The 144,179-nt window shown below is 32.7% G+C and overlaps 9 protein-coding genes, 3 long non-coding RNA genes and 1 pseudogene across 15 annotated transcripts in view; 9 read left to right on the top strand and 4 right to left on the bottom strand.

Annotated features, from left to right (window-relative positions):
- LOC105790228 (hypothetical protein) overlaps positions 1–530 on the bottom strand; it is a 6,369-nt gene extending 5,839 nt beyond the window's left edge. The window contains exons 1-2 of one of the 3 annotated variants that reach the window (XM_012617711.2): positions 252–530; positions 1–93 (exon numbers count right to left, since the gene is read on the bottom strand). The exon at positions 1–93 is cut by the window's left edge and continues 54 nt beyond it. In XM_012617711.2, the coding sequence (XP_012473165.1) occupies positions 1–53 (53 nt within the window). In that variant the 5' untranslated portion in view covers positions 54–93; positions 252–530. Of the gene's footprint in view, positions 223–251 lie in introns of those variants that run through there. The other 2 variants (XM_012617715.2, XM_012617712.2) reach the window with 2 other exon arrangements.
- Positions 531–23,745: 23,215 nt separating this feature from the next.
- On the top strand, positions 23,746–24,557 carry LOC128043127 (uncharacterized). The gene is made up of 2 exons (XR_008198912.1): positions 23,746–24,306; positions 24,451–24,557. It is a non-coding gene; the product is annotated as an uncharacterized LOC128043127 (long non-coding RNA).
- Positions 24,558–30,186: 5,629 nt separating this feature from the next.
- On the top strand, positions 30,187–33,363 carry LOC128031855 (probable 1-deoxy-D-xylulose-5-phosphate synthase 2, chloroplastic). Its single transcript, XM_012617703.2, has 10 exons — positions 30,187–30,330; positions 30,414–30,605; positions 30,686–30,850; positions 30,971–31,121; positions 31,217–31,488; positions 31,577–31,850; positions 31,946–32,253; positions 32,336–32,617; positions 32,702–32,989; positions 33,068–33,363. The coding sequence occupies exons 1-10, from the start codon at positions 30,244–30,246 to the stop codon at positions 33,224–33,226; spliced, it is 2,178 nt and encodes a 725-aa protein (XP_012473157.1). The 5' UTR covers positions 30,187–30,243; the 3' UTR covers positions 33,227–33,363.
- Positions 33,364–43,757: 10,394 nt separating this feature from the next.
- Positions 43,758–48,536, bottom strand: LOC128042984 (uncharacterized). Of its 2 annotated transcripts, XR_008198683.1 has the most exons (4): positions 48,476–48,536; positions 47,906–47,992; positions 47,052–47,120; positions 43,758–46,056 (listed from the first exon to the last, which is right to left on the bottom strand). It is a non-coding gene; the product is annotated as an uncharacterized LOC128042984 (long non-coding RNA). The 2 variants fall into 2 exon arrangements; XR_008198682.1 differs by lacking the exon at positions 43,758–46,056 and having other exon boundaries at positions 46,068–47,120.
- Positions 48,537–53,283: 4,747 nt separating this feature from the next.
- Positions 53,284–56,629, top strand: LOC105790220 (probable 1-deoxy-D-xylulose-5-phosphate synthase 2, chloroplastic). The gene is made up of 10 exons (XM_012617705.2): positions 53,284–53,426; positions 53,512–53,694; positions 53,777–53,941; positions 54,031–54,181; positions 54,263–54,534; positions 54,624–54,897; positions 55,022–55,329; positions 55,412–55,693; positions 55,781–56,068; positions 56,149–56,629. The coding sequence occupies exons 1-10, from the start codon at positions 53,355–53,357 to the stop codon at positions 56,293–56,295; spliced, it is 2,142 nt and encodes a 713-aa protein (XP_012473159.1). The 5' UTR covers positions 53,284–53,354; the 3' UTR covers positions 56,296–56,629.
- Positions 56,630–64,882: 8,253 nt separating this feature from the next.
- On the top strand, positions 64,883–66,095 carry LOC105790224 (xyloglucan endotransglucosylase/hydrolase protein 22). Its single transcript, XM_012617709.2, has 3 exons — positions 64,883–65,196; positions 65,270–65,463; positions 65,557–66,095. The coding sequence occupies exons 1-3, from the start codon at positions 64,939–64,941 to the stop codon at positions 65,948–65,950; spliced, it is 846 nt and encodes a 281-aa protein (XP_012473163.1). The 5' UTR covers positions 64,883–64,938; the 3' UTR covers positions 65,951–66,095.
- LOC128042983 (uncharacterized) lies at positions 65,270–83,258 on the bottom strand. The gene is made up of 2 exons (XR_008198681.1): positions 83,150–83,258; positions 65,270–65,793 (listed from the first exon to the last, which is right to left on the bottom strand). It is a non-coding gene; the product is annotated as an uncharacterized LOC128042983 (long non-coding RNA).
- Positions 82,255–83,413, top strand: LOC105790223 (probable xyloglucan endotransglucosylase/hydrolase protein 23). The gene is made up of 3 exons (XM_012617708.2): positions 82,255–82,548; positions 82,622–82,815; positions 82,913–83,413. Exons 1-3 carry the CDS (start codon positions 82,288–82,290, stop codon positions 83,301–83,303), a joined length of 846 nt encoding a protein of 281 aa, XP_012473162.1. The 5' UTR covers positions 82,255–82,287; the 3' UTR covers positions 83,304–83,413.
- Positions 83,414–91,608: 8,195 nt separating this feature from the next.
- Positions 91,609–92,801, top strand: LOC105790226 (xyloglucan endotransglucosylase/hydrolase protein 22). Its single transcript, XM_012617710.2, has 3 exons — positions 91,609–91,925; positions 91,999–92,192; positions 92,287–92,801. The coding sequence occupies exons 1-3, from the start codon at positions 91,668–91,670 to the stop codon at positions 92,675–92,677; spliced, it is 843 nt and encodes a 280-aa protein (XP_012473164.1). The 5' UTR covers positions 91,609–91,667; the 3' UTR covers positions 92,678–92,801.
- A 2,747-nt stretch (positions 92,802–95,548) lies between these two features.
- Positions 95,549–98,778, top strand: LOC105790221 (probable 1-deoxy-D-xylulose-5-phosphate synthase 2, chloroplastic). The gene is made up of 10 exons (XM_012617706.2): positions 95,549–95,725; positions 95,800–95,991; positions 96,077–96,241; positions 96,331–96,481; positions 96,603–96,874; positions 96,964–97,237; positions 97,326–97,633; positions 97,711–97,992; positions 98,076–98,363; positions 98,482–98,778. Exons 1-10 carry the CDS (start codon positions 95,648–95,650, stop codon positions 98,617–98,619), a joined length of 2,148 nt encoding a protein of 715 aa, XP_012473160.1. The 5' UTR covers positions 95,549–95,647; the 3' UTR covers positions 98,620–98,778.
- A 6,933-nt stretch (positions 98,779–105,711) lies between these two features.
- Positions 105,712–107,108, top strand: LOC105790222 (zinc finger protein CONSTANS-LIKE 5). The gene is made up of 2 exons (XM_012617707.2): positions 105,712–106,451; positions 106,540–107,108. Exons 1-2 carry the CDS (start codon positions 105,828–105,830, stop codon positions 106,855–106,857), a joined length of 942 nt encoding a protein of 313 aa, XP_012473161.1. The 5' UTR covers positions 105,712–105,827; the 3' UTR covers positions 106,858–107,108.
- A 1,501-nt stretch (positions 107,109–108,609) lies between these two features.
- On the top strand, positions 108,610–111,819 carry LOC105790219 (malate dehydrogenase, mitochondrial-like; annotated as a pseudogene).
- A 22,040-nt stretch (positions 111,820–133,859) lies between these two features.
- On the bottom strand, positions 133,860–142,086 carry LOC105790217 (hypothetical protein). The gene is made up of 6 exons (XM_012617699.2): positions 140,262–142,086; positions 139,620–139,760; positions 137,725–139,486; positions 137,036–137,328; positions 135,626–136,464; positions 133,860–135,540 (listed from the first exon to the last, which is right to left on the bottom strand). The coding sequence occupies exons 1-6, from the start codon at positions 141,708–141,710 to the stop codon at positions 134,211–134,213; spliced, it is 5,814 nt and encodes a 1,937-aa protein (XP_012473153.1). The 5' UTR covers positions 141,711–142,086; the 3' UTR covers positions 133,860–134,210.
- Between the last annotated feature and the right edge of the window lie 2,093 nt (positions 142,087–144,179).

Below are 144,179 nucleotides of genomic sequence, written 5' to 3'. Positions count from 1 at the left end.
CTCCTCTTCCCTCTAGCCATACTATTAGTCCTCTCCATATACCTAGTATGCATTTTGTGAGTACCAAATTCAAAACCCTAATTTTTCCCAGATCTGAACAGCCAAAACGAAACAACACTCAGAAAAATCACTGATTTAAATAAAAAAGTTCAAATTCACACTACTCGAAACCATAATCTTCCATTTAAACACCAGAAATAAACTCAATTAGAAAATAAAAAATAAAAAATCAGCAAAAATTACGTTCTTACTATTACTAATCAGTTGCTCTCAATTTTAACAGCAGAAAACAATAAACATAAATAAAAACGGGAAATTTATTTTCTGTTTTTGATAAATTGAAGAAAGAAAAAGAAAACCTAAGGGGAAAATTAGGGGAAATTTTGAAGAGTATAGGGGAGTCTACTATGGCGACTCTTAGCAGAGAGGTGATTTTCGAGGAAGGATCCTGTACGCCTGATTTATGGTAAACACAGTGGAGTCAACGGATGAAGATAACGGTGATAGCTTTTTGATGGAGTTTTTGTGGAGGGTTTTGAGAGATTTAATTTGATGAAAGAGACTACGATGGAGATCGATGCAGTGAATTATTATTAGCAGATTGACTATTCGTTGATCATTAGCATACGAAGGGTAGAAGACCTGTGATTAAATCGCCACCGTACGTCGGCATTTGCCACGTCATTTTAGACATGTTTATGCTTTTTCTTTTGAAATGACGTCAGGTTTTTTGGCGTGACGCACGTCACCTGCCGAGTCATCAGAATTGTACATTAATAATTGGGTAAATAAAATGTTAGTAAGTAATGTTGGTAAGCAAGCCCTCGTGTATTTTGTATTTCGTTAAAATATGTTTATGGTTTTATTTTTAGGAGTTTAATTTTTATACCCTTTAAATTTTAATCTTCGAGTTTGTTGAACAGGATCGACTCTTTTAAGAGAAGTCTTTTGAAGTGTCGTTTGTTAAGCAATCAACATTATTCTTAATAACTGAAGGTATTGTCACTGTGTTAAGGTTTTGCTTCTCGACTCCTCAAACGCAAAAAGCCCTATGAGTTCACGTAATGGGAATGCCTTAGTTGGATGAGAAGGAAAGTACCTGGAGGAAAGGCGGAATATTAATCATGGAAAATGAGAGTGCAAGTATTCAAACTACCAAACAAGGCATAAGTAGCTTTTTTCTTGGGGTATGGTACAACTTAGGCTACCCTTTAGGCCGTTGAATATAACACCAACTTATTAAAAATATATATTTTTAATGTTTATATTGTAAAAAGTTTAATTTTAGTGAGTAATTTTTAGGTAAAGTTTAGTCTTAAGTTGTTGAGCATGTCATGTCATGATGTTGGGATGTCACAAACTGTCGACCGACGTTGTGATGAGGGAAGATTGACGTTGGGACTAGTAACCTGTTTTTGGTACAAAATGGACATCTTTTGTACCTATTTCAAGCCAAGCACTACAAAACTCTTTTAGTACATTGATGCACATTAAATTCTACACAAAATCATTCAAATATGGGCTGTTTTACCAAACTAATCCAAAAATAAATTATATTTACAAAAATAACTCAAGTTAAAAAACAATCATCAAAATAACCTAAAATGAACAGTACTCACTCGTTTTTTGCACCAATGATTGTCTAACAATTGTGTCAGAATTTTAAAAATTAATTTTTTGGGTTCTGGCCTGTCAGTGGCCGGAACCCATGCATTTTTTTAAAAAATTTGTATAATACTGATATACGAAAAAGGAGAAGGAAAAAAAAAGAAAAAAATTATTTTTGGGTCTTGGCTTTGTCAATGGCGGACCCTACAAGAAAAAAATTTCCTTTTTTTTGGTTAGAATAATATATAAATATCTGAAAAAATAAAAAATTTGGGTCTTTGGCTCACAATGGCGGCACCCAAGACAATTTAAAAAATTTTTTTTTTTCGTGTCGAGTCGATATAAATATACAAAAAATTTTGGCCAAGACAACTTAAAAAATTACTTTTTTTCGTGTCGAGTCGATATAAATGTCTGAAAAAATAAATAAAAAATTTGGTCTTTGGCCTATCAATGGCAAGCACCAAGACAAATTAAAAAATCTTTTTTTAGTGTCGAATCAGATATAAATATGAAAAAATTAAAAAAATTTGGGTGTCTTGGCACAAATGGTCGGCACCTAGTACAAATTCAAAAAAATTTTTTTTTTTAGTGTCGAGTCGATATAAATATCTGAAAAATAAAAAATTTTGGGTCTTTGCTTTGTCAATGGTCGGCACCCAGTACAAATTAAAAAAATTCTTTTTTTTTCGTGTCAGAATCAGATATAAATATACGAAAAAAATTAAAAAAAATTTGTTGATGGCCTGTTAATGGCTGACACTCAGTACAATCATATATATATAGGTCATTTCATCTTCCATTTGTCTAGTTTGAAAAGTTTTTTTCCTCTGTTTAAAGGAAAGCAATTTTTTTTGAAAATGAGTTCTCAAATGCTTTTTGTTTATGTTCATTTCGATGGTGAAATGATAAATACAAATGAAGAAGGATGTGTATTCCAAAGCCGGAAAAAAATAGGAATGAGGTTCAACAAATGGATTTCGCTGTCGGATTTCAAACGAAAAATCAGTACAAAGATAGCAAGCCGTTGAGGAAAGCAAATGTCGAGACTGTTTTATAGATTTCCGATTTCAACTGATCCGCTAAAGTTCTCAGAAATGGAGCTTGAGGATGATGATGATTTAGGTACAATGATAGCAATTTATTGCCCCCTGGTATAGAAAATCCCTGTCCAGTTAAGTTGTTCGCGGAGATAACTGAACCGGATCTCATTCAAATGGTAATTCCAGCAAGCCAGCGCTCCGAAATTGATTTTGATCTTAACGTCCCTTGGGAAGATCAGTCAGGCTTTGTATTCTCCCGCCAACTCCGAAATTTTTTTTAATTTTTTTCGTATATTTATATATGATTTTGACACAAAAAAAAGAATTTTTTTTAATTTGTACTGGGTGCCGGCCATTGACAGGTCAGCACCCAAAATTTTTTTATTTTTTTCATATATTTATATCTGACTCTGACACGAAAAAAAAAAGTAAAAACTTTTTTTTAATTGTATTGGCCGGCACCCAAAATTTTTTTATTTTTTCAGATATTTATATCGATTCGACACGAAAAAAAGAATTTTTAATCAGATCTGGTGCCAATTATTGACAGTCAAGACCCAAATTTTTTATTATTTTTTTCGTATATTTATATCTTATTCTGACAAAAAAAGGAAACTTTTTTTCTTTTTGAGCTTGCCATTGACAAAGCCAAAGACCCAAAAATAATTTTTTCTTTCTCCTTTTTCGTATATCAGTATTATACAAATTTAAAAAAAAATACATTGGTTCCGGCCACTAATAGGCCAGAACCCAAAAAATTAATTTTTAAAATTCTGACACAATTATTAGACAATCATTGGTGCAAAAAACGAGTGTGTACTGTTCATTTTAAGTTATTTTTGTGATTGTTTTTGAACTTAGGTTATTTTTGCAAATATAATTTATTTTTGGGTTAGTTTGGTAAAACAACCTCAAATATGCATCCACAAACATAATTTACTCTTGACCAAATCAACCAAATCAACATATCATAGTTTAACACCAAAATACATCTAACAACTTGTTTAAAACACAAACTAGTTTTTCTTACTTTCAAGCCGTTTAAATCACATACCAACCTTGCCATTTTTAAGTTCAATTCATACCAACACCTTAGTCATGCTCTATGACTATCAAATTTTCCATGCAATTAATACATGTAACATTTAGTAATCTACCATCTTATTCATAAATCATATAGGCATTACCAATCCATAAATAAACATTCATCAAGATTCGACCAAGATTACCATCCAAAATAACACTTATATTAGCTCTATATACATGTCACATAACCGAGATTAAGACAAGCCAAAAATCTACCAAATCAATAGTAAGATAGTGTAAGCTTCAAGGTGATCCAACTAGCACATTCCGCAACCAACAATCTACAAGAAAAAAGGAGACAATAGGTAAACATTTTAAATGTTTAGTAAGTTCATATGAAAATTTACTTAATTTACAATACAAATCACCTATACGTATTCAACAATTCAATATAACATAATATATATCATCCCAATCATACTTATTTTTATGAGCATATAATTCAAATCGATTCATGCCACATTCCAATCATACTCATTTTGCAACATAATCAACTCGATTCAAGTTCTCATACATCAACACGGCTTTAATTACCATTTTCAGATAATTTCAATCTATCTAAAATAGTTTATACATATCGTACTATCCATATAACCATTTATTTACCATTCTATATCTCATATCAACTCGTAGTTGCTATATGATTCATATTTTATAGTTTAGTCCTTTAGATGCCAAAATCATTGAAATTAGACTTATATATAAATTAATAAGTATAAACACACAATTTGAGCATAATAAGAGAATACAGTAAATCTCATATGAACTTACCGATAAAACAACAACACAATGTTGGGGACTAATCTACAATTTTCTTTTTCTTCAATTATCTTTCAGTTGATTTAACTTTCGATCTACAATAATTTATTACAATTTATCAATTCTAAACATCTTATAACAATCTATTATAAACATATATCAATTCAATTTAATTTTTGGATGTCCCTAAAGTTCTGCATTTTATTCAATTTAATCCTAAAATCCTAATAGTCATTATTTTCAAATTTGAGCCTCGATTTCAAAACCAATCTCAAATTCATCCTTCTACAGCCCTCTAATATCTATAATTATAGAAATTTCATATCAATTTCAAAATATTCACATTAGTTCCTATAGTCAAAATTAACAATTTTTACTTTACAAACTAGTCCTTTTTTCATATCTAACCAAACAACATCAAAAACTTCAAGAAATCATCAATGTCAACTTTGGAAAAATTTAAAAGTCACAAATTGATCCACGGGTTAGCTAAATTAAGCTCCCAGAACCTCAAAAACATAAAAATACAAAAAAAAAACTAAATTAAGCTTACTAATTGAGTGACTTAAGCTTGGCCGAACTTTGAGCTTCAAAAATGATTTGCTTCGTTTCTTTCTCTCTTTTTTTCTTGCAAATGGTGGAGAGAAGGTAAATAAAGATCGTGACTTCCATTACTTTTGTTTTAAATTTATTTTATTCTTTAATTTAAATTTTTAATTTTACTAATTCATTCCACTAAACCGTCCACTATTATTAAAATGGCCTAATTGACATATTAAACATTGGTTAAATATTATTTAACCCTTTAACGATAAAAATTAATAATGGTTAACTTTTACCGCTTTTACTACTTTAGTCTTTATACCTTAATTAATCACTAATTCGATAAAATTTTCTATCCAAAATTTAATTTATTTGTATAATAACTCCATAAATATTTAATAAAAACATTTACGAGTTCAATTTACAGAAACAAGGTCCTAATACCTCATTTTCCATCACCACTAACTTTAAGATCAAAACACTTGTACCTTAAGTGACTATTCAATTAACAAATTTGTCAGACCAAAATTCAATTTAATACTATAATTGTCTCATAATATTAATTAATAATATTTATTAACTCGATCATCAAAAAATGAGGTTTTAAAACCACCATTTTTGGTACCACTAAAAAATGAACTATTAAACACCTCTTACTTCTAGCCACCTACTTTTAGCAGGCGCACTCACCTCCTAGAGGAGACCACTAAGGGACCACAAGTATAACAACCTTATAGTACCTCACACCAAGGAATGTTAGAGCAGTATCATGCATGAGGACAACTAGCCTGCCACCTACCTAACCACATGAGTGGGCCAACACATGTACTGTCGATGACTTGGCATCACCAGCCTCAAGACCTTCTCCTATAAATACCCTCCGCTGCTATGGAGAAGGGAACTTTTGGCCTTTCAGCAACCCTAAGCACCATACAACTTTCTAGCCTCCTCTGCTACCTTACTTTCTAACTTCACTCCTTATTCTCGGGCTTTCCACTTGTTTAGGTGAACTGGCCTGTAACAGCCTGATTTTTAGTGGTGTTAGAAACAATGGTTCGAGACCATCAAATTCGACGAGTAACCTCATAAATTTTAATATTTAGTATTTACAAGTCAAATGTGGTTTTAGAAAGATTTTTGAATTAGTAATTTTCGTTTTATAAGGATTTATTAGATCAAGTGGTTTAGAAAATGAGGTATTAAGACCTCGATTCTATAAACCGAGCCATAAATATTTTATAAATATTTATGGAGTGTCATTAAGATAATAGTAGAGTTTAGTTAGAAAATTTTAGCGTTTTGATAGTTAATTAATTAAAAATACTAAATTAAAAAATAGGCAAAACTTGTTAATTAAAAGAAATAGTGGTTAAATGGCTTAAATGGTAAATAGGGAGGACTTAAAGAGTAAATAAGCCAAAATGAAATGGCTGAGGCAACATAAGTAGTGAAAATAATAAAAAATAGCCATTTAATGGCAAAATAGTAAATAAAGCAAAATTAAAACTACAAATTGAAATTTTAAAGGTTTCTAGACAAATTCTTCTTCAATTCTCAGCCAAAAACAGCAATAGGAGAGCTACTTAAGCTGGTTTTTATATTTTTACTTCAAAGGAGTTTAATTCTTGCCCTTTTCTTATTTTTTTAAGTTTTTGAGACTTTTACAATTAGGTCCAACTAAGTCTTGCTTTAGTTTTTGATTTTATTGAAAATTTTGGAAGTTACCATTGATGAATATAGGATGTTTTAGATGAATTAATATGGATTTAGAGCTTTAATTATGTTATATGATGATTGTATAAAGTGATTTTGTTAAATGTTGATTTTAGGACTAAATTGTGAAAAGTTAAAGTATTAGGGTTAGTTATTAAATTTCTATTTTATCAAGGGTTGTATGATAGCCTAGAATATTAAATAAATTACTAATTGAGAAAAACTAGTTCATTTGATATATTAACTAGTTAAGGGATTAAATTGCAAAAGTTGTAAAATTTTGTGGTAATTGTGTAAATTTGAAAAATTTAAGGTTATTAATCATGAAATTAATTGAAACTGAAATATATGCTAATGTATGAGTAATTTTATATTTTAGATTAAGAACCCGTAGATACTTGTGAAAAAGAAAAATTAGCGGAATAGTCCTTGAACTTCTGCAAATATTACAATTCAATTCAGGTAAGTTCGTATGGTTAAATTTTAATATATAAATATATAAATATATATATTAAATTGATGAATGATATTATGTATTTATTCATATCTATTATTGAAAGTGAAATTTTGTTAAAGTTATGAATTTAAATTAAATGTTTGAAACGATTGGAACGCGAGATTTGAGTACATTTGACACTCGGTGAATTGGCAGCATTGGAGGAAAATGTGGCAAATTACCCAAGTAAACCGAGAATTAGCATTTGTTGCGAACTTTTGTGTTTACTTTCCGTTTAGCTCTTACGAGCTTTTAACTCATATGAGTTTCCGTTACGCTATTTTGAGCTTCTGTTTAACCCTTATGGGTTTTTGTTATGCTCATACGAGCTTCCATTCAACCCTTATGTGTTTCTGTTTAGCTCTCATGAGCTTCTGTTCAGCCTTCGAGTTTCTGAAAATGATGTACTGATTAAATGCCAAAGTTACATATTTTATGTAATTAAATTGGTTAATTTATGAGAGTGCACCACTAATTTTTCCATGTTTTTGCTGAATTTTGTGTAGGGGTGCAATTTGGGGCTAAACAGAAGAAAAAGGAAACAATTGGGCTAGATTGAAGAAAGAAGTAAAGAATGAGGGCCAAAGCAGAATTTTTCCAAGAATAATTAGCTGAAATTGTTGACTTAGTGGGAGATTATTTTGGGATATTTTTTATATCATGGAATATTTTTCCTTGATTTTCTATACTAGTTGGCTCTTAATTTAGCAATGCCACTAGTATAAATAGATGCTACATTATTCATTTTAATCATCAATCAATAAAAATATTAAGCTTTCATCTTTCAAATACATTCTCTCTTTCCGTCATCACGAATTCATTTGTTTGCCTTAGTTTCTTTTCCTTCAATTTATTAATTTCAGAGCCAACCACCCATTTACCTTTACTTTCAACTATTCACGAATTTATTTATTGTCTTTAGTTTCTTTTACTTTCAATTCCTAAATTTCTAGCTTGTTACCACTTACCATTTACAACTTCTTTTTCAAATTCTCTTTTCATTTCCAATAGTCAACCACCCCACTTTAATATATTTTTCCGGCCCCCATACTCAATCACATCACCCATCCTTTCACCCATTTTACCTTATTTAGTTTATCCAGTACCAACATGTCCCAAACCTTATCCAACTAAATCCATTTTCAGCTTTAGGTCGGAATTAGCCTCGTCAAAACCCGTGAGTTACGAACCCGAGCAAATTAACTCTTAAATTCTAGTACTTATTATTTTTCCGGTTTAAGAGTATGATTTTGTTAGCTCACAAAGTCAGACCAACATTAAGTCAAAAAGGCGTCGTTTGATTTAGTGTGGTTAAACGTACAGTTGGAATTCCGAAAGGAACGTTTCTAATTGGTTTTTTGTAAACACATTGGCGTGCCAAGTGGAGATTGTTGTTTGGTTCCGTCAAGGGAAGTAGTAACCGGATTTAAATGTCCCACGCGGTTGAGAGCATTGGTTCGAGCTATGCTCTTCTAGAATGCAAAGCTGCTGGAGTTCAAAATCACGAACATTTCGTGGTTGTTCGATCGGTAAAGGTTAGTTATTGGACGTTCCATAACTAATTTACATAAGGAAGAGTTGGTGTCCGAGGCGTCCTTGGTAGCTATAACTAGCTTATTGGAAATGATTAAATGCTAAAGTTACATATTTTATGTAATTAAATTGGTTAATTTATGAAGTGCACCACTAATTTTTCCATGTTTTTATTGATTTTTGTGCAGGAATGCAATTTGAGGCTAAATAGAAGAAAAAGGAAACAATTGGGCCAAATTAAAGAAAGAAGCAAAGAAGGAGGGCCAAAGTAGAATTTTTCCAATATTAATTAGCTGAAAATTTTGTTGACTTAGTGGGGGAGATTATTTTGGGATTTATTTTATTTTGGGATATTTTTTCCTTAATTTCCTATGACTAGTTGGCTCCTAATTTAGTAAATCAACTAGTATAAATAGAGCTTGTGTTGTTCATCATTTCATCAATCAAAAAATATTTTAGCTTTTGTCTTTCAATTCTCTCTTTTCTCACGTAGCCTTTGTTATTTCTTAGCTTGCTTTCCTTCAATTTTCATTAGTTCCAGTAGCCTACTATCCATTTCACCTTCATTTTCAACTTTTCACAAATTTATTTATTGTCTTTAGTTTCTTTAACTTTTAATTCCTAAAAACTTCCAGCTTTTACTACTTTCCAATTACAACACCTTTTTCAACCACCCCCATTCTCAATCACATCACCCATCTTTTCACCTTTTCTACCTTAATTAATTTATCAAATACCAACATGTCCCAAACCTTAGCCACTAAACCCATTTTGATTTAGGTAGAAATTAGCCTCGTCAAAACCCGTGAGTTCTGAACCCGAGCCATTTAACTCCTAAAATTTCAGATACTTATTACTTTTCCGGATTAAGAGTATGATTTTGTCACTCATAAAGTCGATCAACACTAAGTCAAAAAGACGTCGTTTGATTTGGTGTGATTAGACGTCTGATTGGAATTCAAAAGAACGTTTCTAATCGGTTTCAGTGAACACATTGGCGTGCCAAGTGGAGGTCTTTGTTTGGTTCCGTCAAGGAAGTAGTAACCGGATTTAAATGTCCCACGCGGTTGAGGGCATTGGTTCGAGCTAGGCTCTTCTAGAACGCAAAGCTGCCGGAGTTCTAAATCACGAACGTTTCATGGTTGTTCGATCGGTAAGAATTAGTTATTGGACGTTCCATAACTAATTTACACAAGGAAGAGTTGGTGTCCGAGGCGTCCTTGGTAGCTATAACTAGCTTATTGGAAAAGAGGAGTTCATCCAATTTCGAGGATCGGTTCAAAGACGAGGAAAATTCGTGTCTAAAGCTGAGTTCATTCTAATTAATTTCTCTTAATATTTATTTCACGATTTTTATTATTCTGTTTTTCAACCTTTACTTTTGACGTTATTTTTCTGTTAATTTCAGGTTTTCAAATTTTTATCCCCCCGAACGTCTTGGGCACGACAACTGCCCCGACATAAATCTGGTCAAACGTGTGACAATTTACAGTAAACCAGTCTCTGAGGGATCGACCCTACTCCCTATACTGCATAATTTGCAAATTAAGGCGTAGGTTTATATTGGTGGATTCGACACCCATCAGGAAAAGAGGAGTTCATCTAATTTCGAGGATCGGTTCAAAGACGAGGAAAAATTCGTGCCTAAAGCTGAGCTTATTCTAATTAATTTTTCTTCATATTTATTTAACTGTTTTTTTATTCTGTTTTCAACTTTTTCTTTCACGCATTTTATTTATTTATTTCAGGTCTTCAAATTTTATCCCCCCGAACTTCTTGGGCACGACAACTGCCCTGACATAAATCTGGTCAAAAGAGGAACAATTGCAGTAAACCCAGTCTCTGAGCTATTGACCCTACTCCCTATACTGCTTAAATCGCAAATTAGGCGTAGGTTTATATTGGTGGATTCGACACCCATCAGTTTTTCGCCATTGCCGGGGACTGGCAACACTCACAATTGTTTAAATTATCTTCATGACCAGATCTTCATCCGGAGATCTCGAATACGACCCAGAGATCAAAAAATTAGCACGAGCACGATGAAAAGAGACAGAAGCTCTTAAACATGCAAGTAAAGCAGTAGTTGAGCTAGGACAAGGGCTCTTAGAAACCGACCTTGAAAAATTGAGACTAGCAATTCGTGCAGAGGCAATTCGACGTGGGAAACAAGACGAAGTGGTTGAACCTGAGACCGAACCACTTCCTGAAATAAAAGAAGTAGAAGACAACCTCGGTGAACCAGAAAGGATGGCGAACCGAACCATTCATCAACTAGCCGCTGCTCCCAATGAGCAAACACCGTTATGCATCAACTATCCAACTGGAGAAACTCCGTTCGAGTTGAATTCAGGCCTTATTCACCTTTTGCCCACTTTTTGAGGCTTGAAGAATGAAAATCCACACACTCACTTGAGAGAATTCCACATGGTCTGCTCAAGCATGAAACCTCAGGGAGTCACCGAAGATGAAATTAAACTTCGGGCCTTTCCTTTTTCTTTAGTTGATACAGTAAGAGAATGGTTATTTTACTTACCCCCAGTTCTATTACAAAGTGGGATGACTTATCTCGTGTTTTTCTTGACAAAATTTTCCCAACATCGCGAGCAGCTGAACTTAGGAGAGACATAGTGGGAATTCGCCAAATGGAGAGTGAATCACTCTACGACTATTGGGAGCGATACAAAAAACTCTGTGCAACTTGTCCTCAACACGGTTTGACCGAACAATCAGTTCTTCAATATTTCTACGAGGGTTTGCTCCCTATGGAAATAAAGATGATTGACGCTGCTAGTGGAGGGGCGCTTGTCAATATGACTCCTCAAAGGGCAAGAGAACTGATATATACCATGGCGGCAAATTCTCAACAGCATCGACCGAATTCAGAACCCACAAGAAGGGTTAATGGGGTAAATGTTTCATCCTTAGAAGATAAATTGGATAAGCTTACTAATATTGTTCAATCTATGCTTACAGAAAATAAGAATCGAACCCAACTGTGTGAAATTTGTACTACATCTGAACATCCGACGGATTTGTGCCCAATCCTTAACGAAAATTCAACGGCACATGTCGACGCTGTCGGAGGTTTTTCGGAACCTCCGCAAAGACGCTATGATCCTTTCTCCAACACCTACAATCCCGGGTGGAAGGATTATCCCAACTTGAATTACGGAACTAATCCCTAATATAATCCGTCATACCAACCGAGACCTCTGCAACCAACGTAACCTCTACCCAAGTCGAGCACATCTCTAGAAGTTGTTATGGAAAGACTTGCCGTCGATGCTGCAAAATACCAACAGAGGACAGACGCGTCAATACAGGAGTTAACTAATCAAGTTAGTAAACTCTCGATGGCAATTAATCGTTTGGAATCTCAAGGTAAATTACCTTCCCAGACAGAGCCGAATCCTAGGCAGAATGTAAGTGCAATAACTCTTCGTAGTGAAAATGTTCTAGAAACAGTTCCAGAAAAAAGTCATGGGCAAGAAAATGAACGGGAAAAGCATATCTTTGATCTAAAATCCAGACCAAAATCAGAAATTTAGAACCCAGTCGTGATGCCATCTCCTTTTCCAAGGAGACTCCTAAAGGATAAGAAAGAGAAAGAGGAAAAAGATATCCTCGAAACATTCAGGAAGGTGGAGGTAAATATCCCTTTGCTCGACGCTATCAAACAAATCCCTCGCTATGCGAAATTTCTCAAGGAATTGTGCACTAGAAAGAGGAGGTTAATGGGTAACGAAAGAGTAAGTGTAGGAGAAAATGTCTCCGCAGTACTGCAAAAGAAAGTTCCGCCCAAATACAAGGACCAAAGTATGTTTGCTATTTCCTATGAGATAGGTAATGTAGATATTAAGAAAGCCATGTGTGATTTAGGGGCTTCTATTAATGTCATGCCTTATCCTATTTATAAATTGATTAATGCGGGTCCTTTGAAAAAGACAGGAGTAATAATCCAGTTGGCGGACAGGTCAGTCATCTATCCCGAAGAGTTGCTTGAAGACGTCCTTGTTAAAGTTAACGAATTAGTTTTCCCTGTAGATTTTTGCATTATTAATATGGAGGACGATAACTCAACTAATTCGTTTGACATTTTACTTGGAAGGTCGTTCCTAAGCATCGCAAGCGCAAAAATTGATGTTCAGAGTGGAACATTGACAATGGAGTTTGATGACGAAATCGTGAAATTCAATGTTTACGAAGCCATGAGTCATCCTAACTCATTATCAAATATTTCCAGTATCGATAGTATAGATTGTTTAACTCAAAATTATTCTAAATATCATGACTTTGATAAGTTGGAAACTGTCCTTTACAGAAGCATTAACATGGATTGTAACACCCCTTACCCATATTCGACATCGTAATAGAGTACGAGGCATTACCAGAATACATGCACTTGTAAACGTATTGAACCGAGTTATAAAATTCCATTAATTATTAAAAATTTCAAATTATTAACATGCTTTTATAATTCCTCATAATATAAATAATACAACATTTCCTACCAACCACAATCGAGCTTCCGGTAATCGTCTCACTACATCTAATAATTGTACATATTACAAATAATAATTCAATTTCAATAATAAAACACATATCTATATAATATTCATCATCAAATAACATTCACTTTAATTAAAATTATACAGAATATAGTTCATACGAACTTACCAAGCTAAATTACGTAAATACCAAAATCCAGGACATTTTGGAAATTTTCTATTTTCTCAATTTCCATCCAATCTTGATCTAAATTAATATTTCCTTCAATTTACTAATTTAAACAATAAAACAATTCATTTCATGCAATTTGATCACTTTTTGACATTTTACAAATTTACCCTTAAATTTTCACATTTGTTCAATTTAGTCCTGAAACATATAAATTGGTTATTTTTAATGAAAACTCATGCTAGTTGAATAATCATATATCTTCCTCCTCCTCCTCTCCATTCCACATCCTTAATGTATATAACATGCTTATAGGTAACATTATCTATAATTTTACCAATTACTTATATATTCATTCAAAGCTGTCCACTTGAGTCATAATCACTAAATTATTTATATCTTGAGCTACAGAACTCAAAATTAAGATCCGTTAATTTTCTCTGAAACTAGACTCACATATATTCTTATCATAAAATTTTCAAAATTTTTGGTTTAGCCAATAAGTACAGTTTATTCTTTAAAGTCATCCCTATTCTGCTGTCTGACAGTTCCGTCCCTTCTTCACTAAAAATTAACTATCTCCTCGTACAGAATTCGAATGATGTTACCGTTTATTTCTATTAAAAATATACTCAGTAAGGATTTAAACGTATAAATTTAAGCCTCTAATTATTTTTCTCCAATTTTTGATGATTTTCCAAAGTCAATACAGGGGAACCCGAAATTATTCTGACCTTATCTCACAAAACCTATAATATCTCATAATTTACAATTTCATTGCTTACACCATTTCTTCTATGAGAAACTACACTCAATAAGATTTAATTTCATATTTTTTCATCCTATAATTCAATTTATACGATTTTAGTAGATTTTCAAAGTCAGACTACTGCTGCTGTTTCAAAACTATTTTAGTGTAAAATATTGATTACTAAGTCTATAACACTTTTATTTTCCTTCTCTACACTATTTCTCAACACTTTCTCTTATTTTCTCTTCACTAACATATCAAGAACATATAACCTTATATAATAAAACTCTACATTAACATCAATCTCATATTTTTTTAATAATATCAAACTCAAAAATATATTGAAATCATGATGTTCTTACCTTGTTCAATTGACTTCAATCTTTAACTTGATTTTCTCTCTCCTCCAGCCTCTATTTCTTGAATCTAACTTGATATTCTAGCTCCCCATAGTCTCCTTGTCAATTTTCTCTCTTAGTGGCTATGGAAATTTCTTTGATTTCTAAGTGAAAATGGTGGATTTTTGGTGAAAGGACCAAATTGTAAAGAAAACAAAGCTTTCTTTCTTCTCCTCTTCTTCTCACGTTAATGCATGCAAAAATGGTGGGGATGGATGCTTTTCATCCTTCTTTCCACATATATATATACACAATAAATTAATAATAATAAAATAATATCATTTTAAAAAAAATCAAATTAAAATATTAATAAACTAATATTTATTTATTTATTAATCTAAAATATCTCCAACATCATCATTATCTTCTAGATTTCTCTCTCTTCTAATTGACCATTTTGCCCTTTATGATCTTTTAAAATTCCATCCTTGAGTCATCGCTTAATTTGGTAAAATTGTGATTTAGTCCCTCAAACTTCTTCACATTTTTCAATTTGGTCCCAATCCATCCATTTTTCTTAGTTTCTAGATTATTCCACCCTTAAAATATTTACACCATTGGTCCTTCAACTTTTTCATATTTACACTTTAACCCCTCAACTTTTGAGTATTTACTCTTGGGTAACAACACTTTTCTCACTTTTGCGATTTAATCCTTTCTTGAATTAATATGTTATAATATACTTCCCGATATTGCCATAACTCAAAATTACCCCTTTTTAGCACTTTATTTCCTTATTTTACTATATCAGAGATATTATCTTACTTTCCTTATTGTAGAAATTTTCGGGGTATTACATGGATGCTTTAAGTCGTCTCGAAGAATTATCAATTATAGAAGATCCGTTACGAGAAATTCTCAAACACTTGGAGACGCAACCATCGTTGACGAATCGAGGTAACCAACTTGAACTATTACCTTCCCAAATTAAAATGCTGCCTTCGATTTTGCAGCCACCAACCTTGGAGCTTAAAGCATTATCGGACCACCTCAAGTATGTCTTTTTGGGAGAGAAAGACACCTTACTGATGATAATGTCAAACAGACTAACCAAAGACGAGGAGGAAAGTCTAGTTTGAGTTTTGAAGGATTATAAAGAAGCTATTGGTTGGACAATAGCCGACATAAAAGGGATAAGTCCATCCACTTGTATGCACAGAATTTCCATCGAAAATAACACGAAATCAAAGAGAGATGCCCAGAGACGCCTTAATCTACCCATAATGGAAGTAGTAAAGAAGGAGATCCAAAAACTGTTAGATGCTGGAATGATATACCCGATCTCTGACAGTGATTGGGTTAACCCGATTCATGTCGTGCCCAAGAAAACTGGCGTGACGGTGGTGAAAAACTCATCAGGAGAACTAGACCCTACCCGAGTCCAGAATGGATGGAGGGTTTGCATCGATTATAGGAAGTTGAATGCAGCTACCAGAAAAGACCATTTTCCACTTCCCTTCATCGATCAAATGCTCAAGCGATTAGCTGTGGCAATTCAAAGCGAAGAAACCCGGAAGTGTTTTAAGGAGAATGGTCAATGGCTGAAACCCTTTTACGAGAATTTTAAACACACGCAGTTGAGGAGATTATTCTCGAGGAGCCCAGAGCTTGAATAACAAGTCGTCGAGCTTAGCGACGTTAAACAAAGCGCTGTTGGGAGGCAACCCAAATTTTCTTTTCCTTTATGCAAAGAAAATTTTTGGTAAAATGGAAAATGAAAATGCATGTCGAGGATTTGTTCTGTCTAAGGAAAGACTTGGTAATTAAGAATGTCCATTGTGACTCACCTCTCTTTCCTGGGAACTTACTTGGTGCATTTATCACAACTGTTTTACCAAATCTCGTAATCTTGGTTTTTAATAATTTATTTCTCGAGTTTATAGCTTAGCTAATAAATTGGAAAAAAAACATTTTAATTTTCCTATTATTTTTATTTATTTTTACTATTTTATTTTATTTTCATTTTTATTTTTGCAGGAAACATTCCAAGACAAAATTAAATTCCACATGTCAATTCAAAAAATTCTTTTTATTTCAGCCAAGACCCACTTTACCTACGAGACCACCCTCCACGACGTTGAAATATATGGGAAGTTTCTTTTTCTCTCTTTCTCCTACTTATCTTTACTTTTATTCTTTAAATTACATTGAGACAATGAAAAATAAGTAGGGGGAGGGAAATATAAATTGGTTCTAATTTGCTTATCTGTCATCGCTATTTTTGCATATTTTCGGTAAAAGGTAAAATTTTTCTTTTGATGGTATACTTATGGTTTGACCTATTTAGCTATTTAATTTTTATACATGAAACTTTTTAATAACCTAGACTTAGTGGGTAAGAAATTTTTGGGAATTATGAGTTTGCTTGACTGCTTACCTTTTATCATATGTCAAATCTTTTCAACAAAAAAAACAAAAAAATAAAAAAAATAAAAAAATAAAAATACTCCTCTGATACGAATGTTAAGAGTGAAAAATTGGGGCTATACATCGGGCTGAGTAACCGGAACGTGATGCTTGGGTTGTCATCACATCTCGCGTAAAAAGTTTCGTGTTGCTGCCCAATTTCTTTGTTCTCACTCCGCTAATAAGTTATCATGAGTAGGGCGAAATAATCCGCTTAGAGACGTCCGAATTGAGTAACCAGAACATGGTGCTTGGGTTGTCATTATGTCTCGCGTGAAAAAATTCGAAAATGTCCTAAGTACAAATAATAAAATAAAATGAAGGGTAAGTCTATCTCTAAAATATATTTACTTACTCCTTAGGCTAGGTTATTTGAAATGTTAATGTGCTAGGATTAAATTGCTGAATTCTGCAAACCATGGGGGTCAAGTCCTATTTTGGAGAAAATTTTGCCTTTTGTAGATTCATACAAAATGCTCGAGGACTAGCATAAGCTAAGTAGGGGGATTTGATTAAATGCCAAAGTTACATATTTTATGTAATTAAATTGGTTAATTTATGAGAGTGCACCACTAATTTTTCCATGTTTTTGTTGAATTTTGTGCAAGGGTGCAATTTGGGGCTAAATAGAAGAAAAAGGAAACAATTGGGCTAGATTGAAGAAAGAAGCAAAGAAGGAGGGCCAAAGTAGAATTTTTCCAAGAATAATTAGCTGAAATTGTTGACTTGGTGGGAGATTTTGGGATATTTTTTATATCATGGAATATTTTTTCTTGATTTTCTATACTAGTTGGCTCTTAATTTAGCAATGCCACCAGTATAAATAGAGGCTACATTGTTCATTTTAATCATCAATCAATAAAAATATTAAGCTTTCATCTTTCAAATACATTCTCTCTTTTCTTGTCACGAATTCATTTGCTGCCCTTAGTTTCTTTTCCTTCAATTTATTAATTTCCAGTAGCCAACCCCCCATTTACCTTTACTTTCAACTATTCACGAATTTATTTATTGTCTTTAGTTTCTTTTACTTTCAATTCCTAAATTTCTAGCTTGTTACCACTTACCATTTACAACTTATTTTTCAAATTCTCTTTTCATTTCCAATAGTCAACCACCCCACTTTAATATATTTTTCTGGCCCCCATACTCAATCACGTCACCCATCATTTCACCCATTTTACCTTATTTAATTTATCCAGTACCAACATGTCCCAAACCTTAGCCAACTAAATCCATTTTTAGCTTTAGGTCGGAATTAGCCTCGTCAAAACCCGTGAGTTACGAACCCGAGCAAATTAACTCCTAAATTCCAGTGCTTATTATTTCTCCGGATTAAGAGTATGATTTTGTCAGCTCACAAAGTCAGACCAACATTAAGTCAAAAAAGACGCCGTTTGATTTAGTGTGGTTAGACGTATAGTTGGAATTCAAAAGGAACGTTTCTAATCGGTTTTCTGTGAACACATTGGCGTGCCAAGTGGAGATTGCTGTTTGGTTCCGTCAAGGGAAGTAGTAACCGGATTTAAATGTCCCACGCGGTTGAGGGTATTGGTTCGAGCTAGGCTATTCTAGAACGCAAAGCTGCCGAAGTTCTAAATCACGAACGTTTCGTGGTTGTTCGATCGGTAAGGGTTAGTTATTGGATGTTCCGTAACTAATTTACAAAAGGAAGAGTTGGTGTCCGAGGCGTCCTTGAGTTGGTGTCCGAGGCGTCCTTGGTAGCTATAACTAGCTTATTGGAAAAGACGAGTTCATCTAATTTCGAGGATCGGTTCAAAGACGAGGAAAAATTCGTGCCTAAAGCTGAGCTTATTCTAATTAATTTTTCTTCATATTTATTTAACTATTTTTATTATTCTGTTTTCAACTTTTTCTTTTCACACATTTTATTTATTTATTTCAGGTCTTCAAATTTTATCCCCTGAACTTCTTGGGCACGGCAACTGCCCCGACATAAATCTGGTCAAAAGAGGAACAATTTGCAGTAAACCTAGTCTCTGAGGGATTGGCCCTACTCCCTATACTGTTTAAATTTCAAATTAGGCGTAGGTTTATATTGGTGGATTCGACACCCATCATGTACACTTATCCATAGGCCGTTCACCTATTTGGGAAGACTTGGTAAGTGAATATGTAATTGAAATTGAAAAACATATTATTTGTTATTGGTATTGATCTGAAATAAATGTATTCATCGATTGAAGTTGTGATTGGCAGGGAGTTTACATTGAATGAATTTATTTAATTGATGTGTTATTGTAGGTTCGGTAAGATTTATGTTTAACCCATCGAACTTACTAAGCTTAATTAAGATTACTTGAGTTTTTTAATGTCTTTTTAGATTTTCAAAAGGTTGGAAGATCGGATCAGCACATCAAGTCACACTATCCAGCTTATTTTGGTAGTTTTTGAAACGTTCAATATGGTTTATATGGCATGTATAGGGTTTGTGTTGATTTAATTAAAGTTTGTCTTGTGTAAATGTTAATAATTATAATTTTGCTTATATATATGTTAGGCTGAAAATAAGACATATTAGTGATGTTGATGTGAATGATATAGGTTTATTGTACTCAATTTGTGATCAACTTTAGTAGACTAGTTAGATGGATTAAATAGGTAAGTATAGGTATTTGGGTATATATAAATGATGTTATGTTATGTTTAAAACATGATTTTGACTTGTTTTGATTGTTTGTTGGGATATATTGATGTGTTAAAATGTTATGTTTAGGTTGATATCAAAATGGGTGAGAAATGTGGCCTTGAAATGACCTATTTTTGTCCACACGGGTGTGTGTCCCCTGCAGATAGGAAAAAAATCGGAATTTTGTGAAAAATTTTATGAGTTTCTGATTTAGTCCCGATTTGTTTCTAATGTGTATTTTTGGGCCTCGAGAGCTCATACAAGGGACAATATGAGTGATTGATGATTATATTCTGGTATGTATGTTAAATGATATGAAATGTTCGTATTTGATCTGGAAAATTCGGTAATACTTCGTAACCTTGTTTCGAATACGAACAAGGGTTAGGGGTGTTACATGGCCCTCCTTACACCACCATCTACTCATTTTTACAAGGTTCAACTATTAACACTGTTAAATTTAAGCTCATTACAATGTCATTTTTTTAATTGCATGACTACTAGGTGATTTTTTAGTTGGACCTGAATTTTAAAAAATGATATGAGTTAATTAATGAATTTTTTTAATGATAATAATAATTTAAATTAAAATACAATAGTAATAATGGTAGTGTAATACCCAAATTTTGCCCGGCCCGAGCCCAACTATTAAAACCCAGATATGAAAAAATATCACATAAATAAAGGTCCAATTAGTACAGTCCAGACTACAAAATTTGGCCCAAAATTTGCCTGAAACTCAATTACAAATAGAAATAAAATACCCTAACCCGAATTACCCATTAAACCCTAGCCCAATCACCATGCAGCCTAAAACAAAAATCAGAAGCAGGGAGCCCTAGAAACTCCCAGCGCCGTTTCCCCACAAGCGCGCCTCCAGCCTTTCCACGTAACCCCAGCGCCGCAGCAGCTCCTCTCACCCGCACGTGCCAGGCCTCTGCACTCATGCGAGCCTCCGTACGCGCACGCCCGCGTCTCCGTACGGCCGTACACCTGCAACAAACACACCACAACAAAGAATAACAGAGAAAACACAACAGAAAAGAGAAAATTTTAAGGATTTTTCTGTATTTTTCTTTTTTTTATTGTTATTATTTTATTCTTGGCTATAAAAAGCCAATAAAAACACTGTAAAAGAGGCTTTTTTTTACACAGAGATATTGAATAGAAACGAAAAAAATCAACGTAAAAAGTTTTTTTCGAAAGGTGACCTTCTCTGTTTTTGCTTTCTTTTTTATTTTCTTTAATTATTTGTTTTCTTATTTTACAAAACGGAAATAAAAAGTGGAGGAGAAGAAGTGTCTTACCAGAGTAGACGCCGTCGGAACCTGGTTTGCTCCGCCTAAATCAGAGTCAGATCGGGTTCATGACAGAACGACGCAAAGGAAAAAAACTTACCTTTGTGGGTGCACCGATGAAGCCTTCTTCTCCTCTGCGCGAATCGGAGTCGAATGAGCAGAGGCCTGGGATTTGAAATGGCAGAGAAAGGGGGAAAACGGAGGCGGCGTTCACCTCTCTTCTGCAGTATTAAGTGAAACATTTAGGTTTTGTTTTTTTTAGGCTTAATTTAGCCTTTATTTGCTGAGGGGAATGACGTCGTTTGATGCCGAAGCAATGGTTTCAAAATGGCACCGTTTAAAGGCCTACGACCCGCACAGTGACCTGACCCGAGGAAAGGATCCGCGCGTTTACGCCTTATGGTCTATTTGCACTATGAGCCCTTCTTCATTTGGGAGTTGTTCGATTCAGTTTTCTTCCTTTTTTTTAATTTGTACCGTGCATTTAGCTGTGATTTCATCTGAGTCCTTAGTCAAATGACGTCGTTTTCACTATAGGATTTGAATACCCAGATCCATGCGTTTAATTGCTGCTTTAGTCCCTTGGTTTTGAATCGATTGCAAATTTAAACCTTCAAATATCTACATTTTAATTTAAATCTTTTTTGTTATGTTTACTATTATTTTTAGTATTCTGTTTAATTTTATAATTTTTTTAGTATTTACTAGTATTCATATGTTTTTATATTAGTTATATCATTATTTATCTCTTTTCATATTTATTATTATTATATTACATGATTTCAAAACTTTTGTAGATAATACTCAATTTTGTTTATGTATTTCTATTTGTATATTAAATTTATTGCTTTAGTATTTTAAATTTACTATCATACATTTGTTTTTTTATTTGTTATATATTATTGCTAAACGTTGTTTTACTACGATACATTAAATTTTTTTATGTATTCGTATTGTATCATATTATTTTTATAATAATTTATTTTGTATAATCTATCAATGATTTTAAATTATACTCTTTTGTACCAATTTCTATATATTCTACTTATTCAAAATATTCCAATGTTGCATTCATTCCAATGTATATTATTACATATTATTATTTACGATATGTTTATGAAATGTTTATTCTAAATCCATGTTTATACATCTTTTATTCTTCATTTCAAATTTCATTCAAATAAATTTACTTTATTTAACATTATTCTTAATTTTATTTTAAATCCATTTCCAAGCGCATATAAATTGCTATTTCTTTAAAACAAAAAGAAACCATTGTAGAGATAATATTTTTAGGCCTTTATTTTTTTACCTTAATGTGTCTTTTGAAATTGATTACTAATTCATTTAACTTTCAATTATTTATATTGATATTTGTATAATGTGATTAAAATTATTGTTGCTATTTATCTTCTATGTATTGCTATTCAATCATGTTTCCATTTGTAAGATTGCATTTTTAAAGCACAACAATCATTCTATTGCATAATTTCCGAAAGGCTTGGTGTTCATAGTTATCGAGAGAATTGTGCCCTAACTTACTGGGCCTCAATTTTTTTCGACGAATTTAGATAGCCAAATGTTTGTTTTATTAAAACCATACAATTTTAAAATAATTTTAAAATAAAGCTTTTGAGACTTCAAAATGTTGGATCCTAACTTACTAGATATGGCATTTTGTTATCTCGATTTTGAAATAAAGGCAATATTTGGTGTTTAGAAATTTCAAGAAATTGAACCCTAACTTACTGGATTCTGATTTCTCGTTTGACCTAAATGACCAAATAACCTTCTCAAAATACATGAATTTTAAAATTCAAAAAAATAAAAAGACATACTTAATTTTGACGATTAAATTGTTGCTCCCTAACTCACTGAGTGTGGTAATTTATTTCTTCAAAATGAGTGTGTCTTGTTGTTCAATTCGGTTTATTCAAATTTAAACTTCGAAGGGTTGTATTTTAAAATCTTTTCAAAATTTCGACAATAAGACCTTAATTAATCAATTCGGTACCAATTTTGGGCATTACGAGGGTGCTAACCCTTCCTCGTGCATAACTGACTCCCGAACCTGTTTTCTCAAATTTCGTAGACCAAAATCGTTTTTAAGGTGAGCCGGTCACACCTCAATAAAGGATCGGTGGCGACTCCTATTTTCGTTTTTAAGTCGACTACTAAGCCTTTTTGTTTTTAAAAAAAGGTGCTTTAGACAGGTAGGAAAATAAATTAATTCGAAGGTTTTTCTTTTTAACACGTTCATTCTGTAGATTTATAAGTGTTTATAATTCGATCTATGTATTTTTAAAATGCTATATGTCATATTTAAGTTGATATCTAACGTCTAAACCGATGGTTAGATTGATGAAAGGATCGAATTAATACAATATTAATATTTTAAAGACGATTAAAATACTAAGAAATTTACCAAAACCTAAAATGATTTAAAAACATTCTTAAAAAACCATTTGAGCAAAGACATAAATTTGCATGAGTCCTTTAACTTTGCATGTTTTGGTCGACCAAACAGAATTTGCATGTTTTGTAGGATAAAGTGAAACACTTTTTTAGTTCATACATACATACATACATACATCTTCATAGTTTCGTATATCAATGGCTCGGCTGAAGATGATTATGACTTGTGTTGCCATAAATGATAAATCTCAATTGCAAATTTCCAGAACTAACCACTCTTTATCATAAAATGATGTTAACTGCTTGTCCTGATATGACATCTTCATCATTTTCTGATGTAGGTGCACAAACTAGTATCAGGTAACTTTTTTCCGAGCATCGTTTAACTTAGATTTAGTCGAAAACTATTCTCTTAGATTACTGGTTTCGAAAAGCTCTGTTCTAGATTGTGTTATTCCGAGCCTATAATAGAGCACTACATAAACAATTTAATTCGAGCTCCTTAAGTGGTGTTATCCTACATCTCATAAGCAGTTGTGTCCATCCCCTTGTGAGGTCGTCCTCGTGCAAACCCTTGTTGAGCTACAAGTGAGAGAGAATGTTAAAGTATTGAGTTTTGTGTGGTCTTACATTCAAGTTAAGCCCCTTTGCCTATTGCTAGCTGATTTTAGGTTGGATGCTAATCTCATGTGAGGTTGACCACCCTTTTGCTTAGCGTTCTTTAGTTTCTTATTTCCCTTTGCTCCACAGGCCATATTGGAGATGCTATTTTCCAAATCCTCAAGCATTAGAATCTTTGCTGCTAAAAGATCATGCCGTAGCTATGAATCAGTGAACGGTGTTTGACTCAGTATGAACCCGGAAAGGTTGTTCCTGCCCATAGACCTTCCGAATTTTCTATACCATCAACCTCTGCTATACATACAGGTAAAAATTTATTTATTTTTGGTTAAACATGAAAAACCTTTCTTTCCCTTGTTCCATGTTGAATTTGACTAGCTTTATGAGTATATAAACTCAAGTCTTCATTTTCGTCTGTCAAACACACAATATGTGTATATAAACTCACAGGACCAAGAGTGTGGAATTCCAATTCCAGTTGCTGAAATTAAATCAGAGTTATTGTAAGAAGAAATACGTGAATTAAGTCAAGACTTAATCGATAATTTTTTTAATTATTTTATTGATATATTACACAATTACTTAAATTTATAGTTGTTATAATTGCAATGATACTAACTAAGTTAAGGTTCCGTTGACATACTTTTATTAATATTAATACTATATTTTTTTATATAAAAGAGTTATATTGCTTTTAATTATTTTTGTTAGACTATAATTTTTAATGTTAAAATTTTACTTATGCAGCATTGATAATGATATTTAAATATATAAAAATCTTTTATTTGATTTAAAGAAATTTTATATATTTGCACTATTAATCAAATATGTAATAATCAAATTTTCAGTATTTTGAAATTAAATTATTTATTTATTGTCTAATTAAATCAAACTCGAATAATAATAAAAGTTAAATCGCATAAAGTTGACTTATATAGGACAATATATCATTTGGTACTTGAGATTGATTTCAATGCTCAATTTGGTACTTGAGTTTAGTTCCAATGTTTAATTTGATATTCAATTTAAACAGCGTCACACACTCCAATAAATAAAAAAAAAACAGTCAAATACCAAATTGAATATTGAAGCCAAACTCATATACTTAATTGAGACAAAAAAAATCAAGTACTAAATTGAAAATTGAAGTCAAAGTCAAGAACCAAATAATATATGCGTAAACTACACCCAATGTCACCAAACTATAAGTAAATTTACGTTTTGGTCACTCAACTTCAAAAAGTTATAAAATGATCATTAAATTATTTAAAAGTTTTCATTTAAGTCATTGAATTATTTGAAAGTTTTTATTTAAGTTACTAGGCTGTTAAGTTTTTTTTTTAAGTCCGACTAGCGAGCTCTGAGTGATAATTCAATGATTGGTATGGTGGATCAGTACCCATCGAACGAATAGAAGAATATACCTCAGATCCAAGTCGTTATAATGATCCGTGTAGGAGATCGTAGAAGAAAGCTGTTTAGATTTTGGTTCGTATACATTCGGAGTTGTTTCATGAAAAAAAACTGAATTGTAGAAGAGAAAGAGAATGAGAGCAAGAGTTTTTGATTGGTGCAAATGATGCGAATAAAGAAGGCCATACAACAACGATTTTAAAAATTCAGTAATTTAAATGAAAACTTTCAAATAGTTCAATAATCATTTTATTTTTTAATGTTTAATGACCAAAATGTAATTTAGCTCTTTTGGGCGTTGATTTCATGGTTATTGTTAGAGTTTGTGACTCAAATCCCGTCACTTGTTGCAGAAATAAATATAGCATAAGTTGAATTTGTATAGAACTATTCTTCTTCTATTTGATTTTGATTAGAACAGGGTTTTTCAACCCTTAAAAATAGATATAGTCGAAACTCATTTTCTAACATTAGTGAATTTCTCCTTCTCCGCTCGTGACTTTTCCTGAAAAAGTTTTCTACGTAAAATCTATGTATTTTTATTTTATTTATTATTTTATTATCGTTCTACCACTATGATCAATGTCTATTATAACAATTATTGTAAACTTCCATCGAAATATAAATATTATTTAATAAAATTATGGAGAGGCGTGTGGACTATGTCCACTCAAAATAATTTAGATGCAAGCATGATACATGCTATGAATGCCATAAATTTGTGTTTATTTTTTGGAAAACACACAAAATAAAAACATATAACAAAAATTTGTGGTCCTTAAAAGAGACAATCGTGATTCATGAGGCTTCTTATTTTTCAACTTACCTCTTGTAGGATGTTGGCCCCAAAACAAATGACATCCACTCAATTGGATTTTATGTTTTAAAATAAATAAATGAATAAAAATACGGATTGGGTTTGAATTTAATGTGTTTAAAATAGTAGATTATTATGAAATTTCACGAGGATTAATTCTTTTAAGACGCCAGCTCGATACGATAGATCCGTGTGTGCTTTAAATTTGATTAATGCATTTTAAATATGTTACATGACATCTAAGTTAATGAACTGATTTAATTAATTTGGTACTGATATTTTAAAGACTTTTTTTTTATATAACAATTTAAAGTTTGGAGAATTATAAAGTGTGGCGTGGTGATTGCTCATCTTGTCCTTTAATCATATGGTCGGAGATCTGATCCTTGTCTATGAGGATAGAACATATTTTGTAACCAACAATTTACCTCTTCAGAAAACAATCTGTGGTGCGAGAGTTAGTCATTACTATCGACGATAGATACCCTTTAATTTTGACCCAAAAAAATATAAATTACGCTATTAATATTTGTATTATAAGTAAATTATCGATTTAATCCCTATATTTTAACATTTTAATATCAGGTGTTTGAGACAAAACAGTGGTTGGCGAGGCTTCCTATTTTTCAAGTTTCAACCTTCCCTTGTACGATGTAGACCCATAACAAATAACATTCACTCAACTGGAATTTTTTTGGCTTAATATATTATTTCGCATTTGAGTTTAATATTTTTTTCAATATGGTATCTGTATTTTTTGTCTAATCTAATACGAGTATTTTACAAAAGTTATATATTTTGGTACCTAAAAGTAATAGTATTAACCTTTTAGTATTTAATTCATATTTTAGAGTTAATTAAATGACGGTTAATTGCTAAAATTATTAGATTTGAACTTTTCATGATTTTGACTTTGGTTAATTTTGTATTTAATTTGTCAAATATAATCGGATGGATGTGATTCAATTCCGATTTTAGGGTTGATTTGATGAAAGTTAATTGCTAATATTAATAGCTAATTATAAATTTTCATAAAATAAATTCTAAAACCTAAAATAAATACTAAAAAGTTACTGCATTGGACAAAAACACAAATACCACGTTAGAAAAAAATGTCAAACTCAATCATCAAATTATGCATTAAGCCATTTTTTCAAATAAATAAATAAAAGTGACAATTAAGTTTGAATTTAACGAGTTAAAATATAAATTGTTATTAAAATTTATGAGGGTTATTTTCTTGATTCAAAGGCGTTTAAAATTTAATTTATATGTTTCAAATATGCTCTATGTTACATTCAATTAATAATCGACACCCAAGTTAACTAAGTGACCTAATTAATACTCATACTTTGAATATTCTTTTATAACAATTTGAAGCTCGATGATCAATTTAAAATATATATAAGTCATTATTTGAAGATCTCTAATATAATTAACGATATTTTTGAATTTATGTAACTATTATTTCTTTTAGAAAATAAATGTGAAAAAGAAAGAGAGAAAGCCTTCAAGCTCTCTAATAATGCAAGTTCAAATTATGATATTAGTTCATGTATTATATGTAAGTTTTAGATTTAGTCTTTGTACTTTTCAAATATTGAAACTTCACCTTCACCCCAAAAGGTAGTCGTTATATTCTACTATTTTAAAAATCTTATACGACAAATATATTATCACATATGCAATACCATGTTAACTTCTTATTTTCAAATAATATTCACCAAAAAGGCTATGTTATTTTAGTTTATAGACTTAAGAACTACTATTTGAGTTGAGAGTAAAATTTCAAATTTGAAAAGTATCGATATTAAAATGATAAAATTAGAAAATATAAGCTAAGTTTACAATTTACGCATAGTATGAAACTAATAATAGAATTTAATCTAATAAATTTCATGTCTATTATTTCCGTACTAACTGAAATTTTAAAATTCAAAAACTACGATAATAAAAATGGATGAAATTCAAGTTTTCAATATTAATTTGTGAATGCAGGGAAAACTACAAAAAAAAGGTCTCCTTTGTGTCAAAGTCAAAGGAGCAACATGTCATTGTACCATTTTGCAAATTCGTACATGCAATTATGTCCGTGTATACTTTTATTATTAGATAACTTGTTCAAATCATTAAAATCCTTATTCTTGTTAAAGTAGGTTTAGATTGTTCTTATATTACGAGTGTTAAAGGGTGCTCAAATTTCGGGTAAAACCAAATTAATTCGGTTAATTGATCGAATTTAGTTAATCGTTTGAGGTCGGTTAATAATTTTTTAAAAGTTCGATTAACGGTTAATTTAGATCGAAATCGGTCGGTTAACCAAATTAACCGAATTTAATAAATAATATTATAATATATAAGTATTAGGTTGGTTCGGTTACTTTTTTGGAAATATAAATTAATCGGTCGGTTAAGTCGGTTAATTTTTGATATGTTTTATACTTGTTTTAACCAAAAATAAAAAATATATAAATTCCGGTTAATTCGGTTAACCGATCGAATTAACCAAAAAATTCGGTTCGGTTAATTTTTTTTGAAAAAATTTCGGTTCAGTTAATAGTTAAGGTTTAAAAGGGTCGGTTAATTCTGTTAATGGTAATTTGGGTCGGTTAACCGATAGGTTAACCAATTGAACACCCCTAACGAGTGTTGCACCCCCTCTGATGGACAAAATTCAAAAGGTTAAAATATTCATAGGTACTTGTATTCTTTTCAAATTTGAAATTTAGTTCTTATACTTTTAGTTTTAGAAATTTAATCCCTCTTCTTTTTTGATTTCAAAATTCAAGTCCAATTGTTAACCCTGTTAGTTTTTTTTTTGGTTAAATTTGGTGGTGGTTATTTAAAATATAAAAAGTACTCATTTAGTAGCAATGTAACTAAAAATGATGTTCTAATGAGCTTAAATTTAACGAATTAATCTAAAAAGTGTTAATGGTTGGACTTAAATTTTGAAATCTGAAAATAAAGAAATTAAATTAAAAAATATAAAGATTAAATTTTAAAATTAAAAAGAATATCAAAACATATTATATATTTTAACCAACTCAAAAACGTAATGCATGCACCATATTATATATATATAAAAATGTACCCAACTCTTTTAAAACTTAAAACCTATGTTGTGGGTTCAAATAACAGATTAATTCTTTTTTATGGCGAAGTAAGCTAGAAAATATTTTTAGGAGGGTGAAATTAAATTGTAATTTTACAATAGTAAAAATATAATTATATCTTTATAATTTTAAAGGAATAAATTAAAATTTTAAAAATTTTAAAAGAACTAAATAAAAATTTTTCCATTTTAGGGGAGTCGGCGCTATCAGTCCCTAGCTATGCCCCTGTTTTATGGTGTAGAGTCCTACCCTAAGTTATGTACCAAAAAAAAGTCATTTATCATATATATATATATGAACAATCTGCATTAAAATTTTCGAAAACTACTTATCTTGGATTTGTTTCACACTTACCTACCAAAAGTTCTCATTGGAAAAGTACCTTAACATAAAGTTAATGAATATGAAATCAAATTGATTTAAACTTTAATTTCAAATTCAAAATCAAAATATAATTTATAAGAAATGTGTTATACCATTAAATATAAATATTATTATTTAAATTATATTTAGTTAATTTATCTTTTAAAATATTTGAATTCACTGGATATTTAAATTTAATAATCTACAAAATAAAAAATAATATTTTAAAAATCACAATTTTCTAGATGATTGTATAAAATAAATATAGATCCTAAATATTCAAAATCCAAAATTTATAGCTGGATGAAATGTGTCAAGGTTTCATTGGCTAAATATCCATAACAATTAATTTAAGATTGCCGGGGTTAAATATTTAGACCATGGGCATTATCATCCATGGTTTTTCACGTGGAAGAGATCAGCTTACTGGTTACGTAGATAGACTTTTCCTAGAAAGAGATGTGTTCTTTAGCCTTATAAATACCCCACTACATCGCAGCCATTTGCTTCACATTTCATACTGCCTTAACAACAATGGCTTCTTCTATTTTAAGAACAAGATTTCTTCCTTTACACCAATCCCAAGATGGATATAATTCCATTCCAAGCTTCCATCGCAAGGTCAGTTATCTGAACAAATGCCCAAGTTTTTCTCTTCTTTTTTTTTCTCCAAGTTTTTCATTGATGGACTTTGTTGATTGCAGTGTCGATTCAATAGAGTTACAGCAGCTCAGTTTGAAACGGGGAATGCAAACTATGAAAGGATCGACATGGATAAACGTGGACAACAAACAACAAGAACCAAAAGGTTGCTTAATTTCTCAGGAGAAAAACCGTCTACTCCACTTCTTGATACCATAAACCATCCCATTCATATGAAGAATCTTTCCATCGAGGTAATAATTATTATACTATTAACTATAATTATTAACACTTTTAATCACGCATTATTAATTTGTTGATTGAAAAACGATAGGAGCTTCGGAAGTTAGCTGATGAGCTACGAGAAGAGGTGGTTTACACAGTGTCAAACACTGGTGGGCATCTCAGTTCAAACCTGGGGGTGGCTGAGCTAACAGTGGCACTTCACTATGTTTTCGACACTCCTAAGGATAAGATAATTTGGGATGTTGGGCATCAGGTAATAACGTTATGTTGTTTATTGCGACAGGTTTTGGAAGTTTGTTCGTAGTGTACTATATACAATTAGCTCCATCGATGTATGATGGGTTATTAACATACTGTATTTTGTTGTTTACAGTCCTATCCGCATAAGATATTAACTGGTAGAAGATCGAGAATGCATTCGATTAGACAAACATGCGGATTAGCAGGGTTTCCGAAAAGGGAAGAGAGCATTCATGATGCCTTTGGAGCTGGCCATAGTTCTACTAGCATTTCTGCTGGTTTAGGTAGTCAGTTCTAAGCTCTTCATCATAGATATTCATAGCCGATATTTATCTGATTGATCGTGATAGGCTGATACTGGTGGGCTGTTTTATGGCAGGAATGGCAGTTGGGAGAGACTTGTTAGGGAAGAACAATCATGTAATTGCAGTAATAGGTGATGGAGCAATGACGGCTGGAATGGCATATGAAGCAATGAACAACGCTGGTTATCTCGACTCAAATCTCATCATCATCTTGAACGATAACAAGCAAGTTTCGTTGCCGACCGCCACAGTCGATGGTCCGGCTCCTCCAGTGGGAGCTCTTAGCAAAGCTTTAACAAAGCTGCAATCAAGCAGGGAGTTTCGCCAACTACGCGAAGCCGCAAAGGTGTCTAAATTTGGCTATTCGAACCTAAATACTTCACTATGATAACTAGACAAAATGGGCTTATTTAGGTTTTTTGCCATATTGATAGGGTATCACAAAGCAAATAGGTGGACAGACACATGAAATCGCTGCCAAATTCGATTCCTACATGAGAGGAGTTGTTGGTGGTTCAGGGGCTAGCCTATTTGAAGAACTAGGACTATACTACATAGGACCAGTGGATGGTCATAATGTAGAAGACCTTGTTTACGTGTTAAATGAAGTTAGATCAATGCCAGCCCCAGGGCCTGTTCTCATTCATGTCAGTACCGAGAAGGGAAAAGGCTATGCCCCTGCTGAGGTTGCACCAGATAAAATGCATGGTAAGTATAAGTACAATTCAACACTATGTCACCTGGACTCGAAATAAGTTCCGTTCGAATTGTGTCCAACACGGATGTTTTTCTTCTTGTTGTAGGGGTTGTGAAATTCGATCCAAAGTCCGGAAAACAAATGAAGAGCAAGTCGGAAACATGTTCGTATACTACGTACTTTGCAGAGTCTTTAATAGCTGAAGCAGAAGAAGATGATAAAATAGTGGGAATCCATGCCGCCATGGGTGGGGGAACTGGGCTTTCTTTATTCCAAAAACGATTCCCGGATCGATGTTTCGATGTCGGGATAGCTGAACAACATGCTGTTACTTTTGCTGCTGGTCTAGCTTCTGAAGGGCTCAAACCATTTTGTGCCATTTACTCTTCATTCCTACAAAGAGGATTCGATCAAGTAATTCCAAGTTAATTAAAAGCTAATTTGAAAGCAATGGTGTGATCAAAACTAATAATAACAAAGTGTTTAATTATTGCAGGTTGCTCATGATGTTGATCTCCAAAAGCTACCAGTGAGATTTGCAATAGACAGGGCTGGCCTAGTGGGTGCAGATGGACCGACCCATTGCGGTGCATTTGACACTACTTTTATGGCATGTTTACCTAATATGGTGGTAATGGCACCTTCGAACGAAACTGAGCTCATGCACATGGTGGCCACAGCAGCCGCCATCGATGATCGTCCTAGCTGCTTTAGGTACCCCAGAGGCAATGGCATCGGCACCATTTTCCCACCAAACAACAAAGGAACACCGTTAGAGGTACATCAATGTTATCCTACTAAGATCTCTTTAGTCACAAACAGTCACTCATATGTTCGTAACCCGAAATTCAAAAATGTTTAGATTGGGAAGGGAAGAATACTAAGAGAAGGAAGTGGCAAGGTGGCCATTTTGGGGTATGGAACAATAGTACAAAGTTGTATGAAAGCAGCCGAGCAGTTACAAATGCTTGGCATCTCTGCAACGGTGGCGGATGCTCGTTTCTGTAAGCCAATTGACGGAGATTTACTGAGACAACTAGCTCGAGAACATGAGATATTGATCACCGCAGAAGAAGGATCAATGGGAGGGTTCAGCACCCACGTTTCTCATTTCTTGTGCTTGAATGGACTACTAGATGGCAAGCTTAAGGTAACACTAACATCCATTAAAATTTGTACTTGGTGGAAATGTATGTTATTGTTCTAAGATCAATGTTACATGGTGCAGTGGAGGCCAATGATACTACCAGATAAATACATTGACCATGGATCTCAAAATGATCAAATTGAAGAGGCAGGGCTAAGCTCAAAGCATATTGCCGCCACAGTTTTGTCTACGTTGGGTCACACTAGGGGATGTGTCCACCAGCTCGACCTTATAGATTGATCTCTTTATGTATTCTTTTAGGACTTATTTTCTGTATGTGTTGTACCTGTACCTCTTTCTTAAATGTAAGTTTGATGTAAAGTAAAAACAGGATGTAATTGAGTGTTTTCTTAATCAAAGTAAAAGAATAATCTAAATCAGAGTTTCACTAGGATAGAAAACAAAGTTCAACATAATAAAGTTGTTAACGTAGTTTGGTTTTTCTATATCTACAAGCTTTACTTAGAAAGATAATTCACTATCATAAACCTCGTATAAATAATGATTTAAGTTTTATCAAATACTAGTATAACAACTACAATTTCGCACCTAAGATCTAGATTTCTCTTCACTAAGGTTTTATCCTGAAAACTTAGCTTGTAAACCAAGTAACTCACTTGTTTACTTAATAATGAATTCTTAATGAACAAATTAAGTGCTCACACTCCACCCTTCTAACTTACACAAGACTACTATATAGGAGTTTAAAACTTGCTAAGATAAAAATCAATTATAATTAAGATCTCATTAAAATAGCCTCATAAGAAGGCTTTACAATATCCTTATAAAATTTAGAATAAATCAAAGATCTCCAAGATAAGCTTTCAACTCGGTCAAGTTAATCTTCACAAAATAATGGATCCGATTTGCTTGATCTGAATTAATTCAATATTCAAAGATTTATCGCTCCACAAGTTGGTCCTTCAAATATGGGCCAACACAGGTCTATAAAATCATCTAAGTCACCATCTAATTGATTTTATCGAAAAGATTGTCAACTTCAAATAAGACAAGTTATCTGATTTGTGGAGTGTCATGAGCAATGAACAATGAACACTGCTCATTGCATTTTTACATAACTGCCTTAGTAATTACCTCTTTAAAGGTTGAATAAGACTTCTATATTTAAAGCACGAATCTAATTTCATAAAGTAACCTTTAACCCATACCGATCTATTCAAATATCACAAATTAAATACCTTAATATGGCAATATAAAGGATTGATTTATAAAGTTAGCTCAACTTGTTTTTTTGAAAAAGTAATCTCGATTGATCCAATCTCTTCTTTAATAATAATAATAACGAGATTGGCTATAAAAAAAATCTATGCAGATAATTAAGATACTTTGATCAAACATCGACAAAAAAATTCCAATAAAATTTGGATTTGAAAGAGATGAAATATTTCATGGATAGTGAAATTACTAGAAACACAAATTGGTGAGGGTTGGCCATAATATTAATTGCATGCTATTGGAAAATGACTTCACGTCTCTTTTATGGACACCATATTAATTCAAAACACAAATTTGTCGTCTTTGAGTTTGCTACATGTGAGAGTTTTTATTTCTTCATCTTTGAACTTCCCTTCCAAAGATGTTAGCCCCAAATCAATTGGATTATATTTTTGGTTCAATAACTCTTTTGGCCTTGTACTATAATTAAATGATCACTTTGATATCTGTACTCTTTTTTTTTATCAGTTTGGTCCTTAACCCTTTTTCTATCAGTTTGGCCCCTTACTTTCATTCAGGGGCGAAGTCAGAATATTTTTTTATGGAGGCCAAAATTAAATTGTATATTTTTACAATAGTAAAAATGTAAATTTACCATTTTAATATTTAATATTTATAATTTTTAAAAGATTAAATCAAATTTTTATCATTTTTAGGGGGCTAAAATGTAATTTTACCTTTACTAATTTAAATTTTTATAAATTTTTAAAGGGCCTAAATTTTAAAAGGGCAACATGTCATTGGTTAGTTTGATTTTTTTTTTTTAATTTGGGTTAAAAAAAATTTGAGTTGGGGTAACAACGATTGCAAAATAAAAGTACAAATGCCATAGTGATATAAAAACAATACAAGTACCAAAGTAATAATTTAGCCATAGAAGACGAGCCAGAAGTGGTATTAAGCCTATATTTTTTATTTATTCTTTTGTTGTTGTGGTAGTGGTAGTAGTAGCTGGCAGTAGTAGTTTTTAATGATAAAAGTGTCAATCTAAACTTTAAAATGTTTAAATTAAAATTTCAAAAGTATTAATATTATATTTAACATAACCATTACTTAAATATTTATTTGGACATAAAGTTTATTTAAAACATATAAAAAATTTAAACATTTGTGGATCCACGGCATGGAAAACTTGGATATAAAGGAGTGTCATTAATGTTATATCCAAGTTATCAATGTGATAGATTTACACATGTTTAGAATTGGATCAATGTGTTAGTATTTAACGCCCAAATCAACAGAAGGATCTAATTTTTATCGTACTAATACTTCAAGGGCTCAATTAAAATGTTTTGAATATAAAAGACTTATTTAGAAAATGAATCATATTTGGATACATAAAATGAAATTAACTTTATTTTCGAATTTACATGATCATATATATTTCTCTTTATTTATCAAAAGAGACTTGTCAAGATGACAAAAATGGATGATTGAACTGTTAATAGAGTGGTAAACTGTTTGTGTTCAAGTCTTCAAATGATATCTATTTATATATTTCTTGAATGGGGTAGCATTGTGTCATGTGGATATTGGGCTTCGAGCTTGTATTGGGCATTTTACGATCCTGTAAGAAGAAGGTTAGCTATGTGACATCGGAGTTGACACTTCAAGTGCTATTTTGGAAGGAGAAAAATAGAGTAATGGTAAAGATGGTAATAGAGAATATGATTAATCTTAAGAAAATACCTCAGGTTATATCTCACCCGTGTGATTGATTTGCGACCCAAGGCTGATTTGGATTGGCGGTGGTAGAGCTCTAGTCTGGGCAGTCTGAGTCTTTACCTGACGTATGCATGTGCTGGGAGGTTAGCTTAGAGCCTAGCTTAGTGCTAATAGTCCACCCTTAGGTTTGGGACAAGTTATAAAGTGGCATGGCGAAAACCCATTCTGTGAAAACGACTATGGGTGATAAAGGATCCCAAGAGTAGTGGGCGAAGAGCTCAACGGAGATTTTTTGTAAGAGACAATTGTTGTTTCCATGGTTGTGGTATGTGAGAAGTTTTGTGGGGATTTAATGTTTTCGGCTTCGTGCTGTGAACGGAGTTTATCTATCGTTTGTTTTTTTGAAATATTTTCTACTTTACTTTTACTTGAATGCTTTTATTTGGATGGAATTTGAATCATACAAATTCTAATAATTGTAAGGATTTAGTACTCCATCTTTTCTTATGAATGGGGTTTGAAAATGTTTTGGAAGCCTATCGTCAACCTTTATTGAATATTTCTATCCTTGTAAGGATTTCACACTCTACCCTTTACTGTGAAAAGGATCTGTAATTTTTCGAGGCTAAACTACTACTTTTATTGAATATTTTTGGAGGTTGGAGTCAAGATGTGTATAGAAAGGCTGTTTAGAGGCTTGTGGGTAACCAACAAGATAAGAGATAAATGAGAAAAAGGGAATGGTGGATTGAGCTACAAATACAAAAGCTTGAGATGGTGAAGTCATATGCAAGAGGTTTGTAAAATAACCAAATGGTTGAGGAGATACTCAATTGGTGAAGGAAACAGGAATTTCAGTGCTAAAGGGGTAGTAGCACCTTGACTATGGCTTTTGAATAGTCTCCAAGAGAGGTGGAGGATGTGGCCATCGAGCTTACCAAAGCAGGATCTGTTTGAGTTGGAATGTCATGATGGTTTTAACCATGGTTAGAAATCTTGATCACAGTGGAAGTGATGGAAAAATTTAAGGTCGGTTTAGAAGTATTTGCCGTAGGGGTTGTTGAGGGGTTGAAAATAGGCTTGGAAGCTAATTCGTTGGTAATGTTCATGGCTTCTTGCTCAAGTTCCCACAGATGGCGCCAAATGTTTGTCTTTTTGGGATAGAGCAATATGTGGATTGGAGAAGCTGACACAACATTACACGTTAATTTACATTTTAGATACCTTAATTCAGTATTAGTTTTATATAGATCACAATTTTTTAGTTTGATCATATTAAATAACTAAAAGTCTATTATTGACATTAATGATTCAGAATGTAAATTTCTTGTAAAAAATACCATGTTTTGAGTAAGTGAATTGTAAAAATAGAACGTCGGTAATGACAATATATCGCAAATAAAAAGAAAAATAAAAATAAAGAACACATAGATTTTTACGTGAAAACCTTTTCGGGAAAAAAACCACGAGCAAATGAGAAGAAAATTTACTATGTCAAATTCGAATGATTACAAGAAGAGTTTCAACTACATTTATTTATAAATTGAAAAAACCTAATTCTAATCAAAGTCATATATATTATGTTAATAAATGCTAAATATATTATACTCATAAATACTAAATCTTCTAGAAAGAAAATATATTTTGTTTAACTTAACTTGCAAGCAATCTCTTAGAATTTGGGTCACACAACTCTAACAATCTCCACCTTGACACGAATTCTCAACGAACAAGTTTTTCACCTCTTCCATAAAACCCCTTAAGGGTTTTAACTTCAACAATGAACACCAACCAAGTCTAAGCAATGCTCAAACTTGGTTATAGGAAGTGACTTAGTCATCATATCTGTAGGATTTTCATGAGTACTAATTTTGCTCACAACAATATCACCACGAGCAATAATATAACGGACAAAATGATACCGAACATCAATGTGTTTTGTTCTCTCATGGAACATTTGATCTTTTGTAAGGAAGATGGCACACTGACAGTCACAAAATACTGTACTGATTTGAAGGTCTTCATTGAGTTCACTAAATAGTCCCTTCAACCAAATAGATTCTTTACAAGCCTCAGTAATCACCATGTACTTCAAAGCGACTGTAGTTTACAAAGTGGCTTTCCAACTAATTGCACAACCTTCAATTGTAAAGACATAACCTGTGAGAGATCTTCTTCTATCAAGGTCTCTAGCAAAATCGGCATCAACATACCCAATGACTCCATCTCTAGTTCTTCCAAACTGTAAGCAAACATCAGTAGTACATCATAAGTATCTTAAAACTCCACTGAACTGCTTTCCAATGTTCTTTACTGGGATTTGCCATGTATCTTCTAACTGCACTGACTGCATATGATAAATCTAGACGTGAACAAACCATAGCATACGTGAGAGATCCCACTGCACTAGAGTATGAAACATGTGACATGTACTCAATCTCATCATCTGATTGTGTAGACAAATCCGATGAAAGTTTGAAATGGGCTGCTAAAAGAGTACTAACAGGCTTAGCACCCTACATATTGAACCTGCAAAGAACTTTCTCAATCTACCCCTTCTGACTTAGGTATAATTTACTTGCTTTTCTATCTCTGAGAATCTCCATACCAAGTATCTTATTTGCTGGTCCCAAATCTTTCATCTCAAATTCTTCACTTAGTTGGGCTTTGACATTTCTTATTTCTCCTTTATCTTTTGCTGCTATCAACATGTCATCAACATAAAGGAGTAGATACACAAAAGAACCATCACTGTTTTTCTTAAAGTAAACACAACTGTCAAAACTACTTCTTTTGAAATCATGAGAAGTTATAAAGGAATCAAACCTCTTGTACCACTGTCTTGATGACTGTTTCAAACTGTAAATGGACTATTTCAAATTCTAATAAAATTTTTGATTTCAAGGGATCACTTCATTGAAATATCGAAGATGAAATTGATACAAACACAATGTAGCATGATGATTCACCAAAACTTTTTTAAAGAGCATCAATACAAACATTAAATCGTGAAACAATTCCAAATTCCAATGAAATTACAATTTCAAAGGGTTGCTTCATTCAAACATTAGTGTCAATATTAATCACTTACATTACATGCTATTGAAAAAGGACTTGACGTCTCGTTTTAGACCCACAATATTAATAGAAAACACAAATTTTTCGTCCTTGATTTTTATTTGTTCATGTTTGAACGTTCCTTCGTATGATGTTCGGCAATTGATCTTGTCAATTGGATTATTTCTTTAATTTATTATTTTGCTGTTGAGTGGTAATAGTAGTTTTTTAATTATAAAATTCAACCTGTATAAGCCCAAATATGCCTGGCCCAAATAAATATACATCAGACCCAACCTACTAAACCCAACCCATATACAAATAAAAAAACAAATGTAAACTAAAACCCAATAATTGAAACCCAATGGCCCAAGTTACTAAACCAAGCTTGCTAGCCCAAAACACCAGCAGGAACCCTAGGCGCAGCAGCTCCCACACGCGCCGCCAATAATACCCCCACGCGCCAGCTTGTCGCTCACGCTCGTCACAGCGACTCCACTGGTCACCAAACCTGCGAAAAAGGGGGACACAAGTGCAGCAAATAACGGAAAGAAGTGGGGTTTTTGATTTTTTTTTTCAGATTTTTGGTGTTAATCGGCTATATAAAGCCGATGAAAATCTGTATCAAGGGGGGGGAAGATACGAAAGAGAGGAAAAAATTCTTTGTATCAAAAGATTGAAGAAAGCAAAAACAGAGAATAAAAAAAAAAGTTTTGAAGGTATTGAGATTGGTTCCGTTTTTCCTTTCTCTTTACTGTTTTGTTCCTTTTTTATTTTCTTCCTTGTTTTTAAAAACAAATAAACGAAATAACAAGGGAAAAGGAGAAGTTTCTTACCGGCAGAGGCGCGCCGTCGGCATTCTTGCTGACTTCGGCGTGAGGAGCAGGAGGGGGGTTGGACCTTGCGGCTGTTGTGGTTGCAAATTGAATAGGGTTTTCATTTAGGGTTTGAAAAAGGGGATTTTATCTGGTTTGAAAAACGGCGCCGTTTTAATGTAACCCATAACCTGTGTGACCTGACCTAGAACCCGACCAAACCTGCGTTTTCTACTACAGCGGGGATATTTGTTTCTTTGGTCCTTCCCCTTTCGTGTTCAATTTGATTTAGCCTCTTTTTAGATTTTGACCTTAAAATTATTGTTTAATTTTGATTTAGCCCCCGTTTATTACTACTGTTATTTCATTTATTAGCATTATTGTTATTATTATTGCCATATTTATACACATGCATTTTTCATATAGTACATACGCATATTTTCCATATATAATATGCATATTTTTAATATATATATACAGTTTAAGTTTTTATAAATACGTGCATATGTTTTATTCATACGTTTTTCTAATTTTTTTTTATTTTTAAACTTTTATATACTTTATACTTTATACCTTATATATACATATACACCTTTCAAAATACACATACATTTCTCATATTTTGTAATTTAAAATATATATTCATTTTCTGTGGTACATATATTCTATATATATTCTTAAATTATTATAAACATTTTGTTATATATATATATTCTATTATTTTATACATATTGTAAATATATAATTTTAAATACACACATATTTTCATGATTTACCAATACATATATACTTTATACATTTTTTGTAAATATATACACATATACATATTTTTATATTTTTATTTTATTTTCACAATCTTCATATACATATATACATACATATTTTTTTCCTTCGAAATTAATATAAGTTTTGTTTTATATACTTCATTCTTTTTATATACTTATATACCCGTTTTAATATATGCATATACATGTTTTCAAAATTTATTTATATATTATACTTATATTTTGAAACGCATATATATATAATTTAAAGTGAGGTATTTGTTTCAAAATTGTACATTAACTCTTTAACACACCTTTTAAAAATATATATTTTGGTCTCGTCTAAGCATTAAAATCATCATATTTTATAAATTTTCAAAATATTTGGCATTCATGATTCTCGAGAAAATAATCATATCCTAACTTACTGGATTGCGATTATTTTTTGATGAATTTAGAGAGCCTAGTATTTGTTTCGCAATAAATTCACAGATTTCAAATAAAGCTTATTCTCGGGGATTCAAAAATGTTGGGTCCTAACTTACTAGTCCTGATATTTTGACTTCTCGAAATAAGAATTTTCAAAAGCAAAAGGCAATATTCGGGTATTTTGAAGATTTAAAAATATTGTGCCTTAACTCACTGAGTGTGGTGTTTTATTTTTTTGAAATAAGAATGTCTTATTATTTTGATTCATTCATGAGATAAAAAGTTTTCTTTTAAAATCTTTTCAAATTTTCGACACCGAGACATTAAAGAATCAATTTGGTACCGATTTTGGGCGTTACGAGGGTGCTAATCCTTCCTCGTATGTGAATCGACTCCGGACTCATTTTCTCAAATTTCGTAGACCAAAATCATTTTAAGGTGAGCCGATCACACCTTAATAAAGGATCGGTGGCGACTCCAGTTTTTGTTTTTTAAAGTCGATAACTAAAATTTTTATTTTCAAAAAAGGCGGTTTTGAAATATTAAAGGACAAGTCAAAATTTATGAAATTCAAGTTTTGATTGGACTTCTTTGGTCGTGCAAGGTTGATAGCTTTGGGCATGGGAGAATTTAGAGGTGCAGGCCCCACTAAATGAAACATTATCTTTTAGTCCCTTAATAAATAATTGAATCAAAAGTTACTATAAAGTAAAATTGTACTTTAATTCTCTAAAATAAATAGATTTTTATTTATTTATTTTAAAACTGATGAATCATAAGTTAATATAAGATAAAATTACATTTTAACTTCTCAAAAAAATTATAATTCAATTTCAAACTCCTTTATTAAATTTATAAATTAACCTTTAGCTATGCACTCTTCAATGCTTAATTCAATAAGGTCTCTCAAGGAAAATGAGGGGAAAGAGCATAAGGAAGGAGAAAAGTAGAGTAACAATAAAGATATGGATAATGGAGAAGATGACGAACCCTAGGAAAATACCTATATCTCATCTGTGTGATCAACTTGGAGTCCGAGGCTCAGTGGGATTGGTTCACTCTCATCGTTCTCTATTGACAACGTTGGTAAGTAGTGGCAAGGTGTAAATTCGGGTTGTGTTAATCGTTGTTTGTGGTAGGATTTCTATGTTAAGAGTTATAATTTGGGGTTTGAATTATTGACAATTACTATTTTATTAATAGGTGCATCCAATGAGGAGAGAAAGGCTGCTATCCTGTTGAAGGAGAACATGTGGTTATAATTTTAGTAATTAGTACATCTAAATAGGTGCATAGATTAAGAAATTTAGAGATGTGATAGAAAATCATCATTTCTCTTGTATTTATCAGTTTATAGTATATAGCGAGATTAAAGATGGATTTAAATGGATGGTGCGTTTATTTGTAGTTAGTGTAAAAATAGTGGTGATGGTGAGATTAGATATTATAGCGATACTATAGCGTGAGACAAAAAGTAAGCTAAACGCATCCAAACCCACCCTAAATTGAAGAGTGATTTTGTTCAAACATTTTTTTCTTAAAAAATTTGTTTATATTTATTTTAAGGATGTAATTTAATTTGTAAAAAATAAATTAATAATGATGTGATATTTTATTTATTTATTTTAACAAAGGGAGAGCATGAGGATAAAGTACAAACTCAATGCCTAATGTCAATTAAAATTTCATTTTAAACTATAGGTTTAATTGCAATTATTATACAATATTAAAATATCTACAAAGTTGATTTTAAAAAAATCTACGAAGAGTCCTTTTCCTACTATAGGTTTAATTGCAATTATTATACAATATTAAAATATGAATCTTTTTCATATATTGTCCCTTTTTCTTTATTTTTGTGTACCATGGTGATGGGTCAAAATTAAATTGTATTTTTATGATAAAAAATACAATTCTACTATTTTAATAGACTATATTTTATAATTTTTAAAAGATTAAATCAAATTTTTATATTTCTAGGAGGGCTAAAGTATAAATTTGCTTTTATTAATTTAAAATTTTAAAAATTTTACATATGGCCTCAAAACTAGGAGTTTATGTAAAAACTTCAAAAACCTCAAAACTAGGAGTTTTACAACTCACAATATTCATTTTTCTTTAAAATTTTCATTTTAAATAATGCTACATGAGATATTACGTTTAATTTAACTGCTTAAATTAACGATTTTAATAATGAAAAGACTTTATTGATATAACCTCGATAGTTTACAATATTTAATGTAATTAAGTATTTTTTAAATAATTTATTCTATTGAATCGAATATACCGGTAAAAAAATCAAATCAATTGAACTAAGAATCAATAATTTGACCAATTCAACTACGAATGTAATTCCGAAAACCTTCAATTCTTTTGTAATTAAATTCAACTTGACTTTCCTTTGCACTTTATATCTCACGAGGTCTATGATCATGATGATAATTGAGCGTTTTTCCTCCGGGAAAAAAATAGTTTTATATGTTTTAAATGTGACCGTACAGTGGCGAATTCGATCCTTTAAAATTTATTAATTTACTTAATTAACCTTTTATTATAAACCTCAAAACCACTTAATTAATGTCCATATTTGTCCATTCAATAAAGTTATGGTCTAATAACAACATAAATCCCTCAACCATTAAATAGCATAGCCATTACACCCCTTTAGCTTATAGAATGTAACTTTTGCACCTTTAACGATTTAGTCCTTTATACCAAATTCAACATGCAAACGATAAAATTTCTTAACGAAATTTTTATACAATACTACTAATATGTTGTAGACATTAAAATAATAATAAAATAAATATTCTCACATCGGATTTGTGGTCCCAAGACCATTGTTTCGATTTCACTAAAAACGGGTTGTTACAACTCTCTCCCTTAAAGGAATTTTCGTCCCTGAAAATCTTACAAGAAAAGAGCTTCAGGTACTGCGCTTTCATAGCTTCTTCGGGTTCCTAAGTGGCCTCCTCTATACCGTGTTGTTGCCTTCCACTAAGGCTATGCTTTTATTTCTCAATTCTTTAACCTCTCAAGCTATATATCAGGCTGAATCTCGACATCTACTGGTAATATAACATGCAAAGGGTCTGATCAATACCATTGTAACATAGATACATGAAACACATTATGTGAAGGGTCTTCATTGAGTTCACTAAATAGTCCCTTTAACCAATTAGCTTCTTTACAAGCCTCAGTAATCGTCATGTACTTAGCTTCAGCTGTAGACAAAACGACTGTAGTTTGCAAAGTGGCTTTCCAACTAATTGCACAACCTTCGATTGTAAAGACAAAACCTGTGAGAGATCTTCTTCTATCAAGGTCTCTAACAAAATCAGCATCAACATACCCAATGACTCCATCTCTAGTTCTTCCAAACTGTAAGCAAACATCAGTAATACCTCGTAAGTATCTTAAAATCCACTGAACTACTTTCCAATTCTTTACCGGGATTTGCCATGTATCTGCTAACTGCACTGACTGCATATGATAAATCTGGACGTGAACAAACCATAGCATACATGAGAGATCTCACTGCACTAGAGTATGGAACATGTGACATGTACTCAATCTCATCATCTGATTGTGGAGACAAAGCCGATAAAAGTCTGAAATGGGCTACTAAAGGAGTACTAATAGGCTTAGCACTCTGCATATTGAACCTACAAAGAACTTTCTCAATGTAACCCTTCTGACTTAGGTACAATTTACTTGTTTTTCTATCTCTGAGAATCTCCATACCAAGTATCTTATTTGCTGGACCCAAATCTTTCATATCAAATTCCTCACTTAGTTGGGCTTTGACCTTTCTTATCTCTCTTTTATCTTTTGCTGCTATCAACATGTCATCAACCTCTTGTACCACTTCTTTTGAAATCATGAAAAGTCATAAAGGAATCAAACATCTTGTACCACTGTCTTGGTGACTGTTTCAAACTGTAAAGGGACTTTTTTAGCAAGCAAACATAGTCCTCTTTTTCTGAGACTGTAAAACCCTCTAGTTGTTGCATGTAAATATCTTTCTCAAGTTCTCCATGCAAAAATACAGTTTTTACATCTAACTGCTCAAGCTCTAAATCATGCATGGCCACAATATCAAGCAAAGCTCGAATCAAACTATGTTTCACAACTGGGGAGAACACATCTGTGGAGTCCACTCCTGGAATTTGACTGTAACCCTTTGCAACAAGCCTTGCTTTATATCTGGGTTCTTCAACTCCTGGAGTCCCTTCTTTTTTTTAAACACCCATTTACAACAAACAATTTTTTTACCTTTGGAAAGTTTCACAAGATTCCATATTATATTTTTATGAAGTGATTCCATCTCCTCTTGCATAGCAAACATCCACTTTTTTGAGTCTTCACAGCTAACCGCCTCAGAATAATTATATGGCTCTTGGTTTGCATATATATCTTCAGCCACATTTAAAGCATAGGAAACTAGATCAGCCTTGTCATACATCTTTGGAGGTTTAATTTCTCTTCCAGTTTTGTTTTTAGCGATACAGTATTGTGGTAAAGAAGCAACTCTATTCTAAATTTTTGTATTGGCTTGAGGAGTCAACTCTGTTGTAGATTTTAGATTAATCTAATGCTCCACCTGCTTTTGATTTTCTTTATTAGAAGAGTCTTTAAGAGATAAGTTAGGTAGCATAGCAGTTTAATCAAAAACAACATCTCTACTAATCACAACTTTTCTATTTTCAGGACATCATAACTTATACCCTTTTACACCAGCTTTATAACCAAGAAAAACACATTTAATTGATATCAGTTCCAATTTTTCATTATCAACATAAGTATACGCAGGACACTCAAAGATCTTTAAATTATAATAGTCAGTAGGATTACCAGACCATACCTCTTGTGGAGTCTTTTTCTCAATAGCAACGGATGGAGATCGGTTGATAAAAAAACATACAGTAGAGGCTGCTTCGGCCAAAACGACTTTGGTAAGTTGACATTTGACAACATATATTGAACCTTCTCCTTGATCGTTCTGTTCATATGTTCTGCAACACCGCTTTTCTCTGCCCTTTCATCACAACGAGTGAGCCTTTGGAAATCTTCAAAACCCCACTTTCAACTGTGTATCTATACCCTTTTGAATCAAAATTTTAAAAGATTAAATCAAATTTTTATATTTCTAGGAGGGGCTAAAGTATAATTTTGCTTTTATTAATTTAAAATTTTAAAAATTTTAAAGAGGTCATGTAACACCCCTTACCCGAGACCGTTTCCGGAGTCGAGCACGAGGCATTACTTAACTTATCTTACTAATTCAGAGCATAAAAATTTACTTTTGCAAATTATTTTCACTATTTACAGCAAAGCTGTCCAATTGTGCAGTAGTCACTAAATTAATTATAACTTGAGATACGGAACTCAAAATTTAACTCCGTAAATTTTCCTTGAAACTAGACTCATATATCTTCCTACCATAAAATTTTTAGAATTTTTAGTTCAGCCAATTAGTACAGTTTATTAGTTAAAGTATCCCCTGTTTCACCATTCGACTATTCTGACCTCTTGTTACTAAAAATAACTTTTCTCATTATAGGATTTTCATATGCTATTCCCACTTGTTCCTACAGAAAATAGACTCATTAAGGAATCTAAGCATGTAAATTTCAACTCATAACCATTTTTGTACAATTTTTAATTATTTTCTAAACTCAAAACAGGGGACTCCAAAAATAGTTCTGACCCTATCTTACTAAAATTCACATATCTTAAAATATAAATTTCCTTTTGCTACACTGTTATTTTTCCATGAAAATAGACTCAACAAAATATAATAACATATATCATTCATCCTCTAATTCATTTTATACCATCCTAGGTGATTTTTCAAAGTCACGTCACAGTGCTGTCTGAATTCTGTTTCTTTGCAAAATTTTACCCTTTTATGATTTCCATTCATAGTTTATCACTTAAACTTTTATAACAACAAACACTTCCATACTTAACCATTTTAGCAACCATTCATCATCAAATACTTACACATCATTCTTTAGCAAGATCATAAATACAAACATTTAGAATAACTAAATCCCTATACATGCCATAACTCAAACGTGTTTCGACATAAAATACCGAGCAGTTGTGGTTGATAGTGTGGACGATCTCCGACTTCTTTAGGATCCTTGAAGTAGCTTTACAATACTATAAGAGAAAGAGAAATAAAAGAAGTAATCATAAAGCTTAGTAAGTTTACTAGCAAATAAATAACAATATTTAACTTAAATAATTAAACTCAAATGTCTATATCTCTAGTTTACTCTTTAGTTAATCTCATACTAGTTCTCTTGCTTGTTTACTTAGAATACTTGTGTACATAACTTACTCAACTCTTGCTGCATCGTTGAACATCAATTGATAGTATAATAAGTTCTTAACTCTTATAACTTACCCGAGCTTGCCATTTATGCTTTAAACGAACTTTCATGAACATGATTCGTTTACAAGCCCGTTGAGCTACATTGGAATAATAAGGATACTCGGGTCTCTTCTGATAATAACACGCCAAAGCCATGTCCCAGACATGGTCTTACATGGATGTTCTCATATCGGTGCCCATGCCATGTCCCGCACATGGTCTTACTGGGACCTCTCATCTCGGTATTAACGCCATGTCCTGCACATGGTCTTACATGGGACCTCTCATCCGGTGCCAATGCCATGTCCCGACATGGTCTTACATGGGACCTCTCATCTCGGTGCCAATGCCATGTCCCGACATGGTCTTACATGGGACCTCTTTACCCAAATGTCATGACATTCGTATCCAGACCATCCTTATGTATCAACGGGACTTTTAATTTTAATTCTCTATCATTTCATGCTTAGATCATCATCAAATAAATTCATAAAATAAATTCATAGTTGCTGGAAAATAACAGCATTGATAATAAATATTGAAATATTGCATTTATTTACCGTAAACTTACCTCGGTATCAAATATAGTCCAATTCAACAACTTAGTCTTCAACTTTATTCTTCCCTTTGTCTAACCTCGAGTTTCGTTCTTCTTGATCTAAAATAGCAAATTTAACTTATTTAATACTCACATTCAACAAAACAGCCATTGACTCTAACTTTTTCAAAATTACAATTTTGCCCCTAAACTTTTACATAATTACATTTTTGACCCAAGGCTCGGAAATTAAACTTCATCTCTTATTCTTATGTTTTATAACATTCTGAACATTTTCCCCTTCTATGGCAACATCAAATTCCCACTCTAACATGTACTTATGAACATTAGGTATTTTTACCGATTATGTCGTTTTACTCGTTTTCACTTAAAATCGCTTAGTAAAAGTTGTTTAACATAATTTCTAGTTTTATATTTCTAGCTTTATATTCTATCATAAAACAACAAAATAAACACTTTTCACCTATGGGTATTTTTCCAAATATAAACTCTAGGTTAAATTATTGCTAGAATAAGCTAAATTAAGCTACCGGGATCTCAAAAACGTAAAGAACATTAAAAACGGGGCTTGGGATCACTTACTATGGAGCTTGGAAGCTTGAAAACCCTAACTATGGCTTCCCCCCTTGCTGATTTCGTTCATATGAAGAAGATGAGCATAATTTGCCATCTTTTTCCCTTTTAATTCATTTTAATTACTAGATTACCAAATTGCCCCTAACTTAAAAATTTTCTATTTCACTTATCTCATGTCCATTTTTGTCTACCAAGTTACCAATGGTATAATTACCATATAAGGACCTCCAATTTAAAGTTTCATAATGATTGAACACCTCTAACATGTAGAACTCAACTTTTGCACTTTTTACAATTTAGTCCTTTTGACTAAATTGAGTGCCCAAACGTCGAAATTTTTGAATGAAATTTTCACAAAATCATTCCGTGAAATCATAGACCATAAAAATATAAGAAAAATAAATTTTTCCTCATCGGATTTGTGGTCCCGAAACCACTGTTCCGATAACCTTGAATTTAGGCCATTACAGGTCATATGAAAATATTTTCATTTTAAGGGACCGAATTCGCCACTGTACGGTCACATTTAAAACATATAAAACTATTTTTTCCTGGAGGAAAAATGCTCAATTATCATCATGATCATAGACCTTGTGAGGCATGAAGTGCAAAGGAAAGTCAAGTTGAATTTAATTACAAAAGAATTGAAGGTTTTCAGAATAACATTCGTAGTTGAATTGGTCAAATTATTGATTCTTTGTTCGATTGATTTGATTGTTTTTACCAGTTTATTCGATTCAATCGAATAAATTATTTAAAAAATAGTTAATTACATCAAACATTCCAAACTATCGAGGTTATATCAATAAAGTCTTTTCATTATTAAAATCATTAATTTAATCCGTTAAATTAAACGTAATATCTCATGTAGCATAATTTAAAACGAAAATTTTAAAGAAAAATGAATATTGTGAGTTGTAAAACTCCTAGTTTTGAGGTTTTTGAAGTTTTTACATAAACTTTATCGTTTTCTCTATTATTTTCGGTTTTACTTTATTTTTAGTTTTCAATTTTAAATGTTATGTGATAATGTTTTATTTTTCTTTAAAATTTTTATTTTAAATTATGTCACATAAAATTTGGCATGCCATTTAATTGTTAAATTAATAATTTTAATAATGGAAGGACTTGATTAATATAACATCAATAGTTTAAGGTTGTAATTAGAATGTTTTGAAGTTTAGGGATCAATTTAGAATGAAGGTCATAGTTTAGAGATGTCTACACAATCAATTCTTTAAAAATCATAAAAATTTTAAAAATAGAGAAAATCGATTCAACAGATTGAATCGTTAGTATTATTAGATTATTTTATAAAATCGTCAGTATTATTAGATTATTTTATAAAGTATTATTGCAGAAATCCTTTATAGAAATTGAGTTTCTTATCATACATTGCTCAATGTGTAGTGGGCTATTATCGCCAGTGCAAAACGCAAATAATCATTGGCTTCATTGTATCCTCAAGTTTAATTTACTTAGAACTCATTTGCACACCGAAAATAGGTGGAGGCGAATATAATATTAAAGATAGTGATTTGATACACGCCTTGGAGCCTTGTCCTATTTTTTTCTATTCGAGTTTCGTTCGTGTGTTCAAGATTTTCTTCACTGGAGATTTATATTAACATGAATCATGTGAACAATAATGGGCAGCCTTGATAGTGCTTGATTTGCCCTCCTTGAGTATGATTTATGACCAAAATTAATCACAAGTCGGCCTTAAATGAATCAAACAAAACATAGTAATTGAAACAAATGAAAATGAAAGAAGAAAGAATTAGGGTTTTGAGAGGATGATTCGGCTATGAGATGAATGGTTGCTGTCGAATTGAATCGATAATTGTGGCCCTAATTGTATGTATTTGAATCTGAATTTTTTTTTTGTAATGAATGGGATGTAAGATTTGTTAGAATTAAGTGACCCAAATCCTTATTTAAATAAAATACTGTGGTAAAATAAAATAAAAGTAAAATCCCTATAGAATTATACTTCTTTTATTTTATTTTAGAATAAGGTTTCTAAACCTTATTAAACTCCATCTATTTGATATTATTTGAATAAGGAGTTTCACTCCTACTAGAATAAGGTTTACAAGCCTATAAATAGGCATAGTCTACTCATCTTGTAATTAAGTTTTTCGACATAGTGAATTTTCTTCTCCTCTGCCCGTGGTTTTTTTCCCGAAAGGTTTTCCACGTAAAATCTGTGTGTTCTTTATTTTTCTATTTCTATTTTTCTTTGCTATATATTGTCATTACCGACATTATATTTTTCTCAAGATTAATTGAATTGATAATTGAGTTACTGCTTAGAATTTAAAAACGTGACTACATTATTTGGAGAAATCATCGTGACGTCCCATGCATGTTCGTTTGGGGTTTCATTGCGACGTTGCTTGTCTTCACATTGCAACGTCGTCTTTGTTTTACCTCTTTTTCGATAAATCGTCGAACGTTTTTAAGATACCTGCAACATATCCGATAAATACGAGGTACATCCCACATAAATTTATAAATTTTTTAATATCCATTTTTTCTTTTTTAAAATATAACTATATTAAATTTTACATTTGAGTGGTTGGCAATTCCTACATTTTATTTAAGGAACAATTATTTTTTATTTTTGAATTTTGTATTAATTTATTTCATATTTTGTATAATTTTATTGCGACTTAATTTAAAGATTTTTTTTTTTTTGCATTTCTCTAATGTTTCAATTTATAACATATTTTACATAATTTATCATATCGATTTGATTTTAAAAAGGGTGGAGATTGCACCTTGGTTGGCAAGTGTGTTGCTGATTGTGCAGGTGACCATAATACTCGGCACTCAACTATGGTAGATGTTTTTGCTTGGTGGAGCAATTTCTTAACGTAGCAAAAGACAACCGACAGTGTCTTTGTCAACCATAGAAGCTGAGTATCGTGCAATGACAACCACAACTCAACTGAGCAACTGACATTTACAACTATAGGAGGGCTCCCATCAAATAGTGGAATTTTGAGTGTCATGGGTGTTCAACAAGGCTGCTAGCTTGAATCCTAACCAGTTCTGGTCAAATAGTAATTGCAGATTATTTTCACAGTATGAACGTTGGACCTACCAGAAAAGGCCTATTTTCCACACCCTACTAACTCTTTTTCTCTTATTTTGAGTGTCATGGGTGTTCAACAAGGCTGCTAGCTTGAATCTTAACCAGACCTGGTCAAATAGTAATTATAGATTATTGTCACAGAATGAACATTGGACCTACCAGAAATGAAAAAACGTGATGCATGAAATTTTATAAATGTAAACTTATATTAAAAATCAAAGTATAGCCTTATCCATTAATTTGCCCAAGTGCTAGTAGGTAAACCCGCGTATCTAAGATTTGCGGCACTGTTTCGTATCAACCATGATGAAAGCATATCTATCGTCAATATCTAGCTTTGGTTATATAATAATATATAAACTTACAGTAAAAAGTCAATCGCATGATTTTAACAATATTAGCATTTAATCTAACTACTTATCTTAGATTTGTTTCACATACAAAAAATTAAAAAAATTCTTCCCCTCAACACCTGTTTACAAATTTGGTGTAACTATAATCTGATCGTTCATATCGTCCCGAGCAATGAATTTTAGGTATAGTTGTGATGCAAATTTCAGTCTGTACTGATTGTAATGGTGCATGCTCGTTAATTTTACTCGTATCGGCCAGTAAAAAATGAATTTTAAAATACCCATTTTAAAATGAAAAATGTAATTTAAGCTTATTAAAAATATTCATTTTTTAGGCTGAGAATATTTTGCATTTCCTTAGAGATTACCCGGCTACTAAAGATGTTTAGAAATATTTTGTGCTAAGGAATTGCCGTGAGTAGTTTTTCTCCAGCAATCTCTTAGAGTGGGTCAAGGCAAACTTGGGAAATTCTGAATGGACATTGAGAAATGGTCCATTATGGCGCATATGGAAGAACAAGAACAAGAATCTTTTTATGTTTCAAGGCTTATCTTAGAATTTTATAAATACTATTAAAATCTCAATAAATTGAGTGAAATAGTATAGCATGACACACAATTTAGAATCACAGAGAGGAAGTCTTTTTTAAGAAGATATAAGAATAACAGGGTAGCTGATTTCTAGAATTTAAGTAGTTAGTATGGTTGGGTAAAATATATTTACTTTAATATTAAAATAAAGGACTTTTATGAGTAAAAATTATAGGTTAAGAGTTTATTTAACTATAAAAATAAGTTGAGGGCTTGTTTAAACACAATATAATGAGTTAAAGGAAAATAAAAATAAAATAATAAATAAGGAAGGTTTAGAAGTCAATTAACCACATTTAAGGTTTGGTGTCGTCATCCTTTCACTTTTTTTTAAAGTAGCTGCTCAAAAGGATAAATTTACATATCAAATCCCTGAATACTTTAAATTATTGTATTTCAATGCTGTAGTACATTTTGATAAATAATTTTATGGACATATTATTTTAGTTATTAATTTTATTTTTTATATTACTTAGGTGAAAAAGCCGTAAAGCCAATTCATTATTAAAAGTGAACAAATTCAGGGTAAACATTATCTGATACAAATAATAATTAAAAAAGGGTACTATTATTGCGAAAACACATCAAATCCAGTACCAATTAGTGCCAACAGACAAGCTGCTTACGAGGATGACTGTGATTGCTGCTGGAAAATGTATTTTTCACGTGGAAGATAATATCAAGCTACACAACACGTTTTCAGGAAAGTGGCCTGGCCACCAGTTAAAGCCTATAAATCACCCTCTTACATTGCAACCATGTCCATCACAATTCAACAAAGCTATTGCATTTGATACTACTTTTCCACCCAAACAAATTTAAGTTGTTTTGATTGCAACATATGGCAATGTCTTCTTCCATTTTTATAACAAATTTTCTTCCTTTGCAGCAATCCCAAGATGAACGTCCCAAGGTCTGTCTCAAAAATTTCGTTGATGAACTAATGAATTTAAACGATCACGGTGTTTACTGATAGAATATATGTTTATTTATTGCAGTGTCGATTCAATGGAGTTGCAGTGGCCCAATTAGAGCCAGAAAATGCAAGAAAGACCATGGTCAAACAAAGTCAACAGACAAGACAAGTGAAAAGATTCCTTAATTTCTCAGGAGAAAAACCGTCTACTCCACTTCTTGATACCATAAACCGTCCCATTAATATGAAGAATCTTTCCATCGAGGTAAACAATTAATTATACCATTAACTATAATTATTAATACTTTTAATCACATATTATTAATTTGTTTAATGAAAAACGATAGGAGCTTGGGAAGTTAGCTGATGAGCTACGAGAAGAGGTGGTTTACACAGTGTCAAACACTGGTGGGCATCTCAGTTCAAACCTTGGGGTGGCTGAGCTAACAGTGGCACTTCACCATGTTTTCGACACTCCAGTGGATAAGATACTTTGGGATGTTGGGCATCAGGTAATAACATTATGTTGTCTATTGCTAAATACAGTTAGTTCCATTGATGTATGATGGGTTATTAACATACTGTATTTTGTTATTTGCAGTCCTACCCACATAAGATTTTAACCGGTAGAAGATCGAGGATGCATTCGATTCGACAAACATGTGGATTAGCAGGGTTTCCGAAAAGGGAAGAGAGCATTCATGATGCCTTTGGAGCTGGCCATAGTTCTACTAGCATTTCAGCTGGTTTAGGTACTTGTTCGAAGCTCTTCGGCAATGACGATAAATGCAAATTAAAGGTATGCTAATTAATGGTGGGCTGTTTTATTGCAGGGATGGCAGTTGGAAGAGATCTGTTAGGGAAGAACAATCATGTAATTGCAGTAATAGGTGATGGAGCAATGACTGCTGGAATGGCATATGAAGCACTCAACAATGCTGGTTATCTTGACACTAATCTCATCATCATCTTGAATGATAATAAGCAAGTTTCGTTGCCGACCGCCACGGTCGACGGTCCGGCTCCTCCAGTTGGAGCTCTTAGCAAAGCTTTAACAAAGCTTCATTCTAACAGGGAATTTCGTCAACTACGCGAGGCTGCAAAGGTGTCAAAATTCAGCTCTTAGAATCACATTACTTTCCTATGATGACTCTGCAAAATGGGCCTATTTAAGTTGTTTTGACACGTGCACAGGGTATCACAAAGCAAATTGGTGGGCAAACACATGAGATTGCTGCGAAATTCGATTCCTGCATGAGAGGAGTAGTCGGTGGTTCGGGGGCTAGCCTGTTTGAAGAATTAGGAGTATACTACATAGGACCAGTGGATGGTCATGATGTAGAAGACCTTGTTTATGTCATGAATGAAATTAAGTCAATGCCAGCCCCTGGACCTGTTCTCATTCATGTCATTACCGAGAAGGGAAAAGGTTATGCCCCTGCCGAGGTTGCACCAGATAAAATGCATGGTAAGTACAATTTAACACTACATAACCAGACTTGAAGTAAATGTCGTCCTTATTGTGTCTAACATGGGTATTTTAAGAAAAATGAAAAAGTTCGGGCCATCATGGATATTTCTTCTTATTTTAGGGGTTGTGAAATTCGATCCCAAGTCCGGGAAACAAATGAAGAGCAAGTCAGCAACACGATCGTATACTCAGTATTTTGCAGAGTCTTTAATAGCTGAAGCACAGGAAGATGACAAAATAGTGGGAATCCATGCCGCCATGGGAGGAGGAACCGGGCTTAATTTGTTCCAAAAACAATTCCCGGATCGATGTTTCGATGTCGGTATAGCTGAACAACATGCTGTTACTTTTGCTGCTGGTTTAGCTTCTGAAGGGCTGAAACCGTTTTGTGCTATTTACTCTTCCTTTCTACAAAGAGGATTCGATCAGGTAATTCCTAGTTAATAATAAGCTAATTTGAAAGCAATGGTGTGATCAAAACTAATAATAACAAAGTGTTTAATTATTGCAGGTTGCTCATGATGTTGATCTTCAAAAGCTCCCTGTGAGATTTGCAATAGACAGGGCTGGCCTGGTGGGTGCAGATGGACCGACCCATTGTGGTGCATTCGATACTACTTTTATGGCATGTTTGCCTAATATGGTGGTAATGGCACCTTCAAACGAGACTGAGCTGATGCACATGGTGGCAACAGCAGCAGCCATTGATGATCGGCCAAGCTGCTTTAGGTACCCCAGAGGCAATGGCATTGGTTCTATTCTCCCACCAAACAACAAAGGAACACCATTAGAGGTACAATTTTATTCTACAAGCTTTACAATGGGCCAAAACAAACAATATCATTTGAAATTTCTTAACCCAAATTTTGAACATGGTCAGATTGGGAAGGGAAAAGTACTAAGAGAAGGAAGTGGCAGGGTGGCCATTTTGGGGTATGGAACAATCGTACAAAGTTGTATGAAAGCAGCTGAACAACTACAAATGCATGACATCTCTACAATGGTGGCGGATGCTCGTTTTTGTAAGCCAATCGACGGAGATTTATTGAAACAACTAGCTCAAGAACACGAGATATTAATCACTGTGGAAGAAGGATCAATCGGAGGGTTCAGCACCCACGTTTCACATTTCTTGTGCTTGAATGGACTACTAGATGGCAAGCTTAAGGTAACACTAACATCCATTAACATTTATACTTGGTGGAAATGTATGTTATTGTTCTAACATATCAATGTTACATGGTGCAGTGGAGGCCAATGGTGCTACCAGATAGATACATTGACCATGGATCTCAAAGTGATCAAATAGAAGAGGCAGGGCTGAGCTCAAAACATATTGCTGCCACAGTTCTTTCACTACTGGGGCTAACTAGGGGAAGCAAATGTATTATATAAGACAATTATAGAATGAAGGTGAGAAAAATATAATGTCGGTAATGACAATATATCACAAAGAAAAATAGAAATAGAAAAATAAAGAACACACAAATTTTACGTGGAAACCCTTTCGGGAAAAAAACCACGGGCAGATGAAAAGAAAATTCACTATGTCGAAAACTTAATTATAAGAGAAGTAGACTATGCCTATTTATAGGCTTGTAAACCTTATTCTAATAGGAGTGAAACTCCTTATTCAAATAATATCAAATAGATGGAGTTTAATAAGGTTTAGAAACCTTATTCTAAAATAAAATAAAAGAAGTATAATTCTATAGGGATTTTAATTTTATTTTATTTTACCACAGTATTTTATTTAAATAAGGATTTGGGTCACTTAATTCTAACAATCTCCACCTTGATACGAATTCTTAATGAACAAGTTCTTCATCGCGAACTTTCAACGAACAAGTTACTCCACCTCTTCCATAAAACCCCTTAAGGGTTTATTTGCAACAATGAACACCAACCAAGTCTAAGCAATACTCAAACTTGGTTATAGGAAGTGACTTAGTTATCATATCTGCAGGATTTTCATGAGTACTAATTTTGCTCACAACAACATCACCACGAGCAATAATATCACGAACAAAATGATACCGAACATCAATGTGTTTTGTTCTCTCATGAAACATTTGATCTTTTGTAAGGAAGATGACACTCTGACTGTCACAAAATACTGTATTGATTTGAAGGTCTTCATTGAGTTCACTAAAGAGTCCCTTCAACCATATAGCTTCTTTACAAGCCTCAGTAATCGCCATGTACTCAGCTTCAATAGTAGACAAAGCGACTGTAGTTTGCAAAGTGGCTTTCCAACTGATTGCACAACCTCCGATTGTAAAGACATAACCGGTGAGAGATCTTCTTCTATCGAGGTCCCCAGCAAAATCAGCATCAACATACCCAATGACTCCATCTCTAGTTCTTCCAAACTGTAAGCAAACATCGGTAGTACCTCGTAAGTATCTTAAAATCCACTGAACTGCTTTCCAATGTTCTTTACCAAGATTCGCCATGTATCTGCTAACTGCACTAACTGCATATGATAAATCTGGACGTGAACAAACCATGGCATACATGAGAGATCCCACTGCACTAGAGTATGGAACATGTGACATGTACTCAATCTCATCATCTGATTGTGGATACAAAGCCGATGAAAGTCTGAAATGGGCTGCTAAAGGAGTACTAACAGGCTTAGCATTCTGCATATTGAATCTAGAAAGAACTTTCTCAATGTACCATTTCTGACTTAGATACAATTTACTTGCTTTTCTATCCCTGAAAATCTCTATACCAAGTATCTTCTTTGCTGGACCCAAGTCTTTCATCTCAAATTCTTCACTTAGTTAGGCTTTGACCTTTCTTATCTCTCCTTTATCTTTCACTACTATCAACATGTCATCAACATAAAGGAGTAGAAACACAAAAGAACCATCATTGTTTTTTCTTAAAATAAATACAACTGTCAAAGCTACTTCTTTTAAAATCATGAGAAGTCATAAAGGAATCAAACCTCTTATACCACTGTCTTGATAACTGTTTCAAACTGTAAAGGGACTTTTTCAGCAAGCAAACATAGTCCTCTTTTTCTGAAACTGTAAAACCCTCTGGTTGTTGCATGTAAATATCCTCCTCAAGTTCTCCATGCAAAAATGCAATTTTTACATCTAACTGCTTAAGCTACAAATCATGCATGGCCAAAATACCAAGCAAAGCTCGAATCGAACTATGCTTCACAACTGGAGAGAACACATCTGTGAAGTCTACTTCTGGAATTTGACTGTAACCCTTTGCAACAAGCCTTGCTTTATATCTGGGTTCTTCAACTCTTGGAGTCCCCTCTTTCTTTTTAAACACCCATTTACAACGAACAACCTTTTTACCTTTAGGAAGTTTCATAAGATCCCATGTTTGATTTTTGTGTAGTGCTTCCATCTCCTCTTGCATAGCAAACATCCATTTTTCTGAGTCTTCACAACTAACCGTCTCAGAATAATTAGATGGCTCTTTATTTGCATCTATATCTTCAGCCACATTTAAAGCATAAGCAACTAGATCAGCCTCGGCATACTTCTTTGGAGGTTTAATTTCTCTTCTAGTTCTGTTTTTGGCGATAGAGTATTGTGGTGAAGAAGCAACTCTATTTTGAATTTTTGTACTGGCTTTAGTAGTCGATTCTGTTGTAGATTCTAGATCAATCTAATGCTCCACCTGCTTTTGATTTTCTTTATTGGAAGAGTTTTTAAGAGATAAGTTAGGTAGCATAGCAGTTTCATCAAAAACAACATCTCTGCTAATCACAACTTTTCTATTTTCAGGACACCATAACTTATACCCTTTTACACCAGCTTTATAACCAAGAAAAACACATTTAATAGATCTTGGTTCCAATTTTCCATTATCCACATGAGCATACGCAGGACAACCAAAGATCTTTAAATCATAATAGTCAGCAGGATTACCAGACCATACATCTTGTGGAGTCTTTTTCTCAATGGCAACGGATGGAGATCGGTTAATCAAAAAACATGCAGTACAGGCTACTTCTGCCCAAAATGACTTTGATAAGTTGGCATTTGACAACATACATCGAACCTTCTCCATGATTGTTCTGTTCATTCGTTCTGCAACGCCGTTTTGCTGTGGAGTATGACGAACTGTCAAGTGTCTCATGATCCTTTCTGACTGGCACAGTTTATTAAATTCATCAGAACAGAACTCTAAGTCATTGTCTGTGCGGAGATATCTTATTTGCTTTCCCGTCTGTTTTTCAATCATGGTTTTCCAAGACTTAAATACGGAAAACACATCGCTTTTCTGCTTCAGAAAGAACGCCCACACTTTTCTGAAAAAATCATCAATAAAAGTTAGCATATAATTAGCTCCACCTCTCGAAGGAACTTTGGATGGCCCCCATAGATCAGAATGTATATACTCTAACGTTCCCTTCGTGTTATGGATTCCTCTGGTGAATCAAACACTCTTTTGCTTCCCAAAAATGCAGTGCTCACAGAACTTCAGTTTGCAAATTCCTTGCCCATCAAGAAGTCCTCTTTTGCTCAATTCTGCCATGCCATTCTCACTCATATGCCCTAGGCGCATATGCCAAAGTTTAGTAATATCATCATCTGACAAGGAAGAGGATGACACAGCTACATCACCAGTAACAGTAGAACCTTGCAAGACATATAACTTGGCAGTCTTTCTCTGCCCTTTCATCACAATGAGGGAACCTTTGGAAATCTTTAAAACCCCACTTTCAACTGTGTATTTGTACCCTTTTAAATCAATAGTACTCAATGAAATTAAATTTCTCTTTAATTCTGGAACATGTCGTACTTCACTGAGTGTTCTGACAACTCCATCAAACATCTTAACTCTAATTGTTCCAACACCTGCAATTCTACATGAATCATTATTTCCCATCAACACAATACCTTCAGACACTGTTTCATAAGTTGTAAACCAATCCCGATTGGGACTCATGTGAAAGGTGCAACCCGAATCAAGGATCCACTCCTCGCTCACTTTGGAATTGTTGACAGAAGCGGCTAGAAGTTCACCATCACTGTAATCTTCTACAACATCAGCTTTACCAGAATTTTCTAGTTGTTTTCCATTTTGATTCGCAGCCTCCCTTTTAATCTTGTTCTGTAACTTATAGCACTCAGATTTAATGTGCCCTTTCTTCTTGCAAAAGTTACAAGTTTTACCTTTGTTTGAAGACTTCGACCTACCCTTAGATTTACTGCGAGGATTCCGTTCCTGTGTCCTTCCACGATCATCATCAGTATTCCGATCTTGTCTCCCACGAACAATAAGACCCTCTCCCTGAGAGTCAATTTTAACCACAAGATGCTTCATCTTATTATACGAGGTTAAAAAATCATAAACCTCATCAACTGTGAGAGACTCACGGCTATATAAAATCGTATCTCTAAAGGTTAAATAAGACAGGGGCAACGAACAAAGTAGAATCAACGCTAGATCTTCCTTATCATACCGAACCTCCATGGCCTCCAAGTTTGAGAGAATTTCTTTAAACACTGTTAAGTGTTCGTGCACAGATGCACCTTCCTCCAAACGATGAGCTTAAAGACGCTGCTTCATATGTAGCTTACTAGTTAGAGTTTTCGACATACATATCTGTTCCAACCTCTTCCATAATCCAGCGGCAGTCTTTTCCTTCATCACATCCTGCAAAATTTCGTTAGACAAATGCAGATGTAACTGTGTTAACGCCTTTCGATCCTTGTGCTTCTTCTCTTCTTCCGTCAATGTTGAGGGCATCTTATCTACCCCTAGTAAGGCGCTTCCTCTAAGTCCATCTGTGCAAGAACTGCTTGCATCTTTATCTGCCACAACGCAAATCTGGTGTTGCGATCCAACAGCAGAATTTCGTACTTCAAAGACGTCATTACTGTAATTGAGATGAACAACCCGGAAGCTCGGATACCAATTTGAGAAAAATATAATGTCGGTAATAACAATATATCGCAAAGAAAAATAGAAATAGAAAAATAAAGAACACACAAATTTTACGTGGAAACCCTTTCAGGAAAAAAACCACGGGCAGAGGAAAAGAAAATTCACTATGTCGAAAACTTAATTACAAGAGGAGTAGACTATGCCTATTTATAGGCTTGTAAACCTTATTCTAATAGGAGTGAAACTCCTTATTCAAATAATATCAAATAGATGGAGTTTAATAAGGTTTAGAAACCTTATTCTAAAATAAAATAAAAGAAATATAATTCTATAGGAATTTTACTTTTATTTTATTTTACGACAGTATTTTATTTAAATAAGGATTTGGGTCACTTAATTCTAACAGAAGGTTTTACGTCAATATGTAAAAGCATGGTGTAATCAATGCAAAAGAAAAAAATATAAGAGTAATATTTTTTTAAAGATGATAATAGGTGAAAAGTAGAGGTGCTCATGGGCCGGGCCGGGCCGGGTCCAGAAAAAAATTTCGGCCCGGGCCCGACCCAACCCAAAATATGGGCTTAGAATTTTTCCCAGGCCCGGCCCGAGAAAAAATTCATAAGCCTGGGCCCGGCCCGTTTTTTAAATAAATACCAAAAATTTATTTTAAAAATTAAAACAAAAATTAAAAAAATATTTTAAAAATATTTTAAAATTAAAAAAATTAAAAAAGTATTTTAAAAAAATTTAAAAATTTAAAAAATTTAAAAAAAGTATTTTAAAAGTATTTTAAAATTAAAAAAATAAAAATATTTATTATATTTGGGCCGGGCCGGGCCGGGCCTGGGCCAAAAAAGTGGTGCTCGAGACCCGGCCCGTTTTTTAATCGGGCCTCATTTTTTTGCCCAAGCCCATATTTCGGGCCTATATTTTTAGGCAAACCCTCCCATATTTCGGGCGGGCCGTTGGGCCGGGCCGCCCGGCCCATGAGCACCTCTAGTGAAAGGTCGAGGAACTATATGCTTGTGAGAATCATTGGCAAGGAACAACTAACAATTAGTCGGTTTCAAGTGCATAGCTTTCAACCTCCAACATTTGTGACAGATTAAGATCAGTACATATAAAACTTGCACGTTTATATACATAGAACACACCCATGAAAACACATCAAAAACCAAACATAATATACCTACTCATATTTAAATGAGCTAATTATAATTTTGTAATTTGTACTAAAAAATTATTTCCCAACTCATATTTAAATGAACAAATTATAATTTTTTTTAAAATTCGATTTTATGATAATGGAAACCTTTTAAGCGAGACAATTATATTACATTATATTGTATTTATATGTGATATTTCCCAATAATTTATTTGTGTTTTGTATGTCAGCCGACTTAAAAGTGAGTGGATATACATGCGGTACCCAAAGAAAAAGATCCCTCCATGGCCCATGGCACGACATTATTAGATTGATATTTAAGAGCTGACTGGACGATTAAAATGATTTAAAATAATATTAATAATGAGTATAATATAAATCTGGATATATTAATATTTTTATGTTACATTTATACTTTTTGTACATGAACATATCGTATCATCATAAACACGATGTTTGTGTGATCTAGCAATGGTTTGTGTGATCAGTGACTTGAACAAGTCTTCCCTCCAATGATAGTCCTAATAACCTGTCCTTGAACTTAAAAGTGTAGCAGGAGATACCTTTTATGACGATTATGACCAGGACAGTCCTTAGCACTAACAATTTCCTAACTATATCGTTGTCATGTTGAATTCTTCATTCATGTGACACAAGAGATCTTCTATTCGAGTCCCTGATATGAAGAACCCATGCAAGTACTTCATTATTCCTCCCCACTCCTCATGCCCTCGTTGCTTTTCCTTTCTAAATTGGATGAAATCCATTCCTTTAGAGATTTCCTCGTTATTTTGATATACTCTTCCACTTCCTTGATGACCGTTATTGGGTCGGGTTTATACCTTCAAAGATAACTTTGTTTCTAAAACCCAAATTTTCAATAATGTGATTAGCAACTCCCCTTCTAGCCGCTTTCAGTATTTGTATAGTCCAATCCCTCACATAAAATGAATTAGTGTCTCTCGTACAAATACCAAATCTCAACTCAGATCACTCTGCTCTGACCAAGTCACACTCCCTGAATAGATTATTAATGTCCTCTTCTCCTTGACATAAAGCAAACTTTGGATTGATAGTGTTAATTGTCTTTTTTAACTCGGTTTTGCAAGGGAGGGCATTATCAAGGAGTGTCCAAAGAAAGATAATCACTTTGAAATGGACTTTCAATGTCCACATAAAGTTCCATGTTTTCTTTGAGACACTTGAATAATGTATTCTTGAACCTTCAAAATGCATATTATTCAAAATGTGTGAATAAGCTAACCTTATCGTGAAATTTCCATCCCACGTGTGTAGCCATATAGGCACAGGAGATCAACTATATATAACTAGCATTTTGCTCAAACATCCTTCAAACTCGAACAAATCTCCAACCTCAATAACTCTTTGCATTATATATAGTGTGAACTAGAGGTGATCATGGGTCGGGCCGAGCCCAGACAAAATTTTAGGCTCGGCCCGGCCTGAAATATGAGCTTGAAAATGTCTGGCTCGAGAGAAAATTGCTAAGCCCAAGCCTGGCCCGACCCGGCCCATATTAAATATATATTTAATATATATAAAAAATATATATTTGATTAAAAATAAAAATATATATTTAATATATAATTCGGGCCGGGCTAAAATAGTTTTACCCAAGCTCGGTCCGTTTTTTAAACGGGTCTCATTTTTTTGCCCAAACCCATATTTCGGGCCTATATTTTTACCCTAACCCTCCTATTTTCGGGCGGACCGTCGGGCCGGGCCAGATAGCCCAACCCATGATCACCTCTAGTGTGAACCATGACATTATATATCTAAAACCCAAAATAACTTAATTATTATAACATTAAACATTTTTATATGAGAAAAAAATAAATGAGATGCAATTTGCTTAACTAATTAAATTGTCTTTTTCAAAAGCAAGTGATTCACATTAATCATTTTGGCAGCCAGCTGTTAATTTTGTAATCTTTATCCACCCACTCCAATTCCCAACCCATTGATGAGCCTTCCTTCCTCTTTTGGTAACCATCAATTCCAACTGGATGCAAACCCTCATAATTTAATTTCTTAGATTATATCTGCGTATTAAAAGAAATTGCTTTTCCAATAAAATTTCCAAATTAAAAAAGATTTAGCTAATTAGTGCAAATTTTATTATATCATAGGTAACATGACACACAACTCATTTTTGTAAAAGCCAATTGATGAAGATTTTGTTTTGAGGAAAAAACACAGAAGACATAGGTGACAAGTTGTTTAACCTAGTTCATAACTATATAGCTTACTTTAGTATAAGATCCTAACATTAGCCACTACTTTTTAGACTCTTTTGTTTTAGTTTTAATCAAAAAAGAAATCATGTGATGATTAAAATTAAAAATTTGAAAAAGAAATCGAGTGAGCTAGCTGGTTTGGACAAGAATCACAATATTTTGTAATAAATTTAATTATTATAATAATTCTTTTTTGTATGACGTGATGATTTAAGTGAATACGTGTTGGTCCCAAAAACAAGTTAGTTTTGACCTGACGTAGTCAACCAATGTGACAATGACTTTTAAGCAACACCATTGGTTTAGGGTAATGGAATCTTGTAGTTCACTCAAATAAGCCTCGGCCTATGGAGAGGCGCATAACCGCGTTTGAGTTTAGTGAGTGTATTACAGTATGGGTTTGCCTGTGTCGAACTACCGATCCAATTCTAGACATGCATATTTATCTGCTTGAACTGTAACAAGACATAGAAAGGCGGCACCAAATCCATAAATTAAACATGCATTTTGGTACCAAGAAACACCCCTCAGTATTATTAGATTGGGACCCTTCCTTTCTTTTCACTTTTTTGTTTCCAGCTGTTTACAACTTTGGTTCACTCAATGTCCCGATGGAAACACAAACCACGAAGTTTCCCCCCTTTACCTTGTTTTCGTCCCCCTATATAACCACCTTCTATCACTCCCCCATTTCATAACATCATAATCCAATTAGAATAGAAACACCATACAGATAAATAAAATATGAGGAGTTCATTGCTAGTATCTGTTGTAATCAGCTTGGTAATAGTTGCTTCAGCCGCCAACTTTAACCAAGACATCGACGTTACTTGGGGAGATGGGAGGGGCAAGATTCTCGAAAACGGAAACCTTCTCACTCTCACCCTCGACAAATTCTCCGGCTCTGGTTTTCAATCCAAGAACCAGTATCTCTTTGGGAAGATCGATATGAACATTAAGCTGGTCCCAGGCAACTCTGCTGGCACTGTTACCACTTATTATGTAAGTTTTATCATCATACTTGTCTCTTATTTATGTTAGAACTCTGTGTTGATATCTGGGGTGACAATTGCAGCTTCGTTCGGAAGGGTCGACATGGGATGAAATCGACTTCGAATTCTTGGGGAACCTAAGCGGAGACCCATACATAGTCCACACCAATGTATATACACAAGGCAAAGGTGACAAAGAGCAACAGTTCTACCTTTGGTTCGATCCCACCAAAGACTTTCATACCTACTCCCTTCTTTGGAACCCTCAACGTATTATGTATGTCTTATTTTACAATCCCATTTTTCTAAAAACGTTTCAGTTTCGATTATTTTCAGTATGTTTAATTGTGATTCTTTTGAATGTTTACAGCTTCTCTGTTGATGGGACACCAATTAGAGAGTTCAAGAACTTGGAATCAAAGGGCGTTGCGTTCCCAAAGAGCCAGCCGATGAGAGTGTATTCGAGTCTTTGGAACGCCGATGATTGGGCCACTCGAGGTGGTCTTGTTAAGACGGACTGGAGCCAAGCTCCTTTCACTGCTTCTTACAGGACTTTCAAAGCTGATGCATGTGTCTGGTCTTCCGGTAAATCATCATGTTCCTCCACCTCATCACCCTCCCAAAATTCATGGCTATCGCAAGAACTGGATATAGCGAGCCAACAAAGGCTCAAATGGGTTCAGAAAAATTATATGATTTACAATTACTGCACCGACACCAAGCGATTTCCTATGGGACTTCCTAAAGAGTGCACTGCTTCTTAATTTGTTGATTAAGATTCCCTTCGCTAGTCATGCCGAAGGACAGATACTTTGTTCAAAAGCAGCCTCACAGTATTCTTTTGTTTCAGTCTATGTTTTGTAACATGTAAAACTAAGCTCAATAAATAATTCTATTCAGTTTCGGAAATTATACTACTTTAATGTTTCTCTGATTGAAGTCAAAACATCTAACCAGGGAAATATATAGGTGTAATAATCAACTACGAAATCTGTTTTTATCCATCTAAAATTAAAATGATATTATATTTTTTATACAAATAATATTTTTAATTGTTATATATGTAAATTTTTAAATCAATATGATATATATAAAATATGTATATATTAATATTTTCTGATTGAAAATGTATCCAGTTGCTACCGTAGACCTATGGTCAACTTACTTGAAGAGAACCTATAGAAAAATCGCATGTGACACCTCGGGATATAAATATATTGTGATATTTTGCCAATGATTTGTTCGTGTTTGGTGTGCCAGCCGACTTTGAAGTTGGTGAGAGACATATATTAACATACATCCATTCGAAGCAAGACCTCGATGGGCCATGCCACAACATTATATATACGCATTTAGTAGCTGACTAGAAGCTCAAAATGATTTAAAATAATATAACATTCATATAAATTTTGATATATTAATAATAAATATAATATAAATTCGGATAAATTGATACTTTTCTTAATTATGCTCGCATTTTTATTTTGGTTACTTAATTTTAAAAATTTTTAATTTAGGTATTAATGTTTGAATTTATTTTTATTTTGATTACTTATCGTTAAATTGATAATTAAAAGTCTTTTTTAACTGGTATAATAATATATTTAGTCCTCAATACTTACATATTTTATCAATTTGATCATGATTTCCTATTTTTTTATTAAAAGTGGCCTTTTGCCTAATTTTGCCAATACTCAAATTCCTAGAGAAAAACACAATTTTGTAACAAAATACTCAATTCTTAAAAAAGCGTAAAATAATCGTTAACTAAAAATTGTAAAAATCATTAAAAAATTGCATTATAAAATTTAAAATTTTTAATTTTTTTTTATAATTTTTTAAGAATTTTCACAAGATGTTTAGTTACAATTTTTTTTTTTGTTGGGAGGGATGCCTTGGTTTGTGGTGGCTCAGTTTTTCTTTCGTAGAGTAAAAGTGTTACTAGCCTCGCCTTTCGAGAATGAAAGAACTAGATAAAATAGAAAGAAATATCTAGCCAAACTGAGAACAAAATAGAAAATGAAGAATAAACTTCTTTGTTTGTTTATTCAAAAATCATTGCTCTCTGAATACAGATGTACAGTATTTATAGACATGAGTAACCGCTCCTATTAAGCAACAACCTTCTACCAGATTCACAACTAACTAACAACTCTCTATACTCTAATATTCATCCATCTTCTCCACAGACAAGACCCATAGGAAATTCCGAAAACGAGCAAAAATCGATAACGAAAGTGGCTTAGTGAGAACATCAGCAACTTGATCACACACCGGAACCTCGCCAACGGCAACAGTACCATCAGCAACCTTTTCACAAACGAAAAATAAATCTAATTCAACATGCTTAAACTTTGAATGAAGAACAGGATTAACAGCAACAGCAACCGCACCAGAACTCCAAATATTGGGAATACTAGTAGACTGAACATGTAATTCTTGAAGTAACGAAAAAAGCCATGTAACCTCACTAGTGACCGCGGCAAGACTCCGGTATTCTGCCTCAGCAGTAGACCGAGCAACAACCTGCTGTTTCTTCGTACACCATGACATAGGATTACATCCGAAATAAACACAGTACCCAGTAGTAGACCTCCGGTCATCAAAATCTAACCCCTAGTTTGCATCAGCATACCCAACTAATGACAAACTAGTGGACGGACGAAACACAATCCCAAATTCAATCGTTCCACCTAGATACCTCAAAATACGCTTTAGAGCAGTCATATGAACAGAAGTGGTCAATGCATAAACTGACATATTCGATTTACAGCGTATGCAACATTAGGCCGCGTAAGAGCGACATACTGTAATGCTCCAGCAAGGCTCTTGTATTCAGTCGGATCCTCTAAACGCTCACCACCATCTCTAGTCATGATAGAGGAACTAATCATCAGTGTATTAACACTCTTCGCATTTTCCATCGAACACCGAATAAGAATATCACGTATATACTTCTTCTGACATAGATGAAGACAGCCTGATGAAGAACGAGTAACTTCTATCCCAAGAAAGTAATAAAGATCGCCCATGTCCTTAAGCGAGAACTCACTATTTAACAATTGAACAAACCACTCTATAGCAGACGGCACATCACCTGTAACAATAATATCATCAACGTACACAAAAACATACAACGTTGAACCGGTACGACCCGAACAAATAAGGAAGCATCAGACTTCGATACCACAAACCCCACAGATACTAGAAATCATTTAAGCTTCTCAAACCAGGCACGAGGAGCCTGACGAAGACCATACAACGCTTTCTTCAAACGACATACCAGAGGTCTGCCATCAGAACCATACTAGACATAGCCAGGAGGTTGATGCATGAAGACTTCAGTATCAAGATCTCCATTTAGAAATGCATTATTCACATCCACCTGCCGAAGGGACCACCCCCTAGACACAGTAATAGACAAAATAACTCTGATAGTAGCCAGTTTTACCACGGGGCTAAAAGTTTCCTTAAAATCACAACCTGGAACCTAAGAGCAGCCTTTTGCGACTAATCGAGCCTTATGTCTAGCAATTGTACCATCATAATTCCTCTTGGTTCTGAACAACCGTTTGCACCCAATAACCTTATGATTAGACGGAGCGGAGACTAGCTCCCATGTAGAATTACGCATAAGAGCATCATACTCATCTTGCACAGCAGCACACCACTCAGCAGCAGCCAGAGCTTCTTCAATTGTAGAAGGTTCGTTAGCCTCAACATGTAAAACCTTAGGCTTCTAAATTCCCGCTTTAGCTCGAGTGACCATTGGGTGAGTATTACCCACAGGTGGCCTACTAACTTGACTGTCAGACGAAGAAGAAACACCTTCAGACATTCTTGAGATAGACTGAGGATGAGCATTAAAATCACCTGATGAAACCGACTCATGTACAACTGGAAGAGCATCCGACCCAGACCCAACAACAGCCGAAGAAGCATTAAACTGAGACTGCACCAATTCAACATCTGATGTAGGAACATTAGGCTGAGACTGAAACCCTTGGAGAGATGGTGACACCACACAAGGCACATGAGACGACGAAGAAGAAGAAACAGGCTACACAATGGGAACAACATTCGTACTAATCTGACTGGTCGTCGTCATAGACTTATCAGGGCTAGACTCAGCAAACAAAAATCTCTGCACATCAAACACTACATGTCTTGAAATAATAACCTTACCATCTGGTAAAAGACACTGATACCCCTTGTGACGAGGACTGTAACCCAAAAATGTAAACGGCTGAGACTGAAAATCCAACTTATAACCTACAAACGGACGTAAATAAGGATAGCAGCAGCAGCCAAACACTCGAAGATGATCATAGGTCGAATCATTGCCATAAAGTGCCTTAAACAGAGAATTGCCCTGAAGAACGACAGTAGGAAGTCAATTGATAAGATGAACTGCGCAACAAAACGCGTACCCCCAGTACTCCATAGGCAAATTCGCATGAGCCAATAATGTAATACCCACTTCAACAATGTGACGATGTTTAGGCTCAGCCACTCCATTTTGTTTAGAAGTGTACAGACACGTCAGTCGATGGATAATTCCTTGGGATTCCAAAACAGACGTAAAACCATGGTATTCTCCTTCCCAATCACTCTGAAAGTGCTTAATAGACTTGCCAAACTGTGTTTTAATTAACTTTTGAAACTGAATGAAACATTCTATTGCCTGAGCTTTTTGACGTAGAAGATAAACCCAGGTAAACCTAGTGCACATGTCAATAAATGAAACATAATATCTCTTTTCATCACATGCAACAGATGCGAGACCCTAAAGATCAGAGACAATTAACTCAAAAAGTTGATAACTAGTAGTCGAAGGTGAAAAAGGCAACTTATGTGACCTCCCTTTTTGACATGCAGTACATACACCATCAAAACCATTTTTACTTGAAACAATATTACATTTATTTAGAATAGTCTTGACCACATAAGCAGACGGGTGGCCTAAACGATTATGCCATAAAGCAAACACAGAACAATTTTTAAAGGGATGTGGAACTTGCGAATGAGCAACAAACGGATCAACATTAGACGAATGAGAAACCACCGGCACAGAAACTGATATAATCCATCACGAATGCAGCCCGTCAGCAATGTCTCCTGAGTCATAGCATCCTTAAGAACACAATGAGTAGGATGAAACTCAAAAAACACACCATTATCACGAGTAAACTGTGAGACAGATAAGAGGTTTTTCCGTATACTCGGCACACATAAAATATTTGACAATCGTAACAACTTAGACTGAGTTAATAAAATAGCAGTACCAATTGATGAAATTACCGCAGGAGTACCATCACCCATTAAAAGAGATGACGTACCTGAATATGGCATGACATCACGTAAAGCTGACACATCGCGACACACATTATGACTAGCCCTAGAGTTAGGGTACCAAGACGTGGTTCCACCGCCCACTGTAACGAATGAACCATCATCATCAGTACTAGACCCAAGTTGAGTAGTATGAACATGAGAGCCAGATTCTGATGACTCAAAATAATCAGATGCATGTAAGTCCCCTAGCCGGGGAAGCCCAATACACGGTTCTAACCCAATATAAACTCGAGCGCACGGTTTGGTAAATAAAAAAACTGGACCCCAAAACCTAGTCCATCACAAATTGGTTTAGGAGAGCCGGGATCAGCTTGATCAACTTGAACGAAATTAGATGATGGTACAATATTCGGCCCAGCATTAAGGTGAACATTTTGAACATTTGGCCCATGTGAGGAATGTTGAACATTTGGCCCATGTGAGGAATGTTGAACATTCGGCCCATGTGATGCACATTGTCTATTTACAGCATTAAACCCATGTGACGTGTTACCATTATAGCCTTGCCTATCATCATGACCAAATTTGCACACATTTGACTTGTAGGCATCTGAACAAATTCGGCTAGAATCATGATGAGCATGAAACACCTGTGGCCCACGTGCCAATGGCCTATTATGCATGCCAGCACACACATTTTGACCATCATATCTATTTTGACCAGCATAACTCCTTTGACCATAAACAATTCTTTGACTCTTCTGATGAGGAGCCACAAAATTATCTTCACCATGGTGCACAAACCCCCCAGAACCAGAACCTTCAACACCGGACGATTCATTCGAGTCTCGGTGATAACGATAATAGCATTTTTGAGCCACATGCCCGAATCAACTGCAGATCTGGCATTGAACATGAGATCTGAAGACTCTGCCACGACCACGAACAGGTATACAACCACCACGACCGGCCTATTCCACCGACGACTCGTTTTCAACAAGATTTGCGTTCAAATTGACTTCCTGCAACACTTGAACTTGACGATTCTCACAATCAACCAACGCATCAACCACACGTTTTAACGACAGAACTCCAGTCGACAACCGAACAGAAGAGATGACCGCCTCAAATTTCGACGGTAATCCCGCAAGCACCACTTCAATCTTCTCTTCATCAGAGATATGAGAACCAGAAGCATCAAACATAGCACATAAATCTTTAATCCGAGCAACATAAGCCTTAATAGAAAGGTTACCTTTCTTCAAAGAGTGAAGCTCATGCCGAATCCTCAATTGCTTGGCGCTAGTATCAGCTGCAAAAAGATTAATGGCCATACTTCATATGTCATACGCCGTGCAAGCATCACCAAAGGAGGATTGATAAGAGGAGCTTACAGTCGACAAAAGCCAGGATGTCAGAAACCGATCTTGCTGCTTGAACACCTGAGCCGCCGGGTTTAGAGCACGCGAGCCAACGGTTAGAAGAATGAATCGTGATGGAGGAGCAATGGTGCCATCTAAGAATCCTGTAAGTCCATAGCCATCAACTATCAGTTTTACCTGTTTACGCCATTGAATATAAGTACCTTCATCGAGTTTGACGACTTCATGCCGAGGAAAGACATTTGTGACACGATCGGCAGCAAACACACCGGAGCTAGGTTCACCAGATTCGGAATCAACGGAAGCCATAGGAAGCAAGAATCCAGAATCAACTGGCGAATGATACCATGAAAGAACTAGATAAAATAGAAAGAAATATCTAGCCAAACAGAGAACGAAATAGAAAATGAAGAATAAACTTCTTTGTTTGTTTATTCAAAAATCCTTGCTCTCTGAATACAGATGTACAGTATTTATAGACATGAGTAACCGCTCCATATTAAGCAACAACCTTTTACCAGATTCACAACTAACTAACAACTCTCTATACTCTAATAGAGAATATCTCTTGTACGAGATTGAGATCCTTGTTTGCTTTCTTTGCTTCGTATTTTCAAGTTTTTGGCTCTGATGGTTTATGTAATACATGAGACGTTAGTTCTATAATATTTATTTTCTTTTATGAAATGATAATTATTGATAAGTGTGGAGTTATGTTCAGCATTTTTTGGGTTTTTTCTATCGGTTAAAATTTTAGTTTTCACTTAAACTCTAATTAATGTAGGTTATTTTAATATTATTTAACCTACAAATTTAGCATATAAATAGGTCATTTTCCACCTTAGAAAAATAATTCACTACACGTTTAGGTATTAGTTTTTACAAGCTTTTAGACAATTTTGTGATTATGTTTTGATGGTTCTTATTTCGAGTTTTGGGGTTTAGTTTTATCTCCATATTTTGTACTCTTCATATTTTTTCGTTAGTGAAATTATCTTTGCTCGTGGTTTTTTATCCTCTTCGAAGGAGTTTTTTCATTTAAAATATTTGTGTTTGATCTTTTTAATTTCTTCGTTATTTTACTTATTCGTTGCTTAACTGGGTTTATCCTCAACAATAAGTGTTGAGAGTTCTTTTGACAAAAAGAGGAAACATTCCAAACAAGTAAATGGAAAGTACTGAAAGAAGGTGGAGAGGGAAATTGAAGCAAAGCCAGTAACATTGAGTGCAGTGGTAGGTGGTGGTTGGTAAGGTGGAGAAAGTGAAATGTGGTTGACAATAAAGTTAAGTAAAGAAAAAAAGTTAAGAAAATTTTAGAGAGAGCTTCGAGAGTCAAAATTCCAAAGTGCCAAAAGTCATTTTACTAATTGCTTATATTTATAAATTTTAGAAAATGAGAGTTACAAAGTTAGGTAATTAATATGAGTAATGAAATTAAGGTTCAGTTACAATGACAATAATGGTTAAGAGAGGATGATGAAAGGTTTTGTTGATGATGGTGATAATGAAAAGTGAAGAAGAGTTCACCATATTTCTAAAATAAGGGAAAACACTCAATGTTAGAGGAAAGGGTTAAGAGGAAACCTCTTAACTACCTCCATACTTAATCCATCAAGCCAAGCTCTCCAGAACATCCTAAGAGTGAAGATAACCCAAGAACCCTGCTATATTAGGTTACTTCCACTTCTTCTACTTTGGTGAAGCAGTACATGCGAAAACACAAGACGATGGTTGTTCTTTGGTGAAAGTTGTTCCTAATAGTTAATTTTTACTTGTTCCAAACACGAGTTGTTTTGTGGTGATATTTTTCTTGCTAGGGCTTATTCTTAATAATAGCTCTTCTGAAAGGCACAATTGCTCTAAATACAAGCTGTTCCAAACAATGGTTGTTCTAAACATAACTATTCCAGAAACGTCATTATTCTAAACAAGAGTTATTCCAAACTTTAGTTGTTCTCAAATAACAACAACATTGGATAATAGCTACTCTAACTAAAGTCCTATTCTAAACATAGATATTTTGGACAGCTACTCTTGGATAATAGTTGTTCTGAACAACAGCTATTCTAAACAAGAGTTGTTGCTCCGGAAGAGATATTAAGTGAAGCGTCGATGCTAGTTGTTCCATGCTTAGTACACAATTTCTTGAAATATAGTATTATTTATGTCAAGGAAAATATAAAAATGATAGTAGTCAAAACCGAGTATTTACAATAAGAAAACATTAACCATTAATGTAATGGCCCAAAAGTCAGTGGCGTTGGAATTTTATGGTTTCAAAACTTGTTCTTGTAAACTGAGTCTGTAAATATTTAATAAGGGTATTTATAGAGTAAATGTATTGATGAATTAAAATTTGGATAGTCAATTTAACCGAAATTATGGTTAATTAAGGCCTAAAGACTAATTTGTAAAATTTTAATCACTATATATTTTTAATTAGATTAAGCCTTGGGGATTTAAATAGAAATTAATCAAAGGTGCAAAATAGCAATTAGACCATATTTAAATAAGGGTTAGTGGAAGGTATGAGGACATTAGTTTAATTAAGCAAAATAAGGTTAAATATAATTAACATATGATTAATTTAATCTTAATTCAACTATAAAAAGAACCTTTTCAGTGGAAGGAGAGATAATTTCATCTCCTCCAACCGATTGCTAAGAAAAAATAGAAAGCTCAATGCATTTTCAAACTTTGAAACTTTTGGTTCTTAAATTCAAATAAGTCCTTAATCATTTTTCTTTGATTTTTATAGATTTTTTTTATCTTGGAATCTTGATTAAGCTAACCCAAAGATCAATTTGATCAATTAGTGGAGTTTTAATGAGATGTCATTGTTGATAATTGAATGATTTAGGTGTTAAATTGATAGAAATTAAACTTAATTCAAGAAAATGACTAAATTGTAAAGTTTAATTGATAACTTTGTACATTAGGGACCAAATTAAATAAATAAATAATATCATGAATTGTTGTTAGGAATAGAAAATAAAGGGTCCCTATTGGTGAAACTAAATTTTTATTCGAAGCCCTAAATTGAAAGTTATGCTTGTCTTAGTTTTAGGGGCTAAATTGAATAATTTGAAAATTTTGTAAAAGTTGATATTCAATTTTGATTTAGCTGGAATTTGATATTGTATTATTATTTGTAGCTAAAGATGACGCAGGGAACGTCGAGAGGGAAAGGAAAGACGAGAACCGACTATGAGACGTGAACTTTCAGTTTGTATCTTTATGACCCGAGATCAATTTAATTATTGTATATTCATGACATTTTGCATTATATAATGTTGATGTGAGTTGTTAATGGTTATTTAGTTGAAATGTTATGGCTGAAATTGAATATCGAGACAATGATTAAATTGAATAGAATAGAAAGTTGTATGACTCAACCAGTATAGTAAATTAGTATGAAACTGAGTTGAATTATGATATATTATATGATGAATTGATATTGAATTGAGAATGACGGGATGTAAATTGAACTATGTGATGAAATGAAAAATTGGCTACTCTATTAATGTACAGGTTATATTTCGGTTTAGCCAATGATGCACTTGCGTACCAGTATAATTTCTTCGGTATATCCAATGATGCACTTACGTTCTAGTATATTTATTTCGGTACATCCGATGATTGCTTCGATACATCCGAAGATGCACTATGCATGCCAGTATAATTATTTCAGTTTGTACGATGATGCATATCGTGTGCTAGTATAATTACTTTGGCTTGCTCAGTGATGCACTATATGTCCCAATATCTTTTCTTCGATATATCCAATGATGCACTACGGTGCCAAATTGAGATGCAAGTTGACCAATTTATGTATTCGTCTTGAAATCTGAGTCATGTTAATAGGGAATATAATTTGAAAAATAGTTAATTGATATTTGAAAATGAATTTTAACATTATGAAATTGTATTACAAGTACATATTTGTGTTAGATATTTATTTATAGCATGTAAAAGATCATGTGAATCGGTTGAATGAGCCTAAGGGCCGATATGGAATGATAATGGTAGATTTAATTTCAATTCGGAAATTATATACAGACTTGATTGAATGTAATAGATTGAAAAGTAATGTGAATGTAAAGTATATTGCTATGATATGTTAACTAGTTGTTAATTGAGGTAGTATGTTAGTTGGTTCTTTTGGCATCAATAATGCATCTTGTAGCATATGTATAGTGATATATGTATTAAAGAATAGCATGAGTTATTCGTAAGTTAGTTGGTATTGAATTGGAAATTAATTGTATACATTTGATTTAAAATTTGTATTAAATTGATTTCGATTATGGAAATACCACTGGGCTTTATTGCTCAGCGTAAGATTTTGTTTTCCGTGCGTAGGTTAGGTTTATAACGAGGTTGCGAGGATCAACTTCAGCATTTGGACAATGACCTTCGACTTAACAATGTTTGTCTAGTTTCTTTTGTTAGTTATACAACATGTACCTAGGTTGAGTCAAAATTGGTATTCTAATTTGGTTATATGCTAAATACATGGAATTGGAAATTTGTAACTTATAATTAGGCATGTTTCGTGGTATGATAATAGTCTAATTGGTTTTATGTTCATATACTTATGTTTATAAGTGTCAACTAGTTATATGAAAGACTTGAATGAATTGGTTGTATAATCAAATGAAATTGTTAAAATGATGATAACATGTATGTATAAATGTTCTTTAGGCATAATGGAATACCACCAAGTATGTGGATTTGGTAGAAAATTATGTATGCAGGTAAACTTAAAAGGTTTTATGTGTTTACAAATAGGTACCAAAATTTATTCTTTTGAAAACAGAATGTCACGTCGCGACATTGAACGGTAGTCGTTACGACGAGACCTGGATACCATGTCACAGTGTGACGCTGGGCTTTGGTCGTTGCGATGAGGCTAGACAGTATGTTGCATCGCTACGAGGAACTCCCTAACGTCACGACGTCAACTTGAAGTTTTGAATTTGTTCTAATTTGGCCATAATCCGATCTCAGGCTAGCAAATAGAGTTTTCATAAGCTCATATAAGACCTAAAAATGATTGTTTTACTTATAATTAAATGTTTAATATTGTGAATCGAATTGTGATTTGATCGTAGTTGCTCCAGCAACGAGTGTGATACCTTGTAACTCGGACCTAGAAATTTGGCCGAGTATGGGGTATTACAATTAATTTTTTTGATACCTAGTTTTACTCGAAAAAAATGCTATGCAATTCTTTTAAAGATTTAAAAAAATTATTATTATTAATAAGAAGCATGAACAACAATAATACAAAAACATGTACATAGTACAAACGATAAATAAATCACTACAAACTAATGCATAAATGCCATGTCTGCAAAATAATCTTAAAAAAAAAAGAGAAGGATACATTTATAGTAATTGCAACATTAAAATAATTCAAAACAAACCAAAGATGCATCAATTTGATCAAATTACTAAAACTTTGTATCCTAACCTTTCCATCATCAAATCAACTTGATGATGAACACCAATTAAAAAAAAAACCCAAAGCCCCTACTGCATCAATGATGCACAAAAAACCAAGTTTCAAACAATCTATTCTTCTGCTTATCATCTCAAATATATCACCATCATTATGATCTATCATGATAAAACCTTTCGAGAATAGTTCCTAATAGATCTAGCGATACTTATACTAATATATCTGTAACAGCCCAATTTTTAGTAGTGTCAGAACAGTGATTTGAGATCACTAAATTCGATGAAAAAGTTAGAAAAAATTATTAATTAATAATTACAAGTTAAGCGTGATTTTAAAAATATTTTTGAATTAGTGAATTTTAGTGATGTGCCTTTCTTTTGATATTGTGGCATGTATCTAATATCTAGGTAATGTATTGATTAAAGTATGCTATGTATGTTATTTATTTGTGAATTAGTGATAAGTTATCCGATATGTCCGGTAATGCTCCGTAACCCGGTTCCGGCAACGGATACGGGTTGGGGGTGTTACATTTAGTGGTATCAGAGCTATTCAGGTTTAGCCGATTCTCGAATTAATCGAGCTCAAAATTGAGTCTAGAGGTACATGCCATAATTGAGTCGAATTGAGTCGGGATTTGGATGCTGATATATTTGTTTTTGTTTTATAGTTGAAAATGCCGAATGATTATAATGAGTTAATGATAAATGTTATGTTTTACTTGTGTATATATGAGAGTTAAATTTTGAGGCTTTGCAACCTTCACCCCCTCACCTGTACAATGGAATTTACAAGAATTATATTCATTAAGTTTACAAGTGTGAAACCGAAGAGAGTTCAATAATTGAATGAATAATAATGCGGTCAGAGTTAAGGATGGGATAGCAATTAAAGAGAATTCTAGAAAAGATATCATATTTTTTTTCCAAAGATAATTCAGGATACGCAATGTCATTTTTAAGGAAAAAGTTATTCACGAGTAATCGATTTATTCAGGTATAGAATTTAAAGAACGGGTTAATCAGAATTTCTTCTGAATTGATTTCTTTAGTAATTGGGATAATGTAAGATTATTGATGACTTTAGTAGTTAGTGGGATAGTGTTGAAATTGCAAAGATATCTGAATGCAACTGTTATAGTCGGGTATGTTACAACGATCTCTTCTGGGTATTCTATATGTTCTTTTATCCTTAGAGGTATATTCAACTGTTCATTTTCAGATGTGATTCTTATCATATAGAAAGTTTGGTTAAACATAATGTTAGCTGGAAGTATTGTTAGTCTGGTTGATTTATGATCGGCATTGTTCTATCTTTCTTTGGTTTTCTAATCTATTATGTTTGATAGAAGACTTGATGATAAGAATCATATGAAGTTATTTTCTATTTCTACTGGCTGAATTTTCCGAATTACATATATGGAATTTATATTGTCTTTATCACAACTATTTTTAGTGCATACGAGCGATATTCTTCTTCTGGATTTTCTCTAGGATATCATCGATCTCTTTATCATTCAATGTGATTTTTATTCTCGAAAATTCAGTATAGCTTCACATCTTGGATTTTATTATCTCGGTTTTCTTATCATTCTTATGGTCTAATCTTATTTATTAAACATGGTTCATCTATAAAAGTTATTCATTGGCCGGAGGTAGTTATATTTGTTACTGTTATTAATTTTGGTTCGATCATGGTAGCTCGGTGATATGGATATCATATTATAGAAGTTGTATTACTGCACTGGTTGTTAATGGGACTACTTTCGATTTTCTTCATCTATTTTGGAGTTCACTATTGATGTTGAGGTATTGTTCTATCTATACAGTTGGAACGCCGGTCCTATTATTGCTCTATAGTTTTTAATCTATCTGATGGTTGTGGCTTCGGTATAGTTCAAAGCTTCGGTGATTATAATTGAAATAGGTTTATTATATATAATTCTTTTCCAGTTTTCATGAAAGGGTTGACATCGAAAAAAGAGTAGATGGTGGAAGATTGAGCTCAAATTTGTACATTGGTTTTTATTTCTCAGGTAATCCTGAATTATGTCAGCAAGTCAATAATGAGATGTCATAATTCGTTTGAGTTAATGCAGTTTGTGGTAAATTTCGGTTGATATTCCGAGAGAATTATGATATATGGTATATCTGGATTGTTTTGACAACAAGAAGAATGGATTATTCTAAAATATTATTATCTGATAGATAAAATCGACTCAGTTGTTCTAATCAGAGTGGGTTATTCATTGAAAAGTTAATTGAGTTATAATCAGTTATGGAATCAGTACATTTTGGGTCTTCACAATGGGTTTAAATTATCTATTTTTTTCTGGCTGGATGGGTTTTCAAGGTCTTCGTTCGAAGGTATTAGATAAGATGGTTCAGGTTCATAGATTGCAAGAGATGGCTCTGCTGGATAAAGGATGAAGGATAATCCGTAGGCAACTGGTTGTTATGCATTTGAGTATATTCTCAGGACCGGGAATAAATTTTGTGTATTCATGGGTAAATAGAAGGACAATCAGAATGAAAAATTCAGATTCTAGAAGACTTGATAGAAAAATATATCTATCAGGTTAGTTTTAATCGGGAAATATTATTATGGGTTAAAGTTGTCCTGCTTGTTGAAGTTATTGCAGTTGTGTAAAATGATATTACTTGACACTTTCATGGAAAAAAGAAAAGAAACAAATATCAGTTGAAAGTTACAGATGCAACCACGTCAAAATATCAGTCAAAGTTTAATAATATGGGTTTCTCAGTTATGTTTCGATTGACGATTACTGGAAATTCTCGATAGTTATACTACTAGTGAGAAAGTGATGACAGGAGACATCAGAGCTACTCAGTTAAGTTCAGTCATAGTATCAACTTCTAAAATGAGTTTTGATATGAGTTCGGAAGTGATATGAGTTATGATTAATTTTATGGACTTCGATTAAAAAGGTGGAAGAAAGATTTGACTTAATAGCTTGTATCAGGTGAGAAATTTCGAGGACGAAATTTTTTAAGTGGGGGAAGAGTTGTAACAGCCCAATTTTCAGTAGTGTCAGAATAGTGATTTGAGATCACTAAATTCGATGAAAAAGTTAGAAAAATTTATTAATTAATAATTATAAGTTAAGCGTGATTTTAAAAATATTTTTGAATTAGTGAATTTTAGTGATGTGCCTTTCTTTTGATATTGTGGCATGTATCTAAAATCTAGGTAATGTATTGATTAAAGTATGCTATGTATGTTATTTATTTGTGAATTAGTGATAAGTTATTCGATATGTCCGGTAATGCTCCGTAACCCGGTTCCGGCGACGGATACGGGTTGGGGGTGTTACAATATCTCACATACTTGTTAGAACATGACTAAAAAATTAAATGTAAAAATAAAACCACCACTATTTTCAAAGAAAACAAAGTGGAGAAAACAAAAACCATGAAAAATGTGGACAAAATAAAACCACAAAACTGCAGACAAAACCACAATAATGTAGATTGAAATTAAAAACAAAATCAAACTACAAAAATTGTTAAGAGGAATTGTGATTAGCAACAAGCTTGAAGGCCAGCGCCGCTGCCGACAGAGCAAAGATTTAATTTGAAAAAGTTGAATAGCTAGGCTTTTTCTATGAAAAGAAGAGGGCACAATACAATGGTAAATTTTAATTAAATCATGACTAAGACCTTTGATAAACAGTTGAAAATTAAGGCAATATGTTAGAATTCCTTATAAAAAAATGTGAAAAATAATAAGTAGATAAAAATTATTTATCACTTAATTGAAAATATTTTCAATTATTTCAATTTTAGTTTTTGTAATGTTATATTTTTTATAAAAATTTTACGTTTAAAATTTTAATTTTTGTTTAGAATAAGGTGAAATGTTTAAAATTAAAGATAAAATGTAGAATATAATTTTTATAATTTAAAATCTATATTTATCAAACAATCTAATTATATTCCGTAACTAATTTTAAGTAATATATCAAACAAATTTTATAACTTAAACTCAATACTTAATTTTGAACATTTAATTTTTTTAATTTATCAAATAACACCTAAATTTAATATTTAATAGATTATTGATTTATCAATTTTAGTTTTTTAGAATGTATATTATTACTTGACTTTTAAGATATTTCTAGAACAATTGAATTGTTCAAAAGTTAAGATTTTTTCATTACGGAAATCCTTGAAATAATCAAACACAAAGTAATTCACCAATGGATTTTACTTTTTTGAATTAAGGATTCAAATTTCAGTCTAGATAATAAATGAAAAGAAAATAGTTATGGTCAGGCATTTTTTGTAATGGATTTAATTAATAATTAATAATTAATAGTTGTTTTGATTAACGTGATGAGCCCAGTGGTTGAGTTCTGGTTTGGTCCCCAAAAATTAGTCAGCCAATATGACAATGACTCACATTAATTAACACTGGTTTTAGGCTAATGAAATCTTGTGGTTCACTCAAATTGCACAACGTATAAGCCTGCGTATAAACAGTTGGGTTCTGGCCTCCAAACCCCAACCGCGTTTGGGATTGGTGAGTGTATTACAGTGTGTTTTGATTGTGATATGTTTATTACACTGATGGATATAATGATAAAGTTGAAACTCTGAATCAAAGTTTTACTGCTTCAACTGCCGGTTCAATTCCTGACATGCAAATGCACAGTAACCAGACATGGAAAGGCGGCACCAAATCCATAAATTATACATGCATATTGGTACCAACTTCCAAGCAACACCCCTCAGTATTATTGATTTGGACCTTTTTCTTTTCTTTCTTTCTCTTTATGTTTCCAGCTGTTTACAACTTTGATTCACTCAATGTCCCGACGGTAACACATACCACGAAGCTTCTCTCTTCTCATCTTTCTCACCAAATCCACCTCCCCTATATAACCACCCTCTATCACTCCCCCATTTCCTAACATCATAATACAAACCTACCAAAAAAAATGAGGACTTCATTGCTGCTACTATCTGCCTTAATCAGCTTTGTAATGGTTGCTTCAGCCGCCAACTTTAACCAAGACATCGACGTTACTTGGGGAGATGGGAGGGGCAAGATTCTAGAAAACGGAAACCTTCTCACTCTCACCCTCGACAAATTCTCCGGCTCTGGTTTTCAATCCAAGAACCAATATCTGTTTGGGAAGATTGATATGAACATTAAGCTGGTCCCAGGCAACTCTGCTGGCACTGTTACCACTTACTATGTACGTTGTATCATCATACTTGTCTCTTATTTATTTTACAACTCTGTGCTGATATGTGGGGTGACAATTGCAGCTTCGTTCGGAAGGGTCGACATGGGATGAAATCGACTTCGAGTTCTTGGGGAACCTAAGCGGAGACCCATACATAGTCCACACCAATGTATATACACAAGGCAAAGGTGACAAAGAGCAACAGTTCTACCTTTGGTTCGATCCCACCAAAGACTTCCACACCTACTCCCTTCTTTGGAACCCTCAACGTATTATGTATGTCTTCTTTTACAACCCCCCCCCCCTCCTATTCAATTTTACAGTTTCGATTATTTTCATTATGTTTAATTGTGATTCTTTTGAATGTTCACAGCTTCTCTGTTGATGGGACTCCGATCAGAGAGTTCAAGAACTTGGAATCGATGGGCGTTGCGTTCCCAAAGAGCCAGCCGATGAGAGTGTATTCGAGTCTTTGGAACGCCGATGATTGGGCCACTCGAGGTGGTCTTGTTAAGACAGATTGGAGCCAAGCTCCTTTCACTGCTGCTTACAGGAATTACAAGGCTGATGCATGTGTGTGGTCTTCCGGGAAATCATCATGTTCCTCCACCTCACCCTCTCAAAATGCATGGCTATCGCAAGAACTGGATATAACGAGCCAAGAAAGGCTGAAATGGGTTCAGAAAAATTACATGATTTACAATTACTGCACTGACACCAAGCGATTCCCTCAGGGACTTCCTAAAGAATGCACTGCTCCTTAACAGGGATTTTAATTTAATTTGTTTCCTTAGTAGTATTCTTTTGTTTCATTCTACATATATTGTAACATGTAATATAAGCTCAATAATAATATTCTATTTCGAATATTAAATGAAGACGTGTAGACTGCCAGGTCTAAGTTCCGGTTGTTGAACTTTTCTTTCGTTCTCTTTACGTAAGATACTAAAACGACAAAATATGAAATTCGTCTTAGATTGACGATAGTTAGATTGAAAATAGTTAATTTTTTTATTTATGAGTTCGGAAGAGACTATGAATAATTTTAAACATTATAGTAAAAAGAATAAATATGATCAAAACAAACTAAAGGCTAAAATGGTGCACATTTGGCCAATTCAAATCCGCATAAAATTATTCTAAACACATCCTAATTCATCCATTTTGTTAACTACAAAACCGTACAAGTTATTTCACATGTAATGAACACTTTGGTAAGCTTAATAGCATATGTATTCATCAATCATTCAATAAGGCACGCCAAACATCTTAACATTTCAACCTCAACAAACGCCATTTAAGATTCTACCATAACTTGACAAAAATGTCAAAGTGCACATTTTAGTACACAACCTATTTGCCAATTAAGTTTAACATTATTTAAGGTTCCCAAAACACTATCACTCCCAGATAACATCTATACATATTATGCTTATACTCGAGCATCACATTACCAACCCTTACACCTATGTATATAACATATAACCATTCAAAATACCAATCACATTCAAGAACCAAAAAGTGCCAACATTCAAGATTGATCAAAACAAATTACCTATATACATGCCACAAAATTAAACTTTAAACGATTAAAAGATACCGAATCAACAACATGATAATGTGAGTTTCTCAAAGATCCACTTGACACGTTCCTTAAGTTGGCAATTTACAGGGAAAAGGAAACAAGTGGAAGGTAAACATTACAAATGCTTAGTAAGTTCACTGGTATTTAAACATCTTACCTTATTTTACGATTTAACACAACAAGTTATTCAACTTGACAATTTTACCTAAGTACATGACAATCATAAATCAACAAGCTGAGTTAACATTTAAACTCATCATATAACATTTCAATATGAAATAAACCTCACCTAAAATCACATTTCAATACCATTCTCAAAATCAATTCAACATTTAACCATATGAACATCATTCTTATAATATTATGTCATTCCATCTATTTATCAATTATATATCCAATTTAAGTTTAATGACAATTACTATTTCATTTCCTTATTTAAATTTTGAATTGAACTTATTGATTCATCACATTTTTATATCGGCTCATCAGGCGCATAACTGGTTCGTATGATTTTTTACGTGTCATCGATATCCGTTAATCACAATATGTATACAAATCATCAAAACATAATATTAACCCAATTCAAATATCATTTATCAAATTTTATTTTATACCCCTATTAATCTAAATCGGACTCGGACATATATACGGATCCAACCAATCAAACCAGTTTGACACCCAGTGCCTCATCGGACAATGTCGAAGTAAATAGTTTGCGCCCAACGCTCATCAATGTGTTTGACACTCAGTGCCTCATCGGTACAACCGAAGTAATTTGGCACCCAGTGCCTCATCGACACGTAGTCGAAGTAACCCTGAACTCTTCCTATCCTATGGCATGCCAACTATATCCGACTCTACCCGAACAGTTAATAGGGTAACAATTTCTCAGTTTCATTACACAATTTCATCAACCAATAATCAATTCTCCAATATAATAGCATTACACATAATGATATTAATCACATTTATAATACTATGTCATATTTTCACATATATTCAATTCGATACTTATCACTTTTAAGACAAATCAAAATTATTAAATTAATACAAATTGGTGAAAAAAAAAACAGATTAAATAAAAATAAAAAAGAGAACAAATAAATCAATCTATCATTAGTTTATTCATGTTATTATTTAAAAAAATTGAGATCAGAATGCCAAACTTTGCAACTTCTATCCTACGATTATGTCTTCCCTTGCTCTGGAAATTTACTGTGTCAAAAGGCAATAAATAAACGAGGTTGAATGTGTATTTTTAAAATTGGTATTGTAATAAAAAGTAAGATAAAAGTGAAAAAGGGATAATAATTTTACATTTTAGTGCATAAAAATAAATTATGATAAATTGGGATGATAAGAGCAATGTATGCTATATCAAAATTATGCATTTTTTTAAGTTTAGGTCACGAGTTAGCCCCCACACCGTTCTGCTTTTCTTATTTTATTGCGTAAATATTTTTTCCTATTTTAATACCTAAACTATTGTTTTGTTATAAATTTTGGTCCAAAAAATTAATGGTATATGTGACCTTCTTTTACATGCCAACCAATGTTTAGCAAACAGTTGTTCGATACGATCAATGATTAACGACCACATCATCGATAATTGGTCACATAATTAATGACACGTGAAAATGTCAAACATGTAGCGCATTGGTTGGTTTGACAATTTTTTTAATACCATTAATATTTTGGACCAAAAATTATAATGAATGAGGTATCAAAATGGGACAAAAAAATTATTTAAGTACTTGATTAAATTAATTCCATAAGTCAATTAAGTACCGACTCAATTAGGAAAATTATCATAATGTTCTTTAATACTTGAAAATAAATTTTATTTTTCGAGGGTACTTTTATCTTTTATTTAAAAGAATAATAAATACAATCAGTGGGACTTGAACCCAAGTTGATGGTATTAATAAAAGCTTAAATTACCACTCAACTAAAGATTTATTTTATCTTTTTAAATTTTAATTTTATTATGCACAGCTATATTACCTCCACCAATTGTATATCTATACTTAAGGCTCCTTATTGAGTTGGTGTCACGGGTTAATCAGATACCAACTCAGTTCGAAAAAGATTAAAATACCCTGACTATATGAAATAAATTGTATTATTTTGAAGGCATTTCTATCATTTTATTTATTTTATATAAAAATAGAAAAATGCAAATATATATATGTGTGTGTGCATATGTGTATATAAAATAAGATTTAAACTCATGTCTCTTTAATTTTCTCATTTATACTTTACCATTCAACTAAAGCATTATTTATTATTTATATACATTTTTACAAATATATTTGATACATAATTTAATTTTTCACAAATATTGTGGGTGTGCCATAATTTGAATTTTCTTTCAATAACTTTTTGACATGTTATAGGAAATGGCTTTTTAAAATTACAATTTAAACTATATTTTTCATTTTAATTTCGTACATATTGCATGTGTCTTATTATTAGTTTCAAACAATATCTTTTATTATTTATTACATGTTATTTTCAAACACATATATGTATTCTAAATATGTGATTTCCACACGCTTATGTGTGATAAAATTTCTAGTATTAATAATGTTCTTGATTGAGTTGGTGTCATAAGTGAATTCAACACTAACTCTAGATTGATGACAACACCATAATAAGCAATTGGAGTGTATTTAGTGCTTTTAATATGATGTATTTATGTCTTTAAATTTTATTTTACTCACAATTTAATATGTGATTTTTATTTTAATATCGTACATATTTTATGTGTTATTGTTAATTAATTTCAATATTTATATTTCATTATTTTTAATCTATTATATGTATTCTAAATATATAGTTTTCACAGCGTATGTGATAGATGAACAAAATTCATTAATTCATTGAAATATGCAAGTTAAACCAAAACCTTAGATTAGATATTAAGAGGAGAAAATAAAATTAATATGCTTCATTCATAATTGTCGAGTTTAAATTTATCTATTTTGTTAAGGTGATGCATTAATTTTTCTATAACAATCACTCGTTATAACAACATTCTATTATAATAGTTAAATTTTTAGAAGAATCGATTTTAATATTCTATTTTAAATTTCTATAATAATTTTTCACTTATAATTGTAACATCTATAATTATGAAGTACGTTCTTTATTAAATTAGTTCTCTATAACAACATATTATCTAAATTTTAAGTAAGATTATAGCTCTTTCATATAAGCAAGCCTATTAATTATCATTTATTAAATGAAAATTATCTTAATTAAAATATTATTTCAACAAAATGATTAATTTTCACTTGAAGAAATTTATTAATCATGTTTTATTAAATGAAAATAATCTTCACTGAGTGAAATTAAATATATCAATTCCATGAACTATTAAGCTCCCTAATTAAATATTTTGCTATGAATTTAAAATATCATAAAGTTATAAATTGATTACTTGAATTTAGTAATTCATGATTGTTATACCTTGTCTAGTGGTCCTCCCAGACCTTACAATGTACTTTACGAACCTCAAAGTGCATCCATAGAGAGCTGAACGCGTATCTCTCAATGGAACCAACTACATTACGAACTTGGGGTTGGTTCACGAACATCAACTCGATGAACTTTAGAAAGGAACAACTCCGCTAAGACTATGTGGGGGCACGTGGAGGCCCAAAGTAATTAATTGCTAGTCGCCCTATAACATCTCATCTTAGGACGTGATTCTAGGACGTAGTATCATTATCACTGCCAAGGGTATCAAATCAAATTTCCATGTCAGTAACCTCAAGACATGTATCCAAGCTTATTCCCCACTATAAAAGGGGCATGCAAACAAGTCATACAGATTCACGTACACACTCCTTCCCAATCCCCTAACTATCTTCAAAACTAAAATCACTCCCCAACCTTCACGTCATTCTTCCTCGTTCAATCATCTTCTTCTTCCTCTTGTTTACCTCATTGGTTAACAATGATTATTAATTAATTAATTAATTAATTTAATTTGATAACTCATTGATTAATTGAACTTATTAGATTTATGGACTTTATAATTAATCATGTGAAATAATGTAAAATAAAATATGCATAAAAATAATAATACATAAACTTATTATATGTCTTTTAATTTTATTTATTTGATTCCTATTTTCTTTCTTTTTTGAATATAATTCTCATTTTCTTTATTTAATGAAAATTCACAATACAAATTTTATGGTAAGCTTATTATCTCTCTATAACAACATGTTGTTATAGGTGTATAACAACCACCTCTCTATAACAGGTAAGATCTGAACAGCCAAACGACATAAAACCATTCATTCCAATTCTATATCTGTTCGAATAAAATGCTTAACCAATTCCATGCACCGAAACCAAAAAATCCTTTCTTCTTTCTCCAAACTTTTTCCATTCTACCACCAAATAATCTCTAAGAATTCACAAATCTAAATCAATTAATTGTTCTTGAATAGCACTTATCTCGGTAGAAATTTCCCGATTTCAAGTAAAAAAAAAAAGTGGGGATCTATATTAAGAAAGTTCAAATTTATGTTTTTATGAAAGTTAATTTAGAAGAAGAAGTATTTAATGAATTAAAAACTCAAAATTTAATTATTTTATACTAAGGAAATTGTGTTTTAAAGACAAACTTACGTGAGTAATATATATATATATATATTCAAATAGGAGTATGTATGATAATGGAAACTTTTAAGGTGGACCAATTATATTATTTTACTATATTGTGAATGATTTGTTCGTGTATTGTGTGCCAACCGACTTGAAGTTGGTGGGATATACTGATACATACATCCATTCCAAACAAGACCTCCATGGGGCCATGCCACAACATTATTTTATAGGCATTTAGGACCTCAAAATTATTTGAGAATTATAATTATAATATAAATTAACATTATTTTAACATGTTATAACATATTTTTTTCACAATGAAATGATTCTGGCAGCCAGCTGTTTATTTGTAATCATTTTCTCTCTTTTGTTTGCCTTTTCATAATTATCCACAAGCCATTCATGAACCTGCTTTCCTATCATATCATATGTCTTTTCTCTTATGTGATATTAGTGTTGAATTCTTAAGTTGGATTTCTCAATATTATTTTTATTTATAAAATTTTAATAAAAATCATTCCAAATTATTGCTATTACTTTATGTCCACCGAACTAGCTAAAGTAAATATATTTATCAGTTAATTATATAGCTATAATGAATAAAGATATCGTTCCTACGAAGATTAAAAGTACTAATAATTATTATTATTTTTATTATTTAACAGAATAATTCGAGTGATTGATCTAAAAACTAAATTTAATTAACTAATGAACATAGCAAAGAACAAAAGAAGCGAATAAACGATTAATAACTAATAAGCGAAACAATACTCATGAAATAATTCACCTAGATTTCATCTGTCACTATCAATCTAAATTACGCAATTTCTTTATTTAGTGACATGATCCATGGAAACCCCTAATTATGCTAATATCTCTTTCGAGAATATGAGCAACTGACTCTAGGTTGATTAATTGAATTTTCTTTTTAATTAAAACTCTTATTATCACATTAACTCGGGCTATGGATTCCCCAATTAGATTTGACTCTAATCCAATAGATTTATGTCATCATATTTTTGGGATTACATGCAACTCCACTCAATTAAGCAAAATTTACTCTTACATATGGTTTATTTAACCTCTGATTTAAGTACATCAAATATGAATCAATAGTTTAGAAATATTAAACCAATAAATTAAGCACACATAATTAAGAATAAAAAATAATTATTTATTGCGTAAAAAAAATCAAACGTGATTTTTTGCTATTCAGAATGCAAATCTGCGCAATCGACACGACCTACCACACGCTCGTATGGTAGCTCATGTGGGTCACATGGTCATGTGGAATGGGTCAGCCCGTATAGGTCCTATAACTTGCTTTGATTTTTCGGTTTTTACTCGTTTTTTGCTCATTTTGCTCCCAAATGCTCTATTAGGCATCAAAACATGAATTTAAAGGATTTGGAGTATAAAATTCACAATTAACATCTAATTATCACCCAAAAACACATTAAGAATGAGGTTAAAATATATTACTTTTAACACTTATCAATACTTTAAAAGCTAATTGATGAACATTCTTTTATTTAAAGTTATCTATAAATAATAAAACCATCTCCTTTGATAGCCATAAGGAGTAAATAGAGGTAGCTTAGGTACTATAAAAAATTAGTAGAAGTAATTTAGGTATTAAAACTTAATAAAGACAATTTAATTAGTATTTTGGAAAAGGATTAATTTTATAATTTTTAAATTTTATTTTCACATTTAAGTTACTTGTTTTTTTTTTGCTACTTAATGTTCAAATATATTTTTAAAAATTTTAAATTTTATTTTTCTATTTTAATTATTTGTGATTAATTTCTACTTAATCGTTAAATAATTCATCTATGTCTATTTATCCGAGGGTTTAAATTTCTGAAAATAATAGGAGGATTAAAGTATATTTTAACATTTAAATTTATACTCCATAATTTGAGATAAATAAATAATCAAAATAACACGTAGCGTAAAAATCATTTTAATTTTCATTGAAAGAATGTTAAAATGTGAACTTGGTTAGACATTTTATAATTAATTTAATTATTATTTTGTTTGAGATGATGAGCCCAGTGGATGAGTTTTGTTGGATCCAAAATTAGTCAATCAATATGACAATGACAATGGGTGAAATTAAAAATATATATTTAACAGTCAAAATTAAATTGTAATTTTTATGATAAAAAATATAATTTCATCATTTTAATAGGTTATATTTTATAATTTTTAAAGGAATAAATCAAATTTTTATATTTCTAAGTTTGACCAAAATATAATTTTACCTTTACTCAAAAGACCATACGAAATTTTTATTTATTTTAGGGGGTCTAAGACCCTGCTATCCTCCCCTAGTTTTGCCATTGACAATTACTCACATTAATTAACACAGCTGATTTTAAGCTAATGAAATCTTTTGGTTCACTCAAATTGTAGAACAAATCAATCATGTTTATTTTAAGATCATTTCGATATTTTCAAAATTCAAATACACGATTTTTTTTTAAAAATATAATGTAACTTACTATTGGATGTAAAAACACCTATATTTTTAAAGTTTATTTTAACATTCATTTATATTATCTTAAATAATTTATTTTTTATTTAAAAGCTCAAATTTTAAAATCGGATTAAATTCCTGACTTTCATATCTATCTGCTTGCACCAACCAGACATAGGAAGAAGGCACCAAACCCATTAATTAAACATGCATTTTGGAAGCAAGGAACAGCCATTAGTTCTTTCTTTCTCTTTTATGGTTCCAGCTGTTTACAACTTCGATTCACTCAATGTCCCGACGGAAACACATTGCACGAAGCTTCCAAACAACCCCTCTCTACTCTGTTTCACCAAATCCTTCCCCCCTATATAACCACCCTCTATCACTTCCCCATTTCAAACATCATAATCTAAATTACAATACAAACCCACCAAAATAATGACCACTTCGTTGCTTCTTTCTCTTTTATTCAGCTTTGTAATACTTGCCTCAGCTGCCGACTTTAACCAAGACATCGATGTTACTTGGGGTGATGGCAGGGGCAAGATTCTCGAAAACGGAAACCTTCTCACTCTCACCCTCGACAAATTCTCCGGCTCTGGTTTTCAATCCAAGAACCAATATCTGTTTGGGAAGATTGATATGAACATTAAGCTGGTCCCAGGCAACTCTGCTGGCACTGTTACCACTTACTATGTACGTTGTATCATCATACTTGTCTCTTATTTATTTTACAACTCTGTGCTGATATGTGGGGTGACAATTGCAGCTTCGTTCGGAAGGGTCGACATGGGATGAAATCGACTTCGAGTTCTTGGGGAACCTAAGCGGAGACCCATACACAGTCCACACCAATGTATATACACAAGGCAAAGGTGAGAAAGAGCAACAGTTCTACCTTTGGTTCGATCCCACCAAAGACTTCCACACCTACTCCCTTCTTTGGAACCCTCAACGTATTATGTACGTCTTCTTTTACAACCCCCCCCCCCCATTCAATTTTACAGTTTCGATTATTTTCATTATGTTTAACTGTGGTTCTTTTGAATGTTCACAGCTTCTCTGTTGATGGGACTCCGCTCAGAGAGTTCAAGGACTTGGAATCGATGGGCGTTGCGTTCCCAAAGAGCCAGCCGATGAGAGTGTATTCGAGTCTTTGGAACGCCGATGATTGGGCCACTCGAGGTGGTCTTGTTAAGACAGATTGGAGCCAAGCTCCTTTCACTGCTGCTTACAGGAATTACAAGGCTGATGCATGTGTGTGGTCTTCCGGGAAATCATCATGTTCCTCCACCTCACCCTCTCAAAATGCATGGCTATCGCAAGAACTGGATATAACGAGCCAAGAAAGGCTGAAATGGGTTCAGAAAAATTACATGATTTACAATTACTGCACTGACACCAAGCGATTCCCTCAGGGACTTCCTAAAGAATGCACTGCTCCTTAACAGGGATTTTAATTTAATTTCTTCCTGGTTATAAAGACGGTTATTTTTCAAAAATGCCTTTGTAGAAAATTTTTCTCCATTTGTAATGTATAATATAAGAACATATCTCTTATTAATTATTTAATATTTTTTTAATATTTTTTTGACACATTATTTTAACTTAAATTTTAGACGTTGGGTTTTGAATCTTAGATCCTAACTTTTAACCCTAGACTTTGCACTCTGAATTTTAGACTCAATCTTCAAGGTTGAAGATTCAAAGTTCAGGTTCAGGGTCTATGATTTATGTTAAAAAAATTATTAAAATAATATGCCAATAACATAAAAAAATATTGGAATGACATTAATAATTGATAATAATTATAAGACAATGTGACGTCTCTATTTCATATAATTTTTTTTCTGTAAATGTTATATTTTGAATATTGTATTAGTACTTTTGACATAATTTATTAATGTTTTATTAAAAGCAAAATATATATATACATTCGAATTGGACTGTGTATGACAATGGAAACTTTTAAAGTGGACCAATTATATTATATTACTATATTGTGATATTTTGCCAATGATTTTTTCGTGTATTGTGTGCCAGCCGACTTGATGTTGGTGGGATATACATACATCCATTCCACAACATTATTTTATAGGGATTTAGGAATATCTGATTACACCCGTCTAAAACATAAAATGGTTTAGATAAAAAAAAACATCATGTTTGTTTTCTAAACTGGTCAAGTCTTGAATCAGTTTTTCTTAACTCGAGTTTAGTTCGAATTTGTAAAAAGAAAAACTTGCTGCTTTTTGTTATTGTTTTCACTGCTTTTGCTGCTATTTTGTTACTGTTTTCGTGTTATCTCGCTATTGTATTGTTACTATTTTGTTGTTATTATTTAGATATTGTATAACTCTTATTTTATTGTTAATTTTGCTACTATTTTAGATGTATTTGCTTGCTAAGTTGCACCTATATTAGTGTTTTTTGAGTATAAATAAAATTTTTAATTTGTTGGGAAATATTTATTTTAATATTTTTAGTATATTATATTTTTTAAATTTGTTTTTATATAAAATTAATAATATAAAAAAATAATACGGTCGAGTTGGGCTCAGGTTTTAACATTTTTATCCAGACTGAGCTTGAACAAAATATTAGACCCATTTTCCAGGCCAAACAGAACTCAGGCCTAAAAAACGAACCTAAAATTCTATTGAGACCCGACCAAGCATGGTCCATGATCACTTCTACATTTAGAAGCTCAAAATTATTTAAATTATTATAAGCTTGATAACTATTCTAGAAAGTGACACTACATGTCAATAAAAAAAAGTATTTGAAGTATGAAAAAATGAAAAAAAAAATATTGATGTAGATGTAGTTGTAAAACATCTAAGATATTGTTAAAAAGGATAATTATAAAAAAAAATTCTAGTTTGAAATCAAATTTATAATGTCAGACTATATTAACTCGACCCTTAAATAGTATAGGCTTAAGGATACAAAAAAAACCCTCAAACTTCTTAAAAAAAGCAATTAAGCCTTACTTTTTTTTTTTTGCACTTATTTGGGTACTTGAACTTTCAAAATGCATAGCAAATACCCTCAAACCTTTTCAAAAAAAGCAATTAAGCCCCTACTTTTTTTTGCACTTAATTGGGTACTTGAAATTTCAAAATGCATAAAAAAGACCCTCAAACTTAAAAAAAACAAAGAAGCAATTAAACCCCGCTTTTATTAAAATTAGAAAAAATTAAATATTAAAATTAGAAAAATATATAAAATTTATAAAATTTATAAAACATATAGAAATATAAAAAATTATAAAATTTTATAAAGTTGTAAGAAAACTATAAAAAATGTAAAGAAATATAAATTTCAGTAAAAAAATTATAAAATTATCGTACAAAAAGAAGCATTTTATAATTTTTCTATAACTTTTAATTATTTTTATTTTTATCATTTTTCGTCACATGTCAAGTTGTGTTGTGACACGTGATAACTTTAATTGTAAAATTAGGGGTTGTTAACTTTAACGATCAACAGTTAAAGTTTATTGTTAAAGGACTTTTGATGCATTTTATAAAGTTTTATGATTATTATAAAATTTTAAAAGTTTTTATATAAAAAAGTACTAATTTTAATAAATTTTATATTTTTATATTTTATTAAAATTTATTATTTATTATTTTTAATAAGAGCAATGGCTTAATTGCTTTTTGAAAAATTTTAAGAGTCGTTTTGATGCATTTTGAAAGTTTAAATAACCAATTGAATAAAAAAAAGAGCAAGGGCTTAATTGTTTTTTGAAGAAATTTGAGGTCTTTTAATATATTTTAAAAGTTTAAATGCTCAACTGAGTGAAAAAGAAAGGAACTTAATTACTTTTTTTGAAAAATAAATTATTGTTATATTATGAACATTGTGAAACACAAAATTCAAACGTGATGCATAATGTACATGTATGGATTTAAAAATTGAAGTGGGAAAACATGTTACATGTGTCCTTATCTATTAATTTGACTGAGATTTGCACATCTCCACTCTATCTATGTATATCATATATTATAATATATACTATAAACTTACGTTATAAATGAGCTTAATCTCATCTTTTAATAATATTATCATGTAATCTGGATGATCTTTTAAGAAAAATCTCTTTGAAAGTAACATAAAGTTATTGTATAAATTTATATTTGGTGCAATTATATACGACAAGGTTGAGGTTGAGGATGATTACGGCTTTGACTGTTCTTCACGTGGAAAGTAATTTCTAATTAGGGAAGAATTTTCCAGGAAAAAGTGATCAGCCATTAAAGCTTAGATAACTTTAGCCTATAAGTCCCCCTCTAACATTGCACCCATTTCCTTCACAATTCATCGTCAAACCCATTACTACATTTGATACTACTTTCCACCCAAACAAACACAATTTTCAGCTTCTTAAGTTATTTAATCACAACGAAGCAATGGCTTCTTCCATTTTCAGAACAAATTATCTTCCTTTGCAGCAATACCAAGATGGATATAATCCCATTTATCGCAAGGTGTGTCTTGTCGGCCAAGTTTTCATTCGTTTTACATTGATGAACGCTCACAGTGTGTACTGATATTATTGCAGTTTCGATCCAACGGAGTTGCAGTAGCACAGCTGGAAACGGGGAATGCTAATAATGAAAGGAACACCATGGCTAAACGAGGCCAACAAGCAACACAAATCAAAAGGTTACTTAACTTCTCAGGAAAAGAACCATCTACTCCACTTCTTGATACCATAAACCATCCCATTGATACGAAGAATCTTTCCATCCAGGTAAGTAATTAATTACTATACTATTAAATATAATTTTGTGATGTACGAAGCAGAAAACAATGTATTTACTCATTTAACACTATAGGAGCTTGGGAAGTTAGCTGATGAACTACGAGAAGAGGTGGTTTATACAGTGTCAAACACTGGTGGGCATCTCAGTGCAAGCCTTGGGGTGGCTGAACTAACAGTGGCACTTCACCATGTTTTCGATACTCCTAAGGATAAGATTATTTGGGATGTTGGGCATCAGGTAATAACGTTATGTTGTCTACTGTTATATACAGTTAGTTCTGTTGATGTATGATGGGTTATTGACATACTGAATTTCTGTGTTTGCAGTCCTATCCGCATAAGATTTTAACTGGTAGAAGATCCAGAATGCATTCGATTCGACAGACATGCGGTTTAGCAGGGTTTCCGAAAAGGGAAGAGAGCATTCATGATGCCTTTGGAACTGGCCATAGTTCCACTAGCATTTCTGCTGGATTAGGTACTTGTTCGAAGCTCTTCGTCATTGTTCAGAATAGTATTCGTTATTACATCTGCACCTACAGTAAATGCAAATGAACGTAAGCTGATACTGGTGGGATGCTTTATTGCCATTTTTGCAGGGATGGCAGTTGGGAGAGATTTGTTAGGGAAGAACAATCATGTAATTGCAGTAATAGGTGATGGAGCAATGACTGCTGGAATGGCTTATGAAGCACTCAACAACGCTGGTTATCTTGACACTAATCTCATCATCATCTTGAATGACAACAAGCAAGTTTCATTGCCGACTGCCACAATCGACGGTCCAGCTCCACCAGTTGGAGCTCTTAGCAAAGCTTTAAAAAAGCTGCAATCAAGCAGGGAGTTTCGTCAACTACGCGAAGCCGCAAAGGTGTCTAAATTTGGCTATTCGAACCTAAATACTTCACTATGATAACTAGGCGAAATGGGCTTATTTAAGTTGTTTTGACATATTGACAGGGTATCACAAAGCAAATAGGTGGACAGACACATGAAATCGCTGCCAAATTCGATTCCCACATGAGAGGAGTTGTTGGTGGTTCAGGGGCTAGCCTATTTGAAGAGCTAGGACTATACTACATAGGACCAGTGGATGGCCATAATGTAGAAGACCTTGTTTATGTGTTAAATGAAGTTAGATCAATGCCAGCCCCAGGGCCTGTTCTCATTCATGTCATTACCGAGAAGGGAAAAGGTTATGCCCCTGCTGAGATTGCACCTGATAAAATGCATGGTAATTACAATTCAGCACTACCTAATCGGACTCGAAGTAAATTTCGTCCTTCTAGTGTTTAACACGGGTGTTTTTCTTCTTCGTGTAGGGGTTGTGAAATTCGATCCCAAGTCCGGGAAACAAATGAAGAACAAGTCAGCAACACGATCGTATACTCAGTACTTTGCAGAGTCCTTAATAGCTGAAGCAGATGAAGATGATAAAATAGTGGGAATCCATGCCGCCATGAGTGGAGGAACTGGACTTAATTTATTCCAAAAACGATTCCCAGACCGATGTTTCGATGTCGGTATAGCCGAACAACATGCTGTTACCTTTGCTGCTGGTCTAGCTTCTGAAGGGCTCAAACCATTTTGTGCCATTTACTCTTCATTCCTACAAAGAGGATTCGATCAGGTAATTCCAAGTTATAAGCTAACTTCAAAGCAATGATGTGATCAGAATCTGATAATAACAAAGAGTTTAGATTGCAGGTTGCTCATGATGTTGATCTTCAAAAGCTACCAGTAAGATTTGCAATAGACAGGGCTGGCTTGGTTGGTGCAGATGGACCAACGCATTGTGGCTCGTTCGACACTACTTTTTTGGCATGTTTGCCTAATATGGTGGTAATGGCACCTTCGAACGAAACTGAGCTCATGCACATGGTGGCCACGGCAGCCGCCATCGATGATCGTCCTAGCTGCTTTAGGTACCCTAGGGGCAATGGCATTGGCTCCATTCTCCCACCAAACAACAAAGGAACACCATTACAGGTACATCAATTTTATCCTACTACATCTCTTTAGTTGAAAACAGTCACTCATACGTTGTTAACTCGAAATTCGAAAATGTTCAGATTGGGAAGGGAAGAGTACTAAGAGAAGGAAGTGGCAGGGTGGCGATTTTAGGGTATGGAACAATCGTACAAAGTTGTATGAAAGCAGCAGAGCAACTACAAATGCTCGGCATCTCCACAACGGTGGCGGATGCTCGTTTTTGTAAGCCAATAGACGGAGATTTATTAAGACAACTAGCTCGAGAACATGAGATATTGATCACCGCGGAAGAAGGATCAATCGGAGGGTTTAGCACCCACGTCTCTCATTTCTTGTGCTTGAACGGACTACTAGATGGCAAGCTTAAGGTAACACTATCCTCCATTAATGTACAGTTAGTGATAACATAAGTTAATATCTAAGCTAGTAATGAAAATTGAAGATTTTGTATGATTATAGTTCTAAAATCAATGTTAAATGGTGCAGTGGAGGCCAATGGTGCTACCAGATAGATACATTGACCATGGATCTCAAAGTGATCAAATTGAAGAGGCAGGGCTGAGCTCAAAGCATATCGCCGCCACAGTTTTATCACTACTAGGACAAACCAGGGGAGACATGTAAAAGAAAATGTACAATACAAGGCAATTAGAGTTCGATTCATAGGTACGCTTGTATGATAGTTTAGTGTATGCGTGTGTGGTAAGTTTACCTGTACGTGTAAGTGAACGTGACTAAAATGTATTTGATAGTTCTTATAAGTATGATACGATTTTTACGAAATTTATATGATATAAATTATTAATACTAGTCCTATGGTACATTTAACGGGTAAAAGAAATAAAATAATATAAAAATAACTAAGCATTGATTTTAAAATATATATAATTATCAATAAAACAATAAAATGTAAATATTTTTTTAATTAGATTGAGATTGCATTAGCATGGTCTAAATTTTAAAATATTATCATAAGTTTAAATATTTAAGTGAGTAAAATGTTATTTTATTTTATTTTAAAATAATTTCAATTAATTATTTTAAAAGTTTAATCATTTAATAATTTCCTAATTGAATTGATGTGTAACAACCTCATCCCGTAAAGATAAAAGCATAAATTTAATTCTTAAGAAGTAACTTCATTTTTCACACCCTCGGTCCAACCAAGATATATGTAAGTTTATGAAATTAATAAATTTGCTTTTAAAACTTTGCGAAATTATAATATATTTATCAACAAGTGTTCAGTGTAATGGTATTGCACTCTTAGAGAGAGAATTCAAGTTTGAACCCTATAGACAACATCATTAGGAGGGGTAGTCATGTAAGGGCAAAGCCAGAAAATTTTTTTAGGGAACGAAATTAAATTGTAATTTTTATAATATTAAAAATGCAATTTCACTATTTTAATAGCTTATATCTTTATAATTTTTAAAGGATTAAATCAATTTTTTATCATTTTTAGGGGGTCAAAGTGTAATTTTACCTTTACAATTTTAAAATTTAAAAAATTTTAAAGGGTATAAATGAAAATTTTTCTATTTTAGGGGGGATCCGGGGCTCTGCTAGCCTCCCTAGCTACGCCCCTGTAGTCACAAACCCCCCCCCCCAAAAATTAGTTTTCATGAACCTTACAACTAACATAAAAGATACCTTAATTATCTGAAAAAAGAGAGTTGAATTTTTCAAAGTTTATTTTTAAATAATTATTTATTCAATTTTTTGCTTATCAGTCATCCATATATTAGGTTTAGCTGAAATGATAAAGTCGAGACAATTAAAATTATGATACCTTGGGGATAAAATCTCATAGTTGACATTTATATGTATATATATTTTAGATTTATCAAAATATAAAAAGATATAAATATCCTTAAAATAATGTTTGTTATTTTATAAAATGAAGGGTATTTGGTAATTTTCTAACTAAGTTAAGCTTTAATATATAGTGGGTTAAATTTTGCTATTTGTCCCTATACTTCACAAAAGTTGTGAATTTAATCCTATACTTTAATGTAATCAGTTTTTAGTTTCGTACTTTTCAAATTTTGAATATTTTTCCTAATCAAATGATAACTATTAAATTTATTAAGTTAAGTTCGCTATTTTCAATTTTGATGCGACAAACATAGTATCATATGTGTAATATATCATGTCACTTGTTATATCCACCTATTACTTAATAAAAATCTAGTTAATGGATTAACGGTTGGCATTTTTGTCAAAATTGAAATTTTAAAATTCGAAAAAGTATAGGGACTTAGAACGGTCCAATTGGAAAATACAAACTAAATCTACAACTATATACATTGTACATGACTAGAGATTGAATTTAACTAAACGAACTTAGTTGCTATTGTTTGGGTCAAGACTTGAAATATGAAACTTATAAGGACTAAAAGCGATCAAATTAAAATATAAAGATTAAATCCATAAGTTTTACAAAGTACAGGGACTTATTGCAGAATTTAACTTATATAGTATAGATACAATCTTAAGTCACATTTAAATTATTTTCTCAAATAAAATGAAAAAAAAAAAAGCAAAAATAATATCCTTTTCCAAAATTGTCCTTGACCTTAAAGACAAAAACAACGACTCGGTTGGCCGACCCATTTGCCCGCCCTGTCTGGCACTCTAAATTTCTGACAGTGACTTTTGTAGATTTTTGTGCCAAAATCTCTCTCTTATGGTTCCGAGGGCAAACTTGTCCAAATCAAACCAATATTATTTACCTTTGAATAATAAAAATATTTAATTAAATAAATATTTATACTTTTATCGTATTCAACTAAGTAAATAATTTTATAGAACATTAACTTATATTTCGTACTTATATAAGTTTTTAATATTTAATTCATATAAAAATAACTTTAATTTTAAAACAAATAATTTTTTTTTGTTTGAGACCTTCAATATTCAATAATTACAATTAGCCCCAAATAAATAAGAAATTGAGTAAGATCAAACTCTTAAATAGGGAAAAACTTCCTCAATATTGTTTCTCTTATTCACAATTAATTCAATTATTTTAGTTTTTAATAATTTTTATAAAAAGCATATTTAATTATAAATAATGTCGATTTTTTTAACAATCTTATTATAGTTTCTGATCATATCTATTTTTTAACACAATGTTTAGAATTACCCATAGTCCCTCCTCAATCCATATATAGGAGAATAATGCACTTCCGTGCACTTGAACTCACGTCCTCCTGTATTGGCAATATGTCCATGTTAATCGAGTTAAGACTTAATCGGCTAAATAAGTAAATATATATTAATCAATACATTGAATTAAAAGTTAATTATAAACTTTAAATAAATAATAAAAAAATTTACCAGTTTCTTTTCATATTCTTTTTAATGTTTGGATCCGAAGGTATTTTTATAATTTTTAATTCTTCAAAAGAAAAATAATATTAATCATGAAAAAGACAATTATAACCTTTTCCTTAACTGAAGAGGCAACAAATTAAAAGATGGGCCCAAGGAAAGATAGCACAAATTGTCATTTTCCAACTTTTAACAAAACATTAATTTATTATGGTAATGCTTCCTTTTTTTTTTTAGGGATGTCTAAAATATCTAATCCGAATAATATTTGGTGATGGATTTAAATAATTTGATTAATTGTCGATTGAGTCTTAATTCGATTGGTATGTGTATTATTATCAATACAAATGGATATGGGTTCAATTGTGCTGAAACGTATTATCTTCCTATTTATAGGTTGGGGAGCGACTATAGGTAGTTCCAGGCATTGTGTCAAAAAGATCAAATATGATCAGAAAATATAATAAGATTATTAAAAAAACTAATTTGATCAATTAAATTGGTATATTGTATGAAAGTAGTTGATGTATTAAAGGTTGTAATCTTATTACGTATGATAAATTAAAATTTTAAAATGTTTCACAACAGTTTTTAGAGTTAATTACATCGGTATCCTCAAACGATGATCTTCATTTTAAAGTAGGTTTCAAATTTTAAAATCCTAATGACATCTTTAAACTATCAAAATTATATCAATAAGGTCCTTTCGTTAGTAAAATTGTTAATTTAATCATTAAATTAGACATCATATCTCATGTGACATAATTTAAAATGAAAATTTTAAAGAAAAATGAATATTGTGAGAACGGATGATGTAGAGATTTCGGTTTTGAGATTTTCGTAGCTTTTATAGCAGTTTTATTGTTCACTCTCTCTTTTTTTCGGTTTTACTTCATTTTTAGTTTTAACTTTTAAAAGTTGTGTGACAACATTTTACTTTTCTTTAAAATTTTCATTTTAAATTATGTCATAAGACTTTTCATTTGACAATTAAATTAACGATTTTAATAATGGAAGGACTTGCTATAACATTGATAATTTGAAGATGTAATTAGAACGCTTTGAAGTTTAGGGGCCGATTTAGGATGAGAGACATAGTTTAGGGATGCCTAGTGCAACTAGCTCTTATGTGTACGAGGAATTTCCAATTTTATAAAGTGTATTTAATTAAAACAAAGTAAATTGGTGAGAGATAATTCAATGTATGATTTAATTGAAAAGAAAAATGGAACTTTTAATCTGAATAAAAAAAATTAAGTTATACAAAGTGTTGGGCAGGAAATGGCGGTAGTTTACAATGTAGCTAGTGTGGAGAGACACTAAGAATGATCATTTTAAAGGGTTAGAGGTGGTATTTGAGATGAATGTGGGTTGTAAAATTGATCTTGTTCCTCTCTTGCCTTTGGTGTTGAGATGAAGCATTTATAGAGAAATGGCAACTTGGTGTGTATCCCAACCATCAAACATTCTATTTTATAGGAATAAAGGGTAGAGTGGCAAATGCCAAGTAGAAGCACCATTGGAGTTGAAGTGAAGAGATTATGTAATATTATTGGACGAAGCGTCGTTAGAAGTAACGTAGATGGATGCATGTTGCTACTCCAAGGTAAAAGGTAGCTGGTAAGCCATCTGCCCAGCCCCAAAGAGTGTGGCACGTCTGAAGAAGATCTAACACAATTTACCATTGTAGTGGATGGCACTTGTTAGCATTAATGAAATGCTCCCTTCATTCGTGTGGCAACTTTCTACATTTTCATTGTTTCCTATTTTATTCATGTTATGCTTTTATATTTATTTTAATAGAAACGTTCCATTGATCAGAAGAATGCACCTTCTTTTTGCCTAAATAGGTTATGGTAGTCCTTTATACAATTTGCTTAATTTTGCTGGGCATTTTTATTATAAATGGGTACTGTAGTGTGAAACAAAAAGTAAGTTAAATGCACCCTACCGCCTATCCAAACCTATAAATAGGAGGATAATATACTTCAGCACACTCGAACTCATGTCTTCTTGTATTGACAACAATGCTCATGTCAAATGAGTTAAGACTCAATCGACTTGACTTTGTCATTTTAAATATTTTTTATTATTTACAACATTTGTCACATTTATAAATACAAATATTAATTTTACTAAAATATTTGTTTAAATAAATTTACTTAGATAAAAAATTATCATACTTATAAATTAGAGTTATGATTCTATTAGAAAACTTTTATTAAATGAATTTATATACCGGATAAAAATGTTATATTAAACTACTTTATATTTAAATTATTATGTTCCCATTAACCAACAAGTAAAACACTTGTATTCCAAAATATTCGAATAGAGGAGAGATACAAACAAGCAACAATCCCTATACCGCAAGTTTAATGAACTAATTAAAGATGCATCACTTAGATCAATCATCAATAATGACATCTTAGCATTGCTATTGCCAAATTATTTTAACGACAAATTCCGATCAACCAATTGGACACTACCAAAGACCCAAAGAACTAACCAAAGATGCATCACCTAGATCAATCATCAATACTGGCATCTTAGCATTGCTATTGTCAGATTATTTTGACGTCAAATTACAATCAACCAATTGGACACTACCAAAGACCGACAAAGGACCCTCACCACATCAACAATACACGAAAACCAAATCTCAAATAACCTATCATTTTCTCCATTATCTTGAAGTCTAATCTCGTATTCAGTATTGTACACTACTCTATCTTGACAAACTCTTTCAATAATAGTTCTCAACAGATCTAACGACGCATGCACTTACCTTGATAGTTCCCATATATGCACCATAACACTTAAAACAAAGTGAACGTAAAAGAAATTAGACAAAGATCTCCATAAATTAGCAAAGGGAACTAACACTATCATAATTTTGAGATAAAGCAAGGCAAACTTTTATTTACACACATGCTTTCAGTTGGTGATGTCCAATAAATTTCTATTGCCACAAGAATCACCTTAAAAAGAATGTTGGAAAAAATTAAAAATAAAAGTTGAAAAAAAAAAAACAAAGTAGGAAAAAATTTGAGGTTGAAAAGAAAAAGCATAAAATTATATTACTTTATCAAATATCGAAGTTATTCTATAATTAGGTACTCAAATTTGATTTTTTTAATATGGTATCTGTTATTTTCTTGGATCAATTTGACAAAAATTATATATTTTGGTATTCAAAAGTAACAATATTAACATTTTATATTTAAATTGAGTTTTAGAGTTGATTTGATGAAAATTAATTGCTAATGCAATATGTGATTTTAATTCATGTTTTAAAACCCGAATTAAACACTAAAAATTAACGTCGTGATCTTTAGGTACCGGAATATATAACTTTTGTCGATACAAACACCGATTGAACCTAAAAATAACACGGGTACCATATTAGAAAAAATGTCAAACTTAGATCTTGAATTATGTATTAAGTCTTTTATTAGTGATTTAATTAATAATATTTTTATATAAATTAATTTACCGAATAATTTGAAACTTGTATTAGTTTTATAATTTTTTTATATTCTTGGTTCTAGATCATCTCATGAAAACCAAGATTATTAAAATCGAATTGAATTGATCGATTAAATTGAAAATCAATTAGTATATCAATTTGGATTAGACCTGTTCATATATTGGATTACCCGTCTAAGCCCGAAGGTTCGCCCGAAATTTAAGAGGGTTTGGGCAAAAATATTATGCCCGAAAAATAAGCTTGGACAAAAAAATTAAGCCTGTTTAAAGTATAGGCTGGGCATGAGCTTAAGCATTCAAGGCTCAAGCCTGGCCCAACCCGTTTTAAGTTTATAGTACTTTATATTATGTTTATATATTATATAATTTAGAAAACATTACAAAAATAAACATATACTAAATATATAATACTACTCTAATGTAAATATTAAAATAATATTAAAGTGACTATATAAAAAAATTTAATAAATAAAATATATAAAATTATTAAATATTAAAATAATATGGGCGAGCCTAAAAATGAGTTTAGGTTAGTCTTTTGCAAGTATGGGAGGGTTTGGACAAAATTTTAAGTTCAAATTTCGAGTCGAGTTAAACTTGGACAAACATAAAGTATATTAATATCATGTTTAGATCGAACGCAAATTCGGTGTAACAAGGCCCTAGTTTTATTTTTAAAATTTTAATTGAAATCGATGAGAACAAAAAAGGGTGGTCCGGTTGAGAAAGGATGAAAACTGGCGGTCGTTATCATCTTTCCGGTTGGGCCCATGTCGGCACAGACAAACGACAGCAACTAGACCCAAACATTATTAAAATCCCCCAAATATTTTCGTCCTAACTTTATTTCATGGCCTATATAATTCCACGTGTCCCTCCTTCAGTAGAATAGATACCCAAAAATCCCATCTCCAACCCCAAAATCAAAAACAAACACTTCAAACCCTCCACGTTTGATCCAAACATAATATTTTTTTATTTCCATTGCTTTGATTTGATTCGCGATTATGGGAATCGAAATAAGCGGCGGCACGATCATTCCAGGAGGTTGGGGGGCCGCCGCCATGGCTGTCGCGGCTAAGACATGCGACGCATGTAAATCATCGGCGGCAGCTATCTTTTGTCGTACTGATTGGGTCTTTTTATGCTTGAATTGTGATTCCAATTTCCATTCCGGTCACGAAAGGGTGTCTATGTGTGAAGTTTGCGAACAAGCTCCGGCGGCTGTCACTTGTAAAGCCGACGCGGCGGCTCTCTGTGTCACTTGCGACGCCGATATCCATTCAGCGAACCCACTGGCTCGCCGTCACGAACGTGTACCCATCGAACCTTTCTACGACTCCGCTGATTCCATCGTCAAATCTTCCCCTTTTAGCTTCCTTGTGCCGACGACGGATCATAATGGTACTAATTGTAAACAAGAAATTGAATCTAACAAAGGGGATTTTTTTTTCACAGAAATGGATCGGTTTATCGATTTCGGGTACCCGAATTCATCTCAACATCTTCATGATGCCGCCATGGATAGCGTTGTTCCAGTTCAAACTCCAAAACCAGTCATTCCACTGATCAACGATGGAAGCTGTTTCGATACTTTCAGCTATCAAACTCAATCATCTCTCAGTCATAGCGTAAATACTTCAAAATTCAAATCCATTTTCTTCAATTACTGCAAAATTTTCATAAATTAAACGAAAATTAAAAAATAAAAAATTTCAGGTTTCATCATCGTCGCTTGAAGTAGGAACAGTTCCAGATGGGAATTACCACGCAACACAAGTGGGTGGTTCAATCGATCGAGAAGCTAGGGTTTTAAGGTACAAAGAGAAGAGAAAGAACAGGAAATTCGAGAAGACAATACGATACGCTTCAAGAAAGGCTTACGCTGAATCAAGACCAAGAATCAAAGGTCGATTTGCTAAAAGAACAGAAACCCACAACGATGATGTTGATCACATGTTCAATAACTCTTCTTTTGCTGTTGGTCCTGCTGGTTTCATGGCGGAAACAGACTATGGTGTCGTTCCATCGTTTTGAATGTTGATGTTTTATGTTTGGTTGAATCTGTAATGTATTAAATTATTTAATCCAATATCCAGCAAAGTAGAAATAACCTTATGGCCATTGAAAATCAAGGAAGATAGATGCTTAGTTCTTCGATTAATCATTAAAGTTTCTGCTGTATAAAAAACAGTGTATCGGTGGAGTTCGTCGTATGTTTGCCATGGTTGATTTGCAGGATTCCTGCAAGGGAGATATATTAGTTTTCATAAAAATGTTTATTTCAATCTCTGAATAAAACCAGATATATGGTAAGTAAATGCTTCAATTTAGTTCAATAATTTATCTAGATTTGATTTCCAAAATTTTGGAAGAAGTGTAGATCAAACCAGAAATTTTGTTTAGAGACCGGGTCAAAAGGTAAAATTTTTATTAATTTTTCAAAATTATAAATTTATAAAGTACTAAATTAAACATTATATATTTGGAAAGGGACTATAAAATAATTTTCTTGCCTGCATCTGATTTTGAGAAGATAATCTAATTGTTCGTGAACACGTTAATTAGATTCATAAACTTGTTAATTCTGATATTAATGTCATCTCGGATATGATGTGAATAAAGAGAGCTGGTTTAATTAACTCGATCAACCAATTCGATTAAATCGATTTTGATTGAAATGATTTAAGTTGTTAAGTCAGTTGTATAATCAATTTTTTGCAATTTCGTTTGTCGATTAGTGATTATTGAATCTCATTATAGGACTGCCTTACTTACTTAACTTACTATTGATACTTTAAAACTATTTTAAATATTATTAATTTTAAATTTTATAAAAATATATATGATATAGTTTATATTAAATCAACCAAGTCCAATCATACAAACTCAAACCCAATAAAATTGAAAAATATAACCCAATTTTTTGGGGTTAATATGTAAATTACCACTCCGTTTTAGTTTTATTGATATTTGTTATTATACTTTTAAATTAAAGGTAAATTTACCACTATGCTTCAACTCTATATTGAATTTCACCACTTCAATTTTATTTAATTGAGTTTTGACATTAAAATTTGATTTTTTTATTTACTTTTACTATTCAAATATAATTTAAATCAATTTAAGTTAAATTTAATAAAAATTTAAAATATTTTATTTAATAATTAATTAACATAATATCAAATATTTATAAAATTTTATTTATAAAAATAAAATAAAATAATATTTTATATTTTTAAAAATCAAGAATTCCTTCCATTAAATATAAATTTGAAGTTAATTTGTAATTTTAATAATTTTATAATTTTTCCCATTATATTTTGTTTTCAAATAATTAAAATCAATATCTAATGAGAAATTTTTATTTAAAAAAATTTTGATGGAAAATTTAATTAAAATTTAAAGTTTAATGGCTAATTCCAAACACAGAGTAATAAATTTATTCATATTCTTATATTACGATGGTAATTTACACCATAAACCTTTTTTAAAAACTAAACCTAAATAAAAAGAAATTAATTTTATCTAATAACATAATCCAATAAAATTTTAAAAAATATTTAAAAGAAGAAAAGGGTAATTATACCCAATTTTATGAAGTATTAGTGAGTTTATGTTTTGGTCACTCAATCTCAAAAAATGATAAAAGGGTCGCTGAACTATTCGAAAATTTTCATTTAAGTCACTGCATTATTCATAATATTTTATTTTAAGTCATTGGGTTGTTAAGTTTCTTTTTTAAAAAGCTTGGCTAGCGAGACGATGGGTATGGTAGATTAGTACTCATCGATGAGTAGAATAATATAGTTGTTTAAATTTTAGTTCACAGATTTGTAATATTTAAAATTATCTGATTTTTCATTTTTCATTTTTCAACTCGTGAAACAGTAAAAAGTGGTATAGTAAAAAATAATTAACTTGAGTATTAATACAAAAACCTTCTAATACAACGTCTCTTTTTCCTCCCACTCTCCGCAAAAATGTTTCGATCCGTAGCTCGATCGGCCGCCGGAAAGCACCTCATACGCCGAGGATATGCCACTGAGCCCGTTCCCGCCCGGAAAGTCGCCGTCTTAGGCGCAGCCGGAGGATTGGTCAACCCTTAGCTCTCCTCATGAAGCTTAACCCCCTTGTTTCTCAACTTGCTCTCTATGATATCGCTAACACCCCTGGCGTTGCCGCTGATGTCAGCCACGTCAATTCCCGAGCTGAGGTCCAAAACAAAAACTAATTTCTTATTTGAAAATGTGATCTTTTAGATTGAATTTCAAAATGTGAAATCACTGTTTTAAGCTTGTTCCGAGATAGTTTTTCTTCAATACTTTTTTTTTATCTGATTCTTATGATGTAATTGTTTTGGTACTGAAAATATTTGCTGATAAATGCGATCATTTTTGTAATTTGTTTCAAGAAAAGTTTTGAAATGATCTAATATTTCGGAGATGGCGGTTTATATTCATTGATTTACTTTTTTCTATTGAAATTTGGCTTTGTTATTATGCTTTTGTACATGTTATATGTAATGCATTAATCACCTGATTGAAATTGAGTGATTTTCTATTTTGAAAAGTAACTTTTCTTTATTTCTCGGTTACTAGATTTTGCTTTTTTCTTAATAGGATTTAAGGAGTTAGAGTTTCAAATTCACAGTTCTGGATTGAATTCCTTGTTTTCAGAAATTTGACTGCAATGTGATTATATGTTTGTTTTAATCTCTTCAGAAATTTATATGACTGTGCTAAGAATATCAGCTTGGCACAGCTTAGTTTCATTTAATTAGTCTATACATTTATTCAAATGTTTTATATATATATATGGATTACTGATTACTTTTTAATCCTTTCTCAAATTGGTAATGGCTTCCATCTTTTTACTAATTTGTCTTTAATCTCAGCTCATTCACCAATTAATTTGATTTAATTTATCTGCTCTGTTTTCCTGCTGGTCACTCTTTCTTCTGGATTTTCATCTGCATTCACACTGTGATTCCTATTTATTTCAACGAGCCTTGTATACATTATATTTTTCTTGGCTTTACTTCAGGTTGCCGGATATGTTGGTGAAGAGCAATTGGAGAAAGCTTTGGACGGATGTGATCTGGTCATCATTCCTGCCGGGTGCCAAGAAAGCCTGGTATGAGTCGTGATGATCTTTTCAACATCAATGCAGGAATTGTCAAGGGTCTATGTTCTGCTATTGCTAAGTATTGCCCCACTGTGAGTGTCTATCCTTTTTCTGTTAATCGGAGAAAAAAAAAACATTTTATTATGGATCCTTGATGCTTCTAAGTGTTTTATAAGTTTTGCTGTATTTCTTTTCTACATCTGTTAAAATTTACCTTACCAAAATGTGATAACTGTGGAAGTGATGGGAGAAGTTTAATAAGTTAAACTGGTTATCATACAATTCCAACAATCGAAAGATGTTGTTTAACTTCAAAGAATTGTTTTTATTCTGATGTGACCTTTTTCTAAGTATAATGTTTTCTTTTTCGCCAAGTTTTTCTTTGATGAACTGAACTTATGGCACAGGCACTTGTCAATATGATTAGCAACCCTGTCAATTCAACCGTTCCAATTGCAGCTGAGGTTTTCAAGAAGGCAGGGACATATGATGAAAAAAAGCTCTTTGGCGTAACTACCCTTGATGTAGTTAGGGGTAAGACTTTCTACGCTGAGAAGGCAAAAATAAAAGTTGCATGTTTGTTCAATTCTATGCTTATCGAAGGCCTCTTATAACAACCTCATTGCCTGGAATATACTGCTATAAAGGGGGAGAACAAAGGAAATAACTAGTTCACCTCTCTTCCATCACACTTTTTTTTAGAACTGTTGTTTCTGAAGAATAAGCGAAATTCTTAGTTGAGGTGGCCCAGAAATCAAGTGTTTTAAGTAGATTTCTTTTTTGTCCAAAGTGCGTCATAGCATAAGAAACTTTGGATTATAGGAGGAACTTTCTGTTGAGTAAGTTTTTTCATTTGCGTGCAGATGTCAATGTCCCGGTTGTTGGTGGTCATGCCGGAATAACCATTCTCCCACTATTTTCTCAAGTACTTCCTTCTTCTCATTACCCTTCTTATCATTGATTTTGTTTAACATCAAAATGTATCAAATGCATAACACTATTGTACTCCTTTCATTTTTTACTTATCGTAGTCTTCTAATTTCTAGTTGCATTTTATTATTATTACTTTTTAGGCCACACCAAAAGCCAATTTGGCTGAGGGGGATATCAAGGTTCTCACAAAACGAACGCAAGATGGAGGCACTGAAGTTGTGGAAGCTAAGGCTGGAAAGGGTTCAGCAACATTGTCAATGGCGTAGGTATTAGGTTTTCCTGTCAATTGTATGGTCATAAAATGGAAGAACTAAGATTTTAGTCGCTTCATTTTAGCTCGACTAGGTAGTCTTGTTTTCTTTATGCAGATATGCTGGAGCCATTTTTGCTGATGCCTGCCTTAAGGGACTGAATGGTGTTCCTGATGTCGTTGAATGTTCATTCGTGCAGTCAACTGTGACCGAACTTCCTTTCTTTGCATCTAAGGTAAACTTTCCAAAGGCATAACTTTTTTAATTTCTTCTTCGTCTGGGAATTGAGCAATGGTCATTTTTCGTCACATCACTCCAAAATCTCATTTATATATGATTGTTGCAGGTAAGGCTCAGAAAGAACGGTGTGGAGGAAGTTTTGAGATTAAGTTCTCTCTGAGAAGAACGGACTGGAAAGCCTTAAACCGGAACTCAAAGCATCGATCGACAAGGGAATCAACTTTGCCAACCAGAGTTAGTTTAAAAATTATTTACAAATTTCTTCCCAAATTTTTGCAAGACTGCATTGGCGTTGTTGCTCTTCTTCATAGGATAGGCCCTCTATACCAAAGTTTCGAGTAATAAGAGTGCTTTGGTAATCGGAGTTGAGTGATCGATTTTTTTAATCATTAGATTTAGTTAATATGTAACTAAAAATAAAGATTTATTTAATAGATGCTCTTCATAACTCGCGTGACTATGTTTCTGAATTTGGTTTGATCCTGCATGATTGTTTGATGTTGAAATCTTTCTTTGCTTCCTTATTCTTTCATTGGATTCGTCAAAGGTGGCTCGTGCTCATGCTCGGGTAGTTTTATTACGTGCAAACCATTCTACGTATGATATCCTTCCCACACAAATTCGATCTATTGTAATTTTTAATATTGTTTCTACTTCGAATCATGAGGATGATGATCGGTGTATGGGGTGAGCCTATTGGTTCAATTTCTCTTGTTTTTTTGGTTAATGAATTTGATTCTGCTTTCGCTAAAAATAATTCGTGTTGTGTTATATTTTATATAATTGATGGAAAGTAGTCTATTTAAGTGAAGAATGGAACTAAAATCTATTAATTTTTTGATAATTAAAAAATATATTAATTATGAGGTTTGATTCTTGGATAACTTTTTCTTACCTTTTATAAAAAGAGTAAAATTTACTCAGAAATGAAAATAAAAAAAATAAAATCATAAGTAAAGTTGAGCTGAAAATATACTGTAATTCATTCATTTTGTAAGTTTTAATTTTATATAATTTAAATAATAATGGAAATATAATTTGACATTAATACAATTCATCGTGTAATTTTAATTGCATTAGACATCTCCAAATTATGACCCTTATTTTAACTTGGCTCCCAAATTTTAAAATATTTTAATTATATTCTTAAACTATCGATGTTATATAGATTAAGTCCTTCAATTATTAAAATCGATAATTTAACCATTAGATAACATGTCAAATCTTATATTACATAATTTATTTATTTTTAAAAAACTAAAACATTACCACATAACTTTTACAAGTAAAAACTAAAAATAAAGTAAAATCGAAAAAGAGAGGAATTGAGCGATAAAGTTTTTGCAAAACTTCCAAAACCAAGATTTTTACAATATTATTTTAAATTATGCCACATAAGATTTAATGTTTCATTTAACGGTTAAATTAATAATTTTAGTAATGGAATAACCTTACGATATGATAGGAATAGTTTGGTGGTGTAATTAGCATGTTTTAAAACTTAGAGACCAATTTAGAATGAAGATTATAATTTAGGGATGTATGGTGAAATTAACTATTCTAGTTTTAATTAAAAATTAATATTTAAAATATTATTATCATTTTAATTTAGTCATATAATCAACCTTCTTTTTCTAGGTGTCATGTCAAACTGAATAAAACTTCTACTTTATTTTTTAGTAAATTATAAGAGGAGAGCAAAGCCCTAACATCAAAACAACGAGTGTGATTTGATCCTAAATTACACTTGAAACAGTGAACATCCTAATCATTAGACCATCACACGTGTTCAATTTTTGATTTTTTATTACAATCATAAATCAACTAGTCGGTTGATTCCTTTAAAAGTTTTCAGTTTAACTAATTTTGGATTCAAATCCTTTGTTTTGGGATTCCAATTTCGGTATCTAATTCTTCCAATGGAAAACACTGTGTGTAAAAGGAATCCAATTATATGCTAAGATTCACATAATACGCGTATTAAATTACACGTGTAAAATTACATATTTAAAATATATGTGTTTATAAATAATATAAAATTAATAATGAAATATATGGTTTGAAATTAATTAATAATATATGAAATATGCATGATATATTTTAAAACGAAATTTAAACACATGAATACATCAATCCTAAGCTAGTGTCGAGTTAATTATTGACATAAACTCAATTAACTACATCATTAATATATACAATTGATTGAGGTAATAACGTGTGCCTAATAAAATTAAAATAAATATTTAGTTGAGTGGTAAATCAAAGTTTTTATTAATATAATTGATGTGGGTTCAAATCTAAAATATATATTTTATTTTTAAAATAAAATATTATAGTGCCCTGAAATAATATAACTTATTTTAAATACGAAATGATATTTTTGTAATTTTTTTAACCGAGTTAGTACCTGATTGACTCATGACACAAACTAAGTCCTGGGTTTAAATAATAGTATAGATTAACCTACTATTTCAGAATCGGACCTACCAATTAGACATGTTGGGTCTAGAATCGATCAAGATATCGGTCCAGAATAATGTATTGGACCTATTGACTCGTGAACTGGTTAAATCAATTGTCTCTATTTTCATTTTTTTAATATTTTATGATTTTTATTTTAAAAAACATGATTCAATTAAACCAAACAACTGAATCAACTAAGAACCAATAATCTGACCAATTCAAGCAACGAATTGATTTTGAAGACCAACAATTTTTAATTTCTAATTTTGTGTAATGTGTGATGTTTTTATGTTGTAATTGTATTAAGGGGGGAAATGAAATCCAAGGAGGTTAGAATTAAATTTAAAGTTTTTGGAGGACTAAACTATACTTTCACCATTGTATTACGTTATAATTTCATAATTATTGAAAGGGTTTAAGTATAAATTTACCATTTTTGAGTCACAACCCTTATTTCCCTTTAATTTTGTAGAGGTCAGAATTAAATCAAAAGACAATTTAACCATTGTATTGCATTGCAATTTCATGATTAAAAAAATAGTACAATTTGTCATTTTTGTGAGCAAAGCCCTTCAAGGGGTAATGCAATATTTCGGGAATGTGATTATCATATTTGGATTTCAAACAAGTAGTTAATCTTACATAATGTCAAGATTTCAGAATATACAGAGTAATCTAAATACAATCTCTTCCTTAAATAATCTTACATTCTAGTCAGGTTTCCTTAAGTCGAACAGAGAACCAATCCCACACCACAACAACAATCAGCCACCATACATCAATGATAGCTTAAAATGATACGATAATTAAAAAGCAGATTAAAGTGGTTGAGGTTTGTTGATTCTAGTTTTTGCTAATTTGTTTGCCTCCACATTTGCCAGTCTGAGAGATCTAGAAGATGTACCATACATCAAGAGGAATCAAATTCGAGAAAGAACTAATGATTTCCAGCATCAAGGCTGGGGCTGTATTAGGCAATTGCACCCACTTAACAACATTTGAGCTACTAAAGCTTTAAATATTATTTTACCATTCAACTTACACTATCGGTAGAGGCAGTACCAATGGAGGGTAGCAGAGGCCCCGGCCACTTAAAATGAAAACTCCCGTTTAAATTTTATAAAATTTTATATTTGTATATGGTAAAATTACACTTTGGTCCTAAAAATGATAAAATTTTAATTTAATCTTTAATAATATAAACTATTAAAATGATAAAATTACATTTTAGCTCTCCTGAAAATATATGACTAATTTTGTCTTTTCCAACAAAAATTTCTAGCTTCACCCCTAACTATCGAGTATGTTACTTAGCACATACAATCATCTTTACCCATGATCTAATATATATATATATATATATGAAAATTTATATTTTATGCTTGATACCATTTTTTATAATAAAAAAGGAAAGTTGGAATATTATATGTAAAAATTATAAATATATGTAATTAGTTGATTAAATTGGTGTTACTCATTAATTTTATCCCAATTTAGCTAGAAAATTATTAAATATCCAATTGTTTTACAAAATAACAAATATATTTATGAGATTTTTTTGTCGTTTTATATTTTATATAAAATCTAAAAAACAAATAACCAAGATTAAACCCACCATTTTAAACTTTATATATATATATATATATATATATATATGTCATAAATATATTTGCTACAGGCTCATCATCTATTACATAATAATATTAAAGGGGTTTTTTTTTTTTTTTCACTTTTGATCTTCCCTACGATGAAAAAGTAGGTAGCAAGCACATACATTTAAAAAAAAAAAACCCACGTGATCTTTTCTTCTAGCGTAAATGCAAGATAACCATCAATGGTGATGAGGATCAGGACCAACTGGACTTCGGCGTTTCGATTCCAAAGGATTCCCAGCGTTCCTTTTCAAGCTAGCTTTAATGGCTTCCCTACCTTCCATTATCAATGCACGTTTGATAGTGCTTCCATATTGCTGAGATTCACCATTTGTCTCACGTACTTGTTGTTTTTCAACCGGTTTTATAGTGGACGTCACGGAAGTTATCACGGCCGATTGCGGTAAATATCGACCACGAAAAGAGCTGAATTCATCGGAAACCGAAAATGGAAGAAGCAAACGAGTAGCTGAACACGAAATCCATAATAAAGCATACAAGGAAAGGATGAAGAAAAGATTGAAGGTAGCCATTTTTGAATGTTAGAACAAACTAGGGTTTTTTGATAGTTTGTGTATAGCATTGGTTGCATGGATAGCTATATATAGATAGATAGATCTCGTTAGTTACCATCCTTTTTAAAAAATCCCATAAATCTTCTTTTTCTACGTATCATATCAAACAGAACGAAGCTTCTGATTTTTTTTTCTTAATTACATTCGTAATTAAACTAGTCGGTTGCATGGAGCCAGAAAATTTTTGGGCAGAAAATACGATAATAAAAGTGTAATTTTATCATTTTAATAATATATATTTTTATAATTTTTAAAAAATTAAATTATTTTTTTTTATCATTTTGAGGGTTAAAATATAATTTTATCATTATTAATTTAAAATTTTATAAATTATAAAGTATGAAAATGAAAATTTGGTTAGAGGCACCTCCGCCACTGGTCGGTTGGTTCCTTTAAATCGAGTGAGATGCGAAGTAAGGGATGGCAAAAAGATAAGAGATAAGCACAGCTTTATATTTTACGTATTCAACAATGGGGACGAATAAAACTTTTAACAGAAGTGGTATTCTTATATGCTAAGATTTCCCCTTTTTTTTTTTTAATTATTCTCTATTTTTACATATTATTTTTTTTTTTTTGTGAATTATAAAAGGAGGATAAAGTCCTAACGGCAACGCGATTAGCGCGATTCAAACTTAGACCACACCTAACACAGTGAACACATTGATCATCAAGCCAACACACGATGTTCATATATTAATATCTTTAATAGAATCATTAGAATGGTGTTGATAACGATGGATTCCGACAAAACTGTTGTTAAAAAAAAAAACATAGTTAGGAGGATTTCTGAGAATTATACAATGACCCCCAAAGTAAATAAACAACTGAAAGATATGGATAAAAAGAAGAAAAGGAAGATCAAAGAGAGCCAACCTCAAAAGTTTTCAGTTTAACTAATTCTGGAATCGAATATTTCAAATCCGGAATCTAATTCTTTGAATACGCACACTGTGTAAAAGGAATACATTAACACAATAAGATTCAAACAATATACATAATAAATTAATTAATTATTAACCCCAAACGAGATTCAATTTAGATATCGATCTAGAATAAGGAGTTGGACGGATTAACTCATAAATCGGGTTAAAAATTAATTGAATTGAATTTTCTATAATTTTTTAAATAATTTTTATAATTGAACCAGACAAACCAGTTGAATTAGTAATAGGTGGTTTGATTGATTTGACCACGGTTCTGTTTCTGAAATTGTTAGGTCTATTAATAAGATTTCAATTTTTTCGTTTTTGGTACGATCAAAGTTTACATTACAGTTTAGGAGAAAGGGGTGTTGACATAGTACTCAAGTCTTAAACCTTGAGGTACCGAGAGAGAGTTTTAATCACTTACTCCTTTAAGTTGTTAACTAATCAGATAAATTATAATTTTGTTTAATGTGTAGTTGTGTTTATGTTTTATGTCGTAATTATATTAAGAGATGAAGCTAGAAATTTTCTTTAAGAGGAGTTAGAATTAAATTAAAAAATTTAAAGGACCAACATACACTTTTACTATTGTATTACATTATAATTTTATAATTTTTGAAAGGGTTAAGTACGATTTTACCATTTTGGGGTGACCTCGCTTGCTCTTGGATTTTTACGAGTCATAATTAAATTAAAAGATTTTTAAAGGTCAAATTACAAATCATTGTATTACAAACCTAATTTTATCATTTATTACTTTATAAATTTATCATTTTAAAGGGACTAAAAGAATTTTTTTATATTTCGGTAAGTACAATTTTACCATATATTATTTTGTAATTTCATTATTTATGAGGGTATTGAAGTGGCAATTTTCCATTCTCGATTTGTCCTTATAAATATTATGCCACATCATCACCTAAAACATTTTTTTTATAAAAAATTGGCTAATGATGACCAAAACTAAGAAAAGTTGCCGAATTCCAAGACTAATGTGGATAAAAAAATAAGTTCAAGGGCTAAGTTGAAAATATTTCCAAATTTAGTGACTAAATATTGGATTATCCCAAATTGAAATTGACTAGCAAGAAACTTCGTTATTAGCGGCACAACAATCTATACTATATGTTAAGCTTTTGATCAAGTTGATATCACCCATTAATCGAGTCCCAACTTAGTTGGAAAATTACCAAAATAATCATTCTTTACAAAATAAATGATATTATTTTAAGGGTGTTTTTATCTTTTTAAATCTTTTATATAAAAATAAAATGCATATATAATGATAATTAAACTTAAAAAACTATAATTTTAACATAATTACTTTACCACTTAAATCAAAGTCTCATTTAATATTTAAAAGATTATATTTATATTGATACTAATATTTTTATAAAAATTAAAAAAGCTTTGTGCTTATATATTTAAGTATTTTTCATATTTATTTTACGGTCCATATTCGAAGTTCTTGATGACCCGCAAACACTTGTTGGTTAATTTATATCTATATTATTTATTAAGCGTTTTACTGAGTTGGTGTCACCCTCAACCAGGTCATCAACTCAGTTAAGAAAATTATGGAAATACCATTTCATAACCATTTCATAATTAAAATAAGTTATATTATTCAAAGGTAATTTAGTCTTTTTTTATTTATTTTAAAAACCAAAAATCAATGCATATGATGGGATTTGAACCGAGTTAATTGAGTCAATAAAATCTTTAATTTACAACTCAATTAAAGTTTTCTTTTGATATTTTATATATTTCAATTTTTATTATGCACATCTTATTACTTCCATCAATTATATATGTGTGTATTTGATTGAGTTGGTGTCACAAGTTTACTCAATACCTACTCAAGATTGTTGTCAACAACTTGATAAACAATTTTAATTCATTTTAAAATCGTACATATTTCATATGTTATTATTAATTAGTTTCAAACTATACATTTCATTATTTATTTTATATTATTTTAAACACACATTTGTATTCTAAATTTATGGTTTCTACGCATGCGTGTATGATAGAAATTTTAGTCTATATTATATATTAAGTGACTGATTGAGTTGGTATCATCCCAATCAAACCCAGCTCAAAAATTAACAAATACCCAATCGTTTTACAAAATAACAAATATATAGTAATTTTTATTTTTATATTTTTATATAAAATTCAAAAAACATACAAATTCTATTTAAACCCAACACCCATTTTAACATTACCATTTAATTTTTATATAATATTTTTTTATAAATATATTTATTACATAATTTCTTTCACCACCTTTGTATTGTAGGTGAGCCATGATCTATTACATAACAGTATTTTTCACTTTTTATCTCCCCCACGATAAAAAGAAGTACGTAGCAAATCAACGGCTGTCATAATAGGTGAGATCATCAATGGTGACGAGGATCAGGACCACCTGGACTTCGTCTCTTCGACTCCAAAGGGTTCCCAGCGGTTCCCAGCGTTCCTTTTCAAGCTAGCTTGAATGGCTTTCCTGCCTTCCTCTATCAATGCACATTTGTTAGTGCCTCCAAATATCTCCGATTTACCATTTGTCTCCCTTACTTCTTGTTTATCAACCGGTTTTATAGCCGTCGTGGCCGATGTAAGGGAAGCCGTGGGAAACCGAAAATGGAAGAAGCAAACGAGTAGCTGAACTCGAAATCAATAATAAAGCATACAAGGAAAGGATGAAGGAAACATTGAAGGTAGCCATTTGAAAGATACAAATTAGGGTTTGTTGATAGTTTATGTAGCATTGGTTGCATGGATAGCTATATATGTATAGGTCTCCTTACCATTCTGTTTCCAAAGAATATTTTTGAAGTGTGATCTCATGGGATATGACTTTTAAGGGTTACCCTTTTAATTTTCATTCCCCTACTCATAACTTTCATTGTTTACATTCTTATCGTAATTATGTTTTGACTTTTTTTTTTATATATCGTATTTATGTTTTGGGTAAATTATTAAAATAGTCACTTTTGTTTGCCTTAGTTTACATCTTGTCACTTATGTTTGAAATGTTACGTTTTAGTCACTTACGCTAGCGTATTGTAGTCACTAAACAGTTATTTATCATTAACAGTGTGACGGTAACCTGACGTGGCACGTTAAATAATCATTTCAAACGAAAATTTTAGGTTAAATTCTACAGTTAGTCCCTATATTTTTTCATTTTGAGCAATTTATTTTTTTCTTTATTTTTAATTCTCTTTTGCTTTTCCCTCTGTTTTCCTCTCTTCTTCGTTTCTTTTAACGTAGATTTTCTATGTTTTCTATTTGTTAAAACTAGTCCACAAGCTAGCCTCACTCGAAAAAATTAAATTGTTCAAAAAAAATAAAAGTATAGGGACTAGTTTAACAAATAGAAAACATAGAAAAACCATGTTAAAAGTAATGGAGAAGGGATGAAAACAGAGGGAGAAGCAGAAGAGAATGGAAAAAAAAGAAAAAAAAAGGTAAGTTAAAAGAACATAAAATAAAAAATTAAATTTCTTAAAAAGAAAAATTATGGGGACCAATTGTACAAATTAACCTAAAATTTTTGGTTGAAATAATGATTTAACGTGCCATTCCAGCTTACTGTTAAATTGTTAACGGTAATTAACGGCTCAGTGACTAAAATATTACAACATGATTACATAAATGACTAAAACGTAACATTTCAAATATAAGTAACAAATGTAACTTGAGGTAAACAAAAGTGACTATTTTAGTTGTTTACCCTTTTTTTTGTATAATTAATTCATATTTAATATAACATTAATTCAAATATATCCAAGTAAGATGAGGAATAAGGCTGTCTATTACTTAAGCTTGGCTCGAAATAGAACAATATTTTTTTCTTTAATTAAGGGAGTGGTTGATCATGGGTCTAAGTTGGGGGCTTAACTAAAAATTTCAAAAAAAATTAGGAGTTTAGTGAGAATTTTTTTCAAAAAAATTGGGGTCTAATTAAAGAGAATTTCGGAAAAAAATTAGAAGACTCTAATTAAAATATTCAAAAATTAAAAGGCATAATGATTTTTTTTCAAAAAAATTGGAGGCCAAATTAAAATTTTTAACAATTTTCAAGGGAAAATGAAAATTTTCGAAACTTTTGGGAGGGGGCAAGGCCTATGGTCCATCCCTAAATTAAGGTGTCTTTCATGTTCGTTTTATGATCCATGAACACTTTTTCAAAGTTCATGATCGCTCCTCCCAACAATATCATTTTCATAATTCAAACTTGAATTTTTCCCCCCCCAAGAGTATAACGTGTCTTGCCATTGCACTTAACACCTATTGGTTTGAAAAAAGACATTATATATATACATCATAAAATCTATCACACGTGTATGTGTCACGGGGCTAGACCTTTCGTCTCGCAATCCGTGCGGCCTTAGGCGATCCATTCGTCCAAACTCGCCCAAGTCAGCCTTAACTCAAGTGAGGATTCTTTTAGAACTCCTTCAAGGCACCAAATTGAATAGCGGAAGCGATTTATGCCAAAAGAAGAACAACAAAGAACAACAGAAAGAACGCTCGCAAAGTGTTTAAGTAAATGCTCTCTATTTCTCTTATTCACAAAGAATAATGAAACAATGAATGGTGTGAGTACAAATGAGGGGTAGGCTCTCTATTTATAGTTGAGCTCCCCCACAACCGACGGTCAAGATACATTTACATCTACGGATGAGATTTAACCATATCCCTTAATTTTAGGGATTTACAATATAAGTCTTATCAAATCTAATCTAATATTTACAAGATATGATTCCCTCTATCTTCTACGATTAGTTACCATATTAGCCTAAGTTGTCATCTCTTCATTATTGGGCCACCTAGGCTTCAATCTGACAGGCTTGTTCAATAGCTCTTTGAATCGGGCCAATTCTCGTAGGCCAAATGATTCCCATCTAAGCAATAGACCTCCATTGGATGCATTTGGTGCGATGGTCACGGGCTTTGAACTGCGGCCTGTTACATTCTCCCCCACCCATTCTCGCAACGAGGAACTGACTTGATTTGCCTCGGTCTCGTCTTGACGCCTTAGCCTTTCCCTTCCTTCGGGACTTTTGCTTCGGCTTACGTCGCTTCTTCACTCAAACCGTCCTACTCATTTGTACATCTCGATGACAAGAAGTTATGTCACTTTCTTGTCCACATTCTAACTTTGCTCGAACAGAATCCTATTGATTCACCACACTTGGCTTCGCTTTGCCCATAGTCTCTCAGCCTCTTTACTCAAGAACTTCGAAAGGGCACTTACGTTCTTGCCAAGTCAACAAGTTAGAATGCAAAACACTATCACAGTGTTCGGAATGTACCTTCGCATTTATTCTGGTCAACTGTCCCACATGCATCACTTCTTTTTCCTTGAAGTCCGATGCACCACCCACCTCTCCCATAGGTGGAAGCCTTGTCGATGACTCAGCTAACTCCGACGCTTCACTCAACTTGAGCCTTATTAGTCCCAGCTTCACTATTTTTATCGCAACTCTTTCCTCTAATTCCGATGACAAACTCACCTCTTCCTTGGGTGGAAGCCCCTCTGATGACTCACCAAGCTCAGACGTTGCCTTTCTTTTGACTCCGGCTTGCTTTGGACAGTTCCGCAACTCATGCAGACCACGGCACAAGAAGCACTTTACTCACTTCTTTTTGCTCCTCTTTGCCCTCTTGGCTTCGGCTTTTCCCTTACTCGAACCAAGCTTCTTGGGCTCCTTGTCTGCTCCATCGTTCCCCTCGATGACAGACTTCCTCGGACACTTCCGCAACCTATGCGGACCATGACACAAGAAGCACTCCACCGGCTTCTTCTCGCTTTCGGTCTCCTTGGCTTCGATACCTCTTGTGCTCGAACCAAGTACCAAGGCTTTACCCACCGGCTTCTCCTTAAGCGCGAATTTCTTCAGACATTTCTTCAACATGTGTGGACCGTCGCAAAGAAAGCATTTCAGCTTGTCCCTTTTCCTCTTGGGTTTCTTCTTCCCAACTCGTGGTTTCCTATTACCACCATTGTCGCCGTTGCTCTTGCTATTAACAATATCTTCCTTGTGATCCATTTCACATACGCCCCTTTCCTCGGACTTGGAAGACCCAAGCTTGTCTTTCCCTAAACCAAGCTTGACCATGGATTCAACTACTGTCATGGCTTCCGACAGCTTTTTGACACCTCTTTGTTCCACCTCCTGTCTGACCCATGGCTTCAATCCATTCTTAAAAGCAAGCAATGCTTCTTCCTCGGTCACATCTGAAACTTGGAGCATGAGTTCCTTAAACTCTTGAACATACTACCCCACTGTACCCCGTTGCGATATACCTTGCAACTTTGCCCGAGCTTCTTCCTCGGTAAACTCTGGGTAAAACTGTCCCTTCAACTTGCATTGGATCTCTTGCCACGTCCCAATCTCCCCTTGCCTTTTATCTGTGGTCCTGCATCGCCACCATAAAAGCGCAATGTCAGTAAGAAACATTGAAGCAGTGTTTACCTTATCTGCATCATCCACGATGCCTTTGGCACGGAAGTAGTGTTCCATCTTCCACAAGAAATTGTCCACATCGCATGCAGACCTTGTCCCTACAAACTCTTTCGACTTCGGGACATCCTCGTTACTGAGTGCTGCACTTGACACTCCCTTTCCCACGGCTGCTCGGCACAAGGCCAGCTCTCCCTTGAGCTCCTTTATTCTTGTGCTCAAAGCCCTCGTGGTGGCCATTGTTTCCTCCTTTAAAGCCATCATCATGGCCTCGAGAGCATCGTTTCTCTCCGTCAGCTTCTTCCTTTGGGAATCTAGCAACTATTGCACGCTATCCCTTTGGAAAGTGAGACACATGGTCACAAAGTCCCTGGACTGCTCCCTCAAGTCATCAATGCTTTCCCCAAGCACATTGCCCGACTCTTTTGCATCCTCCATGGACTCCTCAAGTTTACCCACGCGTTCCTCAACAGTCGACAACATCTCTCTCAAAGACATTCTAGCCCACCTTTCTTCGAACTCTTCTCTCGACATCCCAATGGTGCATTTGAACCAACAACTCAGATATTACTTGGTTCAAACCTGACTCTGATACCACTTTTCACGAGGCTAGACCTTTCGTCTCGCAATCCGTGCGGCCTTAGGTGATCCGTTCGTCCAAACTCGCCCAAGTCAGCCTTAACTCAAGTGATGATTCTTTTAGAACTCCTCCAAGGCACCAAATTGAAGAGCGGAAGTGATTTATGCCAAAAGAAGAACAACAAAGAACAACAGAAAGAACGTTCTCAAAGTGTTTGAGTAAATGCTCTCTATTTCTCTTATTCACAAAGAATAATGAAACAATGAATGGAGTGAGTACAAATGAGGGGGAGGCTCTCTATTTATAGTTGAACTCCCCCACAACCGACGGTCAAGATACATTTACATCGACAGATGAGATTTAACCATATCCCTTAATTTTAGAGATTTACAAGATAAGCCTTATCAAATCTAATCTAATCTTTACAAGATATGATTCCCTCTATCTTCTAAGATTAGTTACCATATTAGCCTAAGTTGCCATCTCTTCATTATCGGGCCAACTAGGCTTCAATCTGACAGGCTTGTCCACTAGCTCTTTGAATCGGGCCAGTTCTCATAGGCCAAATGATCTTCATCTAAGCAATAGACATCCATTGGATGCATTTGCTGCGATGGTCACGGACTTTGAACTGCGGCCCATGACATATGCGCGTGGAAACTACATATTTAGAACACAGGGGTGGTAAAGTTAAATTTTTATTAATGCAAATGTTCACAGGTTCAAACCTTAGAATAATATAACTTTTTTTTTAAATACGAAAGAATATTTTTGTATTTTCTCTAATCAAGACTTGGTTAAGGGTTTAAATAATAGTATAGATATATATATATATGATCTATATAGAAGCATGAGTTTAGAAAACTTTTGAACCGATCATAATACATTTTATTTTTCATCATATTATTACTAAATTCACATTTAAAAATAATTGTAGTATTTAATTTAGAATTATTAGTCTAAAATTTTAAATAAAATAGAAGTTGTGATAATTGCACGTATAAAATGGTTAGAATTTAGTATAAAATATAGTGTATGTATAGCAATCTTAAATGGAGGATTTTTTTTTATAAATTACAAGAGAAGGAAAAAACCCTAAAATCTAAGTGATGAATACCCTAACTATTAGAATAAAATATGGGATTTAAAGTTTGAACGTGTGAACTAATAAACTAAAGTAAAGGCGGATAAAGAGTTTCCTTTTCGGCTAATATCATTCGCCGTCTCCATCTTAAAGATTAAGCAAAGAATATACTTTTTTTGTTTTCATCCTCTCGCCATAAAGTTGCGTTCGTACGTATTTGCAGGCGTGGGTGTTGAATGGATTTACACAGTTCATGGGTTCTTCTTTTTTTTTTTCAGTTTGTTTTTTTTTGTTTTATTTTAAATATATTTTAGATTCGGATTTTTACATTTTAACGTCTGATTTATTTTAGGGTTTTGGTTTCGATTTCATACTTTTTTATTTTAAATATATTAAATTTTTTACAATTGAATATTAGCTCAATTGACATTAGATTTGTTTATAATATATATCGAGTGAGGTCACAATTTGGTTAGAAAAATCCAAGCACCGATTCGGCCTATATCAACTCAACACTTTGTCTTATTATTTTTATATTAATAAAATATTAAAAAATGTTTTTTTATTGGTCTGATATATTTTTTATAATTAATTTTGACATTTTATTGTTTAAATTGAATTGAGCTAGTCTAAAATAATAATAATAAAACTTTGGCTTGAGCTCAGCCTAGGTCGAGTTGCACATACTTAGGTTGGGAGGGCCACCTAATCGTGGATTGGTTTAATTAGCACCGATATTGTTGCATACTATTGGAAGTATTGTATAATTTCTAGGGTTGGTAAAATCCGAACAATATGATGGATTCAAACAATGGCGAAGTTAGAAAACTTTTTGAGAGGGCCGGAATTAAGTTATATATTTTTACGATAGTAAAAATAAAATTTCTCTATTTTAATAGCCTATATATTTATAATTTTTAAATGATTAAATTACAATTCTCTTTTTGAGGGGCCAAATAACAATTTTACTATATACTAATTTAAAATTTATAAATTATAAAAGGACTAAAGCTAAAATTTTTCATTTTAAGGAGACCCTTGCCAGCACTTCGCTCTACCCCTGAATTCAAAGTAGATTTTATAAAAAGTGGACGTTGGGTGGGGTACTCAGGGCAAGCAAATCTTTTGGATAGTGGGTATATATAGAGCGGCAAGGGCAAAGTCTGAAAATTTTTCGAATCGGTCAAAATTAAATTGTACATGTTTATGAGAGCTAAAATGCAATTTTACCATTTTAATAACTTATATCTTTTTAATTTTTTAAAGGATTAAATCAAAATTTTATTATTTTAGAGGAATGCAATTTTACTATGTACTAACTTATAAATTTTAAAAGGCCAAAAATGATATTTTTCATTTTAAGGGAGGTGAGAGCCCCTACCAACTTGTCTAGTGCAACATCCGTGGAGGGATTATAATAATTTTTTTTTGCCTTGACCCACCCTGCCCACCATATGAAATTATTATTCGATCATTGTACATATATAACTATTAAAAGGGCACGAATATAATGACGTGTTATAAAAAAAACCAATATGTTTTATTATTAAATATTTTTTTGAAGAATAATGTTGAAATATTATTACTTGTCTTTAAAAATATTAAAGACAAATAGTAAAAATTAAACTGAAGTAGAGTAGGAGTGGGGTGGAGTGAGATGGGATCGAGATAGATGCACCCAACATTCACAGAGGTGATAATGATTTTCAACATTATACATCCATAATAAAGAAGAGCAACCGGTGAAATAGAACATACCAATTGCGGTCCGTCCAACCCGCTCTATTGCCATTTCTAATAACTTCAATTAGATTTTAAATATCCGAAGTTTAATTAGATCTCTATAATACATGTAAAATTTCATATGGATTTGGTTTCTTATATAATTAAAAGGGTAAATTACACCAAGGTCACTAAACTATTAGTAAGTTTAAATATTGGTCACTCAATTTCAAAAAGTCACAAAATATCACTGAACTATTCAAAAATTTTCATTTAAGTCATTGAGTTGTTAAAATCATCGTTGCATGGCTTTCTTTGTTCGCACAGTCTGCACCAATCGAAAGCTCTTGTTTCCCTTCTCTTCTACAATTCAGTTTTTTCACTAAACAATTCTGAATGTCATAGATATGCGAATCAAAATCCAAACAAATTTCTTATCCGATCTCCGACACTGACCGTCAATGTCATTCATTCAAAGTACTGATCATGAAATCATCACTTAAAGCTCACTAGCCGAACTTTTTAAAAAAATTAACTGTCCAGTGACTTAAATAAAAACTTTTGAGTTCAGTGACTTAAATGAAAACATCCAAATAGTTCAGTGACCATTTTGTAACTTTTTAATAAGTTACTGAACTTATTAATAGTTTAGTGAGATCGGGTGTAATTTTCCCGAATTAGTTAAAAAAGAAAAAAGAGAAAAGGATAGAGATTTGAAAAAGAGAAAAATAAAAGAAAGAAAGGTGAAAGAGAAGGTATAGGAGAGACATAGGAGTGAAAAGAGGAAGAGTGGACCGAGGATTTGGGCAATAAACCAGTTACTAAATTATATATTTATAGTAACCTAAAGATTTGCATGGTTTTGAAACTTAATTTCAACAAAATTAATCTCAGACAAACTAGGCTTTTGCTAGAGAGAAAATCTGAAATCTCAGATATAGTGATGATCTTCTCTTTTTTCTCTACCTTAAAACTCGACTCCTTTTAAGGGTTTGTTTGTTCTCTTTGACTTCCATTATCTACGAGATTTTCGCCATCTTTTTTCTCCAACTTTGTTGCTTTCTTCTTTGTATATTTTCTCTAGATTTTCCCACCTTTTGTTAATTATTTTTATTGGTTAACAAGTTTTTAAGATCTGGGTGTATCTCTAAAAGCTTCATACATTGTAGTGATAACAATAATGGCACAAGAAGATCAAATGACTCAAAGGTATAGCGATAGTAATAGTAATAGTGGTAGTGGGATTGGGATTGGAAGCAATAATAATGGTAGATATTCAAAGAAACAAAGGCCTAAAAAAGTCCCACAAAGAGGGCTTGGTGTAGCACAGCTTGAGAAGATTAGAATTGAAGAACAACAAAAGAAAGATGCTGCAATTTTGCCTTTTCAATCACCTGTTGTTAATGTTAATCTTCATCATCATCATCACAAACCATCAGCATCAGCATCAATATCACCATCATGTTTCCCTTTGCCAATCCCAACTTTCCTTCCTTCAAATCAATCATGTTCATCTTTAGCTTCTGCTGATATTTCACCACCGAATTCAATGTTTAGACCACCAAATGGTGATATTGTCAGCACTGCAAACACTGTTCCATTGACCTGCAATATTGGTCAAAATAAAACCTGGGGTTCTTGTGATTATGAGTACAACAACATTGAAAAAGAGTGTTGTGGGTTGGATCCTGGATTGGCTTTTAGGACAAATTTGAGTTTGCCTTATGAATCTGAACCTATTTGGCCTTTACCTTGTTTGATGCAAAGGGCACAACAACAACAACCATTTCAGCAACCTTCTTCTTCATTGGTAAGAACATTGATTTTGTGTTTGTTTATAACTTGTGTCTTTTATTTATGTCTTTTAATTAATTAATGCAGGTGAATTTGTCATCAAGAACTTCATCAACATCTATATTGAATTTTCAAATAGAGCCTCCTTCGAACCAAAGCTATTATGGAAATTGTACACCTTTATTCCCCGAAGATGATAAGGTTTATGTTTATATATATAGGCTCAATTTCCATAGCTTTTTTATAAATCCAATGATCCATTATAGTTTTAAATACCCCTTTCCAGCACTCTCATCAATGATATGGTGGTCAAGAATGTTCACCCTATAGATTTCACCCAATTCGAGTCTCTAGTAATTGAAAAGTCTAATTTTTAAGGGCAATTCCTTGTTAGATGTAATGTGTGTACGTGAGTAATGCGGATATATCTGTATCGTATGGGTGAGTACTAACCTCTAATTGTACATATCAATGGTTGAAAATTAACTGTCAAAGAAACTCAAAGTTTAGTGCTATTAGTTTATGTAACATCCTAGCATCTAATAGGGTTGAGATTTATATCTTAGCATTTATACTTTCCTATTCTCAAGGTTTTTTTTTTTCTTTTTGGGTAAAAAAAGGTTTAGAAAGAGAATAGGAGGAGGATTTTAGGATTAGAATTTCAATTTTGTTGAATTACATTTTTTAAAGGTGACTGTATGAACCAACTATATGAATTTTGATATAATAAATTGTAGGTGGTTGGCATGAAGAGATCATATCCCTTCTCTCTAGACAATGCTCCAGGCCCTCCTATATATACTAAATATCCTCCCATTGTTCATTTCATTAATGGACAAGTTGAAGCAGCTTCAAGTAGCAATGGTAGCACATTCAATTTCGAGCCTGGTACGCCGAATTTCAGGTTTGCTTTTAATCTTTCATCTTTCAAGCATAAAGAACATCGAGGTTTAAGATTCAAATCTTGATTTCCCTTTCATCGTAAACTCAATATTTATCATAATTGATATCGAGTTTTTCTCATGCATCGTTTTCAGGGAAGGACCTTCATGTTCAACTTCAAATATGGAATCAAAATCCAAGAAAAGCATCAAACAAAATGGGGTCTATGATGGAGATTTTCTCACATTAGCCCCTCCAACAACTACAATGTGTTCAAGCTCAAAATTCAAGCACCCTTCATCAATTTTAACCTATTACAATTGTGAATTGCCTGACCTCGAATCATTAGCATATCAAGTGAGCTTAAACAACAAATTATACCATGTCCATTTCCATTAGTTTTATCAATTTGCTCATATATTTATGTGAATGTGTTAAAAGGCAAGCTTCGATGATTCAATCGTCCGGCAAGGAGGAGCTAGCGGATTTAACCAGTCGTATCGACCTTACTATAGCTTCTTACCACCGGCACTGGTGCAAATTGACCAAGCAACTACGATATCGATGGCCAATTGTAAAGGTGGAGAAGTAGAACATGTTGATCTTGATTTGAAGCTATAAATATTTCTTTTTCGGTACAGAATTGCAAATATTGAGATTCAAATTCAAAAATTATTAAATGTTATGGCTTGATTATATGATCCAATGAAGCTGTATCTCAGGTATCAAGTTATCAGCTGTCTATACAAAATGCATCAACCTCTAACATGGCCCAGACACTGTATTTATATGGTGTATTAGCATTAGGTTAAACTCTGTTATTAGTTCATGTAGTTTAAGCAAGTTGTAGATTTAATCATTGTATTTTAGTTTGATCATTTTTAGCCTTTCTACTTTTTAAAATCTGTTAAATTTATTAGGTTCTGTTATTTCCGAAATCTAGTGCGGGAAATATATTATCATATTTATAATATCATGTTAGCCACTCATTACTCACTAAAAGATCAGTTGACGGATTAATGTTCGAAGACTGAAGTGTAAATATTTAGAATGATCTATTTGAAGAATATGAACTAAATTTACAATTATATACATAGTATAATACTAGTAATTGAATTTAACTGTTATTGTTTGACTCAAGACTAAAATTTAAAATACGAAAAACATAGGGACTAAAATTGATCAATTCAAAAACTACAAAAGCTAAAATCAATCGAGTACAAAAATTAAATCCACGATTTTCACAAAGTATAGGGACTAATAGCAGAATTTAACCTTAATATTATTTGCACACAGCCCACTACTATATGTGAGCAGTCAATTTATCAAACCCAAAAGGAAAGTAACTAAAAAAGGAAAACACAGCAACGCTCAATGGCCCATTGAACCTAACCTCAAAAGAAACAAACAAAAGATTTGCTAGAGACAAAACATATATTTTCCTCATCTCTCTCCTTTCATGTTCATTCATTTCATTTCAATGTCACATGCTTTCTTCTCTCTCTCTTCCATTAATCCTCCTCGTACATGTAAATCTTTACAACCCCATCACTTCACCGTCAATCAAACAAAAAACCCTTTTTTTTCTTATGCTATTTCATTGACTATCAATCAGAAAAAAGAAAGAATCTTTTTCCTTGTGAAATGATGATGTCACAGTGAACCCCCCAAAAACAGATGGATCCAGAGAGATCCCATGGAGGTTCTAGCAGTAGCAGCAGTATGAGTGACCTTTTCATTTGTTTCACTTCAGGTCCTTCTTCTTCTTCTTCTTCTTTTGGTAGGAGATTGATGAGAAGCAATGGTAGCATGAAAGGTGGTCAAGCTTCACCAATGTTCTCTAATGGTAAAAAGAAAAGCTCTGGTTTTGAAAACCCTGAGCCATCTTCCCCTAAGGTAACTTGTATAGGTCAAGTCAGAGTGAAGAGTAAGAAACAAGGCAAAAAGTTTAGAGCTTGTAGATCTAAAAGAACAGGAATGGATCATAACAATGGAAGCAATAATAATAGTCAAGAATGCAAGAAATGGGTGCATTTGCCATTGACTATTTGTGAAGCATTGAGAGCATTTGGGGCTGAATATTTTTACTGCTTTTTGCCTTCTTGTATGACCAACCAAAGAGAAGATAAACAAGACAAAACAGAAGCAAGATCTGGTGATAATGATGATGATGATAATGGAAAGAGGAAAAGTAGTGAGAGACATGCTTTTAAGGATATTGAAATAAATGATGATGAAGATGAAGAAGATGAAACTAGGTTGAGTATTTCATGTATTCCACCAAAGGATGCATTTTTGTTAACGAGATGCAGATCTGATCCTATAAAAATGGCTGCTTTTGCCAACAAGTTTTTGGATTTAGACCCTAAAAATGAAGAAGAACAAAAGCCAGAAGCTGAAACAAATGCAGGTGAAAGCAAAGAAGAACAAGGAAATGATGAAGATGCTGACCAGCAAGAATCAACCATAAAGGAACAAACTTTGAATCTACATGGTGAAGAAAATGTACAAGAAAAGGGCTCAACTTCAATGGTGGAGGAAGAAGAGAAAACCCAAGAAAGATCCGAACTTGAATGCACAGAAGCCATGAAAACTGATCAAGAAGGTGATGAGTCAAAGGAGAGTGAGAGTCAACAGAATTTATTGCCTGATTGTTTGCTGTTAATGATGTGTGAGCCAAAGTTGTCAATGGAGGTATCAAAGGAGACATGGGTGTGTAGTAAGGATTTCATCAGGGAGAAGGAAAAGCAACCATTGGTCAAACAAAAGGTCGTTGACTTTAATAATCCTGTTCCAGTTTCGTTACAGCCACCGTCGTCTTCTTGTTCTTTCTCGGCTGCTCCTCCAACAGCGGCGGCGGCGATTACTGCTAAAGTTGATGAGAAGGTGGTTGGGGGTAAAGGGTGTGAGCCGTTTGTGCTTACGCGCTGCATGTCAGAGCCGATGATGAGATCATCAGCTAAGCTTGCTTCAAATGGTTGTAAATGGAAGAATGAGCCGACTAAGCTTGGAGTTGGTTTTTGATGAGCCGAACATGGTACATGTTTCTGTGTTTTTTCCTTTGGATTTTGTTCATCAGTATTTTTGAATTATTCTTTACAATTTTATCACTAGCATTTTGAATAATTAATCAATTAAAAATAAAGTATATATACCATATTAAAAATTAAATTTATTTGTTTGAGTTAGTTGAGATAATAAAGTATATATCATAATTTTAAAATATACAAAATATTTTAAATTAATATTTTGATTGAACGATCAAATTAATATTTTTAGGCTTAAGGTGTAAAACCTCCTCATTAAATTCTTACTCTTTTTATGCTCAATTAAGTACTTAAATTGTCAAAATATATCAAAAAACATTTTGACAATTAACTTTAACCATTAACCATTAATTAACTACCCCTACGTTTTTGAGTTAAAAGTAATCCCGTGTCACAACCATAACATGACATGTGACAAAATTATAAAATTTGTAAAATTTCATAAAATCTTTAAAAAAACAATTATAAAAGGTTTTTTTGGTATGTTAATTTTATAATTTATTTACATTTTTATAATTTTCTTGTGACTTTATAAAATTTTACAATTTTATATTTAATATTTTTATAAAATTTTACATTTTTTATTTTTACAATTTTGTAACTTTTTTCTAACTTTTAATAAATTTTAAATATTTTTATATTTTTTAAAAATTTAATAAATTTATTAATTTTATTTCTTATAATTTTTTGCCATATGTCATGTCGTAGTGACTTTAACTGAAAAAAGTAATTAACTTTAACTATCAACTATTAAAATTAACGATCAAAAAAAATTGATGCATTTTAACAAATCAAATACCGAATGAGTAAAAAATGCAGAGACTTAATTACTTTTTGAAAATATTTGAGAACCTTTTAATACATTTTAAAAGTTCAACTATCCAATTGAGTGAAAAAAGACTTAATTATTTTTAAAAATTTGAGTACATTTTACACCCTCGAATCATATATTACAAATATCATGAATTCAAATCCCATCCATCTCCATACTATTCCATATATGTAAAAAGATCTTTTAAATTTTTAAAAGAATAAATATTGTAAATATAAATCTAGTAAAAATCTATATTTTAATATTTTTGTCGCTATTTTCTTCAGTTTTATTTTATTTCTATTTTATATTAAATCATATAAAGGATATAGTTTGAGGATGCCTAATGCAATTATCATGTTGTAATAACAAAGGGTTTTGATGCAATTATAACAGCAGTTTCATCCCACGGCAAATGGAACCTAAATATTATGAACATTTGAAGTTATAATGTCTACAATATTGAAAGATTATCTCAAAACTTATCAACCCTGGAATTTTGCATTACTTAAATTGAAAATATCAAAGAATAATTCCCAGAAAGCAAAAAGAATGCAGTAAGATAACAAACTCAGCAAATGGCAAACCTCCATATGAATATATATATATATATTATCATGTGATGGCCATAAGAGAAACATACAGTACTACCCAGAACTGCAGAAGAAACCTTGGATGATATTTACATGATATATAGGTTATAGCTTCTTCCCAGAAGAAACAAAATTTGGGGAAGCTATTTGAGTAGGAAACTAAGTAACGACCCTTCGAGTCAAGTATGCCTCTTGGAAGAAGATATGATACGCTGTAAAAACCCGAAATCAATCAGCAGGTTGCTTTGTCATTGATATAGACTCTATAAGAGGGCAAAGGCACAACGTTTCGAATTTACAGTGAAAAGAAACTTCTTGACTAGAATCTATAGGAACCATCATTCCATTTCTGTAAATGAATTTCGGATCGAATTCGACTTGTATGTTCGGAGAACTGGTGCCAACAGAGTGACAGCTACATTCCATGGGAAGAACTAAACAATTTGCTGAGCTTTTGCAACGGCATCGACTCCTTTCGAGACAGTTCAATAACTTCCTGTTATTTTCATTACTCGGGTTTTCGTCAAATGCCTTAGTGACAGTTGAAAGATGATCCGCAGACAATAACGCAACTGTTTCATAAACATCATCAACTGTCCAATGGCTCTCATCTGATTTCCATTCCTTAAGCAGAACCTTTTGCATCAAACTAAGGAGGGCATGTAGGCAGCCAGAGCAGCATTGATAAAAGCATGTAACTTCTGATTCAGGAAGAACAGTTCCACTTGAAGAGAAATTGGGATCCTTTTCATGTTCATGATCTTCATGCAAACCATCTTCAGATGTGATACTGATCCTTGTTTCAGAAGCATTAATCTGGTTGCAAGATTTCCCAGAACCAGAGAACTTTTCACCGTTCAGTTCATCTGAACTACAGAACCCATTCTTAGAAGGAACAGATTCACTGGGTGCAAATCCATTACATTGTTTAGAAGACCGAGGATCTCCCACAAGGGTAGGATTTATAGTAGTTACTGACTCACTTGGAGCAGGCATTGTCCCGTTTTGCTTGCCTACACAAACCAGCTCATCGACCACAGAATAGTTACGATGCTCCATTGAAATAGTATTACCACTGAGACCTACATTCATTACCGCACCTTCCACTGCAGAAACTTTACCCTCATCACTAGGAGTACAATCATCATCCATCTTGTTCATCTCAATGGAATCTATATTTTGAGCATTTAATTCTCCATCAACCATAGGATTTCTAGTACTTCCCGACACACACAAACTAGGATTTGTGGCAGTCTGCTCATCTACATGTGCAACTGGTATGTCGGCCAGAGTACAATTAAGATGTTCTTCGGAATTAGTATTACCGCTGAGGCCTATCCCCTGTATGGCTTCAAAAAGTTTCACTTTTCCATCATTGTCATCCTTTTCTTTCAAGTCAATGAAATTGCTATTTTGCACAGTGGATTCGTTAATTTTTGCACCTGGTCCATATTCCTTAATTCTATCTGTATCATTCACATGTATAGAATAATTACCTTGAGATCCCAAAGCATATGGATTGGGGCTTGATGCTTTTATTTGAAGATCCTGATCCAAACTGCAAATGAATCAAATCTCTTGTTAGATTATAATCCATACACATATATGAACCAAGACATATATATGTAATGAGAAAAGTGTACCTCTGCAGTGAATAAACCCAGCTGTTAACCATATCTTCCACATAAGCAACTTGAGACAGGATATGAACATACTGATATCTGTCTTTTCCAGTAGTAACTTTTGCATTAATCCACCCAACTAGTAGCTCAAGAACCTTCCGCACCTCAGAGGAAACTTCTCTGAGTGATGTATATAAGCCTCTGTATGCTGATAAACCAACGGCAACCAGACCTCTGACCAAACCAAATTTCTCTTTGCTTTTAATGTTGCTGGACCCACAAGTTGCCTTGCCTGATGAGTTGGTGGGACGAATGATACAAGAGTTGAAAGGCCAGCCCTTCCAAGGACCACCTATTTCTGCAGAAGGACCTTCTTTAAGTTTCGATGTCACCCAGCAAAGCTCTGCAAAATGAGGGCATCGCAAAATCTGATACCCAAATGAAGTTATTGCCAGCATCAAGCTTGATTTGCCCTTCAAATTTTTACTGTTGGTTGGTGGTGTCGGCACCGTAACAGACAAATCACCACGAGGTTGTGATCCAACTTCACAAGCCAAACCATGAGATGTATTATCATTTTCTGTAGCTGCACTAGTTTGGACAGAATTTTTTCTTTTGGGACCTTCATGGACATGAGATCTTTGATGAATCAAGTGAACGAAAGATTGAAGGAGATCTCTTGATAACTCTGCAGCAGATAGTTTAACAACCATATCATGGTCGAAATCCCTGCCAAGATGCACAGTAAATCTGGGTACTGCATGCCCTAATGTAGTTTTCCGATTGCAATTTGGTAGATCACTCCTAAAAAATTCCCTTATTCTATCAGGGAGTTCCAGATAGGGAGTTTCAGAAGTAGCCTGTTTGGAGATAAGAAGCGCTAAGCCTTAGACATGCTTGCAAAGAAATTTACGATTAAACAAGGATCAGCTCAAAATACTAACAAGTTCATAACAATTGGCTTCATAATATCCTAAACCAAGTAAAAGGACCAAGCATGAAGTTTCAAGCACCATGTTTCAAGTTTGTATTTTAGTTTGATAAGTCAATCTATTCATGTCAAGGTCGCAGAGAACGAGCTCTACCTAATACCTTTCTCCAATGCAGTTACGTCAACTCTCCAATTTTATCTGAATCAATCAACTTAAAAAACTGATAAGCAGTAACTATCAAATTAACCTCTACTGTAAAATGGAAGAAGTTCTACTAGATAGCAAGTAGAAAAAGTGCTAATATGTCCCATCTGACACTAGACAAATCAAAGCAACCAAGGAATTGTTGAAGAAAATAGAAATAAGAAAATCAGATATCCAGAGCAAAGCAAAAACTACTTTCATTACAAAGCTCCACAAGTAGAGCCTAGATACTCAAGCAACCAAAAAAAAAAGAGTATTAGATCTTGCAAATAAGTAAAATGAAAATAACTCGTACCAGAATTATCAAGGATGTAGACACACAAATAGATTCCACTTGCTCCACAAATGAGCTCCAGGCACATGAGACGCTTTGAACAGCAGCTGTATCCTCTCCTGTTTCCGCCAGCTCAGATTGTTGCTGAGAGGATCCATTTTCCTTTTCAACAAGTTGAGGATCTTCCTCCATTGGTGCTTGATGTAATGTTGAAGAGGAATTGCTCTCCTCAGCAACTTGGTAAATGGTCTCGACAGCCCACAAATCTATTCTTGGCATAAACACTACACTTGATCCCAGGCTTGCACATTTCACTGCCAATGAATTTGTAGTTTGTAAGGATTTCCCAATGAACAAGATCAACTAAACCTTTAGTCAAACATCACAAAAGAAATTGCTTTTGAGTTTAAAACACGTGGTGTGAAAGGATAGAATAAAAGCAGAAAACATGACACAAGAAGCTGATTAGTTGCCATACATGCTCTTGAAACCCCTTAGACACCACTAAGCTACCAAGTAGAAGAGGGAAAAGAATGATAAAGAAATTCCTAGATTACAGAATCACTAAGCAGCCTGAACCATGACCCAAGAAGCATAGATGGCGAAAAGGTGCATCAAAATAGTATATCTCATGTTAATTAAAGAACAAACAGGAATTACTGAAGAAATAATTCTGCCTAGAACATAAAGATAAAGTATGAGGAACATACTCAAAATTTGAGTTACTCCTTGAATTAGGTCACCATGCCCTTCTTGTGCAATTGTAGCCAAATCAACTTTATTTATTTCAACATTCCCAACAAAACAGTGAAGAAGACAGGAAGCAAGATGCTTTTGGCCAGACCCTGGACAACCAGCAATTAATATTCGAAACCCTCTTTTCCTGGTTGAAGTCAAATAGGTACTTCGTGACAAACTGGAACGTGTGCAGCCATTATGCACTATTGAATGTTCAAACTTGCCAACATCATCACTAATATCACCTACGGATGCATCATAATCAGCAAAGCTAGTCTTTCCAATTAGCATTCCAGCACATGATAGCCTACTCACTATCTGCTTAACAACCTGTCCTTCTTGAAGAAGATCACGAACGTGGGACCACCAATGATCCTTGGGCAGTCCCCTTTCAAGCAATGTGGAAACAATCACACTCTCAATCACAGCACCACTTTCAGAAAGAAGGGGTGGCAACCAGAGGCGCTCATCCAAACGTAGAGAAAGAAGCAAATCAGATAATGGTTCTACCAGACAAGGAATGAGATGAGCAGGAAGAGGAGAGGCAACTAAATCTTGAGCAGCCATTCCTGCTTCTCTGCGTGAGCAAGGAGGTGGAGAACATGACAACGCTTCCAACCAATCCCTTTCCTCAACTTTGAAAGTGGGAAGAGGGACACGTTTAGCACCCAAAACTTTCTGTTCAGCAGCAGACAACATTTCCTGCAAAGGAAAATTCCTCTTCAGAGCAATAACAGCTGCTTGAGTACAAAGGGCCTGCAGATCTGCACCAGCAAACCCTACAGTCTTTCTTGCAACCCATTTCAGCAAAGAGCCAGTAACTGGTTTTGGCCATTTTTGAGTATGAAGTTCAAGGATTGCAGCCCTGTCCTCCATTGATGGCAGTGGAAAATAAATTTCTCGATCAAATCTCCCTGGCCTCCTCAATGCAGGATCAACAGCATCAGGCCGATTTGTTGCACCTATCACCACCACCGAGCCTCGAGACTTTAAACCATCCATCAGAGAAAGCAATGTGGACACAACTGAACTATGTGTCTGATCTTGCTGCCTTGTCCGTCTAGGTGCTAAGCCATCTATCTCATCAAAGAATATGATTGAAGGTTGACATTTCTCAGCGACCTGGAACAAGAGCCTCAGCTGACGTTCAGCATCACCAACATATTTCCCTAAGCAGTCAGCACCTTTGCGGGCAAAATATGCAATCCGTTTATCCCCACGAGCACAAGAACCAATCAATGCTCGCACTACAAGAGTTTTACCTGTTCCAGGATAGCCATGCAAAAGAACACCTCTGGGTGGTGTAAGCCCCAGATTATCAAAGAACTCAGGATACAACAGCGGTAAGATGACAACTTCCTTCATGCAACGGATAACATCCTGCAAGCCAGCAACAGATTCCCAACCCTCAAAAAATTTTCCACTGTCAGACTCTGAACCTCCAATATAGACAGGTGCTATTCTTGACAGATCCCGATGAAGTCTCTTGCCCTCACGTTTCAAGAACTCTTCATCCTCACCACAATTCTCCAACCATTTTTCTTCTGCTTCAATATCCTTTCGCCACGCATCATTTGATTCTTTCCTCATTTCCAACTTCATTTTCTTAGCTTTCATTTTCTTTATCTTAGCTAAATATTGAAGACCATGAGGTTGAAAAAGATGTCGATGATCAGTGCAGGCTATGAGAAACTTGCGATGATCAAATATACAGCCATTAGCCCTTGCACAAGGCTGCAAAAAATAGAATGCCATTGATAAGAAAGTAATATGGACATCTTCATTTGTCTCTAATGAAAACTGAAGCAAGAGAAAGGGAGGCTGTACTGAGGGAGATTCTTTGGACAAAAGATATCAAGAAACATACCAAGTGGTATGTTTTTGGACATCGATCAACACGACATCCAATTGTTGCTCCAGGCCTCCCACATCTGGTGCATTTTAATGCTCTTCCTCTACTAAGTGCTGCCCTAACATTTTTTAAGTGACCCAAGCCAGCAAAATAAACCTACAAAAAGGAACATTAGAAAAAAGGGGATATATATGCATACAGAGAGAGTGAATATTGTTAAAAGGGGAAGTTTCACAATGGAATGGACAACAAGCTATGGTACAAGACCATGATGTATCAAAAGCCCAAAGAAGCTACAGACTACAGTAACAATAGTGGACGTCCAAAATACCTATAAAATCCTAGAGCTTATTGAGGAGGAAACAATAGTTGATAAAATCAGCATAATATATGTAAATGCATATATGTGCATACTCAAAAATATCACGAAACAAGCTATGGTACAAGACCATGATGTATCAAAAGCCCAAAGAAGCTACAGACTACAGTAACAATAGTGGACGTCCAAAATACCTATAAAATCCTAGAGCTTATTGAGGAGGAAACAATAGTTGATAAAATCAGCATAATATATGTAAATGCATATATGTGCATACTCAAAAATATCACGAAAAGGCAATTAATAAGCTCTAAAAAGTGGTGGAAAATAAAGCTCACCTCAGGACTCCATACAGCACACTGTTGATGAACCCAGATTCGAGCAATACCATAACGATCATTTGTAGGACCAAGGAGACGACCAAGCCACCCAGGTTCATCACCAAACCCATCCCAAATGTCATAGTTAGGTTCCTCAGAAGCTGAAGAGCTGTATGCTTCATTTTCACTATCACCAGCATCATGAACCAGCTTCTTTGGTGGTTTGCCATCAGTTGCACCACCACACAAACCACACCTCCTCCCTTGTTTGATTCGTGGCTTGCTAATTGTCTCAGCAGCTGTTTGATTTGACTCTTCTACCTTCATATCACTTTTATGCTCCAAAGTTTTTTTAGGAACCTTAAACAATCCATTATCTTTTGCATCATGAACACAACAATCTTCAACTTCCTCTGCAACATTATGTACTTCCATAACGTCCTCTCCATTTGCTCCTTCATCCTGACATTTGAACTGTTGAACTTGTTCTTCCCTCGGCTCCATTCTTTCAATTAATTCAATTACCTTAGCATTTTCATGGTCAATGTAGCCCTCATCCAATTTTATACAATTTGATACTTCTCTATTTTCTTTGTTAATTACCTCAACCAGACTGTCATCCAACCTCTCCTCATTTCTCTGACTTATTTCATTCTCTGCAACAGCTGTACCCTCCACAACCTCATCCTCATTATTTTCACTCATTTCACTTTCGAAAGCAGACACACCCTCCACTACTCCATCACCTCTAATTCCTCCTTTTTCGACCTCTCTTTCTTCTTCCTCGCAACAAATATCAACCTTTACTTCACTCCCTGAACCACTAGCCGCCTTAACCCTCCCCAGCCTCTTGGATTTAACAACCATAATTTCCCTATCACTCATTTGACCCTCCTCTTCCATTTCGTCCTCCTCCTCATCATCATCATCATTTTCATCATCCTCCTCCTCATCATCATCATTTTCATCCTCCTCCCCCTCCTCCTCGTCCTCCTCATTCCCACCTACATCCCCAAAAAGCTTCCTGCTACTAGACAGAACTCTGTCCTCCATCTTCACTTTGACACTCGCATTCCTTCTCCTTGCCCTCAACCTTGAGGTCCAACTCCCCAGAGTCAGTACCTCCCTCATCTGTTCCTCCTCCTCCTCCTCCTTCACACTTCCTAACCTCCTCTTCCCCCGACCAGACCTCCCACTCTTCCCAACCTTTTGCCTTTTCTTCGGAGGCCTAGGTGACACATCCAAAATAACAGGCGCTCTCCTGACCCGTGAGCTCCTACGGAGTTCCAAATCCACACTCTCCGGCCCTTCAACATCATCCCCTTTATTTCCTTCTCTATGGTTCCTATTATACTCTTCTTCACATATTGCATCTAATCTCTTACGCTTCGTTTGAAGCCTAGTACCCCTTTTTTTCCCACAACCCCTCTGTTTCGATGAAGAAACCGAGGTCGGTGTTAATTGCATGACCACCAACCCCCCACAAATTAATATGTAAAACCTCTAATTTATATATCAAAATATTCCTAAACTTCCATAAAACATTGCATATAATATTAATCGAAAAGATTTAAGCAAATGAGTATTCAATTAATGATCCATATTTCAGTTTTCCCAATTGGGTGCTTCTATAAACCGATGATATTTGAAGACAGACACAAATCGTTGGAACTCGGTACTTAACTCACCAGGGTGTAGGCTGAATTGGATCGTTCCGTACTGAAAATCGAAAATAAAGCGAAACCCATTAACTGCAATCGCTTAGAAACCAATTTAGTAGAAAATTATTTGCAGTTTGAGGGGCTTCAAGTTTTGGGTTTCTTTTTCAGGTGAAGGATGAGACTTAGGGCATAAGGTTTTAGAGAAGGGAAAATACTAAGGCATTTTATACTAGTGAAATTTTTTGTTCTATTAATCTTCACGCGCCTGAAAAGGGAGTGAGTTAAATTAAATTAAATTTATAATTATTATATAAAATTAATAATTTACATTATAAAAAATTAATAATATTCAATTATTAATTTAAATTCTATACATATAAAAATTAATATAAATTTATTTTAAATATGTGAATATATCAAATTTTATATAGAACAAATATTATATGTGAATTTTATAAATATATAACACTTTATATATTAAAACGACTATATATATTTCACTCAATTGAATTAAAATCACGAGTAAATCCAACATTAACTTAATTGGGTAATAACAAAAATCTGATTATTTTATAAAATAAATTATATTATTTTAAAAGTGTTTTGTCATTTTATATATTTTATATAGAAAATATACCCGTAATAAAATTTGAACCCAAATATTTTATAATTTTTCAACATTTATATTTTTCTATTCAACCAAAACGTCATTTATTATTTATACCAATTCCTATAAAAGATATCGAGATCTTTAAAAAAACAAAAAAATCCTTATTTTATTAAATTGTTCCATAATTTTAGCCTATAAAAATTCACATTTTCCTAAAAATACAAAAAAAAGTAAATTTGATTATTTTTATAATAAAATTATTTAAAATATATATTTTTCAAATCACATTTTATATATATATATATTTATTATTTTATCAAAGAGGCCATTTTGGAGTGTTAATTAAATAGGAGTGGGAACGTACGCGTTTGATTGATGAGTGGGGATATTTGTAAAATCAGTTATTTTTCTTTTCTATTTTTTAATTTTTGCTACCAGAAAGGAAGAATTGCCGCCAAAAATATTAGATTTGTTTTTGATAGAAAATACCAAAAAGTAGGGAAATATGTAGGTCAAAATATGATATTAGTCCATGTATTTCTATAGATTTTGAGATTTAGTTCATATATTTTAAAAGTTAAAAGTTAATCCTTTTATTTTTTCGGTTTAAAATCTTAATCTAATTATTATTGTTACTGCTAATTTCTACTAAAAACTCAACGTGTTTATTCCTCGTCAATTATATTTCAGATCATATGAGAGCAGTTTATTCAACATGTCAATTTGATTCTTTTTTATGAAAAATACTTATGATTTTAATGATTGATCTGGATTTGTAAATAAAAAGTTGAAAAACTTAATTTTAACTTTTTAAGTGTAAGGACTAAATTTCATAGTTTATCGATTTAATTATCCAAATATATCACCTCAAAAGATGTACCAATTATGAACTCTGGTTGATTGAATTATAGAACAAAATTATTGCAGGTGATATCCTTCCAAGAGACAACGATCTCATGTTAAAGCTCTAGTAAATGTGATTTATAAAAATTTTTAAATATTAAAATTTGTATTTTTTTAGATTTTTTGGATTATGATGTCTTGAAAACATCATCGTATAACATGTGGCAGCATATGATTGGTTGAATATCCCAATAAACTAACGTTTAAAGGACTAGACTGTGAACATCTTATAACAAGACCAAAATGGGCCAAAAACACTTTAAAGACCAAAATCGGAAAAGAAATATACTTTAGGGACTAAAGTGTGCATTAAACCTAGAAAAACAAATTCGTGGAGTTCATTGGGAATACGGTTTTAAGGTACAACGGCTCCTTGGACGAGAATCACTAATTTTAAAAAATACTATAAATACAATTTTAGTTTTCATCATGTGAGACGCACATGTTCATTGTGTTTTATCCAAAATATGTATTTCTTTTATAAATCTATAATTTATAATATATATATATAAAAGTGGAGTTTTAAAAAAATTTCTTTTCAGATTTTTGCTCAACGGCAGTGTCAGCTTCCGGGCTGGCTATCGCCTGCCTTTTTTCTCTCCCATCAACCCTTTCTTTCTTTCTTCTCATTCACTACACACGTCTTGTCTCTTTTCAGTTTGCAGATCTATTTTGTATGTATCTTTATTGTCTTTACAAATTGTGATGGACAAGTGACGGTGCTTGTCGTTCGCTAAAACTCCATCGGCCATCAGCAGTTTT

This window comes from Gossypium raimondii, chromosome 8 (genome assembly GCF_025698545.1).
Source record: "Gossypium raimondii isolate GPD5lz chromosome 8, ASM2569854v1, whole genome shotgun sequence".
NCBI lineage: Eukaryota > Viridiplantae > Streptophyta > Magnoliopsida > Malvales > Malvaceae > Gossypium > Gossypium raimondii.
Note: the sequence above shows the minus strand (reverse complement) of the source record. Positions and strands in the feature narration are given on the sequence as shown.

What these genes read in the sequence shown, in the direction of transcription:
- LOC105790221 (XM_012617706.2), top strand. Translation starts at nt 95,648, where the DNA reads ATGGCTTCTTCCATTTTCAGAACAAATTATCTTCCTTTGCAGCAATAC. An exon ending in CGAAGAATCTTTCCATCCAG is followed by an intron (nt 95,992 to 96,076) that starts GTAAGTAATTAA and finishes TTAACACTATAG; the next exon opens with GAGCTTGGGAAGTTAGCTGA. An exon ending in TTTGGGATGTTGGGCATCAG is followed by an intron (nt 96,242 to 96,330) that starts GTAATAACGTTA and finishes CTGTGTTTGCAG; the next exon opens with TCCTATCCGCATAAGATTTT.
- LOC105790220 (XM_012617705.2), top strand. Translation starts at nt 53,355, where the DNA reads ATGGCAATGTCTTCTTCCATTTTTATAACAAATTTTCTTCCTTTGCAG. An exon ending in CCCAAGATGAACGTCCCAAG is followed by an intron (nt 53,427 to 53,511) that starts GTCTGTCTCAAA and finishes TATTTATTGCAG; the next exon opens with TGTCGATTCAATGGAGTTGC. An exon ending in TGAAGAATCTTTCCATCGAG is followed by an intron (nt 53,695 to 53,776) that starts GTAAACAATTAA and finishes GAAAAACGATAG; the next exon opens with GAGCTTGGGAAGTTAGCTGA.
- LOC105790217 (XM_012617699.2), bottom strand. Translation starts at nt 141,710, where the DNA reads ATGCAATTAACACCGACCTCGGTTTCTTCATCGAAACAGAGGGGTTGT. An exon ending in AGGAGTAACTCAAATTTTGA is followed by an intron (nt 137,329 to 137,724) that starts GTATGTTCCTCA and finishes ATTCATTGGCAG; the next exon opens with TGAAATGTGCAAGCCTGGGA. An exon ending in CTACATCCTTGATAATTCTG is followed by an intron (nt 136,465 to 137,035) that starts GTACGAGTTATT and finishes ATCTCCAAACAG; the next exon opens with GCTACTTCTGAAACTCCCTA.
- LOC105790224 (XM_012617709.2), top strand. Translation starts at nt 64,939, where the DNA reads ATGAGGAGTTCATTGCTAGTATCTGTTGTAATCAGCTTGGTAATAGTT. An exon ending in GCACTGTTACCACTTATTAT is followed by an intron (nt 65,197 to 65,269) that starts GTAAGTTTTATC and finishes TGACAATTGCAG; the next exon opens with CTTCGTTCGGAAGGGTCGAC. An exon ending in TGGAACCCTCAACGTATTAT is followed by an intron (nt 65,464 to 65,556) that starts GTATGTCTTATT and finishes GAATGTTTACAG; the next exon opens with CTTCTCTGTTGATGGGACAC.
- LOC105790222 (XM_012617707.2), top strand. Translation starts at nt 105,828, where the DNA reads ATGGGAATCGAAATAAGCGGCGGCACGATCATTCCAGGAGGTTGGGGG. An exon ending in AATCATCTCTCAGTCATAGC is followed by an intron (nt 106,452 to 106,539) that starts GTAAATACTTCA and finishes AAAAAATTTCAG; the next exon opens with GTTTCATCATCGTCGCTTGA.
- LOC105790223 (XM_012617708.2), top strand. Translation starts at nt 82,288, where the DNA reads ATGAGGACTTCATTGCTGCTACTATCTGCCTTAATCAGCTTTGTAATG. An exon ending in GCACTGTTACCACTTACTAT is followed by an intron (nt 82,549 to 82,621) that starts GTACGTTGTATC and finishes TGACAATTGCAG; the next exon opens with CTTCGTTCGGAAGGGTCGAC. An exon ending in TGGAACCCTCAACGTATTAT is followed by an intron (nt 82,816 to 82,912) that starts GTATGTCTTCTT and finishes GAATGTTCACAG; the next exon opens with CTTCTCTGTTGATGGGACTC.
- LOC105790226 (XM_012617710.2), top strand. Translation starts at nt 91,668, where the DNA reads ATGACCACTTCGTTGCTTCTTTCTCTTTTATTCAGCTTTGTAATACTT. An exon ending in GCACTGTTACCACTTACTAT is followed by an intron (nt 91,926 to 91,998) that starts GTACGTTGTATC and finishes TGACAATTGCAG; the next exon opens with CTTCGTTCGGAAGGGTCGAC. An exon ending in TGGAACCCTCAACGTATTAT is followed by an intron (nt 92,193 to 92,286) that starts GTACGTCTTCTT and finishes GAATGTTCACAG; the next exon opens with CTTCTCTGTTGATGGGACTC.
- LOC128031855 (XM_012617703.2), top strand. Translation starts at nt 30,244, where the DNA reads ATGGCTTCTTCTATTTTAAGAACAAGATTTCTTCCTTTACACCAATCC. An exon ending in TGCACCAGATAAAATGCATG is followed by an intron (nt 31,851 to 31,945) that starts GTAAGTATAAGT and finishes TTCTTGTTGTAG; the next exon opens with GGGTTGTGAAATTCGATCCA. An exon ending in TACTAGATGGCAAGCTTAAG is followed by an intron (nt 32,990 to 33,067) that starts GTAACACTAACA and finishes TACATGGTGCAG; the next exon opens with TGGAGGCCAATGATACTACC.